At 46.4% G+C, this 124,084-nt stretch overlaps 2 protein-coding genes across 9 annotated transcripts; one reads left to right on the top strand and one right to left on the bottom strand.

Annotated features, from left to right (window-relative positions):
* Positions 1–937: 937 nt before the first annotated feature.
* On the bottom strand, positions 938–16,997 carry NIPSNAP1 (nipsnap homolog 1). Of its 2 annotated transcripts, XM_049618991.1 has the most exons (10): positions 16,804–16,991; positions 10,096–10,223; positions 9,854–9,899; positions 9,499–9,593; positions 5,790–5,860; positions 5,502–5,642; positions 5,150–5,181; positions 4,714–4,808; positions 3,478–3,561; positions 938–1,769 (listed from the first exon to the last, which is right to left on the bottom strand). In XM_049618991.1, exons 1-10 carry the CDS (start codon positions 16,893–16,895, stop codon positions 1,705–1,707), a joined length of 849 nt encoding a protein of 282 aa, XP_049474948.1. In that variant the 5' UTR covers positions 16,896–16,991; the 3' UTR covers positions 938–1,704. The 2 variants fall into 2 exon arrangements, with proteins under 2 accessions (XP_049474948.1, XP_049474947.1); XM_049618990.1 differs by lacking the exon at positions 938–1,769 and having other exon boundaries at positions 2,556–3,561; positions 16,804–16,997.
* Positions 16,998–35,741: 18,744 nt separating this feature from the next.
* Positions 35,742–116,701, top strand: NF2 (NF2, moesin-ezrin-radixin like (MERLIN) tumor suppressor). Of its 7 annotated transcripts, XM_049619840.1 has the most exons (17): positions 35,765–36,346; positions 63,769–63,894; positions 65,834–65,956; positions 67,950–68,033; positions 76,396–76,464; positions 77,312–77,394; positions 79,246–79,321; positions 83,901–84,035; positions 87,069–87,143; positions 89,837–89,950; positions 92,476–92,598; positions 93,266–93,483; positions 94,818–94,923; positions 98,838–98,965; positions 101,203–101,368; positions 102,787–102,831; positions 113,216–116,701. In XM_049619840.1, the coding sequence occupies exons 1-16, from the start codon at positions 36,233–36,235 to the stop codon at positions 102,820–102,822; spliced, it is 1,776 nt and encodes a 591-aa protein (XP_049475797.1). In that variant the 5' UTR covers positions 35,765–36,232; the 3' UTR covers positions 102,823–102,831; positions 113,216–116,701. The 7 variants fall into 7 exon arrangements, with proteins under 7 accessions (XP_049475802.1, XP_049475801.1, XP_049475797.1 ...); XM_049619844.1 differs by lacking the exon at positions 83,901–84,035 and having other exon boundaries at positions 35,764–36,346; XM_049619843.1 differs by lacking the exon at positions 63,769–63,894.
* Positions 116,702–124,084: the final 7,383 nt, after the last annotated feature.

Below are 124,084 nucleotides of genomic sequence, written 5' to 3' on the forward strand. Positions count from 1 at the left end.
AGGTCCAAGATAACGCGAAAGCGTGGTAGTGGCAAGATTTGAAACTGCGGATATGCCTCCATGACCTGGATTCTTAACCACTGTCACATACACCCAAACATCCCACACTAGTGAGGGCTGCAAGCCAGGGAAGGCATTCATTCTCTGACACTTTTTTTTCCCCAAGGGTGCATCAGTAGTTTCCTCATTTTAGGCCTGGTTTGTCTAGGGCAGTCACAACTCTCATGCAGCATTTGACAGTATCAAGTGTTTTCTGCCCCTGGTATGAATTCTAAGGGCAGGGTTAAGGGCTTTTGGTGTAAATCCTACTCATTCAGAGGTAGAAACACTAATGTCCTGAGTGCCTGGTTATGAAGGGCTGTCCCTTCTGCCATGGGGGTTTGGGAGGGTGCAGAGGCCCTTCCTGAGTATAGCTCAGGTAACAGAATTGGGGGGGGGGGGCGCGTAAATCAGCCAGATGGAACTAGGAAACTGGCCCTGCCCTTAGCACCTGCCAAAGTTCCTTGCAGATGAAACACACACACACACACACACACACACACACACACACACAACCACGGTTTATAGTAAATTTTTAATTGGTTCCATCAGTGACTCCAGCATAAGTTTTCCTGAAAGGGAGACAGAATCAAGCTACCTAGAGGTTGATGAGGTGTGGGGATCACTGAAGTCCCTGACCCCACTCCACATACCCAGTGGCCCAGTAGAATGAGGGTTGGGCTAATAGAATATGAAGAGAGAAAAGGAATTGCAGGGTGAGGGAAATACAGGCCCTGGCCCTCTCCTTAGCCTGCAGGAGTGAAAAAGGGGAGACTCTCCCTACACAGCAGTGCTGGAGCTACACAGTCAAGTTCTCCATCTCATTATGTAGGGAGAAAGAGATGAGCCTCTTTCTAATTTTAGTATATGTGCTGCCGAAGCGAGCACAGAGATGAGCCTCTTTCTGTCTTGTACTGGGAACCCCTTCCCAGGTGTTCTGTAACCTCTGTTCTATCTTCCCGATTCTGTATTCCAAATTCTGCAGTTCAAATCCAAGGTCTGAATTCTATGTTCTACCTTCTAAGTTCATGTTCCATTCTGTGACCCAGATCTTTCCCAGCTCCACCCCTTTTCCCAGCCTTTCTCAATGGAATATGTAGGATCTCACGCTGATTTTGCTAACTTTAGGGTTTTCTTCCCCTTTACTTCTTGAGGCAGTTTTAGGCTTTTCCCTGACAAGAGGGACTTGGCTCAGACTATCCAGCAAGTGGGTGGCCCAGTGGAGACCAGGGAGTTCCAGACAACCAGGCCTGGTCTGACTTCCTTCCTCCCCACCCCACCTCTAACCACTGGACACACTACCTTTTGTGTAAGTAAAGCTAAACTGAGGGCTTCCATGGTGATAACTAGGGAGTGGTGGCCTTGAGATGAGGAATCTTAGGGGGCAATGTGAGAATACATAAAAGGTTGCTGTTTTTCATCAGAGAAACTAAAAACTGCTTCCAGCACAGGGGAAGGGGTGGGCAGGGAAGGTGGGAAGGGCCTGGGCAGAGCTGCAAGTCCTCAGAACCCTGTCATCCTTCAGCTTCCCTTTTGTCTGAGCTGAGCACGAACCCCCAGAGTCATCCCACATCCGAAAGAAAACCAAGACAGCAGGACTGTGATCTCCTCTGTCCATTGGCTGCCCTGAGGGAGAAGGGGAAGGAGGCAGAGGCAGCGGCAGCATCACTGGAGAGGCGAGATCTTCAGAGGGATCATGATCCGAGACTCCATGTGTCGCACCAGTGGGACTGCGGAGAAACAGAGGTCACAGAGGGGGCAGAGGCAAACCAACCCCCAAAACTGGACTTTGAAGGAGGAGGAGGGGGCGCCTGGGTGGTTCAGTCGGTTAGGCGTCCGACTTCAGCTCAGGTCACGATCTCACAGTCCGTGGGTTTGAGCCCCTTGTCGAGCTCTGTGCTGACAGCTCAGAGCCTGGAGCCTGCTTCGGATTCTGTGTCTCCCTCTCTCTCTGCCCCTCCCCTGCTCATGCTCTGTCTCTCTCTGTCTCTCTCTGTCTCAAAAATAAATAAAAACATAAAAAAATTAAAAAATAAATTAAATTAAAAAAAAAAAAGAGGAGGCGGCCTAGGATGCTGAGACAGGGAAAGCCCCACTGCCTTCCTAGAACAGAGAGCGCCCAATTGTGGGATAAGAGGGGACTTGGGTGGTGCTGAGATGCAACATTCTTAAAGTTTCATAATTATATTTTTATGTTCCTGTATAGGTGAGAGAATAAGCAAAAAGTGATTTCGCAGATACTGCTTAGAACAAAAGCTAGGTGTAGAAGTAGGGGGATTTAAAGAAAAATATCAGGGGCACCTGGGTGGCTCAGTCAGTTAAGCGTCTGACCTCAGCTCAGGTCTTGATCTCATGGTTTGTGGGTTCGAGTCCCACGTCAGGCTCTGTGCTGTGCTGACAGCTCAGAGCCTGGAGCCTGTATCTCCCTCTCTCTCTCTGCCCCTTCCCTGCTCATGCTCTGTGTTTCTCTCTCTGAGAAATAAACATTAAAAAAATTTTTTTTTCATTATCAAGAAAATAATTATTGCCATAGTATAGAAGGAGGATAAAAGCTATGAGGGTGTCCTCAAGTGGCTAATGTTTGCAAAACACTGATTTGGTTCAACAGATACATTTTATAGATGGGGAGGCTGCAGTCCATAGGTCAGCACAAGGTCACCCAGGAGGTCAGACTCCTCTTGCTCAGAATTGTTCAAACTTTACCAATTACCTCCAGTTCTTGTTAAAGTGCAGATTCTGATTCAGCAGCTGGGGGTGGGGGTTGAGATTTGGCATTTTTAACAAGCTTCCAGGAGATACTGATACTGCCATTCAGCACCACACTTTCAAGACTGAGGCTCCTGCTAATTACTTCAGGAGATGCATTTTCCCCCACACCAGCTGGTAAGTGTGGATCCTTAAGTGTAAGCTCAAGGGGAGGGACAGGCTTCTTCTGTTCATTCTGTGTCCCCCAGCCAGCCACCCACTGCAGTTCCTGGCACACAATCAACACTTGCTGACTTCACGTGGTTCTCTGGGGTCCCCGCAAGGTAGCAAACATGGAGAATAAAAAATTTGCTCAAAAAATTTGCACCTCCTCTGTGCCAGTCTGGAAGCACTTTCCAGAAATTAGCTCCTAGAATCTTCCATCCAGCCCTCCAAGGGAGGCACCATCACCATCTTACAGATGAGCCCTCAGTGTGAAGAACCATGCCTGAGGCCACAGTGCATTGGGACCACCTGTGTTTTCGTCCCCTGAGGCACTCACCTAGACCCACTGCCTAAATCACATGGAGTGTGCCACCAAGATCGAAACCTACTCACTGTCTTAAAAGCTTCCTAGCACTAGAGGTAATCAAGTGAGGCTTGATTTCCTTGCAGAGGGGATTCTATCCTCAGACTGGGCTCTTGGCAGATGACCTCCAAGGGCTAGGCTGATGCCCCAGCAGAAGCACTCACCTGTGTAGTAGACATTTTGGTCCCAGCCCCTCTTCCTCCAGGCAGCATTTCGAGTCTCCTCCCGAGACTGTAGGTCTTTATAGGCTGTAGGAAAGGCATTGGCTCATTCCGTGGGCATAGAGGATCTGGTTCTATACCTAGCACAGAGCCCTCTTCCCATTGCCCCAAACCCTGTCCTGCTGTCTCTCCCCAGTGCCTCAGACTGTTACCACACACTGTCTGCTCTGACGATCTCATCCAATTGTACATTTGTTGACAACATCCACCTTTCTATTTCCAGCCCAGAACTCTCCCTCGGGCTCCAGAGCCATATATCTGGTGCCCACTTGTGTCTCCACTTGGATGTGACAGCACCTTAAAGGCAACATTTCCAAGGGCCAAGATTACACTCTTGACTCCCTCAACCTGCCCTTCCTAGGGTCTCAGTAAGAGACACACAGTTAGCTGCTGAAGCAGGAATCTGGAGTTCTCTCCCTGCCTCACCCCACACAGACAATTCATCCACAAAGCCCACTGGCCTCACCTCCAGACTAATGAATCTGTGGCCTTTTCAGCATCCTCGCTGCCACCACATTAGGCCAGGCCACCATCCTCCTGAGCCCATCCGCCTGAACTAGTATAACCATCTCCTGATGCCCCACTGCCTCTCTTGTTCCCCTACAAACTCTCTCCAGCAAAGCACATGGCAACCAGAGCAATCATAGTGGAATACAAATCAGGTCATGTGCTTAAAATGCTGCAGCAGCCTCCCACTGCATTTAGAATAAATCCCACTTGTCTCCACAACCTGCAAGGCCCAGCCTGATCTGGTCTGTCCCTATCTCCTCACACCCATCCCTAACTCCACACTGGCCTCCTCTGCACTCTTCAAAACCCTGAAGGGGTTTTCTCCACCACAGGGCCTTTGCACATGTTGTTCCCTCTACTTAGAATGCCTTTCCCTGGCAATTCACAAGCTGGCTCCTTCTCATCCTTTAGCAGAGCTAACATTTTACCTCCTCAGAGAGGCCTTCTTTGTCTATCCAAGTCATTCCCGTTTGTTTCATCATTTTTCCCTGCGTATTCATTATTTGTAATAACCCAAAATGATGTTTTTGTGTTAGTTTATGTCTGAGGTGGTGTCCCCCTCTGTTGGAACATAAGCTCAAAAGGGCACTAATATATTTGCGTTGTCTATATAGAGTGACAATGGAGAAACGGGACAAGCAGAAGGCCCCTGGAGGGTTCCCAGCCTACCCCAGAGATGGTGCACAACGTAGAGCTCGCCTATCTGCGAGAAGAAGCCGCCCACTGCCTCCTGGTTCTCTTGCCGGTACTTGATGGCCCGCGCCCTAGGGACAGCAGAAGAGTGTGGAGCAGGGACCAGGGCGAGTGCAAAGGGCCCTATGAGGTGTCACCAGGCTGATTTCTTAGCCACACCTCAAGGGAGGAGCCTGAGGGTAGGACCCCCCAGTTCTCAGAGATGATCAGGGAAGGGGGTGACAGAGGTACAGCCGTGGGCTGGGTATTCTGCTAGAAGAGGATTCACATCCTGGTTGGATCCTTCTCCTGGATCCACAAGGAGCAGAGGATGCCGGGTTCCCTGACATATGGCCCTGGGAAAGGTGGGATGCCAGGGAACTAAGCAGGATAGGTAGGCAAGGTCCCCCCAACCCCAGGCACTGCCACTCACCAGTTGTTCCCCCACTCAATCATGGTTCCTGGCTGAAAGAGAACCAGGGGAAAGAGTGGAAATGAGCCCCATCTCAGATTCCAAATGTCACGGCTGGGTAGAGGGGGGAAACTGTTATGTCTCCCCAACCCCAGGGGCCACTTGGCCTCATTCAAGGGTCCTGACTTGTACCTGGGTGTGCATGTGTGCACACGTGTGTACATACCTCTATTCTGAACCCATAGGGAGGCAGAGGTCAGAAGCCCCAGTCTGGGTGCTGGGGCACAGGACCCACCCACGTTGGTGTATCTGTAAAGCACCACCACAGCAGGGAAGGTGGGAGGCAGGCAGGGATCTGGTTGGGAGGAGGCACCTTGAGTTTGTATGTCCTCAGCTCATAGATGTTGGGGCCTGCTCTGGGCTGTGGCTCATTCCAGAAGCTGAATTCAAGGAGCATCTGGTTTCTCCTGGACAGCAGCATCTGGCTCCGCTCCTTTCGGAACTCCAGGTACTCCTGTGGGTGTGGCAGTCTGGGCATGGCAGCCACGAAGAGCCCCCAACCCTGGCGGTGTATCTCATGGGGTAGTGGTAGCAGCCCCCAGCACAGGGCTGAGCCAGAGCCAATATTCCAGAGAGGTTTGTGGAACAGATGCCGACATACCTTGTTGTTTTTGAGTTTGTTCATGCAGTCCATGAGGGCTGGGTAGCCACCTGAGAATCGCCACAGGTGTACTGTTGGGGGGTGAGGAAAATAGGAGGTACAGGTCAGGGGGCTGCTGGGACCCTGCCCTGCTTACCCTAAGGCTGGCTAAGTGTGTATGAGATGGGGCAGTCTCCAGCTGAGTTCCCTTTGCCCTGGTAAGGGACAGTGCTAGACAGGGGATTTCCCCAGACACAAGCCCAGTAGGCCTAGGTTTGAACTCCAGGTCTGCCAGGTGGCCTTTGACCCCCCCCCCCCAAGCCCTTGACGTCCTCATCTTGAAAATGGGAATAATGTTTCCACCCAATCTTCCTTAAATAGCACAAAAGGATCAGGTGTGTCCTTGTACCCAAGGTGCAACAGCACACCAGGCCTGTGAGGGACAGGATGGACAAACAGGGAGAGTAGGCCTGATGGGCTGAGATGGAACATTCTTAGTGAATTAAAAAAAAAAGAAAGAAAGAAACCAAGGAACAGAACAGCATGCACAGTATGCTAGCACATGTGTTTAGGGGTGGGGAGACATATCCAGAGATGCTGGTCTTTATACCATCTCTCACTGGAGACCCAAGAGATTGTGACAGAAGATGCCCCTGGGGCAGAGAATTGAGGCCCAGGTATTGTGGGCGGGAGGGAGGCTTGCTTTTTATTGAAAACTCTTGTGTACTGTTTGAATTTTCTATCATAGCCCCTCTGCTGGGTCAAATAGTATTCCCCTGCCCCTTATGTTCATGCCTACCCAGAACCTCAGAATAGGACCTTATTTGGAAATAGGGTCTTTGTAGATATAATCAAGCTAAGATGCTGTCATATTGGTGGGACCTAAATTCAAAGACTGGTGTCCTTATATGAAGAGGGAGACTTGGACACAGACACAAAAAGGACACCATGTGAAGACGGAGGTACACAGGGAGAATGCTATGTGGTAACGGAGGCAGAGACTGGGGTGATGCATCTACAAGCCAAGGAAAGTCAAGGATTTCCAGCAAAAACCAGAAGGTGGAAAAGGCAAGAAAAGCCTTTAGAGAGAGCGCAGCCCTGCCAACACCTAGATTTCAGACCTCTGAGCTCCAGAACTTGAGAGAATAAATTTGTTGTCTTAAGCCACCTAGTAGTTGGCACTTTGTTATGGCAGCCGTAGGAAACTACTACACCTTCCAATAATAAAGGTGGAAGAGAAAAAAGGAAACAGTCTTGTCACCCTTGGGAGCATGGCTGAGGTCGAGAGAGGAAGGTCTCCAAAGGGAGACTAGAGCTGAGGGCAGTTGGCTGACCAGTGGTTTGGAAACACAGACTTTTGTTCCTTCCCATCCCCAGCCTATCCCTTACCTGCCTTCTGACCCCATCTGTATACCTTGATTCTCCTATCTGCAAAATGGTCTGACCTGAGAGTTTAAAGGCCTCTTTCCCAAGGGAAACAGCAAAAATACTATATGGATGGAAGTCTACCAAGCTCAGGAATGCTGACCGGTAGAAGAGGGATAAACATCATACTGGGGACCAATAGGGAAAAGTTACAGGAAAGGAATCCTAGGTCCACGAAAAGACAGTTTTCTAACAATTGCAGTGCTTCCTCTAGGAGATAGATCAACGGTTCTTCTATGTTCATTAAAATGTAGATTCTTGGGGCGCCTGGGTAGCTCAGTCGGTTGAGCGGCCGGCTTCGGCTCAGGTCATGATCTCACAGTCCGTGAGTTCGAGCTCTGCGTCGGGCTCTGTGCTGACAGCTTAGAGCCTGGAGCCTGTTTCAGATTCTGTGTCTCCCTCTCTCTGACCCTCCCCCATTCATGCTCTGTCTCTCTCTGTCTCAAAAATAAATAAACGTTAAAAAAAAAAATTAAAAAAAAAATGTAGATTCTTGAGCCCTACTTCTAGGGGATGGCTTGGGGTGGGGTGGGGGTCTCTGCTCCCTAGCTGATTCTACACAAGGGACGACACCACAAGATACACAAAATTTAGGACATGCTTTAAAAGTTCAGGATCCCATCCCTCAAAGTTCATTTCCCAACTAGCAAATAATTAAGAGAATCCAAGGACTATAGCTAGAGCTGATTGATTAAGTTGTTCCTAATATGGGAAAATGGTAGGGGCTAAAGCTCAAGACAGTTTGCTCTTCTCTTATCCACCTAACAATGTGTCAATGTCTGTTACAGAAACAGAATACATGATCAAGGGAATCTGTCTGTAAGACACTGATTTTTTTTTTTTTTTTAAGACACATACAATTATCAGGGCTGTGGAAGGATGAGATAGGTTTGCTTATTATGGAGTGAGTTCCCCATTACTAGGAGTGTTCAAGGGACACTTAGAAGACCCTTTATCAGGACTGTTGCAGAAGAGCTCCCTGTGCTATACAGAGTCTAAATCAGCATGTCCAAAGGACTTTTTGCTATAATAGAAATGTCTTATGGGTGTGCTAACACAGTAGCCACGAGCCACACGGGTCTATCAGTGGACACTTGAAAGGTGGCTAGTGTGACTGAGGAACTGAATTTTTCCTTTTCTTTAATTTTAACTAATTAAAAAAAATTTAATGTTTATTCATTTTTGAGAGACAAAGAGACACAAAAAGGGCACCATGTGAAGATGGAGGTACACAGGGAGAATGCTATGTGGTAACGGAGGCAGAGACTGGGGTGATGCATCTCCAAGCCAAGGAAGGGGCACAAGTGGGGGAGGGGCAGAGAGAGACAGAGACACAGACACAGAATCTGAAGCAGGCTCCAGGCTCTGAGCTGTCAGCACAGAGTCTGACATGGGGCTTGAACCCACGAACTGCGAGATCATGAGCCGAGCTGAAGTCAGATACTTAACCAACTGAGCCGCCCAGGTGCCCCTAATTTTAACTAATTTAAATTTAAATAGCTACATGTGGTTAGTGGCTACTGCCCTGACAGTGCAGTCTAAATACCAGGGACCCTTTGAGTGAATGAGATGCTGTGAGTCAAATTTATGTGTGCCAGCCTAGCAGCTGGTGCCAAGGGCAGGGTGGGTCTCTGGGGGAGGGATAGTGCATGCTATGGGGACCTCCGGGAGGCTATAAGGAACCAGCTCAGACAAGAGCCTCTGTGAATTCCATAAGTATGTGCTACATATAGAGGATTCGGTAGTAAAGACAGACAGGGACCCCTCCATCCCAGAACTCACCACCTATATGGGGAAACAAGCAAGCACAATATGGGGTGCACGATTGGGGCTGTGAGGAGGGAAGTCAGGGGAGGTGCCTGACCCCGCTTAGGTGGAGAGGATCAGGGAAGGCTTCTAGGAGGAGGTGAGGTCTACACCAAAACAAAGGTTGAGCAGAGGGGTGAGCCAGGTAAAGTGGGCAAGGGAAAAAGGATGTTTCCAGCAGAAGAAACAGCAGGAACAAGAGTCTGGAAGTGGAGGGTGAAATGGTCAATCTGGAGAACTGCAAGAAGTCCTGAGTGGGAGAGCACAGGAAGCAAAGCAAAGAGGATGTGGCACAGAAGGGCTCACAGAGCCTCGTGGGCCACCCTGAGGGCAGACAGGAGCCACAACAGGTGTCTAAGCAGTAGAGTGAGCTGAGGAGGACTGCATTATGAAAGATCTCTCTGGGTGCCACTGTGGAGGGTGTGGAAGGTGGCTAGGCATGACAGGTGTCAGAGATCCGGGCTGGGCGGCAGTAGCACTGGGGAGGTGGGCACCTCACCTGCCTGGTCCTGCTCCCCGTACCATGTGTTCCAGTTGCCCACGAGTGAGCAGGGGTAGTCCTCATCCAGGTGCAGCTTGGGCAGCACAGCTTCCCTGGGGTGGAGGGGAGGGGGACAGAGAGAGGGAGGAGGGCTCACATCAGCCACCAGGGTCCCTGAGATAAGGGTTCCAACTCAGGCCCTCAGGGCTGAGCCTGAGTGTCCCCATCTCTAAGATGCAGAGTCTGGACAATACATCTTTAGGACTTCTGGCTCTGACATCTACATCTCCTAGATCTCTGCAGGGAGAACGGGGCTGGGATGGAGTCTCCAACCCAAGCAGGGAGGGATGAGCAGATGGAGGAGGATGCTCACGTCAGGCTGTTGTAGGCATCCAGACACTCGGGCTTCACATTGTGAACTGCAACAGAGGACAGAAAATGGAAGGTGAAGCAGGGTGTGTGTGTGTCTGTGGGGAACTGGGGTGGGGGACGTCCCACAGGCCAGGGCTCCCAGGATAGCTCAGGATGTCCCAGCCCCTCTCCTGTCCCAGTTGAAGCCTTGCGGGCCCCCAGAGGCCCCAGGAGGGCTGGCGGGCTGGCTCAGCAGCCACTCACACTGGATCTTGTAGAGGTTGCTTGTTTCCTTCTTGGACAGCAGGGTGGAGTGGGCATCCTTCCGGGGATCCACCTTGTGCACAAAGAGGGAGCGGAACCAGCTACCTTCATTGTCCTTGGAATAGAAGCTGTAGGACAGAGGAGTTCAAGGGGGCAAGGGGGGGGGGGGGAGCCCTGGCTTTTCCATCGGCTCCGATATCCTGTTCCCCCATCCCTCAGATGTCCTGAGGAACCCATATTTCTAGGAATGGAGCCAAAGAATCCAGTGGCAGACCCAGAGTTTAAAATGTCACTGGAGTCAGCTGAGCAGACCTGGTCCCTTTTACAGAGGTCATGGCTACCCACTTTGCTTCTTAAAGTTTTGCAAGGCCTCAGGAGGCCAGGGGAAGAGCCCCACCTCCCACCTCTCTCCTCCCTCCCTCCACTTTTCCCTTTCCAAGAGGTTCCTTGGGGCACACATCTGCAGCCTCTTGCCAAGAAAATCAACCCTAAAACCACCTTGCCTGATGTCCAAAACCTGACAGTGCAATGTATCTTACCAGCCTTCCTTGCTGTCCCCTCCCTCCAACCTGTGTACTCCACTCTCCAGATGTGCTCCTCCCTGAATATACCAGGCTCTTTTACTCAGTGCTTTCTTTGCAATTTCTGTCCCCTCTGACAGAAGGTTACACTCATTGTGCTCCCCAGTACCCACACTACACTTGACCTGTGCCTCTTCCCAGTCCCCATAAATGGAGAGCCAAAGAAAATTAAGCTTTGTCCTTGAAGAAGTCACAGTCCACTGGAAAAAACAGGCTTTGGAACATAATTATAGCCAGAGGTATCTGGGAGAGCCTAGGTGAGCAAGCCTCTGGCAGTCTGGGCAAACCCTCCAGAGGAGGTGATCTAACCAATCTCTGAATCTCCAGGGCTGATTTGGCAGATAACAGCAGATAGGGTAAAAAGGCATTGCAAGGCAAGACTCATTCATTCATCCAGGCAACATTTAATTGACATTATCCACCCTGTGTGCTTGGCTAAGGTGCCTTGAAAAATGAACAAAGGAATGAAGTACTCTGTTCAGAGCAGGGGACCTGCCACCTGGTCCTGCCATACCCTAACTATACTTCCCACACAAGGTCCCAGCAGGGGCAGGCTTTTTTTTTTTTTAGGTGGCCAGAGGCTATAAATCTTTTTGCTTAATAGCAGTGGTACAACTTGTAGTCAGGCCTGAAAAGCAATTCTCATGTTGGATGATTTCTAGCCAGAGAGCCTGGCCCTTAAGTGCCAGCAAGTGTACTTTTTCGATCTTTTTCTGTGGCTAGAATAAATGTCTTGGCAAATCAAAGTATTATTTTTTTCCAAAATATGGAGCAGCCACTGAGACTGATGAAATTAAAAAAGCATCTTAAAGTAGTAAACCATTTATATGAACACAGAGAAAGATGAATGAGGATTTGTCCCAAACCAAATACTGCTTACCTGGGAGAGGGGAGAAGATGGTTAAATTTTTCTTTACTCACTAAAGCTTTTTGGAAAGCTAAAAAAATAAAATTGTTTAAAGTGTTTCTGAATTCACAGGCGTTCTGTCATTGTGCATGTATTTGTTTCATTAACAAAGAACAAAAAAGATGATTATCATCGGGGCGCCTGGGTAGCTCAGTCAGTTGAGTGCCCAACTCTTGATTTCAGCTCAGGTCATGATCTCATCTCATGGTTGTGAGATGGAGCCCCATGTTCAGTTCTGCGCTGAGAGTGGAGCCTGATTCAGATCTCTCTCCCTCTCTCTGCGCCCCACCCCCCCGCTTGTGCGTGCACTCTCAAAATAAATAAACATTAAAAAAAAAAAAGACAATTATCATCAGATGGGCAGTGTGGTTCTATGAAATTTGGGGACCAGAATATAGCTTCGCTATAGATACTTTAGCTGAGGACATCGTCTGTGTCAGGGATCTGTGATCAACTTGTCAGAAGCATGATCCTGCTGCATCTACGTAATGTTGACATAGGGTTGATACTATTAGGGTCCCCATTTTTGAGATGTGAAAATAGTCAGGGGGTTTAAGGAACTTGCCCAAGGTCATATGGTAAATCAGGGGCAGAGCTGAGACAAGAAGAAACCCAGAACTCTTTCCTCCAAAGTTGGCTCCCACCTCCAGTTTGAGCACTGACTTGGGGAGCATCAGGCAGATACTGTGAAGAACCAGGACTTTCAACAAAGCCACTGGCAGAGAGATCCGAACTTTGATTTGAATATAGAGGGGATGCTTCCCTTGGAAGGGGTGGTGGCAGGGAAAACAATGGCTCCTACTCACTGTCAACCAAGACCTTTGCTCCAGGACTGGGCTTTGAGTAATTTATTAACATCAGTACTGACCAAGATAAACAGCCAGGAGGTCAGCCCTTGGAGACAGAGCCTGGGGGCTAGAATGCTCTTCACTCCAGGGGAATGGCAGGGGAATCCAGGAGCTCTGATGGGCTCCCATCTCTTCCCACAACTCTCTCATCTTTTATGCCTATGGGCCTCAGTTTCCCCGTGTGTCAAATGAGCAGGCTAAAGCAACCTATCTCTAAAGATCTTTTCTCAGGCAAAACCCAAGATGGGACCTGTCCAAGATCCCAGGACAGGGTCTGAACTCCAAGCCAGTGTCCATAGGTTCACATTTTCAAGAATTCAAATTTCATTTTCTCAGTGAAATCATAACATTCTCCTGCCCCTGAACGCCCCGACCCCTCTCACCCTGCTCTCTGTTTCTGTAGCTCCTTCTATCACATTATACTTTTTTCCCCCTTATTATATGCCTTGTTTGTTGTCTGCTCCAGTAGAAGCAGCCAGATGGACAGGGATCTTATCTGTCCCTTGTATCCCCACTGCCTGGAATGGTGCTGGGCACCTGGCACGTGCTCAGTCTGTGTCTGGGAAACAAATGAAGGAGTGAGGGGACACTAAGACAGAGCCGCTTGAAGATGATGAAAGTTGGAAGGAAATAAATTAAAGGAAGGGTGGTTCAGAGTGTGGACGCAGGACTCAGGGTCCCTTTCCCTCACCACCACCAGCAGAATTAGTGCTTAAGAGCACAGGTTCTGGATGAATCCAGGTTCTAATCTCAGCTCAGTGTCATCTCTTTGAGCTTTATATTCCTCATCTGTAAAATAGGGGCGTTAGGATGGATCTTTTAGAGAAAGGTCCTGACAAGGTAGTGCAACTAACATCACTGTTCCTACCAAACTTCCTAACTCATCTCCCAGCTCCCACTCTTTCCCCACTTTTCCTAATCTGCCCATCCATCTTTGTAAAGCACCATTTGGATGATGCTATTGTTCTGCTCTAAAGTCTTCTGTGGCTCCCCACTGTGTACAAAACAAAGGCTGGATGTCTCCACTTGGAATTCTAGCTCTCATGTACTTTGCCAAGCTTTCCACAGATCCAAGATTCCCTATCCCAGTGGTTCTGAAACCCACCACTAATAATGTCATCTGAGAAATTCTCAGGGCCCATCCTAGACATACAGCAGCAAAAACTCTGGGGGTGGGCCTAGCAATCTGGGTTTTAACAAGCCCACCAGGGGACTGCTCAACTTTAAGGATCAGTGCTCTAGAGCAGTCCTAATTTCTTTCCCTCCCCACAACCCCCCCTCCCCCCCCAATGTAATCTCAGAAATGCCAAAGATTTTGGTATCTAAACTATATTAAGAATGCCTCTTAGGCCTAGAAAAACACAACGCAGCTTTGTATACTCTGCAGGAAAGATCTGCCCGGATTTCCATAAAAACACCTCTCTTATTTCTCCATGGGCCCTTTCATCCTTTTCATAGAAGTATGTCTTATCTCCCCAGCCACACTGGAAGCCACTAATGTCCTCCCATCCCCCCCAGGGTACAAAGCACAGTGCTTTTGGCTTGGGAGTTGCTCAACAAATATTTGTCTCAGATGAGAACTTTTCGGTAGATGTCACATTTGCACTCTCAATAGTGATCAAGAATCCGACACCCTGCAAAATGAAATTGCTCCAGAATGTTCTCAGCTCTATGCACACTCTGAAACACTCTTGTGTTTTGAGTTGGCTGATTATTTATTTATTTATTTAATTTATTAATGTTTATTTATTTTTGAGAGAGAGAGAGAGAGAGAGCGCACATGCAAGCAGGGGAGGGACAGAAAGACACACACAGAATCCGAGGCAGGCTCTAAGCTCTGAGCTGTCAGCACGAAGCCTGACGCATGGCTCGAACTCCAGAACCGCAAGATCATGACCTGAGCCGAAGTTGGACACTCAACTGCCTGAGCCACCCAGGCACCCCTGAGTTGGCTGACTTTAGAAAGGACCATGTATCTGCTTGATTATTCCAGAAGTGTATGTTTAGAAGACATACATAAGAGCTAAAAGAACTGAAGTTCTGGGGGTGCCTGGGTGACTCAGTCGGTTAAGCGGCCAACTTTAGCTTAGGTCATGATCTCACGGTTTGTGAGACCGAGCCTCATGTAAGGCTCTCTGCTGTCAGCGCAGAGCCTGATTCAGATCCTCTGTCTCCCACTCTCTCTGCCTCTCCCCCACTTGCGTGCACATGCTCTCTCTCTCAAAAATAAATAAACATTAGATAAATAAATAAACAAACAAACAAATAAATAAATAAATAAAAGAACTGAAGTTCTGGAGCACCTGGCTGGCTCAGTCAGTAGAGCATGTGACTCTTGATCTTGGGATAGTGAGTTCAAGTGCCCCATATTGAGTGTAGAGCTTACTTAAATAAAGCATAATAATAACAGTAATAAAAATAAGAGAACTAAAGTTCTGTTAACAGGATTACTGGTACAGCAGTAGTAACAACCGCTGTTTATTAAGCAATTACTATGTGCTAATCTGCATGACACGTATTTGAGAAAAATGAAGCTCAAGGATGGTTAACGGCCGAGAGGATTCCAACCCACATCCATCTGACTTTAAAGCCCACACTCTTATCTCCATCCCAGCAGTCCCCAAACCTCGGAGGTCAGAAAGGCTGCTACCTGTCCCTCTAGTGACTCCAGAGAGATATGGGATGGCCTAAAGGTCAACAGGAGGGGATGTTCCCAGGTATCTAAAAGGCATAAGTAACTGTAAAGCAGTCCCTGAGCGACGTGGGAAGCATTAGTCCAAGGGCCTTCACAGCAAGCCTGCAAAAACGCCCAGCAGATCATCATCACCACTTTACAGAGAAGGAAACCGAGGTTCACAGAGGTTCTAGTGCCCAAGTCAAGTGAGTAAGTGAGGAGCAGCAGGCTGCCTTATGTTCCACGCTCCTTTTGTGGTGTCTGGATATTTGCCACACAAATGGCTCTACCACCTACCGATTCTGGTACCCTGGGGAAGTGAGGTCCCAATCCCAGCCTCGATTTCCTCATCTGGAAAACAAGGAGCTCACAGAAGATGATCTCCCCAAGGCCATTTCAGCCCTGATATTATGAGGAGTTCGTGCAGAAACTGTTAGAACAAGGGCAATATCTGTTGCATGTTTACCAGGGGCTAGAAGCCTCACATACATGGCCTTTTTCACCCTCAACAGCTCTATGAGATACAGACTATTTTATCACCCCTTTTCCAGATGAGGAATCTGAGACTTCAAGAGGCCAAACGACTCACCCCACTAAGAAAGGCTGAGTTAGATATGCTGGCGCTAAACTCCAGGCTCTTTCCATGATACCAGCTTTCTCCCCAATTATTGGGCGGACAGGGTGGGGGGGAACACACTCAGCTCCTCTTTCCCAATGACCCATGAGCCACAGTGCACAGTGCTCTAAGATCTCATGGCAAGGTCTCACAGAACTCTGAAGCTTCAAGCCTAGGCTGCTGGAGAGGAGGGCCCCCTGCTTCTTTTTCGCACACAGGTGGGGAGACAGGTGTCTTCACTTCTTGAGCACACACTGTCCTGAACCCTGTGCTAGGGGCTGGATTAACAGAAAAATGACATGACAGGCTAGTCGGGCAGACAAGCAAGTGTGTATAGAGGGTGATGAGGGGATGGGGAAAGTACAGGCCGCTGGAGACGCAGGAGGGAGGGGCCGCCCAGGGCTGTTCAAGGAGGCCAAGCCCAGCCTCAGTCCAGAGCAGGGCCCAAAGAAAAGCCCAGGCTGAGAGAACTGCCTCTCCCAGGAGGCCACCAGTTGTGGTGCAAAGAGCACTGTCAGGAGACCTGGGTCCGGACCCAATGCCACCTCCGGACACCAGAGGGAGTGACCTTGGGCAACTCCCATCCCTTCCCAGGCCTCCTTTGCCCCACCTGTACTGTTCAAGATTGGGGAGCAAAGGGTCTGTGTAGCCATGGCCCTTGGGGGTCCCCTATTGCTATCCGTATCTCTTCCCCCCAGAACTTCCGAGGGAGGAGCTGCCTCTCCTAGAAGGCCCCAGTAGGTGTTATTTCACAATCATCTCAAAGGCCTAGAAAAGAAGCCACTCCTGCCCTCTGCCCGGCTCCCACTCTCCAGGGCCCAAGGCATGTCCCTCTCATTCACCCCATCTTTCATCCTGTGCCCAGAGCCAGGTATCCATTAGGACAAAGACCCTGCGCCTACCTTTACCATTTCCCCCATTCTTTGCTGAGAGCTCTTCCCTAGGCCTAGATCTTGCTCCCGCCTCTAACCCATATAGATTCCAAGCCTGAGTCTGTCCATTCCTCTGACCAAGACCCTGGTCCCCTCCCCAGCACTCCCCGCGCGCGCGAAGCGCTCCCCCATCCCTGCCCCGGCTCTCACCGCGCGGCAGCCGCAAGGTCCCCTGCTCCGGGCTTCGGGCGCCCCATCAACCGTCGCGTCGCCGCAGAGATGCTGCACAGCCGCGGAGCCATGTTGGAACGGCGCAGGTTGAAGGAAGCCCCCGCCCCGAAACCGGCGACGAGGCGGGGCGTGAGTAAGCCCCGCCCCACCGCGTAGACCGCTTCCTTCTGCAAGCAGCCAGGTGGGCGTTTCCGCCGGGCGTCCCCCAACTCCACAGAGTTAGAGCTGAAGTCAGACTTTTGTTTTCAGAACTCCTGCAGCTCTGGTATTGACTTGCTCTGTGACCTTGACCAAGGCCTTTGCCCACTCTGGGCCTCAGTGTCCACCTCGGTAAAATGGGAGCATGGAACAATGGCACTAGGGATTCTTGTTTTTGTTTTTTTTTAATTTATATTCAAGTTATCACATAGTGCAACAATGATTTCAGTAGATTCCTTAATGCCCCTTACCCATTTAGCCCATCCCCCCATCTCACAACCCCTTTGGCAACCCTCTGTTTGTTCTCCATATTTAACAGTCTCTTGGGGTGCCTGGGTGGCTCAGTCGGTTGGGCTGCCGACTCCGGCTCAGGTTCTGATCTTGTAGTCTGTGAGTTCGAGCCCCGCATTGGGCTCTGTGCTGACAGCTTGGAGCCTGGAGCCTGCTTCGAATTCTGTGTCTCTCTCTCTCTCTCTTTCAAAAATGAATAAACGTTAAAAAAAAAAAAAAGTCTCTTATGTTTTGTCCCCCTCCCTGTTTTTATATTATTTTTGCTTCCCTTCCCTTATGTTCGTCTGTTTTGTATCTTAAAGTCCTCATATGAATGAAGTCATATGATATTTTTCTTTCTCCTACTAATTTCGCTTAGCATAATACCCTCTAGTTCCATCCACATAGCAGCAAATGGCAAATTTCATTCTTTTTGATTGCTGAGTAATACTCCATTGTATATGTATACCACATCTTCTTTATCCACTCATCTGTTGATGGACATTTGGGCTCTTTCCATACTTTGGCTATTGTTGATAGTGCTGCTATAAACATTGGGGTGCATGTGTCCCTTCGAAACAGCATACCTGTATCCCTTGGATAAATACCTAGCATGCAATTGCTGCATTGTAGGATAGTTCTTTTTTTTTTTTTTTTTTTTTTTTTTTTTTTTTTTTAGGAACTTCCATACTGTTTTCCAGAGTGGCTGCACCAGCTTGCATTCCCACCAACAGTGCAAAAGAGATCCCCTTTCTCCACATCCTCGCCAACATCTGTTGTTGCCTGAGTTGTTAAGGTTAGCCATTCTGACAGGTGTGAGGTGGTATCTTATTGTGGTTTTGATTTGTATTTCCCTGATGCTGAGTGATGTTGAGCATTTTTTCATGTGTCAGTAGGCCATCTGGATGTCTTCTTTGGAGAAGTGTCTATTCATGTCTTTTGCCCATTTCTTCACTAGATTATTTGTTTTTTGGGTGTGGAGTTTGATAAGTTCTTTATAGATTTTGGATACTAACCCTTTATCTGATATGTTGTTTGCAAATATCTTCTCCCATTCTGTAGGTTGCCTTTTAGTTTTGCTGATTGTTTCCTTCACTGTGCAGAAGCTTTTTATTTTGACGAGGTCCCAATAGTTCATTTTTGCTTTTGTTTCCCTTGCTTCTGGAGACATATTGAGTAAGAAGAGGTTGAGTAAGACGATCAAAGAGGTTTTTGCCTGCTTTTCTCCTCGAGGATTTTGATGGTTTCCTGTCTTACGTTTAGATCTTTCATCCATTTTGAGTTTATTTTTGTGTATGCTGTAAGAAAGTGGTCCAGGTTCATTTTTCTGCACGCTGCTGTCCAGTTTTCCTAGCACCACTTGCTGAAGAGACTGTCTTTATTCCATTGGATATTCTTTCCTGCTTTGTCAGGGATTAGTTAGTCATCCATTTGTGGGTCCATTTCTGGGTTTTCTATTCTGTTCCATTGATCTGAATGTCTGTTTTTGTGCCAGTTCTGCACTGTCTTGATGATTACAACTTTGTAATACAGCTTGAAGTCCTGGATTGTGATGCCTCCTGCTTTGATTTTCTTTTTCAAGATTGCTTTGGCTATTAGGGGTCTTTTCTGGTTCCATACAAATTTTAGGATTGTTTGTTCTAGCTCTGTGAAGAATGGTGGTGTTATTTTGATAGGTGTTGCATTGAATATGTAGATTGCTTTGGGTAGTATTGACATTTTAACAATATTTGTTCTTCCTATCCAGGAGCATGGAATCTTTTTCTGATACTAGGGATTCTTAATTGGGCACTCAAGGACTAGTGGCAGAGGGTCAGTAGGCCCCCTGAAATTGTGCGTCTTTTTTTTTTTCTGGGGAGGAGGGATCCACAGGCTGTATTTAGCACATTTATCAAAGGAGCAAACCCCAACAATTGCAGACAGTTGGAAAAGGCTCTAGGCCATAGGTACATTTTCTCTCCATCTCCTTTTCTATTTTCATCCCATTTTACCATCTCTGCCTGGACATTCTGGGGCCCCATGCCCTCTTCTGGCCCTGCCCAGCTCTTTTGCCTGCTTTCCAAACTAATCCCTTCTCGGTCCACAATCCCCCAGGTCACAGACCTCAGCAGGAGGGGAGAGCCTGCAGACCCCACGAGGGGCCCAGGGGCCGAAAGGGACATGGATGTTTGCATGTACACCTCCTCAAAGAATATCCATCCACTGGCTGCAGACCAGTGTCTCCCTCCTGGTGTTCTTGGCAAGGGGGAGTGGAGGGCAGGCATTAATTTTGTTAATCATTCAGCAAATACTATGTCTACCTGGCTACTGGCTGTGCTAAGCTCTGAAACACTAAAGGTAGACAGGACAACAAGCCCCCAGCCCTTTTGGGACTTGAAGTCTGGTAGGAGAGACAAAATCAAATCAGCACTGACTTTGAGCCCCTTTACGGCAGATGCCTTAAGCTGCTCTCCTCTCATTTCTCTTGCATGATACATTAAATATTTACTGAATAAGTGAAAAATACACACAAAAGTATTTTTGTCAATTGCAATACAGACTATGAAGAAGTACAAGGAGCTGTAAGGACTTACAATGTGTGGGGAAGAGAAAAAGGGAGGTCCCATATAGACTTGAGGGTCAGTAATGACTTCTATAAAAAAATGAGTCTTGCACTATGATTTTTTTTCCCTGTGTTTTCTTTTTTTTTTTTCCCCCTGTATTTTCTAACTTAACATGTATTATATGTGTAGCTTATTTTAAAAAGGAAACGATAGGGGCACCTGGGTGGCTCAGTTTGTTGAACATCTGACTCTTGATTTTGGCTCAGGTCATGATCCCAGTATGATTGAGCCCTTCGGCAGGCTCTGCGCTGAGTGTGGAGCCTGCCTAAGATTCTCTCTCTCTCTTCCTCTGCTCCTCTCCCCCACTTGTACGTGCTCTCTCTCTCTCTAAAATATAGATAGATAGATAGATAGATAGATACATAGATAGATAGATAGATAGATAAAAAGGAAGCCATATCCTCATTATAAATGGAAAACCTGGATCAATTGTTCATAAACAGGCAGAATCATCCAAATAATTACAGTGGAAATAACACTGCAGCCACTGCCTTGTAGCTAAGGCAGAACACTGTGAGCCTGAGGCCAGATCTTAGTGTTAACAAAGAAGAACAAAGAGAGGTGTTGGAGACACATCTGGGCCCAGTGGCTCCTTGGGGTTATCAGAGGGACTAACAGGGAATAAGCTCCCCCTTCTGGAAGTTGGTGTGATCAGAGGCTCCCCAGTCACAGCCACTCAGGACAAGCCCAGATGGGTAGATGGAGATGTCACTGGTGTCATGCCATAGAGCTGCCCTTCCCTTAGACTCTGAGTGTGGCAGACCTGGAGAGGCGGAAGCGACTGGCTCCATCAGACCTCCCAGGAGTCCTGACTTTGGACCTAAGCTTGAAACAATACACAGAGAGGGTTTGCCAGGAGAAGGGAGCAGGGCAAAGGGAACCTGAGGCAGAGAAAGCAATGTTGCATAGTATGTGAAAAGGCTGCCATGAAGAAACAGGTTAGAAATTTTAGCACATGGGGTGCCTGGGTGGCTCACTCAGTTGAGCAATTGACTCTTGATTTCGGCTCAGGTCGTGATCTTGTGATCATGAAATCGAGCCTTGCATCAGGCTCCTCGCTAAGCATGGATCCTGCTTGAGATTCTCTCCCTCTCCCTCTGCCCCTCTCCCCTCTCTAAAATTAAAAAAAAAAAAAAAAAAAAGCAAGCAGAATCAAATACAATCAAAGGGTGGAGGTTATTTGGTAGCAGCTCCTCAGTCAGTACAAGGAAATACCTCTCTAACAATGGAGCAGGCAGCCTTGGTGACCGGTCACTGATTTTTTTTTTGGCTGTGTGGTAGAAGGCGTTTGGTAATGAAACCACAGGAAGCCAGGACCCATGGACAGAAAGGGGCTGGCCTTCCTGGTCTAGGGTGAGAATCTTCACCAAATTCTAGATGTTTCTGGCCCCCTCTGCTGAGGAGAAGAAGGGAGGGCTGACCTGCAGCCTCCTTACACTGGTCTGACACTTGTAAGAGGGTTTTCCCATCTCCCTCCACTTAAGTGGGGCAAGAGGATGAAACCAGGCAGCTCCAGGAGCAAGCTCCCACCCCTGACCATCTCTCCTGGTCAGACAGATCTCCCTTCCCATGTCATATGAACCACAGTGTGGCAGCTTACTGGAAGTGCAGCTTTGAAACCCTAACCCCATCCCAACCCCAGCTAGGGTGACCAACTCATTTCAGCTTCCCCTAGACTTTCCCAGTTTTAGCACCGAAAGTCCTCCATTCAGAAAACCCCTCTGTCCCAGGGAAACCAGGAGATTTGATCATCCTAATTGTGGCCCTATCCCTCTCCTCACAATACATACCTACTCCATCCCAGAACCTTCTCCTTGCTTAACTAACTCCATTTACCCTGCTTGAATAAGTAAGGCACAGGGGTTCTCTTTGTGACACTCAGTAACATGCAATGCTGGTTAACTGAGCACCTGTCATGAATGGGTCCCTGTCCCATGACTGTGCATTCTGAGCGGCAAACCAGAGAGATGCTGAATGACGGTTCTACAAATAAGGAATTAGACCGTTTCCAATTACTGTGGAATAAATTACCCTCAAAATCTAGCAACTTGGAACAATAAACAATTATCATCTCACATGTCCAAACAGGTCAGAAATTCAGGAGTGAGTGGTCAGCTGGACTGGTTCTGGCTCAGGGTCTCCCACAATGCTGCAGTCAAAATGTCCGCTTTGGGGGGCTCCTGGCTGACTCAGTCACTAGAGCATGCAACTCTTGATCATGAGGTTATGAGTTCGAGCCCCATGTTGGCCGTAGAGATTAAATAAATAAACAAACAAATTAAAAATAAAAAAGATGTCAGCTTGGGCTGTGGTCATCTGAAGGCTTGACTGGGGCTGTTGGATCTACTTCCAAGGTAGATTGCTCACATGCCTGACAAGTGATTGCTCTGTGTTGGCTTGGGACCTCAGTTCCTTGCCCCATGGACTTTTCCAGGCACTTCTTGGGTGTCTTTACCACATAGCAGTGGGATTACCCCAGAACAAGTGATCCAAGAGAGAGTAAAGTGGAATCTCCAAGGACTTTCATGACCTGGCCTTGGAAATCACACTTCATCATTTCTGCATGTCCCATTGGTTATACACGTTGGTCCTGATCAGTGTGGGAGGGGGCTTCACAAGGGTGTGAATACCAACATGAGTCACGGGGGCCACCTGGGAGGATGGCTACCACAATTAGGTTTTACACTAGGCCCAACTTAATTATTGGGGTTGGACCCAGCATTCCAAGCCATCTTCTGTGAGCAGGCCTCCCCAGCATCATTGTCTTCTGCCCCAGGATCTTTCCCTCCCCTTCCTCTCTCAGGTCCCTTCCCACTCACTACTGAGTCTGTGACATCTCTTTCTCCTGAACCTGTCCATCCATCCCTTCTCTCCAGGGAGCTGACCCATCTCTTCTCCCTCCCTCCCTTCCCAAAGCTGCCCTCACAGAATCCACCTTCATAACTCATGGCCAAGGCCTGCTGCCCGATCTGTGAAATGAAATGAGAGGAGCCAGGGACAAAGACAGATGGGCAGAGCCAGGAGGAGAGGAACAGGCAGGTTCATAAGTGTAAAATATGAACAAACCTGCCATCATCTATTCTCTGGGACAAATACATCATCACCAAATAGGCTGCAGAAGAGCAAAGAGACAAATTACCCAGCTGTGGCAGCATCACCTGCTCCTTATTGATGGGCTTTTATGCTCAGGCCCAGCTGCTCTCTGAGAATTGCATCCCCTGGCTCCTACAGGACCCCAAACAGGAGTGACAGGGACAAGAAAGCTTTTATGTTTTGGCTAGGGCATGAGCCACACTGCCAAGTTCCAGTCTTTCTGCAGTATGCATTATATGCAGATATGACTTATGCGACTTTGATGTAGTGCCACAAAAATGTTAACAAAGTGACACTCTGTGTGTACACTGGAAATCACACAAACACCAGGAAAAGAAAACAATTCTACTCCTTAAGTATTGAACAACTTCAAAGCCACGGAGATGGAATGGATTAAAAAGTGTTTATGCTACTGCCACAAGGCGGCGCCACTGTAGCGGGGAAAACAAATGACCACCGGTGTCGTTGAGCAAATCACACTGTCGTTTTTTTGTTTTTTGTTTTTAATTTTTTTAATGTTTATTTGTTTTTGAGAGAAGACTGAGTGTGAGTGGGGTAGGAGCAGAGGGAGAGGGAGACACACAATCAGAAACAGGCTCCAGGCTCTGAGCTGTCAGCACAGAGCCCGACGTGAGGCTCGAACTCAAGAACCATGATATCATGACCTGAGCCAAAGTTGGATGCTTACCGACTGAGCCACCCAGGCACCCCAACAAATCACACTGTTGTTAACGTCCTTTGGACTCTAGCAACAGCTTTCTGTGCCCATTAAGCTGTTATTTTGTCGTTCACTGTCATTACAAACCACTTAAAAAAGCTGTAACAACATCATTCAAACATTTACAAAGTAGAGACGCTAGGGCTGAAAAACACACCCCCAAATCAATACCTTTGGAGTAAATACTGGATGTGATAAGACACCACGAAGAGGACTGAATCACCTCCTCAACAGGTAGTGCTGTCAATTTAGGAGAGTGTCCGTGGGTAGAGATAATGCTGCAAAGATACAAAGCAGCACCAAAAGCAAAAATGGGGTAAGACAGTCATAGATTTATGAGCTGTGCGAGTGCATTTCATCACCTACTTTACATTCATTCCTAGGGGGAAAAACGAATCTTGGAATACAAAGTTTTGAATCATTCAAAGTTTACAGAAGGCATCCTTCCTGGAAAATGTGACTTTCCTGGACCTCCCCAGCTATACTGGCATAAATACAGCACCTGGAGTCTGCTTTTGGAAAGAGAATGCTATGAGCTGAATTGTGTCCTGTGAATTAATAGAAAATATATATTTCATCTATGCCCTCAGTTTCTGGCACAGCTCCTAGAACCCTTGTCATTTTTTAAGTGATAAGAGAGTGCTACCAGCACCTTTTGTTCAAATATTTGATCTTTGACCCTGGTTGCTGACACAGAGCTCCAAAAATCCCTTGGTATTTCCTGGGTGATAGGAACATCTTTTGTTCTGAGGAGGTAATGCCTGGTGAGATCCTGGAAGGGAGTGGGTGGGGTCATCAGAAAGATGAAACCATCATTAGAAGCTTGGAACTTTGAGCCCAAACCCCCTTCTTCCTGGAAGGGGAGAGGGACTGGAGGTTGAGTTAATGACCGATCACGTCTACCAACAAGGTGAAGCCACCATAAAAATCCCAAAAGTAGGGGGTTAGGAGAGGCTGTACGTTGGTGAACACATCCATATGTTCGGAAAGTTGTGTATCCCCGACTCTATGAAGACAAAACCTCTTGCTCCCTGGACCCTTCCTGACCTCGCCCTATATACCTCTTCATTTTGCTATTTATTATAAAAGCCAGTAAACCCAAGTGTTTCCCTGAATTCTGCAAGAGTTCTAGCAAATTATTAAGTCCAAGGAGGAGGTCACAGGAACCCCAATTTGTAGCCAGTAGGTCAGAAGTACAGAAGATAACCAGTACTTATAATTGGCATTTGAAGGAGAAGCAGTCTCATGGGACTGTGTCCTTAACCTGTAGGATCTACACTAACTCTAGTTGGTGTCAGAATTGAATTGAATTGTAGGACATCCAGCTGGTGTCTCAGAGAATTGCTTGGTGTAAAAAAAGCCACAGGCTTTGTGTCAGAAGTACAGGGAGTGTGACAGGAGAGGCTCATTCAGTCCCCTAAACAAGAGATATTGAAGTCCCAATCCCAGTCCCTCAGAATGTGACCTAGTTGGAAACAGGGTCTTCTTTACAGAGGTAATCAGGTTAAAATGAGGTCATTGGGGTGGGTTCCAATCCAGCATGACTGGCGTCCTCGTGGAAAAAGGAAATCTAGAAACAGGACAGGCACGCACAGAGGGAAGACCGTGTGAAGACACACGGAGACACAATGTGCAGGCTGCAATGATGCCACAAGCCAGCGAACATCTGGGGACACCGGGAGCTGGGAGAGGCAAAGAAGGAGCCTTCCCTCCAGGTTTCCGAGGGAGCACGGCACTGCTGACTTCTGGATCTTGGACTTTCAGCCTCCAAAGCTGTGAGACAATACATTTCTATTGTTCCCAGTCACCCAGTTTGTTGTCACTTTGTTACAACAGCCTAAGGAAGCTAATACAGAATGTTGCTTGAGATTCAAAAGTACATACCACAGTAAAGGACACAGAAACAGTATCAAATTGCAAATTAGGCCAGAGTATACATTTTAGCCCAGAAAAGTTATTTTTCAGTTCCTGCTGTAGACAAAGGCGTGCCTGCTACTGTAGGCATGCTGTCTTTGGAAAACCATGGGCCCAGAGCTAGAAATGTGGGTTGAGGATCCAGCCTCGATCTCTGTTAGGCTCTGTGGTCTTTGGCCAGTAAGTTCACTTTGGGCGCTTTAGTTTTAACTGCCTAATGGGCATAATCTACTTAATCATGAGAATTCAATGAGAATGCATGTGTATGAAAATCATCGCTCAGTACAAGTGAAATAAATGTGTACTTTTAGGTGCTATTTGCAATTCCATTTCCTATCCCCCACCCCCAATTTAAGCGATGATGAGATGGGAGACCCAGAGGTAACAAAAACCTTTGTGAGGTCACACAGCACCTTAGACATAGAGGGTGTTCAATAAGTATCAATTCTTATTTTAATAAGGGCTCCTAAACATGTCACGTAATTTATTATTAATGCCCATTTTTACAGATGAAGTAACTGAAGCTCAGAGAAGCTAAGTTGAGCAAGGTTACAGAAAAGTAGAAATTCCAACTCAGGTCTGCCTGCCTCTAACACCGTGAGGGACATCCTGGCCCAATGGGAACGGGGTGAGTACTAGTGATTTCCTAAGGTGTTCTAGGTTCCTTTACTACTGTTATTTCAGGTAACTTATTTCAGATAGCTGTTACCTGCAGGCTGCCTTCCTTCAGGGTCAGTGCCTCAGGAACTGCTTCCTTGGATCCTTGGAACACTGGTTCCTGGCCACGGCCTCAGAAGTCTTAGGTCCCAGGGGCACCTGGGTGGCTCAGTCGGTTGGGCGTCTGCTTCAGCTCGGGTCATGACCTCATGGTCTGTGGGTTCGAGCCCCGCGTCAGGCTCTGTGCTGACAGCTCGGAGCCTGGAGCCTGCTTCAGATTCTGTGTCTCCCTCTCTCTCTGCCACTCCCCTGCTCATGATCTGTCTCTCTCTGTCTCAAAAATAAATAAAAACATTAAAAAAAATTAAAAAAAAAAAAAGAAGTCTTAGGTCCCAGATCACCTGGGCCAGGTGATATTAATGAATCAAATCACCTCCCTAAGCCTCAGGCTGCAGACAGGCCAGAACCTCTTTGTTTGGCTTTTAATCCCCACCCTGCTCCCAAAATAATGTGGTATAGCTTACAAAAATACATCCGGAACATCAGTCCGATCGTGAGAAAACTTGAGACAAACCCGAATTGGAAGACATTCAACAGATACTTGGCCAATACTCTTTAAAAGGTCAAGGTTCCTGGGTGGCTCAGTCAGTTAAGCGTTGGGCTTCAGCTCAGGTCATGATCTCGTGGTTTGTGAGCTCAAGCCCCGTGGCAGGCTCTGTGCTGACAGCTCAGAGCCTGGATCCTGCTTTGGATTCTGTGTCTCCCACTCTCTCTCTCTTTCTCTCAAAAATAAATAAATGTTAAAAAAAAAAAAGGGGGGGGGGTCAATGTAGTGAAGGACAAAGAAAAGCCATTGAACTTAGTCTCGGCTGCAGGAAAATCAGAGAAATAACCAAATGTTATCTGGAATCCTGGATTTCTGAACAGAAAAGGGCAATAGTAGAAAAATTGTAAAATTCAAATATGGTCTGTAGTTAATAGTAGTACATCAGTGTTAATTTCTTGATTCTGATCAATATACTATGACTAAATGATATGTTGACATTAGGAAAAGCTGAGTGAAGGATATGGAGAAACTATCTTTGCAAACTTTAAGTCTGATGCTAGTTTTTAAAAAGTTAAGGGGCACCTGGCAGAGCTTGCAACCCTTGATCTCAGGGTTGTAAATTCAAGCCCCACATTGGTTGTAGAGATTACTTAAAAACAAAATCTTAAAAAAATTGTTTAAAATAATAAACACTAAGGGGCCCCTGTGTGGTTCAGTCAGTTAAGCGTCCTAGTCTTGATTTCAGCTCAGGTCACGATCTCACTGGTTTGTGAGTTAGAACCCTGCATTGGGCTGGCTGCTGTCAGTGCAGAGCCTGCTTCAGATCTTCTGTCCCCCTCTCTCTCTGTCCCTCCCCAATGTCTCTCAAAAATAAGTAAACATTTAAAAATAATAATAAAAGTTAAAAAATTAGATGCATGTTGGGGCACCTGGCCAACTTGGTGGGTGGAGCATGCAACTTAATCTCGAGGTCTTGAGTTCCAACCCCACGTTGGGCATGGAGCCTACTGTAAAAAATTAGATTCATGTGGAACACCTGGGTGGCTCAGTTGGTTGGGCATCAGACTTCGGCTCAGGTCATGATCTCTAAGTTTGTGAGACCCGCATCGGGCTTTCTGCTGGTAATGCAGAGCCCCTTTCATATCCTCTGTCTCCCTCTCTCTGCCCCTCCCCCACTCATGCTCTCTTCCTCTCTCTCAAAAATAAATGAATATCAAAAAGAATTAGATACATGTAAACAATACTTTGGTCATATATATACTGACCTAAGAAGAATAACCAAAAGAGCCTTTAGGTAAAGGATCCATAACTGAATAAAAATACAATAAAGAGTGAGAAAAAAAAAAGCTAGTGGGTGGGAAAAAAGTTACTGCGGAGTAAGGAATAAGAGCAGGAAAAATAAGATGAAGCCACAGACAAGCAAGCCCTGGGTACAGTTGCCAGAAACAGACTGCAAATTTGGCTCTGGGCTTCCTAACAGCAAACTCCAAGAAGAAAACATGATTGGTTACATGATTCACAATGTGTGTAATAGAGAAAGGCAAAATTATATCAATACACAGGATCCTATGCAGCCCCTAGAAGATTTTATTATAGAATATGTGATGATATGGAAAAATATTCATAACATATTAACAACAATCAGCAAATCACAAAACAATACAGGCTATATGAAAACAGTAAGTCAGTGGATTATTCAAGTTAAAATTTCTTTCTGCATCTGCTTGCTCTCAGCACCAGCCCAGGACCCCTGAGGGTGTCCTGTCAACCATGCAGGCAGGACTACAGTGACTACAGTGTCTCCCACCTGGTGGAGACTTACCTGTGGTTTTCTTTCGAGTTTGTTTTTTTTTTTTTAGTTTAATTTTTTTTTTTTTTTTTTGAGAGAGAGAGAGGTTAAGCAAGTCAGATGCTTAACCATGGAGCCGCCCAGGCGCCCAACTTGGCTGTGTTTTCATAGCAGCTATGCAGTTTACCAAAACAGCAGCTTCCTGAGGTGTTGACATGCACATTTTCTGAAATTTAGTTTTTTTAATCTTTATTTTTGAGAGAGAGGGAGAGAGAGCACGCAACACAGGGCTCAAACTCATGAACCACAATATCAGGACCTGAGCCGAAGTCGGATGCTTAACTGAGCCGCCCAGGAGCCCCTGAGATTATTTCAGTTTTAATCAAATACTGCAAACAAAATGAAAGGGGAAATTGTTCCATTCATGCAGTAGCAAAGGAGTAACTATCATTCACTTGTTAGTTTAGCCAAACATTTTTGGGGCAGTGAGAGGGAGTTTGGGGTAAATTCGCCTTTATAAGATTTAGCAGTTTGTACTAGCACATTTTATATCATTAACTGTAACTTAATTCTGCTGGGTGTTGCTATGAGTTTCTGAGCATTGAAAAAGCCCATTTAAAAAAATTTTTTTTTTTAACGTTTATTTATTTTTGAGACAGAGAGAGACAGAGCATGAACAGGGGAGGGGCAGAGAGAGAGGGAGACACAATCTGAAACAGGCTGCAGGCTCTGAGCGGTCAGCACAGAGCCCGACGCGGGGCTCGAACTCACGGGCCGTGAGATCATGACCTGAGCCAAAGTCGGATGCTTAACCAACCAAGCCACCCAGGCACCCCCCGTTTTTTTTTTTTTTTAAGTTTATTTATTTATTTTGGGAGAGATCAAGAAAGTTCGAATGGGGGAGGGGGAGAAAGAGAGGAAGAGAATCCTAAGCAGGCTCTGATTCGGGCTCAAGCCCCGAGCCCCAAGCCAAAATCAAGAGACTTGACTGACTGAGCCACCAAGATGCCTCAAAAAAACCCTTTGATCCTGGTTGCAGCCTTGGCTCTATTTCTAATGTCCTTGGTTGCAGTGCCATCGAGGAAACTGGGTAGAAGGTGTGCGTGGGGGAGGGGGCTGATTATTTCAAAATAAAACATTTTATTAAAAAATTTTTTTGTCAGAGGCACCTGGGTGGCTCAGTCGGTTAAGCATCCAACTTCAGCTCAGGTCATGATCTCACAGTTCGTTGAGTTCGAGCCCTGCGTCGGGCTCTGTGCTGACAGCTCAGAGCCTGGAGCCTGCTTTGGATCTGTGTCTCCCTCTCTCTCTGCCCCTCCCCTGTTCACACTTAGTCTCTCTGTCTCAAAAATGAATAAAACATTAAAAAAAAAGATAATTTTTTTTTTTTTGTTTCTCTCTGTTGGTATCAGTTTTCTATTGCTGTGTTTGCAAATTACCACAAATTTAGTGGCAATTACATTTATTATCTGACAGTGTTCATGGGTCTGGAATCCAGGCATGGCTTAGTATGATCTTCTGCTTAGGGTTTCACAAGACTGCAATCAAATTGTCAGCCATTTGCATGGTTCTCCCCTGGAGGTCAGTATACTCATCTTAGCTCACTCAGGTTGTCAGCAGAACTTAGCTCCCTGTGGTCGTGGGACTGAAATCCCTGATTTCTTGCTAGCTTTCAGATGGGGACCACTCTCCACTCCAGAGGCCACTGAGAGTTCCTTGCTCTGAGGCTGTATAGGCAGCTCACCACATGGATGTTTGCTTTCTTCCAAGTCAGAAGGAGTTCATTTCCTGGACTTCCTTTATCTCTGAACCCTAAATCTCCTTTTAAGAGTTCACCTGGGGGGTGCCTCGGGGGCTCAGTCGGTTAAGCATCCAACTTTTGATCTTGGCTCATGTCATGATCTCACAGACTGTGAGATTGAGCCACACTTTAGGTTCTGCACTGACAGTGCCGATCCCTGTGTGGGATTCTCTCTCTCTTTCTCTCTAACCCTCCCCTGCTAGTGCTTTCTCTCTCTTTCTCTCTCTCAAAATAAATACATAAAAATAAAAACATTTTAAAAGCATTCATGTGGGTACACCTGGGTGGCTAAGTTGCTTCAGCTTCAATCTCTTGATTTTGGCTTGGGTCATGATCTCATGGGTTGAACCCCACAATGGAGTCTGCTTGGGATTCTCTCCCTCTCTCTTTGCTCCATCACTCGCTCTGTCTCAAAATAAATAAATAAAACTTAAAAAGAGTTCACCCGACACTACATTGTACATCTGAAATTAATATAACACTGTATGTTAACTATACTGGAATTAAAAAAAAAAAGAGTACACCTCATTGGGTCAGTGTCTACCTGGCATAATCTCCATTTTGATGAACACAACTGATTAGGGCATTATATCTGCAAACAATCCCTTTTGCCATATAAAGCAACATAATCACAGGAATAATATCCCATCATATCTATTGATCTTGCCAATGCCCAAGAGGGAGGATTATACAAGGCTGTAGATGAATGAGGGGTATTTTAGAATTATGCCTACATACTGCTTATGCAGTTTCCATTTCTTTTCTTTTTTTAAAGTTTATTCTATGAGAGAGAGAGAGAGAGAGAGAGAGAGAGAGAGAGAGAAAGGGAGAGAGAGAATCACAAGCAGGCTCTGCCTTCTCAGAGCAAGGCCTGACACAGGGCTTGATCCCATAAGCTGTGAGATCATGACCTGAGCCGAAAGCAAGAGTCAGAAGCTTAACTGACTGAGCCACCTAGGTGTCCCTCCATTTTTTTTTTTAATTTTTTTTTTAACATTTATTTATTTTTGAGACAGAGAGAGACAGAGCATGAACGGGGGAGGGGCAGAGAGAGAAGGAGACACAGAATCGGAAGCAGGCTCCAGGCTCCGAGCCATCAGCCCAGAGACTGACGCGGGGCTCGAACTCACGGACCGCGAGATCGTGACCTGAGCCGAAGTCAGACGTCTAACCGACTGAGCCACCCAGGCGCCCCCCTCCATTTCTTTTTTATAATGCATATGGATTACTTATAAGATAAGGAAAACACAATAAAACTTATTAAAAAAGAGAAAGCAAACCAGTCTCCCATGAGAAGTATAGGTGCTAGAGTTTAAGGGATATTTCTTTTGTGGGTCTTCATAGAAAGAGAGCTGTGTATCCCTTAGTCAGCTAAATCTCTACTGTAAAGACAGAGTTCCACATGGTTGTTTCTTATCACATTCATGGTGTGGGATATTGGCTTCATGCCAACGTATAGTAAAAGTAATTCCAAAACCAACAAAGTCCAGTTTTTGGCAGACAGGTTCCAATCTAGAATTCACATGCAGCATCTGGTACAGGTCGATTCAAATCTTGGCAATGACTTCATTTAATCTGGGGCCCATAGATATGCTTTGGAGGACTCTTTCCATGAACCTTCTAAAACCACGTGCAAAATTTTGTGCATGCGTGTGTGTGTTCCTTTTTTTTTTTAATCTTTATTTTTGAATGAGAGAGAAAGAGATAGTGTGAGTGGGGGGGGGAGCAGAGAGAGAGGGAGACACAGAATCCGAAGCAGGCTCCAGGCTCTGAGCTGTCAGTACAGAGCCCGACACGGGGCTCGAACTCATGAACTGTGAGATCATGAACTGAGCCGAAGTCGGACACCCAACCGAGCCACCCAGGCGCCTGGGGTTGTGTGTATTCCTCTGTGGAGAAAATCCACTGGTTTCATCAGATTCTTGAAAGAGTATGAACAAAACGAAACAAAACAAAAACAATTAAAAGGATCATTATTCTAGAGCAGGATTTCTTTAGCGTGGCACTATTGATACTTTGGGCTGCATGTTTCTTTGTTGTGGGAGGTTGTCCTGTGCACTGTGAGATGTTTAACAGAATCCTTAGCCTCTGCTATAGTGTACAGGAACATCCCCTAGTTGCAATAACCAAAAATACAGGAACAACAACAAAAAATCTTGAGACCTTGCTAAATGTCTCCTGAAGGGAATGGACTTCACTTTAAGAGGAGCCACTGATCTTCTGGAAGAATGGAGGAACGAAATATAACTAAGGTGACATCTAGTTTAAAACAGTCCTAAATGCAAATTGAACCACTGCTGTTAGGATCTTGGGTAAATTAGCTCATTTCAGCCTTAGCCGGTTTCCTCATGTGTAAACTGGGGATATAGTACCTACCAAATAGGGTTTCAATAAAGATCAAAGGAAATAAAGCATGCAAAGCCCTTTGTGGGGCATCTTATATGGTAAGCACTTAATATGTTGTAGTAATTAATATTGTTCCCATAGTTGAGACCATTCAGTATTTCCCTGTGTCCCTATTACCCTGTCATTCAACAGGTATTTATAAACCAGTGTCAATGTGCCAGATCTTTCTTTCTTTCTTTTTTTTAATGTAATCTCTACCCCCAACATAGGGCTCAAAGTCACAACCCTGAGATCAAGAGTCACATGTTATACTGATTGAGCCATCCAGGCGCCCCTTAATTATTAAAAAAAAAACAACTATATATATATATATATACATACATACATATATATGTAGTTGTTGATGTTGTTAGTACAATCTACCTCCCAATGTGGGGCTTGAACTCATTACCCCAAGATCAAGAGTTGCATGCTGGGGTGCCTGGGTGGCTCAGCTGGTTAAATGTCTGACTTTGGCTCAGGTCATGATCTCACAGTTCATGAGTTCAAGCCCTATTATCAGGTTCTCTGCTATCAGCACAGAGCCCACTTCGGATCCTCTGCCTCCCTCTCTCTCTACCCCTCCCCCACTCGTTTTCTCTCTCTCTTTCAAAATAATAAAGAAATAAACTTAAAAAAAAAAGTTGTGGGGCACCTAGGTGGCTCAGTCAGTTGAGCGTCCAACTTTGGCTCAGGTCATGATCTCACAGTGCTTGTGAGTTCGAGCCCCACATCGGGCTCTGTGCTGACAGCTCGAAGCCTAGAGCCTGCTTCAGATTCTGTGTCTCCCTCTCTCTCTGCCCCTCCTCCGCTCATGCTCTGTCTCTCTCTCTCAAAAATAAACAAACATTAAAAAAATTAAAAAAAAAAAGAGTTGCATGCTATACCAACTGAGTCGGCCAGGCACCCCCACATCTTTTTTTTTTTTTTTTTTTAATTTTTTTTTTAAACGTTTATTCATTTTTGAGACAGAGAGAGACAGAGCATGAACAGGGGAGGGTCAGAGAGAGAGGGAGACACAGAACCTGAAACAGGCTTCAGGCTCTGAACAGAGCCCGACGCGGGGCTCGAACTCACGGACCACGAGATCATGACCTGAGCCGAAGTCGGACGCCCAACCGACTGAGCCACCCAGGCGCCCCCCCCACATCTTTCTTAATGAGCTCTGCTTGAATTATTCCTTCTCATACTCTTATCAGGTAGGTACTGTTATCATCTGTGTTTATTCTTTGTGAATGGCACTTTTAATGCCAGAATAATATTTCATTACATCTATTTTTATTCCAGGTCCTGGCCTCCCTTCTGAGATCCAGACCCATGTGTCTACCTGGGTGTCTCCCCAAGAATGTTTAAATTTGGCATCTTTGGCCAATTAGCCCAGTGCCTAGCACCTAGTAAGCCTTCCATAAAAACGAGCTATTACTGGCCATCAATGTCATTTTGACCCCTGCTGTCTGATCTACATCCTCTTTCTACTCCTCAGTAGGATCCCAGAATCACCTATTTTCTGTCAGCAGTCTTGGCTCTGGGTTAAAGCCCTGATTTGTTGCCCCTGTGGGGAGCTCTTAGGAGAATCCACCCTAGTTCTCCCACCTGCAGAGAACTGAAGCAATAAAAATGAAGACACTCTCACTCCAAGCCCACACTGCCCTGAACAATCATTTTGGTGGGGAGAATTTGCTTGCAGTAGACAGGACATAAAGTTCCCACAGCAGCTTTCCTGGGTGTGCTAGCAAATGCTGGTGATTCATGGCACCACAGGGGCCTGTGGGGAAGCGGGAGATTTATGCTATTGTATAGTTACAGCAACAGTGTCTGCTGAGTGCTAGGGAACTGTGGTTCATGGTACTTGGGGCTACAACAGGCAGCAACTTGGCAGCCACAATCAGGGAAGCAGGGCAGCACAATGGTAATGCCATCAGGCTCTGGGTGGGAGAAATCTGGATTTGATTCCCATCTTTGCTTCTTCTATCTAGGTAATAGCAGGTGTCTCTGTCATGCGGCACCTCTTTCCCATCTGTAGGGGAGGTGATGCTAATGATGGTTAATATTTGTGGACTGCTTCCTGTTCAGTCAAAAGAGAAAATTGTCTCTACTCAATTATTATTTAAAAGCATGGTTTATTTTTTAAATACAGAAAGCTATATTCCCCCGCCTCACAGTACACCCATTATAACTTGATGACATCTAAAAAATAAAAACATGTATGTGGCTCGAAAACGTAAATCAGAGTACAAAGTGAGAAATGCTTTCATGTTTCGACCATTTTGTATCTACAAAAATAGCAATTCCATAAGATTCAACCTAGTATGCGCCCTGTCTACTATGTCCTAGTATTTACCCTAGTTTATATGTATTAACTTCCTTAAATTCCTCAACAACCCCACGAGGCAGATACACTTATTACCCTTCCTTGGTAATAACGCTATTTCTCCTAAAGAGAAGCACAAGGGTCTGGGGGAATGCCGGCGATCTAAGCGGCCTCCACGTGATTTAAAAGTTTGAGAAACACAGAGGTCAGTATATGCAATTAAGTGCCAAGCTGGATTATCCGTCGGGTGTCCGAGAAACACGATTCCCTGGGGCGCCACACTGGGAGCGCATTTGGTTCAAAGTGCAGTCCCTTACCGACCAACCGCACCCGGCGACCAGCCTCTACGTGGTTCCCGGGGAAAGGCGCGCCGGACTCCGGTTCCTCAACCAGTCTTGCTAGAGTAGGCGTACTCCTTTCGAACAAAAGCGCTCGGAGTGACTGCCGCTATGGCCACTCAACGCCGAGCCCAAGCCCGCGCCTCCAATCACAGCGGAACTTCCAATTGGTGGAGTCGTTCTGAAGCCGGGCGAACGGAGGAGAAGTCCCGCCTCCCTAGGAGTGCTCAGCCAACTGCGGAGTCCGGGCGGTAGCCGCGGGGTTCGGTTGCGCTGTGTGTAATGATCTGGGGGCCTGAGGGCGGGGCGGGGAGCAGGCGGGGGTCTGCGGGGAGGGGACGCTTCCCGCAGGCGCGCGGAGCGAGGACGGTGACAGCCACGCGCGCACGTGCGCGCGCGGCCGCAGCGCGGCCCCGAGGCCTCTGTTGGCCGCTGAGAGGCGCGCGGGGGCTGGCCGGCTGCCGTCTAGGGGCCCCGTGCCGGGGCGTCCCCAGCGTCCCCGGCCCGAGTCCCTGAGCGCCGGGCCGTGTCCACCCCGTCGGTCCTGGCTCGTGTTTCGTCCCGGTGGCCGTAAGGGCCCGCCCCCCGACTCCCCTTTACGCTCCCGGGGCAGGGTCCTCACGGCCCATGCTGGCCGCTGGGGGCCCGCGCCGCCCAGACAGTTCCTCGGCCGGCCAGCCGGCCACCATGGTGGCCCTGAGGCCTGTGCGGCTCCTCCAGGGGGGCTAACCGGTCCAGAGCGCAGGTCTCGGGGCGCGAGGGTCCCAGGCCTGAGCCCCGCGCCATGGCTGGGGCCATCGCTTCCCGTATGAGCTTCAGCTCGCTCAAGAGGAAGCAGCCCAAGACGTTCACCGTGCGGATCGTCACCATGGACGCCGAGATGGAGTTCAATTGCGAGGTAACCGGCTGGCAGCCCCGACGGGCTGCGGTAAGGGGGAGCCGGGCGGAATCCGGTGGAATCCCCGCTCGCCGGGCCCTGCCACGGGTCTGGCACCGATCGGGGCGCCCCTGCGTTGGTGACAGTCCAGGTGGAAGCTTGAGGGATTCAGCTTGTATCATCTCTGAGCGTAGATAGAGTCGACCAGAACCGGAAGGAGCCATCTAGGCCCAAATCTTCATGTTAAGGATGATTGCTGCTTCCCCCCCCCCCCCCCCCCCCCCCAGGGTTTTTGGGTTTGGAAGCACTTCCTGACGGTTCTCATTCATTGTTACTGCAAGAGGCTGGAACCATCCGTAGTGGAGAATTCTGGTTTTCATTGTCAGGCTTAAGCTCCAGCTTTATGGTCTTTTTTACTTCATTAGATATTATTATGTGCCCCAGGTATTAAAAGTTGCGTTTTGTAGAGTGGAAACTCTATACCTATTTCTCTTTTCCAAAGCTACCATTTTCTGGGAAACAAACTCTTTAAGGAAAGAGTTGATGTCTAATACTTATTTTTTGTGCAGTTTATTTTACATCATGATGATAACAGTTAACCATTTGTTGAATACATTCTAAATGTCAGACGTTCATACATTTAATTCTCACAACAACCCAATGAGGTAGGTACTCCAAGCCATGTATCTAGTAAGTGGCAGAGTGGGATTTTAGGTCAAACTTTTAGCCAAAACAATACTGCCTTTCAAGAAATGCAAGTCCTTGCTAGTCCAAAGTGTGTTCTATGAACCAACAGCATTGGCAACAGCGACCTAAGTCAGGAGTTGGGAACTTTTTCTGTAAAGGGCCACATAGTGAATATTTTCAGCATTGCAAGCCATGGGATCTCTGTTACAACTACTAAGCCCTTCAGCTCTACTAGTGTAGTACAAAAGCAGCCTTAGGATCGACTTCCAGCCTGACAGCGTGAGGAGCTCCATTGAACTCCCCGATAAGACTGGTGAAAATCACTTAAAAAAACTCAACTATTTAAACCCTCTGGAAATGGTTTTAAGTGCAAACATCCATCAAATGAAGAAAAATCTATTCAAGGAAATCTATGAAAATTTGCTAAGAAAGGTGAGAGTCTATGGTGTTTGAACCAAGGCTACTACCTCCCTCCCATTTCCAACATACCAAGGGGAAGATCCACTCCAGACTGCTGCAACACAGAACACAGGGCTCCCTCTTCCCCTGGGTCCCTGTCAAACCACTTTCTTCCCAGGAGGAGCAGGACTGAAGTGCTTCTTATCCTGTGCAAGGCTTCTTGCTGCTGAGACTAAGTCCCAGGTGTGAATAGTTGAAAGATGGGGCTTCTGTCTTTTATCCAGCTCCTACTTACAGAATGGGAGCTGTGCCTTGGGCATGGCATACTGAGACTACTGGGACCCAGTTGCTCTTTTCCCAGCCCCAGCTTGTGCAGTGGTGGTTCTGTGCCAGGAGAGGCAAACTGAGAAAACCTCTGGCTGGTATCCCTCCCCCGCCGCCCCCCCTCCCCACCCCCCCCTTTAGAGATTTTACCTGTTGGGAGAAGTCTTTAAAACCTGTAGCTCCTGCTCTCTTCCCAAAGGTAGTTAGTTCATTTGCAACAAAAGTGGAGAAGTTTATGCCTAAGGGAACCCTTATAAGCAGTAGAGGTTTTGGTGAAGGGCAATTGGGAGGAGATTGTAGATTTAATGAAGATGCTACCTAAACTGTAGGCCAGCTAGTTTGCAGGAGAAAATCAGAATAAGACAGCTGGAAAGAACCCACATGGGATTGAATAAACTGTTCCCTCAGAAGAGCAGCCTTTGATTGAATTACTTTGTAGAGCAAATTATGCCCCAGGGCATAATGAAATAATAGAATAGTAAAACACTATTAATGGAGTTTAACAGCTGGGTGCAATCAGGGGAAGGAGAAGGAGTCCTACTATACACTGTCACTGCAGGATGACTGTGGCCATAACCAAATTTGTGCCTTCCTGAGGAACAACATCATAGGTCTTAATACTATGTGAAGGAAATAGATTTCACTAAAATATTCCAGCCCATCACTAAAGAAACAAACAAATAACAATAATAAGCCTTAGGGCTGGGTTGGGGAGAAACAGTCCAGTATCTATATTATTTAGATAATATATTATTTAAGATGTCTGATTTCTAACAAAAAATTATGAGGCATACAAAGAAACAGGGAAATATGACCCATACAGTGGAAGATTAGCAACAGAAATTGCCTGTAAGAGTGACCAGATGTCAGATTTAGCTGAAAAGATTTCAAATAGCCGTTACAAGTATGTTCACAGAACTAAAGGAAAACATGATTAAAGAAGGAAGATCTAATGACATTTTTTGCATCAAGTAGAGAATATCAGTAAAGTGACAGGAATTATAGAAAAGAAGCAAATGAAAATCATGGAGTTGAAAAGTACCATAACTGAACTAAAAAATTCATTAGAGGGGCTCAAAGTAGAGAAATTACCCTGTTTGAAGAGAAAATTGTAAAGATTATGCAAGCTGAAGAACAGAGAGAAAAAAATGAAGAAAATGTACAGAGCCTCAGAGAAATCATTAAGAGCATATGTGGAAGAGGAATACCACAAGAGGAAAGAGAAAAAAAAATATTTTAAAAAATAATGGCAGAAACTTTCTGAATTTATGGAAAAACAATAGTCTTGACATCCAGGAAGCTCAATAAACTCCAAAGAGGATAAATGCAAAGAGATCCACAAACAGAAACATCATAGTAAAAATGCTGAAAGTCAAAGACAAAAAATCTTGAAAGCAGTAAGAGAAAAATGACTTGTCACATACAAGAAAACCCCAATAAGATTAACAACTATCTTATCTGCAGAAACTGTGGAGTCCAGAATATTCAAAGTGCTCAAAGATAACATATTCAAAGTGCTCAAAGAAAAAAACCTGTCAACTTAGAATCCTATATCCAGCACAGCTGGATATTTCAAAATGGCTATTTCAAATATGAAGGTGAAATACTTTCTCAGATAAAGACAAACTGGAGATGTCGCTCAAAGACCTGTCTTACAAGAAATATGAAAGGAAGTTCTTCAGGCTGAAAACAAGTGCCTTTAGATAATAACTCAAGTTTACATGAAAAAAAAAAAAAGAGCACCAGGAAAGGTAATTATATAATTACAAAAGACAGTAGAAATGCATATTTTTCTCTTCTGATTTTTTTATTTCAATTTTAGAATGAGTGCATTTGCAAGTGGGGAGAGGAGCAGAGGGAGAGAGAATCCCAAGCAGGCTCCACACTCAGGATGGAGCCCAATGCAAGGCTTGATCCTACGACCCTATGGTCATAACCTGACTCAAAATCAAGAGTTGGATGCTCAACCAACTGAACCACCCAGGCACCCCTTCTTCTAACTGACTTAAAGAGCAATTGTATGAAATAATACCTATATAATGTGCTGTTGGGCCTATTACTACAAACGTAATTTATGGGTGGTATACTTGCCAATAACAGCACAAAGGAGGTGGATCGGAGCAAAGCTGTAATGGGCTAAGGAAATGGCCACAAATGGTAAAGTAATAACTATAGCAATGTATTGTTGGGTGTTGGGTTTATAATTTTAATAGATGTCACGTGTGTGTGTGTGTGTGTGTGTGTGTGTGTGTGTGAACAATATGTATATTTATATATATATGCAACAATGTGTATATATTTTATATATGTAACTATATATATAATTTTAGTAGATGTCATACACCCCCCCACATATATATATATATATATATATGAACAATAGTTTACAAAAAAGAGGGAAAGGACCTATATAGGAATAATATTTCTATATATCACTGGAATTAAGATAGAATAGTCTGGGGGCTCCTGGTGGCTCAGTCAGTTGAGCGTCTGATTTCGGCTCAGGTCATGATCTCACGGTTTGTGAGTTTGAGCCCCGCGTCGGGCTCTGTGCTGACAGCTTGGAGCCTGGAACCCGCTTTGGATTCTGTGTCTCCCTCTCTTTCTGCCCCTCCCCCACTCACACTCTGTCTCTCTCTCCTTCAAAAATAAATAAACATTAAAAAAATTTTTAAAAAAAGATCGTATAATCTGAAGCTGATTTTGGTTAAGTCAAGATTATCTGGTAAACCCTAGAACAACCACTAAAAACAAAGCAAACCCCAAACACTTACAAAGTATAGTGAAGGAAACATTAAATAAATTTAAATCCTTCATTAAAAAATATTCACTTAATGAAAAAGCAAGTAGTAAAGGAGGAATAGAGAAACAAAAAAGACATGAAACACATAGAAAACTAAACTAAAATGGCAATTGTACACCAAATAATTAGATAACTTAATGAAATGGACAATTTCCTTAAAAGATGCTATCTACCAAAATTGACTCAAGAAGAAACAGACAGGGGCGCCTGGGTGGCGCAGTCGGTTAAGCGTCCGGCTTCAGCCAGGTCACGATCTCGCGGTCCGTGAGTTCGAGCCCCGCGTCAGGCTCTGGGCTGATGGCTCGGAGCCTGGAGCCTGTTTCCGATTCTGTGTCTCCCTCTCTCTCTGCCCCTACCCCGTTCATGCTCTGTCTCTCTCTGTCCCAGGAATGAATAAAAAAAACGTTGAAAAAAAAATTTAAAAAAAAAGAAGAAACAGACAATCTGAATAGACCTATAACAAGTGAAGAGATTAAATCAGTAATAAAAATACCCACAAAGGTCCAGGCTCTAGGTAGTAGAGGCACAAATGGCTTCACTACTGAATTCCACCAAACATTTCAAGAACAATTAATACCAATTCTTAACATACTCTTCCAAAAAAAAAAAAAAAAAAGAGGAGGGAATACTTCCCAACTCATTTTATGAGGCTGGCATTACCCTAATACCAGAACCCAACAAAGCTATCACAGGAGAACTAGAGACAAGATCTCTTATGAATATGGAAGCAAAATGGGGCACCTGGCTAGCTCAGAAATTACTTTAAAAAATACATGGAATGGGGTACCTGGGTGACTCAGTTGTTTAAGTGTCCAACTCTTGATCTCGGCTCAGGTCATGATCTCACATTTCATGGGGGGCTCTGCACTGGAATTGTGGAGCCTGCTTGGGACTCCCTCTGTCTGTCTGTCTGTCTCTCTCTGTCTTTCTCTGTCTCTCTCTCCCCTTCCCCTTGCTGGCTCTCTCTCTGTCTTTCTCAAAAAAAAAAAAAAAAAATATATATATATATATATACACATATATATATACGTATATATATATATACATATATATATATATATATATATGGAAGCAAAAATTCTTAACAAAACTATTAACAAACTGAATCCAACAACAAATAAAAAGAATCCTACATCATAACAAGGGAGATTTATTCCAGGAATTCAAGGTTGGTTTAACATCTGAAAATGAATTAATGTGATACATCATATCAATAGAATAAAAAACAAAAATCATATGATCATCTCAATGGATGCAGAAAGAGCATTGACAAAATTCAGCAGCATTTCATGATAAAAAACACTCAACAAAATAGGATTAGAAGGGAGCTTCCTTAACCTGATAAAGAGTATCTGTAAAGAACCCACAGCTAACTTAGTGAAAGAAGGATGTTTACTTGCTAAGATCAGGAACAAGACAAGGATATCTTGCCACTTCAATATTGTTTTGGAGGTTCTAGCCAGGACTATTCGGCAAGAAAATGAAATAAAAGGTGTCCATATTGGAAAGGAAGAAATAAAAATATATTCACAGATAACATGAGCATGTATATAAACTCTAAGGAATCCCCTAAAAAAACTATTTGACCTAATAAACAAGTTCAGCAAGATTGCAGGATATAAGAGCAATGTACAAAAATCACTTGTAATTCTATATACTTGCAATGAACAATATGAAAATTAAGAAAATTCTATTTATAATAGCACCAGAAAGTATAAAATACTTAGGAGCAAATTTAACAAAAGAAGTATAAAACTTATACTCTGAAAGTTGTAAAACATTGTTGATGGAAATTAAAGATGATCTAAATAAATGGAAAGACATCCTTTGTTCATAGATCACAAGATTTAACATTGTTAAAATGGCAGTATTCTCCAAACTAATCTACTCATTCAACACCATCCTCATCAGAATTTCCATTTACTACTTTGTAGAAATTGATAAATATTCTAAAGTTTATATGAAATTGCAAGGATCCAGAATAGCTAAAAATATCTTGAAACAGAAGAGCAAAGTAGGAGGACTCATACTTCCTTATTTCAAAACTTACTACAAAACAACCATAACATAATAGTACATAACAGTGTAGTACTCACATAAAGATAGAGAGATATTGATCAATGGGGTAGAACTGCGGGTCCAGAAATAGACCCATACTCTATGGTTGCCTGAGTTTTGACAAGGGTGCTAAGACTATTCAGTGGAGGAATGAATAGACTTACCAACAAACAGTGCTGAAAACTGGACAGCCACATGCAAAAGATTGAAGTTGAACCCTTATTCTGCACCACATACAAAAATTAACTCCAAAGACCTAAACGTAAGAACTAAAACTGTAATACTCGTAGAAGAAAATGGGGATAAATCTTCATGACTTTGGATTTGGCATATGATTCTTAGATATGACAACAAAAGCATGGGCAACAAAAGAAAAAGTAGATAAACTTCATTGAGATTAAAAACATTTGTGCTTTGAAAGACACCATCAAGAACATGAAAAGAAAAAATATTAGCAAATCATAGATCTCATAAGGGTCTTACATCTAACACATATAAAGAACTCTTATTGCTCAGTAATGAGAAGCAAATAATTCAAAAGTGGGCAAAGGAGGAGCGTCTGGTTGACTCATTCGGTAGAGCATGTGACTCTTGATCTTGGGATTGTGAGTTCAAGCCCCACGTTGGGCATAGAGTTTACTTAAAAAGATGGGCAAAGGATCTGAATAGACATTTCTCCAAGGAAGATACACAAATGGCTAATAAGCATATGAAAAAATACCCTCATTAGTCATCAGGGAAATGAAAATAAAAAACACAATGAGATACCACTTTACCACAATGAGAGCCAACCACTAGGATGACTAGAATCAAAAAAAGGCATATAATAACAAATGTTGGCGAGAATATGGAGAAATTGGAACCCTCATACACTGCTGGTGGGAATGTAAAATGGTGCAGCCACTTTGGGAAACAGTCTGGCAGTTCCTCAAACTGTTGAATATAGAGTACCATATGACTCAGCAATTCACTACTAGGTATCTACTCAAGAGAAATGAAAACACATGCCTACAGAAAAACTTGGACACAAATGTCCGTAGTGACATTATTCATAATTGCTAAAAGGTGGAAACAACCCAAATGTCCCTCAACTGATGAAAAGGTAAACAAAAGGTGGTGTATCAATATAATGGAATGTTATTTGGCACTAAGAAGGGATGAAATACCAATACATGCTACAATATGGATGAACCTTGAAAACATGCTAAGTAAAAGAAGCGGTCACAAAAGAACACATATTGTTTCATATAGTTCACATAATTATTCCCTTGGAAGGATATCTAGGTTTGAAATAGAAAGTAGTTTTGTGGTTGCCTAGGGCTGGGAAAAGTGCAGGAATACAGAAATGATAGCCAAGGGGTACAAGGTTTCTTTTTGAGGTGATGAAAATATTCTAAAATTTACAGTGGTGATGGTTGCCCAACTCTATGAATATGCTAGAAACCATTGACTTGTGCACTTTAAATAGGTGAATGTTAAGGTACATGAATTATATCTCAGGCTATGTTAAAGAAAATGCAGCCTTTGGCAAAATGGAAACAAAAGACATGACTTTATTCCAATAAAACTATTTGTGAACATTGAAATTTGAATTTCATATAACTTTCACAAGTGATGAAATGTTATTTAAAAACTTACATTTTGTTAAAAATGTAAAAATTACTCTTAGCTCTCAGATTGCACAATAATAGGTGGTGAATTAGGTTTGTGTTGTGGACCGCAGTTTGCTGATCCCTAATCTAAGTTTCTTTTTTTTTTTCTTTAATTTTTTTTAATTTAAAAACTTTTTAAGTAATTTCTACACCCAGTGTGGGGCTCAAACACACAACCCTGAGATCAAGTGTCACATGCTCTACTGACAGGGCCAGCCAGGCAACCCCTGATCTAAGTTGCTAGTTGACAAACGTTGTGAGAGGGGTGCCTGGGTGGCTTAGTTGGTTAAGCATCTGATTCTTGATTTTGGCTCAGGTCATGATCTCGCGGTTCGTGGGTTTGAGCCCCGCATCTGGCTCTGTGCTGTCAGTACAAAGATTCTCTCTTGGGGTTCTCTCTCTCCCTCTCTGCCCTTCCCTCACTCTAGTGCGAGTTATCTGTCTCAAAAATAAATAAACTTAAAAAAAAAGAGATAAATGTTGTAAGAGATTGTGAGAGACTGACCAGTAAGGAAAGGGATTTTGTATGAGATTTCTTCAGCCATAGTTTTACCATGAAAATCTCTTCTTTTTTTTTTTAAACAGACCCAGACCCAAAGAGGATGTACAATATTATCAACTATAGCAGTGTTCTAAACACTGGCACTGTTGACATTTTGGCTGGATAATTCTTTGTTGTGGTGGGGGCTGTCCTGTGCATTGTAAGATGTTTAGAAGCATCTCTGGACTCTATCCACTAGATGCCAGTAGCACCTCCCCGTGCTCCCCGTCATGTCAACCAAAAATGTCTTCAGACATTGTCAAGTGTCCCGGCGGGGGGGCGGAGGGGGAGAAGGACACCCTTCTTTTCTCCCTGCCACCATATTGAGAACCACTGGTCTATAGAAGAAGATAAGAGTAGTGATATTCAGAGAGGCATAATGGTATAGTATAGTCTGTCAAACTTATATATGCCAGCAAACGGCCTAGCATCTTGATGAAATGAGAATTCTCATTCTGTACTTATGCAGTAGGACTGAGAATTCTGCATTTCTAACACATTCTCAACTCTCAAACAGTGATGGTGCTGCTAGTCCAGAGAGTTGCAAAGCATTAGTGGAAAGTGCATAGTCTTTGAAATAAGTTAGACCTGGACTTGAATTCCAGCTGAACTTCTAGCTTGGGTAAGATACTGAAGCTCTTTGGACCTCAGTTTCCACATCAGTAAAATGGAACTAATACTATTGACCCTGCAAGGTTTTATAGGGATTCCTGGAATACATAGTGCCAGGCAGAAAGGAAGAACTTAGAAGGGAGTATAATTGGCCTACAGTAGGAGGTGCAGGTCACTGTGGTCACTGCCCTGTTGCAATTTGTCAAACAGTTGCATCTCATTGACTTGCCAGTGGAAATACCTGTTTGTAAACGAAGATGTTCAGATATTCTGTTGAAAGTTATGGTAGTTTGACTTATGATGATAGAGCTCTGAGAAACTATTAGACTTTCTCCTGCCCTATTTTTATGTTGTACATTAACTGAGCAAGGTGCCGATACCAGGAGATGGCAGATGCATTTTGAAAAAAAAAAAAAAAAGAAGCGGAGAGATGGTACTTGAGGAATTCTTCATTGAGGCATACAGGTAGGTGGTGGTCCAAGGAGGACTCAATTTCAGAACCAGTGTTAGTTAACATATGAATCATGTTACCTTATGCTAATAAGTTCAGACTTTTTTGCCGCAGAGGTAGGAAATAAATCTCTTGCACTACTTGCTGCATTGCACAATTGGCTTGATGTTTTAGAGGATTTTTCCACTTGAAATATTTGATATTTGTCATTTTGAGAAAGTGGGTGCTGAACGTAATTTGCCAGGAGGCTAAACGGTTGTGTTATTTCTTATCTAGGCTGGAATTTTACTCTAATAATTCAATCTATCAGTAAGAAGAGCCAAATATGAAAAGTTTCTCAAAATTGAGTTGTGAGAGATTCTAATACCATCTTACATTGGAAACAAAGCCGCCTTCTCCTGTTGGTTGTTGATATCCCAGATGTTTTCATATACCCCAGTGGGATTGTGATTGGATTAAACACCAACATTACAGATCATTCCAACATACAAATGGACATAAAGTAGAAACTTTGGAAAGAGGAAAACAGAAAGAACTCTGGTGTTTTCAGTAAGATGTTACATCCCAGACACCCCAAGATATAGGTAAATGCTTCTCTTCTAGGATGCAAATCCCCAAAGGGCAGTGGTGGTCATTTCATTGCTTAGTTGTAGATAGTAATGGGACTCTATATGAGGGCACTGAGAAACTTCTTATTTCAGAAGAAAGGTTTCTGCCTTATCTGTGGGTTCTTCCATGGGGGTTAAGCAGTCCCCATGGATGGCATGGGTGCCGCACATCTAGGACGTGGGCAGTCCGAGGTGAATGATGGATGCAGTTGTGCTGGTGAAGGGTGAAAGAAGCAGGGTATATATACTGGCTGGTGCTGCCATCTGCTGGAGCCCATATCTGCTCTTTTGTAGGAGGAAGGACTAGGGAATAGCAGCTACTGTGTGCCAGGTGCTGTGCTAAATGCTTTACAATGTACTATCTCACTTGATACTTGGAATAGATTCACTTACTCACTCAACAGATATTTACTGAGTACCAGTGTGGACCTAGTGGTGATCAAGACCTGCTTAGGATGGAGATCCTGTCATTGGCTTCATTTTCAGAGTGGGAATTGGAGGCTCCAACAGGGCAAATAGCCTGCATAAAGTCCCAGCAGAGCCACCGTTTGTTCTGAGAGAGAAAGAAGAGGACAGTGGGAGAATCTCAATAATGACCGATGAGGGGCACGTGGGTGGTTCAGTGGGTTAAGCATCGTCTTTTAATTTCAGCTCAGGTCATGATCTCACGTTCATGAGTTTGAGCCCCATGTTGGGCTTAGGAGCCTACTTGGGATTTTCTCTCTCCCTCTCTCTCTACCCCTCCCCTGCTCATGCGTGGGCTGTCTCTCTCTCAAAATAAATGAACATTAAAAAAAATAATGACCAAGAGGCTAGCAGTCACTTATTTGAACCTCACAACTAGGTTTTCAAGTCAGTTGGGAAGGTCTTAGCTCAAGTTCCAGTTTCCTGTCAGGGCTCTGAAGCAGCACAGCCTAGAGGTTATGAGTGTTGTCTGGGGAGAGCATGGTCTTAGGATCCTGATCCCTGGTTCTGCCCTAACCAGTTCAGCACCCTTAGACAGGTTCCTTAATCCTTTCAGATGCCTGTTTCCTCATCTGTAAAATGGAGAGCATAATAATTCTTCCTGTATGGGGTATTGGTACTGGGATTAAAACCGAGTCATTACTGGTAAAGTGCTTAGACTAGCACCTGGCACAGGTAAGTTCCATATACAGGTTATTACATAAAAGGAAGTAAATCCAGGGCCTCTCAGCATTTGGCTCCCTTTCCCAGGCTCTCCCACACTTCCTCACTTACCCTTTTTGCTCTTGGCCTGTTGTCCTGGTTGCTGTTTCTGGAAAGTACCTCTTTTCATACTGCTGTGCCTTTGCATAGAATGTCCTTCTCACTTGTCTGCTGGCACAGATGTTCTCATTCTCCTTCTAGGCTCTGCTCAAGTGCCCCCCCCCCTTTTTTAAATGTTTATTTTTGAGAGAGAGACAGAGTACAAGTGGGGAAGGGGCAGAGAGAGAGGGGGACACAAAATCTGAAGCAGGCTTCAGGCTCTGTGCTGGGGGCTCAAACTCACGAACCGTGAGATCATGACCTGAGTTGAAGTCGGAAGCTTAACCAACTGAGCCACCCAGGCACCCGAGTGTTCCCCCCTCTTTGTGCCCAAGACCACCACATAGCTACCAGTGATGGGGCTGAGATTCAAACCCAGGTCATCTCTCTTCCAGGCTGGCTGGCTCTTTTTCTGTTAAGCTATGCTACCCACATAGGAAGCTCCAAGTAGAAAAAGGAAAGAAACCATTAGAAACCTGGAGAGAACTTTGATATTTGGTAAACAGGAAAAAGAAAGTAGAAATAAGAGATTTTACAAAGAACTTCCTAACTCAACTATTTGTCTATGGTATTATTTTATTTATTGCAATTGGTGTAAGATACCATTTCAAAACCATTTTGTAAACTTGCCAGTGGGCTTAAGTTTTTGGCTGGTAGATGATGTGACTGACAGCCTCTGCTAAATTGCCTCAGTGTCTGGTTTGTCTTTGAATCAAATGTACATTTTCCATAAGTGAATCCTTTTCACTTGCCATGATCTACTTGGAATTCCTTGCCTTTGGCTTAAGATGAAGCTTATTTTGCAACAGTTAAATATTTTCTAGTTGCATATTTAACAAGCTTTGTGGTCAGAATGTTCTTCCCTATATTCAGCCTGATGTCTTCTCTTAATATTTGGTGTGTCCACATGAATAACAATTGGTTAACCCTTCTATTCTGAGGCCTTTTCATGTACTTTGAAAAGTCAGTTATTTAACTTCTTTGAAGTCCACCTCCTTCTCCATCCCCTTTCCCCTGTGCAGCTCAGTTTTGGAGTACCTAATATTTAGGGCATTGGAGCACATAGAAAGATATTTAAGAGGGAAGGTCCCAGATTTCCAGGGTGCTCATAATCGAGTTAGAGAAACAGGATACACATGAAAAGATAATGCAAAGGAGTCTGTCTATCTGTCTGTCTATCTATCTATCTATCTATCTATCAGATGAGGATGTGTTCCTGTTGAGAGAGAGAGAGAAGAAAAACCCTGCAGTGGGGTAAATAGGGGAACAACTGCCCCCAGGGATTGAAGGAAGGTTTGTGTCCACAGATAAAGGGGAAGAGTGTACGGATCAGTGGATGTGACCTGAGCAAAGGCAATAGTATTGTTTTGTTTATTGCAATTGTTATAAGATACAATCCTGTGGTTTGAGGTAGAAGAGAAGAGAGATGTGTTTAAATTCCTAGGTTCAGGACAGATACTAGAAGCCTTTGAAGGCCAGATTAAGGAGCTTGTATTCATCAAATGCAGTGGGGGAGCTTTGAGGTTTTTACTAGGAGAGTGATTTAAAGTGGTCTTAGGGCACCTGGGTGGCTCAGTTGGTTAAGCATCCGACTTCGGCTCCGGTCATGATCTCACTGCTTGTGGGTTCGAGCCCTGTGTCAGGCTCTGTGCTGACAGCTCAGAGCCTGAAGCCTGTTTTGGATTTGTCTCCCTCTCTCTCTGCCCCTCCCCCACTCGCATTCTGTCTCTCTCTCTCAAAAATAAACACTTAAAAAAATAAAAAAATAAATAAAGTGGTCTCCACGCAGAATGATTTGAAGTATTTGGGGGTGGGGTTGGGAAGAGTTTGGCAACAAGGAGCCCGGTTAGAAGACAACCTCTCTGGGCTGGGTGTCACATGGAAACCTGAACTAGCTGGAGCCTGGGACAAAACTAGGCTGAATCCAAAGGCATGGGCACCAGGAGGATGAGGCCAGGGCTCAGGGTCTTCTGTGACAAAGAGTGAGCAGGAGACCTATTAGGCCCAAGATTCAGGAGGTACTGAGGTCTAGAGCCAGTCCTTAGTTGTCAAGGCCAGCCAAGCAGGAGGCAGTTCTTGGGTGAGACATGGCCAGCCTTGGGTTCAGGAGGTCAGCTCACTTTCCTCTGTCTGGTCTGGGGCTGTAGTCAGGGTGTTACTTGTATAACACCAGGGAGAGCCCTGAAACTGGTGCTTGAACCCCTGGCTTCTAGGCAGAGCTGCTCTGTGTGATCTTGGGCATGTCTCTTCTTTCCCCCAACCCAGGCCTCAGTTCTTAGGGTGACAAATGAGAGGAAAGAATTTGATTTCAAAGGCCCTCTGCTTTAACATCCTATTTTAGGTGATCTGGGCAGAAGCAGCTCATTGCACACCTCCCCCTTTCATATTTCCTTCTTAGGTAGGAAGCCATCTCAGGATTTGAGCATGTAGGTGTGAGAAAAATCTGCTGGAGGACAGGAACAATATTGCTTAGGGAACAAGAGCTGACATCCCGATAGAAGGGGTAAGTTGGTGTGGGTGAAAGCCCTGCCACTGCCACCTGCTGCCTGAGTGATCTTGAACTCCCTTCTCTAAGCCTCAATTTCCACATCTGTAATATGAGGAGAATAATAGTATTTTACTTACAGGATTGTTTGAAGGCATGAGTGCAGTGGACCTTTATAGACACTTAGCCCAGGGCCTGACTGTAGTAAGCACTTGGTAGACATTAGCTTCTCATGTGATCACGAGTTGGGGGTGTGGGAGTAAAGAGGAAGGGTCCCACGCTGGAGGCACTACAGATTTTCTCCTTTAATCATTTTTATTTTCTTTGAATCTTCTTCAGGTTATCCACACCTTTGTAAATGTAGGCTCTCTCGACTCCAGAATTAGTCTAAATATAATGAGCTTTATCCTACACCATATTTCTGTTTAAGGATCTTTTTTTTTTTGTGATGTGCTATATGATTGATCTCTTGATGCCCACTGTGATAACAGGATTCTTTTCTGATTTCTGCCATATTTGTTTTCTGTTCTTTTGTCCCCAGTGTGTCATTTTTCTCTGTTCTTTGTTTTTGACGACTTCTCCAATTATTCATGCTAGTTTTGCATTTTGTCCAAGAACATTTTTGGTGCTTGTTTATTTTTAATTTCAGAAGTTAAAGGCATTTGAGGTCTTAAAAACCCAGAGTTGAATTTTCTCAGAGCTGCTAATCTTTTTAGCCAGCTGGTGATGAGGCTTCTCTGGTTTGTTACAGGATGATGTGTGCCATCCTCCCGTCTTTGCTTTGTCTAATTTAGATTCTAAATCCACATGTTTTAGTACATTTTTAGCACATAAAAATTTATTACCAAACTGGTGCTGATCTCAGGGGAAAAAAAATCTTTAATCAAATCTTCAGTCACCAGTGCGGAGACTCAAGGTGCTTATCCCAGCCTAGAAATCACTCCGGCCACCACTAGGTGGGGTCAGAGAACATCATTTCTAAAGGCATCGGGTCCTTTTTCTCTTCCAGCCCTCAACACTATTTGACTTTTTGCTTCTTTGCAAAAAAAAAAAAAAAAGAAAAGAAAAGAAAAGAAAAGACTGAGCTTTGGAAAAGTCACAAAAGCTCCTTGTGAGTTACATTACTTATGGTTCCCCCATCCACCTTCCCAGTTTCAATCTTTAGGCGTTTTGATAATTTGACTTTCAGATAAAACTTAAAACTGAAGCCCAGAGTAATTACTGAACTTATCTGAACTGATCTGTAGTTTTAAATTCAGCAACAGTGTCTTTATCTAGTGTCCTACTCATATTGACTGGAGATTAAATCAGTCTCATAAATATGTTAAAGAAGTCTTCAACCCACAGTCGTCCTCATCCACCTGCAGACATTTTTACCAGCCCTGTATGCTCCTACCTATACCTTCCAGTGTTGTTAAATCAGTGTCCTAATCACTGACCACTGTGACAGGTCAAGCTAGAAACAGAACCCGAATGTTTACAATTTCTTTCTAGGCTAGAATTGGGGTTCTCCATGAGCTCATTTACACGGATGGATTATGCTCCAGCTGTTTTGCCAGGAGCTTTTTTGAAAGAGTGTGCTTTTAAATACAAACTGTAATTTTTGTGATATCCTGGGGCAGGAGGAGTTAACCGGCTGGATAATACTTAGTCATGGGTTGTGTTTCGGTCTTCTAGTTTGTTTGTTTTTTGATATTTATTTATTTATTTTGAGAGACAGCGCGCACATGAGCGAATGTGGGGGAGGGGCAGAGAGAGAAAGAGAAACCCAAGCAAGCTCCATGCGGTGAGTGCAGAGCCCGATGTGGGGCTTGAACCCACAAACTGTGAGATCATGACCTGAGCTGAATTCAAGAGTCGGATGCTTAACTGACTGAGCCACCCAGGCATCCCTCAGTCTACTAGTTTTACCTCACGTTTAGACATTTAAAATTTAGCTCTGTGTCTACCTGCACCAAGTGTTTCCTGTTTGTAGCTCTCTGCAGAATTATTATTCTCAGTATTTCAACATTTTGTGATTATTGATAATTGCTGCGTATCAACAGGGTGCTAGGTGCTAAAAAAGTTATTTTTCAGTCACATTACAATGACCATTTTTGTTACATTAGAGAGTTTATTATTAATACAGCTCTTGATTATTAGGAGTAAGGAGCACAGTAGCAATGGCAAACCCTGAGTAAGGAGAAAGAATGTAGAAAGCACACATAAATTAAATGTTAAGTGTCATTTACATCCCTGAAAATGATTTTAAGATATAGAATGGAATGTTAAAGGATTAAAAGAAAATTATTATAACAGTGGAAAAAGTGCTACATGGTTTATACAAAACCATCTCAAGCTCATAGACTCAGAGGGTGTTAATCCTCAAAGACCACTTGATGATTGTGGAAGCTGAGACCCAAAGAGGTTAAGTGACTTTCCCAACACAGCAGGTTTGGGTGTTTTATAGCTATTTGACAAGGCTATGATTGCTCTCATGTTGTGAGCTAAATTCCAAAGATAGAGATTGTCTCCTTTGCTTTTGGGGGACTGTATTGCTTTTATAGCACCATAACTGTATTGTTTCTTTTTGCTCTGTCAGCTGACTTTGAAATGCCTCATCTTTTTTCATAGCATCATAAAATCGGGACCTTGCACAGAGGTCATAGGAGATTGACAGAGGAAGAAACTGAGGCCCAGTGGAGTTGCATGGCTCACTCAAGGTTATATATAGGCTTGTGTATGGTAGAAGTAGAGTTTAGGATACAGATCCCTTCTCTGGGTTCACTGCTGCTCCCATACCTTCTTTCCACTGTAGCGGGAAACATGCCAGAAGCTACAAACATAAGGACTTTTTTCCCCCAGAAAACTATAATTCACTTAGTTTTGAAAGACTTAGAGTTTAAAACCTCCATTTTGTGGCTTCCCAAGGTGCTGTGATTTGTTTCTTAGTAGTTTCTTTTGTTCTATGGAAATTTTTCTTGGTTGGCTCTCCAAGATTTGGATTTCTTTGCCAAGGTATTTTTAGAGAAAAGAAATCAGTGTGTCACCAAAGGGGGAAAATGTATACCTTAAGGCCCAATTATGCAATTAGAATTTTAATAAGGAGTATCATAAATTCTTGCTTCATTGCAATCATTACTTAGAAGACTGTTCTACTCAGAAGCCTCATCTACTTATCATCATCATTATCATCCACATCATCAGCCAACCACAAGCACTTATGGAGTGGCCACAGGTTATGCAGTACTTGCTTGTGTTCTGGGAGACTTACAGCATGGTGTGTGTGTGTGTGTGTGTGTCTGTGTGTGTGTGTATGGTGTGCATAGTAAACCTTGCCTTCAAGGAGTTTGTGATCTGTAAGACTGGAGGAAAGACAGGGATCTTGGAGAAAGACAAACACCTCATTTTCCCCGTGTATATAAAGTACATACTGACTCATGTACCTGGCGTTGTATGGGGGAAGGGGACAATGGTGAGATAAAGGAATGGACCTTAGTAAGGTCTGGTTCTGGATAAATGGAAGCAATAGGTTTGCTGACTTGGGAGGGCACAGGCTGGGTTGTAACAGGGTAATTGGTTGGAGAGAGGAAGTAATTGGTGGAGGGCCTTTAAACCATTAATTTAAACTTTTTTTTAAAGGTTTATTTATTTTTGAGAGAGACAGAGATTGAGAGCACAAGTGGGGAAGGGGCAAAGAAAGAGAAGGAAAAAGAGAATCCCAGGCAGGCTCCATACTGCCAGTGCAGAGCCCGATGCAGAGCTCGAACCCATGAACCATGAGGTCATGGTCTGAGCAGAAGTCAGACGCTCAACCAACTGATCCACCCAGGCATCCCTTGAAACCATTAATTTAAATATATTTGGCATACTAACAGATGATTGGGGGATTAGGAGAGGAAAATTACTGGCTGCATTTGATTATGGCAGAAACTGACAGGCAAGAGATTGGAGGTGGTCTTTTTTGCGAAGAGGTTTTTGCCCAGATTTAGATGAGAAATATAGGGGTTGTGTTTGGTGGAACAGAGAAGTTGATCTCTTTTTTGGAGTGTTCCCTTTTCCCTTGTGTTGGGAAATAATGGCTGATTAGGTGTGAGGTGTCCTTTAATCGTGACAGGAAACGGCTCAATAGTTTTGCAATTTCAGTTCATGAGACACAAGAGCCCACTTCTGTGGTGTGATGGATGATACCACACCTTGAGTCTGGGCATGTCAGTTTTACACCTTCATTACTATACTTGTTTATCCTCTTTGATTAACCAGAATAGATTTAAAAAAAAATTTTTTTTGATGTTTGTTTATATTTGAGAGAGAGAGACAGAGTGCAAGCGGGGGAGGGACAGAGATAGGGAGACGCGGACTCCAAAGCAGGCTGAGCTGTCAGCACAGAGCCCTATGCAGGGCTCAAACCCACAAACCATGAGATCACAACCTGAGCCGAAGTTGGACACTTAACCACCTGAGCCGCCCAGACACCCCAACCAGAATAGATTTTAATGGAGCCCATTATTCACTTACTGCACAGGAAAACCATTGTTACCACTTTTTCCATTGTGTTTATCTTGTAAATGGAAGTATTTGGTATCTATTTTTTTTCAAAATGGACAAATAGAAGTTATATTTAGATTAGCATCTTAAATTTTTTAGACTTTTTAAAAAATAAATGTTTATTTATTTTGAGAGAAAACGAGAGCGTGTGCCTGCACATGCGTGACCGTGAGAGGGGCAGACAGTGAGGGGAGAGAGAATCCCAAGCAGGCACCATGCTGTCACTGCAGAGGCCAACGTGGGGCTCCGTCTCACCAACCTTGAGATCATGACCTAAGCCAAAATCAAGAGTTAGACGCTTTACCAACTGAGCCACCCAGGCGTCCCTCTAGACTTACAAACTGGTTCTTGTAGGCCAGCGATGACTGCAGAAGTCAGTTAGGGGTAAATGTTAAGAGAGGAAATCACAGTTATCCTTGGTTTTCCATTTCTGAAATAGTGGTAAACACATGGCCCATGTCCTGAGCCTGGGGAGGCACAGTTCCTTCATTGCTCTATCTGTAAGGGGGCTAACCTTTTGACAGTTTTTATGGCAAATACTAGGGCAGCTTGTGAGTTAAACCCTAATAAGCAAATGCTGGGTTTGTCACTTCTCTTTCATCTTCTGGAAGAGACAGCTAATCAAATAGCATGCCTTGTGCGGCTAGTCCCCCAGACCTCTATGAAATGGAATGTTGTTTTCCCTGGTTGCTTTTTCCAGATTTGAGTCTTCTTTATAAAGCCGAAGTTTCTCTGTTGTCTTAATTCTTCAACACTTCACAGATGGTGGCCAAATTCAGTTCTCTTTCTTTAAGAAAGTTGTCATCTTCTAACTGTGGCCGTTTCCCATCATGGAGCTGGTTTCCTACTGACCCTCCCCGGGTTTATCAGTGAGTAAGTGTGATTGTTGGTGGCTGCATGACCCAGAGAAAGCAGTGGGAGAAATGCAATGTGAAGTGTCGAAAGTAAAAAACAAATGGTAGTTTTAGGGTTGTGAGTCTAAACCTGGCCAAGAGATGCTATTCATAACATTTCCCCGGTTAATAGACCCCAATCAGCGCTGTAGGTTATTGGTGCCAGTTGCTTCCTACAACAGAGAAGTGCTATGTTCCTGCTGTGGAGGGTGAGTGCTTAGTGCTATTTACTTAAAACATTCTAGGTTGATAAATTACAAGCACTTCACTTTGGGTAAAGCTCATAAATCCCGCCCCTACGAAAAATAACAAGCTGACAGCACTTAGTCCCGTTTATAAAGTTCATACGCATCTATCTTTGATGCAGGCACAAGTATATATCTATGAAATAGCACTGCAGCCTGTTAAAGTAATGGGAGAGCACAGCCACAGAGCCAGCAGCATTGTCCTTCCAGGCTCACTACCATCAGCCCCTCTGCTTGAAGGGCACCTCGAGGACAAGGCTTGCAGAGCAGGAGCTTGCTTGCACACCATGGAGTCCAGATTTGTGCTTCTTCCTGCCTTCTCCCTGCAGATCACCTCTCTCACTCCTGCCGCCTCCCTTTTCCTGTCTGCAAAATGATTGTCTGCCTGTTAGCGTCCCTGCTCTTCATTAGACCGAGATGAGGCACAGAGCTGTGCCGATGTGTGGGGAGGAGTTTGAACACTTAGGCCAGGTGGAGAGACATGGGCCTCAGTAAACACTAAAGCATCTGTTCTGGAAAAAGAACAGACCCTAACAAAAAGACCTTTAAGTAGTGTAAGGGCAAAGCCTGGAAGGCTTATGTGCTATCAGGTATCAGAAAAGGAAATATTTTAATAAAAAAATAAATACGAGACTCATCCCACTGGCCGTGGGATCTTCTTAGAGATCTGGCAGGTGTCATTATGGGATGCGTGGCTGCTTGGAACCCATGACTGAGCAACCTGCTTCCTAATCAACTTGTGGAGAGTCTGAAGTGTCACATGCATCGGGCGGAAGCTGCCTATTCAGTACTGCATTGAACATTCAGTACTGCAGATAGTGTAATTATGCTGCTTGTCAGATAGATACTAACTAGAAAAGTGCAAAGAACATTCCTTCACTTTGCAACAGCTTGGACCCAAGCGGCAGACATGCTGTTCCCTCTGGCTGGCATGACCTCCCTTTCTTCAGCCCCTTCACCAGAGTATCAACTACTGCCTGGCTTCCAAGACCCAGCTCAGACCGTGTCTCCTCAGGGAAGCCCCTCACCCCAGGCCCCCAGGCCCGAGCTGTGTTTCCACAGCACCGTGGTCTGTTAGCCTTTACCAGGTTGCATTTTTGTTATCTATTTACCTACCTGTCTTCCCTGTCAGACATGAATGGGGACAGTGTCTTGTCCTGAATTCATCATTTATCTCTTGTGCCGAACATAATGACTAGGATGTAATGGGTGCTCAATAAGTGTTTGTCAAATGAGTGATAGCATGGTTAGCTCGATGAGAATTGATGGTGCCCTTTCTGATCTGTCATCCATCATCCATGGAGTGAAACAGGACCAGGAGGCTTTACATGGCACCATTTGAGAATGTAAGGAGAGGAGGTGGGATTAGAATGAATAATGACCACCCTTTATTGAGTATTTACCATGAGCTGGGCACTATATTTACTAAGTATTTAGGCTTTTAACATATATTAATGTACTTAATCCTTAGATTAATCTGCTAAGACAGGGTCTGTTTATTATCCCCATCGCGAAGCACAAGGAAGTTCAATAACCTGCCCGAGGTCACACAGTGACAGCACGGAGATTCATACTGATGTTAGACAGCTATCTATCTGTGCCTCTTAGACTGGTTCCTGGAAAGAATTAAGCCCTAATGTACAGAGGCATCCATCTTAGGTAATGATTCGACTTCTGTATATCTGGAATGATATGGTTATGTTTTCTCCTTGGGGAAAAGGGAGAAGACAGTCACCCGGATAACTTTTTGGGTTCTGTGGTGAAAGTGAGAGAGGTGGAGTTAGTTGACAAAGAATTGGTGTTAGGTGGCAGTTTGGGTCCTTGCAGAAGCACAGCAGTAATTCTCCAGTCAAACTGAACTACGGTGCTTTCATTTCCTACACGGACCATCTAAGCTTTTTTGCCTCTAGACCTTTACATATGCTGTTCCCGTGCTTGGATCACACTACCCTGTTCACTGTTTCTTCCTCAAGCCCAGTCTTCACTTGGCTCCCCTCTCCCACCATGAGAGTTAATTTAGATGCCATTCTTCCCTGCCCTCGAAGACAGTGTCCCTTCCTGGGGGTCCCTATTGTGGCACTCACAAGTGTTGTAGTGCTAGAAACCACGCTTGGAGTTGATTATTGTGTGTAGGGTGAGGGAGGTGACTGGCTCATGTCCTAAGCTCATTTTGTAGGAGCAGAGACTGTCTCTTTTGTTCCTTATTATCTTCTGTACCTTGAGTGGTGCTTGGACACAAGGTGTGTTCATGAAATATTTGTTGGAGGAGTGGATGCATGGCAGCTAATTTTGCTTTACGTTTTTGAACCTTGTTTTTTGTTTTTTGTTTTTTTTTTAATATTTATTCATTTTGAGAGAGAGGGAGAGAATGAGCTGGGGAGGAGCGGGGGTGGAGTGGGGAAGAATCCCAAGCAGGCTCTGTGCTTGTCAGTACAGAGTCCAGCGTGGGGCTTGATCTCATGAACCATGAGATCATGACCTGAGGTGAAATCAAGAGCCAGATGTTTAACCGACTGAGACACCCACGTGCCCAGAGCCTTGGGTTTTTGAAGTAGGCGAGTCTTCTGTTTGACACCATTGTTTACTGTATCTTTTTAAAATTTTTATTATTTTTTTTAATGTTTGTTTATTTTTGAGAGAGAGACAGAGACAGAGTGGGGGAGGGGCAGGGAGCGAGGGAGACACAGAATCCAAAGCAGGCTCCAGGCTCCGAGCTTGTCAGTACAGAGCCCAACATGGGGCTTGAACTCACGAATTGTGAGATCAGGACCTGAGCCGAAGTCAGAAGCTTAACTAACTGAGCCACCCAGGTGCCCCGTTTGCTGTGTCTTTTTTTTTTTTTTTTTTTTTAATGTTTATTTACTTTTGAGAGAGAGACAGAGTGTGAGTGGGGAAGGGTCAGAGAGGGAGGGAGACACAGAATCCGAAGCAGGTTCCAGGCTCTGAGCTGTCAGCCCGGAGCCCGATGTGGGGCTTGAACTCACAAGCCGTCAGATCATGACCTGAGCCGAAGTCAGATGCCCCACTGACCGAGCCACCCAGGTGCCCCTGCTGTGTCTTTTATGTACAAAGTCGACTGGGCACTGTGGGCAACAGAGAGATGACTGATGTCACTATTGCTCTGAGGCACCTCCAATCTTAGGAGACACTCAGATGTTCAGATCACGTCACAGCATCAGCACAATGCAGTGGATCACTGATAAAACTGTAAAAAGGGACACGGTCACATTCTGGTGAGTCATCTGGCACCAAGGAAGCCCATTCACAACCCAAGACCTCCTTTTACAGAGTGCCATGGGAATCACCTGGAACAACTGTGACCAGTGGTTCTTGTTTGTAAAGCAGTAGAAACCCAGGGTTTCTGGGTGGCTTAGTTGGTTAAGCATCCAACTACTGATTTTAGCTCAGGTCATAATCTTACGTTCCATGGGTTCAATCAAGCTTTGCGTCAGGCTCTGTGCTGACCATAGGGAGACTGCTTGGGATTCTCTCTCTCCTTCTCTTTCTGCTCCTCCCCTGCTTGCATGCTCACACACTCTTCTCTCTTTCTCAAAATAAGTAAAATAAAAGAAACCCAAGAGGACTAAACAAGTCTGCATACACTTAGGGAAGGGCTTGTTGAAAAGTGGAACCTCATGTAGGTACACAATGTGTTGGAGGTTAGATTGAACCCAAAAGAAAAACCTTTTCTTCTTCTTTTTTTAACGTTTATTTATTTTTGAGACAGAGAGAGACAGAGCATGAACGGGGGAGGGTCAGAGAGAGGGAGACACAGAATCCAAAGCAGGCTCCGGGCTCTGAGCTGTCAGCACAGAGCCTGACGCGGGGCTCGAACTCACGGACCGTGAGATCATGACCTGAGCTGAAGTCGGCCGCCCAACCGACTAAGCCACCCAGGCGCCCCTTCTTCTTTTTTTAATGAAATGTTTATTTATTTTTGAGGTGGGGGGGGGTAGGGCAGAGAGAGAAGAGAGAGAATCCTGAGCAGGCTTCCACTGTCAGCACAGAGTCTGATGTAGGGCTCGAACTCCGGAACTGTGAGATCATGACCTGAGCCGAAATCAGGAGTCAGAGGTTTAACTGACTGAGCTACCCAGGCACCTCCAAAAGAAAAACTTCTTAATTACTTTATGATAGAACATTTGATTTTATAAATAGAGCTAATAAATTGAGCTCAAAAATATTTATTAATTTTTGAGAGAGAAAGAGAGCATGCGTATGCGTGAGCTGGGGAGGGACAGAGAGAGAGGGGGACAGAGGATCTGAAGAGGGCCCTGTGCTGACAGCAGTGAGGCTGATGCAGGGCTTAAACTCACGAACCATGAAATCATGACCTGAGCCGAAGTCGGACGTTTAACCCTCTGAATCACCCAGGCGCCCCTGAGCTAATAAGACTTTAAATCAAATGTATTTAGGACATCTCTACCTGGTTTCCTCTGACATGGTAACTTATCCTAACAATTGTTCATCTATTCCCTCTGAAACATGCTGCTCCTCCTGTATGCCATCTCTCCTCTAGTGGAACCATCTACTGTTCAAGCCAGAAATGCAGGTGTCCCTCTTCATTCTTGATCCCTCAGTCCCTACCAGCACTCAGGTGCCAGCTCTGGGACTGCCTTCTTTCCAATTCTCAGGCTGTCTTCTCTCCCTCCCACTGCCTTAATCAAGGCGGGAGTTGGCCTCCTTTCTGCCCTTCTTGATTCTAGGCTCCTTTCCTCCAACTTATTGTCCGCCCTGTCCAGTGCATTCTGGAATGCTGATCTGATCCCATTACTCCTCTGCCCAAGAGCCTTCAGTGACTCCCAAGACGAGCCACCTGGCCCCACATGGCGCCCCATTCTCACCACGCCCCCTCTTGAGTTCAGGCTGTCTCAGCTCTACCAGATGACTTGCATTTCACTGAGATTATCATGATTTTCTTTTTAAGAATTCTTTCTCTCTTTCGTCTAACCCTCATTTGTTCTCTAAAGCCTTTTCTGACTTAGGTCCTTGCTTGTGTCTCCCATAGGGCCCACGCATCCACCATTTTGCGTCCTCAGTGTCTGGCATTTCGGGGCATATAGGATGTGCTCTGTAGTGCTTGTTCAAAGAATGAGCTGTAGCAGAGGCTTTAATTCACACTGAGCTGTAAAGGAGCAATATCTGGCTCTTCCCAAGAATGGGTTTGGTTTCAGGATGGGAGAAGAGTGTTAAGACACGTTTCTTACTGGAAAAGGTGGTTGGGGAGTGCTGGTGGAAGGCAAGACAAATGGAAAGGCTCCTAGCAGAAAAAGAGGCCGTTGAGAAGCTGAGGGGGTTGCCTACCTTAGATCGCCAGGAAAAAGGCCAGTGTCTGCTTCAGAAGGCTGCCAAAGAATCTGTGACTCGGTTTCCTTATTTATACTTAAAGGGGAGGGGTCTACAGTAGCTAATGACTCCGGCTCACATCCAACACTGACATTCTATGATCCTTAGAGTCAAAGTTAAGAATCTAAATAAGACACCGTGAATTGGTGTGAGATTTCCCCCCCCCCTCCTCACTTTCTTGCAAGCTTCCTGGAAACAAAGACGTCTATTTGCATTCAACAGGAGTCGTTTTGCATTTTAAAAACAAAGAAGTAGAAAGGAATGCAAGAAAACTGCTTTAATATGATACTATGTTTGAGAATTTAAACTCCACCCCCTCTCCCCCCAGTCAAGAAATTCACTATTCTCAGCTTTGGTTGAGATGTGCTGCACATCCCAATTGCGCCCGGGTCCTCCGTGGCAGAGCCCGGCCCCTCCGTGGCTGTGAGTTATGGCAGCCTGGGAATCCATACTGTGATCTTCCTGGCCCTTGGGTGTTCAACTTCTCCAAGTTAATGTCTGTTCTTTAGCCTTACATTATCTCCTAGAAAGGTAGTCATTTATAATTTATATACTATGTACCGGCTTAAAATAGAGACAAGAGGATAATCAGCATCCCGAAGCTCCTAGTTTTCCAAAATAACATTTCTTCAGTGAAGTCTGCCTGTAGGAATTAAAACCTGCCTTGAATTAAAAAATCCTTTGTGCTGTTGTCAGACTGGGGAATGGGTGTGCCCGCAAGCGTTTAGCAAGCCTTGCAGAAGGGGAAGGCCATCATTTTTTTTTTTTTAATAAAACTTGTCATTTTATTTTATTCTACTCAAAATAATTTCTAAAGACCTCATCCTTTGTAGTGTTACAGGGGTCTCACTAAAGTCACAGAGAGGAGATGGGGCAGAGCTAGAAGGACATACAGGAGAAGTGGCCCCCGTGAAGGACAAAAGCCATTTCATACCTCAGCCACTTGTCTGCTGCGGTTTTGGTGCCCTTCCATCTGGGTCGCTACTTTGCTCTTTGACTGTAAACACGGAGAATGGATGGGCTTTCCTGCTGAGTACCTCCCAGAGAACACACTGTTCATTCATATATATTAAAAATAGAAGACCTACTTGAAAAATGCTCTGTACAATCAGGTTTTAGCAAGAGCCAATCAGATATTAGAGGTCTAACTTATTTTTTTCCTTCTTGCTTTTATAACCTGTCTCTAAACCCTAACTTCTTCTCCCATTCCTTTTCATTATGCATCTTCCATGTGCCAGGACATTGGGAGAAGATTTCTAATGAGGGCTGGAGAAGGACAGATGCTTCTGCAGTCCAGTGGTCTTGTCCTTCAGGTGTCTGGCGACTTTGCATTTGAATCCCAAGATTATTCTTACTGTGACCTCCATGTCTGTGATGTGTCTCGTGTGCTCACAACTGTCCCTGGTGTACAGTTGAATGTCCACCTGATACCTGGGGGCCAGCAGGGGTGGGGCTTGGGGGCAAGCAGCAGCTGAGGGGCTTGTAAGGGAACACCCTGGGTGATTTAACTTGGAAGCCACAAGGTGGCAACATTTACCAAGCGGCTGGGCATTTTTTCCCCTATTAAGATGTTGAACTTGCTTTTCCATTTTCTGAGATTGAAAAGCTGAGAAAAGGGTTTAGCAGCCATTGCTTTAGATCCTTTTGAAAGTGAAGCTGTAGGTTAAGCATGCTGCAGTTTATTGGTGTCTGTTCATTCCCTGGGTTTAGATACCGAGAATTTGAAATTGCTCCGTGTGACCATGGGTGAGTCACCTCTCCTTTGGCCTCAGTTATGCATCGGAATAGGAAGGATGTGTAGTTGGGCTGACTGTACGTGATTTATGGCTTGGGTTTTAACTTCCTCCCCTGTATTGCTTTAAAAAAAAACTTTCAGTAAAACTAGTCTTTATAAAACAAAAACAAGAAAACACTAGCTTTTTATCAAAGGACACTGTCATGATTTAAAAAAAAAAAATCAACGACTGGGGTGCCTGGGTGGCTTCTGACTTCAGCTCAGGTCATGATCTCGTCATTTGTGAGTTCAAGCCCTGCATCGGGCTCCGTGCGGACAGCTCAGAGCCTGGAGCCCCTTTAGGATTCTGGGTCTCCTCCCACCCCCACCCCACCCCTCAAAAAGAAATAAACATTAAAAAAATTTTCTTTAAATCAATGACAAAGTCTCAAAGAAATCAATGTCCCTAGAAGCTAGCCATCTCCCTGGGTTAACTGAAGAGGCTAGACTCTCCTAAATGAGGATGCTTATTTACCAGCTTTCCTAAATTAGCAGCTTTGGGGATATTAAGATCTGTAAGGAACTGTCCAAGGGAGGTATTGTGTATGCTTTGCAGTGATTAAGCCATTAAGCTCTAATTGGTATTTTCCCACTCATGGTTTTGTGTAGGAAGCTTTAAAATTATTTAGGAATTCTGTGCTCATCAGCCATCTTAGTGCCATCCCCACATTTTGGCACCTGAGAGTAGGGAGTACAGAGAAAAGGTTTTTGTTCAAGTGGATTATGACTTTTTGCTCACACTGCCCTTCCCTATTGGTCTGTTATATTGCAGATGAAGTGGAAAGGGAAGGACCTCTTTGATTTGGTGTGCCGGACCCTGGGGCTTCGGGAAACTTGGTTCTTTGGACTGCAGTACACAATCAAGGACACCGTGGCCTGGCTCAAAATGGACAAGAAGGTTGGGCTGGAACTTGATGAAACCAGTGAGGCTGGTGTGTGCTCTGGTTTTTCCCTGAGCATGTGCCTAGCTTCTTTACTCATCATGGGGCATTATGGATGCACAGTAGAGAAAGGGGCAAGTCCTGAGTAAGTCATGTAGAAAACAGGTTCTGGAGATGCCACAGGCTTACTGCCCCTCACACGCTCTCCTAGGTGAGAAGAACCAATGAGCATAAAACTGTTGCCATCCCTGGCTTCTTTATTCATTGTCACCAGGCTGATTGCTTCTGGCTTTATGCTATTCAACTTACTGAACCACTAGTCAGGCTTTATGAATAAAAATTACTATTATATTATTATGCCCTTTTTTTTTTTTAAATACAGTTTATGTCTTTGAAAGATTTGCTTGGGACTCATGTTCTTTAGGGAATGTTTTTAAGTCTTTTCAAGAAACACTGTGGCCCAACTCAATTTAATCATTAACACGATCTAAAGAATAAAGAGTGCCCTGGTCCCTGTGGTGAAGACAGAATGACCGTTTTGTCTTAAGTCTTTATGATTCTCTGGGGCTTCTGAGGCCTGGATGATGAGTTGGGGCTCCCGGCAGTTCTAATGTGCTTAGAAATGGATATTGCCTAGGGAAACTGCCTTCTGCGTGGATTCACATGTGCACACAAAGCCACACTTACCTACTTACCTGCCTATCTAACCATGAAGACATTTGGGAACAGGGCCATCTGCTTTTGTTAGTAACTCCTAAAAGACCCCTAGATCTCAAAATAAGTCAATGTCTAATTCTTACTCCAAATGGTACCCCTTGCAATTGATTTTATCATCTGCTGCATGGCATGATAAACAATGAACGCCTCCTGTTTTTTACAAGTTTGACTCTAAGCTCAAGTGTTCAAATTGTGTTTCCATATGTACACAGTAATCTGAATCTTCGTTGTTGGGATCTCTGCTGGCTATAAATTTCATATGGTAATTCCCATGATCATGAGCATTGAAGGGCCCCCACATGCCAGTGTCAGTGAGTATCCTAGATCTGGTTTATTTTGGATCTCCTGGGCACTGCCACCTGGAATTTGGACAGGAGCATGAAGAATTATCTATCAAAGACAGCAGAACTTTGTGTATCTTTTTGTGATTCTCAGCAAAATAAGTTTTAAATCATATCTGAGTGTTGGCCAAATGGATATTAGATTGGGGGCATCAGGAGCCATGGAACCTGCTGCTCAAAGGAAATAAATTATGACACATGTTAATGGAGCCTTGTAGCCTGTCACATGGCATGTTTATGTCCTGAAATGAAATTCATTCTGGAGAGCAGATGGTTCAAGCTTTTCAGTGGGTGGATGAAATTGTTAGAAGATTAAAGGCAGTGTGGTTTACTGGCTGCACTCAAGTATTTTGTAGGGCATCTCTAGAGGTTCCTTGAAACACGGGTTGCCACAATGGACACATTTCACTTTTGTTGCTCAGTTAATGTTCAGAGGATTTCACGAAAATAGAGTTCATCATCTCTAAGGTCCATCCTGATCTGGACCTAAATGTTGGGGGTTAGCAGTAACAAAAAGAATATAGGAAGAATCCACCAGTTTAGAAAATTAAAAAGCCTTCAGCCTACTGTAAAAGATAGTGCCCAAGACCTTTGAGTTATAAATTTCTACTTTTTAACTATCTCTGTGGCCTTGAGAACATCTGTGCCTTAATAATCTCAGCTCCTCTCACCCATTGGGGATATTGATTAATTTGGTTCAGAAATGCCATGTGAGGTGAATATTACCTCTTGTTATAGATGGCTTCATGAATGCTTCAAACTGTAGGATCATAGCCTTTGGGAAATGTGATGAATTTAGAGAGGGAAAAATATTTATACGCTCCTTGCAAAAGGATGGTGGCAGGGGAGGAACAGGTGCCAACATACCTTGTTCTTCTTTTGCTCTGTAATTGTGCAGGTGCTGGATCATGATGTTTCAAAGGAAGAGCCAGTCACCTTTCACTTCCTGGCCAAATTTTATCCCGAGAATGCCGAGGAGGAGCTGGTTCAGGAGATCACGCAACATTTATTCTTCTTGCAGGTACACCAGTCTGTGCTAGCCCCGTTTATTCTGAGAGAACTCACCCAGGGGTAGTTGCCGAGGCAGCCTGGATGGCCCCCACGGTGTTGACCACAGAGGCCTTGGCATCGTGAAAATGTCCTGCCTCTGGGAAGTCAGTCCCTTTGGTTCCATAATGGGGGGAAAAGTCTTCAGAATAGAACTTGTACTTGAGTAAGGAGAATTGGTGTCAGAGAAGATTGCAAAAATAGGGTAGTGAAAGAACGGGTACAAGTAGCTACCTGGCTTGAAGTCTCTTTGAAGATGGATCCTATTTTCTTCTAAGTGAAAAGTACTTAATAGTTACAAAGGAAGTCCAAAGAGAAAGTCTTGGAAAGAGTAATTTTTCCAAAAGTTCAAAATTTGCTGTCATTAAGACAGGACTTCAGAACTCCAGTGAGTTGGAGTTTGACTCCACGTGACTAATCCCACACGTGTGGAACTTCAGGCATCATGCTTCATGCTGCCCATTGCATGTGAATGTCTTATCCCTACTCCTTCATTAGAGTATAAGCCCTTTAAAGGCAAAGCTCACTGAATATGCAGGAGGCATTCCGTAATTGCTCAACCGAATTGAAGAGATGAGGAGCTCCATGATTATGGGTTCAAAGACTGCTAAGACTGACCATCTAGGGGCGCGATGAGTGGGGGTTTGTGTGAGGATGAAAACCCTGTCAGTTTTGCTTGTGTTCTTACCGCTTGATCAGAGTGCTGCCCCAGTTTCATGGTTAGTTGCAGTGATTGGTGGTGGAGCTGCTTGTGTGCCCAGAGATGCCCGCTGTCGGTAGATCGCACAGGGGCGTTAATTACAGGATTTCCCAGAAGTAGACGTATGTATGGGCTGTCACATAGTCCTCCTGTAATTAGTTTGAGCCTCAGATTGTTATGTTCAGTTAATATTAAATTAAATGTAATAAAACCCCCAAATAATTTATTTTCCAAAAAAGGTTTGCCAAAAAAAGTGTATATAGATGTACACACACACTCCCCCATCCCTAACACTTTCCTTCAAAGGGAAACCCTTTCAGTTTTTCTGTAGTATGGCTTTTTTTTTTCCTTTGAAAATAAATCAGGGATTAGAAAGTTACACTGCTTTGAATAAAACCACATAATGATCTCCTAGGCCCCAGAATGTCCTAGTGTTATAGAGATGACTTTCTTGTTAGCATTTAGAAGAAGTGCCCATCCCTCTTGTGACTTTAGCTTCATTTTTCCTCATATTGAAATGTTGGAGTGTTTTCGTGGCTGAGCAAGGCAAAATTTACTACTTTTATGAATCTGGTGACTGTTGACATCTGTGAAAAGAGAGTTGGCTTTCCTGTTGTGTTTATTTCAGTGAGGCTCTCTTGCCTCTATGTCTGGAACATCACACGCTGCACCATTCTAAGAAATTAAATGCAATGAGATCCGTTAATTCAACATTACGGCTTAAGAATTATATTTCCTGGACCTCACATGTGCTTAAAAGTTTAATCGATCAAACTTTATTGCTTCCTTTTTCCTTAGAGCAGGCATTTGGAAAGTAATGGGTTTTTTTCCTGCAGTCATAACTCAGTGGCCTTGCTGACTTTTGTCTTGTGTTAAGACTTTAAAGTAGACTCCCATTTCCTCTGGTGCTGCGTGTGCTCAGCAAGTGGCCGAGGCCACAATCACCACCAGAGCTGCCCCTGACACTTCTGGAATTCACAGCTCCCCTCTGTCACGGTCCAGATATCAGTCTCTGTTTTAACCATGGAAGTATTTTTCCTCTTCAGCATTTTTTTTTTTTTTTGTAGTCATCTTACCAATAACTTCTCAGTGACTGAACTCCCAACCTGTCTGCAGCAATAAAAAAAATTGTACCCTTTGTCAGAAAATCATTAACAGGCTGGTTTGGCAGGCCTCATTAGAACACCCTGCAGCCATCTGCTGTGACCAGCCTGCACAGCTCACTTTCACGCACACAGCGTCATGTCTCCCTTGTTGCCCCTTTCAGGTAAAGAAGCAGATTTTAGATGAAAAGATCTACTGCCCTCCCGAGGCTTCTGTGCTCCTGGCTTCTTACGCCGTCCAGGCCAAGGTAGGCTCAAAGAAGAAAAGTGCCTTCCTCCTTGGCATTAATGTGTGTCACAGGATCACTCCAGTCTTTTGTTTCTTCAGGTTTTCTAGGCTTCAGAGAGACTTTCCCCAGAAAGGAAGTGTTTAGGACTTGGGCTGGGGAAACCACTGTCACTGTCCCAGGTTCTGTATAATCTTGTGAGAATGTGTGTGTGTGTGTGTGTGTGTGTGTGTACAAGTGTTAAGTGTACGCTTATGATGAATTGTCTGTGTAATCTCATTACACACATGTGGTTTATTGCAATCACTGGACCAACCTTTCTTTTTATGAACCAAGGAAAATGAACTTACTGTCTCCAGTTTGGGCCAAACTATAGCATTTAGGTCAGAAAGGCCCAGGTCATTATTCCAGACTCATCCTCTGAGGACCAGCAGCCCTGTGTGTGGGGACCCTGCTATAGCCTAGAGAATGCCCTGCTTCCTTCACCCCTGATGGGCATGCTAGCTTTGCTCATGGCTGGTACTGCAGGCTGTTTGGCACCCCAAGCCCAGTTGAGCTGTGAGTGAATCATTCCTAGAGGAATCACTGCGGACTGGGAGGGGGGTGGAGGAGACCACCGCTCTTGTGTTTTGACCTCTCTGTTTTCATAAGACCAACTACAGGGTCAGTCAGGAGTGCTTCATGTCCCTCAGATACCCCACTTCAATCACATAGCTTCTTTTCTTGGTCCTACTGCTTCCTACCCCTCCCCTGCAGTGTAAGAAGAGGCCCCAGAATTGGGGCATCTTCATTACTTTTGTGATTTTGCATAATCTTTTCAGTTTTTATTTTCCTTTTTCGTTAGAGGTGTCCATAAAGCCATTTCCCTGTAGTGTTAAGAAAATTAATAAGATACTCTTAACTTCTTAGCCCACTTTTTTGGGGGGTAGTTTAATACAATTTCAGATCAAAGCTGGGAAATGACTGGCCTATCATTTGGGAGGAAAAAAAAGTCTGTTCATGCTGGTCAGACTAACAGAAGTACAAGAATCAATTCAATCATTTGATGCCTCGGCTAATATTTGCTCAGTGTTCACCAGGCCTGAGGAGTGGGTTGTTGACTCTGTCACAGATACAGACACTACAGCGAGTATCTGCCCTTTAGCGATTTGCCCAAGGGCATTCGGACAATCTTGGGTAAAGCTAAGGGCAGAATTCATGGCTTTGGGATTGTGTTTTGTGCCTCCCCTATTCCACTGCCCAGAAAAATGAGTAATTGAAAAAAGCAGAAAATGGGCCTTGATTCAACTAAAACATATGCTTCCTTTTATGCTTTGATTAAGAATATTAATAACAGGAAAAATGTGTCCTTTCAATCAGTATTGCCCTGACAGTGATGAAGCAGTCATTGTCACTCTCATCAAATGTGAGCACTTCCTGGCCCAGAACCGAGTTCCTTTTTAGCACGCTTTCTCTCCAGCTGAGAGGAGACCCAAGCTCTCAAGGACACTACCTCTCTTTGAAGGGCTTCAGTCTCAAAGGCTACATTTCCTTTACATGGATTTTGGGCCACAAATTCAAAGGCCACCTGTGGAAAAAAATAACTTTTCAGGGAACCAGCAGATGTTTGCTTAAACAGATTTCACTGTAGGAAAGCCCTACTAATTTGGATCCTACTAATTTAGAGATGAAAGTGATTCACAGACAGCATATGTGGTTCATATGGAGGAGGATGTTCTAACTGTTTTTTCCGGTGTAAATTTTCAGGATCTTACAAATAAAGGTAATCTGTGGCTTCAAGTCTGCATTCGAGAAACTAAGGATTATTATCACATGCTTCCAGTTTCTAGGACTGTTGGTTAATATTAAAAAAGATATCTCTGATTACAGTATTAATAGGATCTTACATGCCTGTAATGTTTTACAGTTCTACAAAGTGTTACACACGAATATTTCGTGCAATACTCAGTGTAGTCTTTTCCATGAGCCACAGCTTGAGAGGATTATGCCTGGTTTGCAGATGAGGAATTTAAGGCTCAGAAAGGATTAATAATTTGTCTGAAGTCCTAATACTTTATGTTAATTCTTTTTCAATGGAATTTATAGCCCACTTCTTGATGGACAAGATTTGAAGCAGAGTGGAACTGGAGACTAGAGCCGGGTTGAGAACCCTACCGTCCGGGACGCTTAGCTCAGCACTCCACTCTTGCCCTCCCCTTGTAGCGTGTGAGGGATGTCTCTGGGTAGCACGCACTGCCTTTCACCAAATTCCAGATTCATTTATAGGGTCTAATTTAGTCCAAACTTCTCAGTAAACCACACTGGTTCCCTCCATCATATTCAGTTTGTTTTCATCCTCAACCTTTCTGAAACAGAAAGGAACCTTAGAAGTATGGTGCGGAAAACGAATCAGGCTCATTAACACATGGAATGTAATTATGCACAAATGCATTCATTATGGTATTTCAGCTGTTGGAATGATATAGACAGAGCTAATTCCACAGCATCAAGAAACAATTACCCTCAAAGTATAAATACAAATATTAATCACATGGTTCAGTTAACAAGAACCATATTTCTTGGTTAGAGTTTGAGTTATGTTTGAATCGAAAGTCTGGGTTTTTTGTTTTTTGTTTTTTTTGTCGTTGTTGTTTTGTTTTGTTTTGTTCAGTCCAGTCACATGACATACCAAACCATCTTGCAATGTTTTAAGCCACCTGTTGGATTCTATACTGACAACTTGGTGTTTGAAATGTGTTCTTATTAAAAATGACTTTGGGAGATGGTGGTATGTAATTTACCAGTCTTGCAGTGCTGGCCTGCAGACTCCTAGTGTTCAGAAAGAGAAATGGATGGTGGGAGAGGAGGCTTACCGTTTCTTGGTACTCTTTGATGTCAGTTAGGGAAAAAGAGTGCCAAAAGGCAATTGAGTTGGGTATATGTACAGTGTAGGTGGAAAGTAGCAAGAGTTGACGCTGGAGGGGTATGTCTGTAGGATGCCAGATCAGAAAGGGTCTTGACTTTATTGTGTGGGTGGTACAGAGCCAGTGAAGGGTTTATATTTTAGATAGATCCTTTGGTGGCTATGTGAAGGCCATATTGGAGTGAGGCAGGCTTGGAAGCAGGGAGACCTGTTAGAAGGCTGTGGTGGTCATCCTGGGGAGAGGCTCTGAGGCTCACACCTGGGGCAGTAGTCAGTTGGATGGGAGGAGACCAACTTGAAAATGTCAAAGAGGCAAAAGGTGAATATAAATGATGTTGTCCTTCACACACCGCCCCCCTTTTGTGGCTTATACTTTTACACATTGATGTTTTTTCCCCACTCAACATTGATTTTGAGATGTATCATGTTGTATGTGTAGATGTAGCTTGTTGGTCCTAATTGCTGTATGGTGGCCATTGATGAGTAAACCTAATTCATTGATCCATCCCCCTTCTAAGGGAGAGGTAGGTTTAGTTTCTCTTTTCCCCCTTCCGTTCGTTATCAATAGTGTTTTACTGAAGATCCTTTTATATGAATCTTCATGTACATGTGCAAAAGTTTCCACCCCTTTTTTTTTTTAAAGTTTCCACCTCTTAAGGTAGATTTCTACAAGCAGAATTGTAGATATATCCCTGAACATAAAGAACTCTTGAGTGTATGAGAAAAAGATAGCAGAAAAATAGATACAAAGGGCATACATACTTTATGGAGGAGAACATGAGAATGGTCAGTAAATAGAAAAAGATGTTCAATCTCAGTAGTAATCAAGAAAAAAAAGCAACGCTAACATGCCATTTCAAACCCAGAAGGTTGACAACGATTAGTAAATAGGAGAGAAGTGTTGTCTGAGCTCACATACGGGCAGAAAGGGACTGTGAATTGGAATGACCTCTGTAGAGCAATGGATGTGATAGGAGCCCATCAGGTGAGGGGGTACCCCTTCCCCGAAATTCCCCTTCTAGGTGGCTACCCCAGAGGACCTCCTGTACACCATGCCCTTTTTACTTAAAACTATCAGAACAGATCGTCCCACTTCATTTTTTTTTTAATTAAAAAAATTTTTTTTTGAGAGACAGAGCATGAGCAGGGGAAGGGCAGAGAGAGAGGGAGACACAGAATCTGAAGCAGGCTTCAGGCTCTGAGCTGTCCACACAGAGTCTGATGTGAGGCTCGAATTCACAAGGTGTGAGATCATGACCTGAAGTCAGATGCTTAACCGACTGAGCCACCCAGGCACCCCTCGTCCCACCTGATTTTTAATGTTTATTCATTTTTGAGAGACACAGAAAGGCAGAGTGCCAGCAGGGGAGGGGCAGAAAGAGGGAGAAACAGAATCCAAAGCAGCCTTCAGACTCTGAGCTGTCAGCACAGAGTGTGACGTGGGGCTTGAACTCATGAACTGTGAGATCATGACCTGAGCCGAAGTCAGATGCTCAACCGACTGCCACCCACTCACCCCTTCCCGCTTCATTTTTAAACTACTGAACAGTATTTCCTGAAAAGAAGGGACTGTGGATTACTTCAATATGTCTTTATTGGTAGATATGTAGGTTTGTTTTTCTATTATTTAAACGAATGCAGTGAACATCTTTGAATATGCCTCTTTGGGCACATATGAACAATCTTTCACTAGGATAAATACCAAGAAATGGCATAACTGGGCTGAAGGATAAGAATCTTTAAAATTTAAATAATGCCAAGTGAAAGAAGCTGGACACAAAAGCCTGCCTATTGTGTGATTCCACTTATATGAAATGTCCAGAATAGGCAAATCCATAGAGACAGAAAGTAGATTTAGTGGTTGCTAGGGGCTAGAAGGAAGAGGAAATTAGGACTTAACTGCTAATGGGTATGGATTTCTTTTTGGGATGATGGAAATATTCTGGAATTAGATTGTGGTGATGGGTGTACAACATTCTGAATATACTAAAAACCACTGAATTGTATGCTTAAGATGGTGAATTTTAGGTATATAAATCTATCAGAATAAAAAACATTAAATATGTATGGCCAAATTGTCCTCCAAAAGTCTTGTCCTAATTTAACTTTTAAGAACAGTGTGTGAGGGGCATCTGGATGACTCAGTAGGTCGAACATCTGACTTCAGTTCAGGTCACAATCTCATGGTTCTGGAGTTTGAGCCCTGCCTTGGGCTCACTGCTGTCAGCACAGAGCCTGCTTTGGATCCTCTGTCCTCCTCTCTCTCTGCCCCTGCCCCGCTTACATGCACTCTCCCTCAAAAATAAACAAACATTACAAAAATTTTTAAGAAAAAGAACAGTGTGTGAGAATACCTGTTTTTCTACATCCTCATCAATAGTGGATGCTATCAGTCTTTTAAATTTTTGCTAATCTGACAGAAAAATAGGTGTTTTTTTTTTTTTAAGTTTTTGTTTCCTGATTACCATGGGGCTGAGAATCTTTTCATAGATTTATTGGCCATTTGTATTTCTTTCCTCTGTGAATCAAGTGTTTACAGCTTGCCCATTTTTCTACTGTATTGTTTATCTTTTTCTAATTGATTTATAGGAGCTCCATATATTATGGGTGTTGACCTTTTATCTTTTTTTTTTTTTTTTTTAATCTATCAGACTTGTCAATCTTTTTATGTTTTGGGTGACTTTTAGAATGGCCTCACCAACTGTTGTTCTGCACATGTCCTACATTTTATTCTGGTATTTTTATGGATTTTCATTTATGGGTTTGAGCCTTTAATCCACCTTGAATATAGTGACCGGTGTTTTGGTAAGGAATCTATCTATTCATTCTGTGTATGTATTGACCAAATCTGTTTTGTGAAATCCTGTTCAGAGCATTTGGTCGAATTTCCCATGTATATAGGCAGAGGCTAGTATTTCATATCCAGAAAGAGCCTCTGTTTAACCTAAGAATTGACTTCAAGAGTCCTCTAAATGGTGAATTCCCTTCTTGTATTTAAATTCAGTTGGTTCATATCAGGGGTGGATCCAGGTTTTGTGGAGCCTGAAGTTTATATAATTTAAGGGCTTCTTTTTAATGCTAGAATACCAAATTTTGAGTACAAAATTAGTTCAGGCCCACACAGGTGCAGAGACCTGAACCCAATATTCATTAGTTTCAAAGTAAATCCACTCCTGGTTTTGTTACCAGAATGCATCCGTACATAAAAGGATGAGGAACAGCCATCTCCATCTATGGAGTGGTATGACTTTCCTTTATATTCACTAACTGCCACAACTTAAGGGTTTTCTTCTTCTTTTGTTTTTTGAAGAGACATTTAAGAGCAGGCACACGTATCAAGGTGGCTTTAATGTTGTAGGTGGAGTTAGTCCAGCGGTGAAGTTCTTTAAGCAGGGTCTTTGCTGCCTCTGCATTGCTCAAATGTGTAACATATTTGATCACTGAAGTAGCTGGGAGCTCAGTATGGTAATGTGGGTCGTTAATCTTACAAGCCTTTGGAACCTGAATTTACAACTTTAACTTTGCATATCTGCTTACTTCGGCATTTAGAGTTTGGTCAGCACCATTAAGAGGTCTGCAAATGCGACTAACAGGGCTTGCTTTAGCATCCTACCCCTTCAAAAATCAGAGAGGTGGGGCGCCTGGGTGGCTCATTTGGTTAAGCATCCCACTTAGGCTGAGGTTCTGATCTCGTAGTTCGTGAGTTCAAGCCCCGAGTTGGGCTCTGACAGCACAGAGCCTGGAGCCTGCTTTGGATTCTGTGTCTCCCTCTCTCTCTCTGCCACTCCCCTGCTCACACTCTTGTCTCTCTCTCCTTCAAAAATATATAAACATTAAAAAATTTTGTATGGGTATTATTTCATTTAATCCCCATAAAAGTCCTATAAGACAAATACTGCTATTATCCCTATTTAACAGATGAGAAAACCAAGACACAAAATTCCCAAGGTCACGGCTAATAAGTGGAAGAGCTGGGTTTGAATTTTTAGCTGCTTGCTTCCAGAGCCAGGCTCTTACCTGTGCTCTGCGGCTGCCTCCCGAGAGAGTGCCCTTAAAACTCAGTCCAGTTACACACTCATCACATCCTCAGGCCTTTAGGAGATCGAGAGAACCCAGGTTCCTTTAAGTTTTTTTTAAATGAAGACAGGGGTACAAAAACTGGCATATTTTAAATGTTTAATTTGACAAATTAATTCCTTTAAAAACGCTCAAAAAACTCAGTACAATTCTACTATTTGCAAGATAATGATGAGATTCTTAAAAGACATTAATTTATGGTGTTTTTTAAAAATAAAGTTTATTTTATTTTGAGAGAGAGAGAGAGAGAGAGAGAGAGAGTATCCCAAGCAGGCTCCACACTGTCAGTACGGAGCCCATCGTGGGGTTCCAACTCATGAACCACGAGATCATGACCTGAGCTGAAATCAAGAGTCAGATGTTTAACTGAGTGAGCCCCAATTCATGGTGCTTTTTTAGCAGGCATGGGATGAGATACAACTTAAAGTTGCTGGTGAACATTGGAAAGAAAGGGATATTCATTCTTTTTTTTTTTATTTTTTTATTTTTTTTTTTAATTTTTTTTTCAACGTTTTTTTTTTTTTTTTTTTTTTTAATTTTTGGGACAGAGAGAGACAGAGCATGAACGGGGGAGGGGCAGAGAGAGAGGGAGACACAGAATCGGAAACAGGCTCCAGGCTCCGAGCCATCAGCCCAGAGCCTGACGCGGGGCTCGAACTCACGGACCGCGAGATCGTGACCTGGCTGAAGTCGGACACTTAACCGACTGCGCCACCCAGGCGCCCCAGGGATATTCATTCTTAAATCAGAACATAAATTTCCAAGTTATTGTCCCTAAATAAATACATTAAAATGCATTTCTGGCCCCATTAATGACTTGCTCTGCAGCTTTAAGAAAATCAGTTAACCTATTACTCATTTCTTTGTCTGTACAATGGGAATGACAGCCTTGGCATCAGATTTCTCCAAAGCACTTTTCAGAGCCTTGAATGAAAGGTATTGGAACTATTGCCTGCGTTATTCCCAGCTCCCAACCTAGCAATTGTCTCCAATTACCAGCCACTTAGAAGGATTTGTAGGTAAGACTCTTATCACACGTTGTTAATTACAACTTTCACAGTTGTGTTTTGTTGTTTCCTTTCAAAAGCTAATGTTTGGTAGTGACTGCTTTCTTTGGGTTAGAAAACACGGCTACATTTCCATACAAATGTCACATTCTTATTAGCACATTACCCATCCATCCCTCACGGGATTATACAACTCTGTTCATAGATATAATCAGCTTTGTATTTTCATTCAAGGGTAACAAACTAGCAAGGTAGAAATCTTGACTTGGCATCAGAACTGAATTGAAACTGAATTGCTCCCGGAGTTGGGAGGGGATAAGACAGAGTCAGGCTCCATTCAGAAATGGCAGTTGTCTCTAGAATCTCAATCACTTGCTCTCCTTTCTTCTTCTTCCAGTATGGTGACTATGACCCCTCTGTTCACAAGCGGGGATTTTTGGCCCAAGAAGAATTGCTTCCAAAAAGGGTAAGAAGAAATCAATCCCCTATTTGGGAAGACACAGCAGAGATGTGCTCTGTGATAAAGCCAACTGGGAGGCTTGAAGGAATATTGGAAGTACATGACAAAAACATTTAAATAAATATTTTGTGATCAATCTTGATGAGTAAAGAATGTTGAATCTCTGTTAAGAATATTAAAAAGCCAAGGTTCGTGGAATTCATTTGCGGTTGCCAGGGCTGTAAATGTTTGTTTCCTTCAAGGTGGGTGAGCACCAGCGATTCCCAGGGAGGTGTGTGGAGCAGTGTGTGTTCAGCTCAGGGAGCTGAGCTATTTGCAGCTGGGCAGGGTGGATAGAGATGAATTGGGGTGGACATTGTAGTTTTTAATCCTCAGTGTTGTTCATCTTGTTCATTAGCCACGGAAGCAGGCCCTCCCTCCCTTTTGCTGCTCCCGGTTTTATAGCTCCACTCATTTGTCATGTGTAATAAAGGCCCGATTCTCACCTTTACCTGACTTTCCCTGCTCCTTTGATGGCTTTTGTGCAGGCGGAGGCAGCAGCACACACAGCTTAGCCCTGGCCGACCCAACTGAGCTCCTCCCTCTGGGACGTGCAGCCCAGGAAAGAGGGATGGCAGCTGGGTGAGGGGTGCACCTACGCCTGAGTAATGGTGCACCCTTCTGAGTTGTGACTCAAACTGAATGGTGCTTGTCTGTGCGCACCACCTCTGTGCCGTGTGACTGGCTCCCTGTATGTGGCTTTTTAAAAATAGCTTTGCTATTTTGTAAAAATGATGCACAATTATGAAAATGGCATACAACACCAAAACTTTCTTTGTATGTGGGTTTTTTATTTTGCTCTACTTTTTGGTAGGTAATAAATCTGTATCAAATGACTCCAGAAATGTGGGAGGAGAGAATTACAGCCTGGTACGCGGAGCACCGAGGCCGAGCCAGGTGAGGCTGCTTCATTATCGGTTTACATTTCCGTATGGACTTTTTTTTTTTAAGAACTATGAAATTAGGACACGCTCGTTGAACAAAATCCAGTACTGAGGTATATAGAAAAAGGGAGCGCTGGGAGTAGCTGGTCTTCAGTGTTGTGTGTGCTTCTTCTAGTGCATGAATACAGCCTGTCCAGATGTACAGGTCCACTGCACTCATTGGCAATTTAGGTTTCACGTTAAGGATTATAATGTATGGATATTCTGTAGCTTTTGTGTCCATTTCCCTACTGATGACATTTGGAGTGGCTATAGATTTTCACTTTCTGCAATGTACAGCCTAATGTTGTTATATAATTATATGAGCAGTTCTGAGGATACATTCTTTGCAAGAGTTGCTGAGTCCAAGGATATGAGCATTTTGTGTTCTGACAGGTGCCGCTAAATCGCCCTCCGCAAAGGCCGGACCTGTTTACCTGCCTACCAGCAGTGTGTGCACGTCTCTCCCCGCCTCGTTTCTCTCCCCACCACTCATTTTTATCCATCTAATTTTTGTAATCTAAAAGAGGAGACATGTATCTTAAGTACTCATTAGCATTTCCCTGATCACTGTAGGAATTGATCATCTTTTCATTAGTCTTTAAAATATTGTCCTCTTCAAATCAACTTCCTAGCGTGCTCTTTTTTTAATACCATGTATACTGAAAAGTGGGCAAGTCTTAAACGTACCACTCAATGAATTACCACAAAGTGAAAACACCGTGTAATACCAGGTGATGAGATAGCACGTGACCACCCCCCCCATCACTCCCCATCCTTCCTCCCCACAGCTAACCACTCTCCTGACGATGGAGTAGCAGTGCATGTTTTAAATTTTACTTGCATGCAATCGGAGAGTCCCTATTTTTTGTGTCTCACTTCTTTTACCCAGAATCATATGGTGAGAATTGGTTTGTGGTGTGTAATAGCAGTAACAGTTTCATTTTCATTGCTGTGCAGAACTCCACTATGTTATTAAAGCATGAATTCCCCATTGCACTATTGGTGGATGTTGGGTATGTTGGGCTGTCTCTTGGTTTTTCGCTATTACAAATGACATCAAACGATTTTCCAAGGTAATTGTTTGTACCAATTTACATCAGCAGTGTGTGTGTTTCTAGTTGTTCCACGTGCTTGCCAACACTGTGTGTTCTCTCAGGTTGAATTTTTAAAATTCCATTTGAGAGCATTTTGAGATTGGAGAGAGGGAAGAGGCAAGGTCATAGGGAGACCTAGTTAAAATATTTCAATATCGTACCTATTTGGGAGTTTCCTGCAAGTCATTGCTTTAAGATCTTAATCTGACTCCTAGCTTAGAAGTAGGTGACCTTGGTTGGGTTTTACAGCCCCGATAGCTCTTGACCTAATCTCTGACAACACCCACAGAAATAAAATCAGGAAGGTAGCTCTCCGGTAGGTTGCCGAGAGAATTGTTTCAATACCAAAACCTTGTAGGTGAAAAAAGTTCACAACCAGATAAAGCAACAACTTAAATCAAATTTGCATATCCAAATCCATTTGAGGGAAGAAGATAACATACCACATGCTTTTCTTGAATTCCTTGAGACGGGTATCATTATTTATCAAGGGCAAAGCGTGAAATTGAAGCCAAGAGACACTGTAATGAATCTGTTCTCTGGCTTTTATGAGGCCGGGAAATTCTGCTTGACCTCGGTGCGTTTAATAGACTCAGGGCTGGGAAGAGCCTTGCTGGTATCTGCTCTGACTGACATCTTCTGGCAGGTTCCAATGCTCAGGGTGGCGTGTGCCCGCCCTCTGTTTTCTCACTTAGTTCCGGTGACAGTGTCTTTCATTCTCTTCACAGGGATGAAGCTGAAATGGAATATTTGAAGATAGCTCAGGACCTGGAGATGTACGGTGTGAACTACTTTGCAATCCGGGTGTGTTGAATCCTCTTTGACTTCCCTGTGTATAAACAGGCTGAATCAGGGGCAGACTGCTTTCGAAAATGGGTTATTTCCTTATTCCAGGATAGCAGACTCTTTAATGGTTCACTGGAGGAGAAGGGAAGAGGAAGAGGAGAGGGTCTTATAGCCTCATTTTCTATTTCTGGACTTCAATTAGATCCTCCGTAGTTAAGTGTCAGTTGAGCCCCCGGGGGACTTGGGCCTGGTCCTGGGCTCTGCTCAGCAGAAACCTGTTTGAATGCTCTGAGTGTAATGTTTGATTATTTTTGGCTCTGTGAGATCTGGCCCACAGGGAGCACCTGTAAATACTTTCTTCCCCCAAGGCACAAGGAGAGTAAAGCTGCTTTTATAGATTACTGATTTGTTTGGGTGGGACTCTTGTTCTCTCTAGCAGGCTAATTGGTTTTCTCTTCAGACCATTAATAGTCCCACTGCTGTCCCCTGGGAACCCACTGCTTCTGCACCAGAGGCTTTTGTTTTCAGTCCTGGCTGGGTGGGCCTCTTGAGCATCTTTCTCCCAAGGTTCTGCTGCTGGTGCAGCATCTAGGAGCTCCTTCCAAAGGAATTCATGCGATTGGCTCTAGTATTCCATTGCTGGTTCCAAACTACAGATAAGTAGATGTTAAAATAACCATCCATAGTGGTCCACCTTTATTATTATAGTTATGGTGTTTTTTAAATCTGTATTTATTCCTTTTGAGAGAGAGAGTGAGAGAGAGAGCAAGAGCGTGAGCGAACGCAAGCAGGGGAGGGGCAGGCAGACTGGGACAGAGAATCCCGAGACTCGACTCAACAACTCAACGAGGGGCTTGAGGGGCTTGAACTCATGAACCGCAAGATCGTGACCTGAGCTGAAATCAAGAGCCCTTAACTGACTGAGCCACTTAGGCGTCCCTTATTGGAGTTATGGTTTGCTTTCCTTTTCAGGGTTCTTATAAATTTTATATGAAATTTGGGTAAACTGTATTATATTTTAAGTAATTTAGGATATGGGGTGGCCTGGCTGGCTCAGTCAGCAGAGCATGTGGCTCTTGATCTTGGGGTTGTGAGTTTGAGCCCCACGTTGGGCATAGAGAGTACTTAAAAATAAAATCTTTAAGTAATTTAGGATAGCTTTCTACCTGATTTGTTTTCTAAATACTGATTTTTAATGGATGTCATTACATAAAATTACACTGGCAAGTTATGTTATTTCGTATAGCAAACAAGTACCTAAAAGATTTTCTATAATCATGCAAAAGGTTATTTTCTTTTTCTTTTTTAAGTTTATTTATTTTGAGAGAGAGAGAGAAACAGAGCACATGAGAGAGAGGGAGAGAGAGAGAATCCCAAACAGGCTCTGTGCTGTCGGTGCAGAGCTCGATGTGGGAATTGAACTCATGAACTGTGAGATCATGACCTGAGCCAAAGTCAAGAGCCTGACACTTAACCAACTGAGCCATGTAGACACCCTATATATATATGTTTTTTAAGTAAGCTCTATACCCAACATGAAGCTTGAACTCACTATCCTGGGCTCAGGAGTCACATGCTCTCCTGACTGAACTAGCCAGGTGCCCTGAGGTTATTTTCTAAAGTTTTATTAATTTGTATTTTCTAACTGTCTGGTTCCTTTCTTTTTTTAATTTTTAATTTTATTTATTGAGAGAGAGAGAGAGAGAGAGAGAGAGAGAGATTGTGTGTGTGCAAGCAACGGGGAGGCGGGGCACAGGGAGGAGAGACAGAACGCCAAGCAGGCTCTGTACCATCAGTACAGAGCCCACTGTGGGGCTTGAACTCATGAGCCATGAGATCATGACCTGAGCCAAGGTCAAGAGTCAGATGCCTAACCCACTGCACTACCCAAGTGCCCCAATTGTCTGGTTTTTTTTAAGGTCAGACTAATTTAACACATTTCTGTGGTTTTGGCAACATCTTTCCTCTTGCCCCATATGCCCACCATCTAGATTCTAAAAAAGTAGTGTTTTACAATCCTTAAAAACTAGTTTCTCATTAGGGAATATTTCTTTTTTCTTTCTCTCTTCTCTCTCTTTTTTTTTTTTTTTTTTTTTTTTTTTTTTTTTTTTTTTTTTTGAGAGAGAGAGAGTGTAAGTGAGTGAGGGGCGGAGAGAGAGAGGGGAGAGAGAGAATCCCACCAGCAGCATTGAGAGAAAGGTGAGAGAGAAGCAGGGCTCACCCAGAGTGGGGCTCGAGCTCACCCATTGCAGGACTCAAAGTCATGAACTGTGAGATCATGACCTGAGCCAAAGTCAGATGCTTAATCCACTGAGCCACCCAGGTGCCCGGGAATATTTCTGTAGCAATCAGACCAAAATACACTATTTTGTATGTGTATATGTTTTGTATAATGCAGTAGACAAAGCTAATGGATATTTTAGTATCATTTGTGTCCAAGTTTTTGTAATCTCACCATCAACTAAGGAAGATATGTGCTTAAAACAATTTAAAAGGGACTGCTTGAGTCGCACCTCTCTGTTTTTTCCCTAGGAATGTTGGCATCATGATAGGAAGCAGAGGGTAGAATCCTTTTTTTTTTTTAATTTAAAGGAAATAGTCACAGGGGCACCTGTGTGGTTCAGTTGGTTGAGCATCTGGCTTCAGTTCAGGTCATGAGCTCATGGTTCATGAGTTCAAGCCCTGCATCTCTGCTGTCAGCACGGAGCTCGCTTTGGATCCTCTGTCCGCCACCCCCCGCCGCCCCTCCCCTGCTCATGTGTGTGCGCTATCTCTATCTCAAAAATAAACTTAAAAAAAAAGTCACAAATATAATGAAGTATCTCGTTTTCCAGAATGTACTACAGCTCTTAAAAGTACAAAGCCTCACTGTGTTAATGTAGTAGTTTTAATAGCTTTGCAGACGAGGGATCTCTCTCCTGGTTTAGTGACAGCTCCTGACTTTGGGGTGTTAGAAGGAGTAAAAAGATTTATCTTGGAGAGCTCACTTGTCCATCTGACACCTGCTGTTAGATTGGTCCTTCTCATCACAGTCCGAGCACCTTCTCACTCTGCAGATCTGTTTTCCTGCCTTTGAGTCTGGTTCAATTTCCTTCTTGTCAGCAAGGGGTCAGGTGCTTTAGGTCCTTGTGCAGGGAGCTTCCTTCCACCACCACACAAGGGCCAGACCACACAGCACAGGTGGATGGATCTGCAGCCTGAAGATGTAACCCCAGGCCCACTGCTGGGTCAGTGACATGGAGGCCCAGGACACTTGCCTTCTGTCTGCTCTGCCTGCCAACCAACATATGTACCATCACATTTTCAAACAGCTTTATTGAGGTATAATTTATATATAGTTCACTTTGGAGTATTTTTTTCCAGTGTTCTATTATAAAAATTTTCAGACATATAAGAAAATTGAAAAAATTTTATAACAAATACCCATAGATACCCACTGTCTAGATTCTATAACATTTGACTATATTTGCTTTATCATGTTGAGACTACATTTTAACATAAAATAAAACCATTTGATCCTAGCACTTAGAATTTTCTTTCTGGGAGTACAACTACCTTTTCTTTCTTTAAATTTTTTTTTTTAAATGTTTATTTATTTTTGACAGAGAGAGAGCATGAGCAGGGGAGGGGCAGAGAGAGAGGAAGACACAGAATCCCAAGCAGGCTGCAGGCTCTGAGCTGTCAGCACAGAGCCCGACGCGGGGCTCGAACTCACAGACCGTGAGATCATGACCTGAGCCAAAGTCGGATGCTCAACCGACTGAGCCACCCAGGCGCCCCCTACCTTTTCTTTTAATGTTTAATCCTATGGGTTTTTATTCTACCTCTGTGATAACCTAGTTCTAGTAGTTCCCCATTATCCATAGGAGTACTTTTCCAAAAGCCCCCGTGGATGCCTAAAACCATGGATAGTACCCAACCCTATCTATACTATATTTTTTTCTTGTATAGACATACCTATGATAATTTTAACTTATAAATTAGGCTCAAGGTGTAAGAGATTAACAACACTAACAATAAAAAAGAACAGTTATAACAATATACTATAATAAAAGTTATTTGAATGTGTTCTCTCTCAGAACATCTTATTGGACTGTGCTCACCCTTCTGGTGATGATGCGAGAGGCTTAAATGTCTGCATGATGAGATGAAGTGAGGTGGATCACGTAGGTGTTATTATGTAGCGTTAGGCTCCTGTTGACCTGACAGTAGTTCAGAAGGAGGATCATCTGCTTCTAGACTGGGGTAACTGAAACTGTGGAAAGCAAAACCACAGATAAGGGGTGGGTGTGGGGCTACTACTGTATTTAATGGGAGGTAACAGTGCTTAGATTGCTGCTACTTCAGCCATCAAGCCAGTGACAGAAGCCCCCAGTGATCCCTCTGGGGGACACTGAGTCATGAGGATGGTATTTTGCCTCTGCCTGCCCCAATTCAGGAAGCTGGAGCCCCCTGGGTTACACAGCAGCTGTGACTTCTGTTGGGACCTGTTGGAACTCGTCAGATGTAACAGCATGTGCCAGGTTCTTTGGGAAGTTGAATAAAATCTCACACGTCTGCTGGAGCTGACGGTGGCTGATCTTTGTTGACTCCACAGAATAAAAAGGGCACAGAGTTGCTGCTTGGAGTGGATGCTCTGGGGCTTCACATCTATGACCCTGAGAACAGGCTGACCCCCAAGATCTCCTTCCCGTGGAATGAAATCAGAAACATCTCGTACAGCGACAAGGAGGTAGGACAGGCCCCGCATGCAGACATGCCAGCAGCCCAGCTGCCAGCCTGTCCCCATCTCTCCTCCTCCCTGGACTTCTCCTTGCTATCAGTAAAATCCTTTACTCCCTAGGCTTTGCGTTTTTGGTTGTTGTTTCCTGTTTACAGAGCAGTATTGGCATCCTATTTTCAAGTAGCATCACTAAACCCCCCCTGCTGACCAACAAGAGGCTGGGAAGCTCAACTTGTCAAGACTAAACCCCAAAGAACAGTAAACCAACCAGAAAGTAACCTTGTCTTATTACTTGCCTTTCCATTTCTGGTGAGAAATTCTGTTTGTGTTTTTCAGTGTGGTATACATTAAACCCTCTCTCGGTGTCTAGTGCTTGATACGTAGGGTGGGGATATCTATCTAAGTATTTATCCCCACATGTATATATACGTATGTGTACCTCTTTCTGTCTCTCTGTGAGGATATAAATAAGAATATCAGGCTAACTGCTTATGAGAATTCAAAAGTAATTAAGTTTGAATAACTTGGCTGAGCACTTAAGTTAGAAGTCAGATGTTCCTATACCGGATGGCGATCTTTCCCAAACACTGTAATCTTAGGTTTGTTCATTCACTCGTTTGTTCTCTGTTAATTTTAAAGGCATTATCAAGCATCTGCTTTGTGTTAGTTTTCGTAGGGGAAACAAAGATGTAGAAAAGCCAGTCTCGACCTTCAGGGAAGTTACAGTCCAGCAAGGACCGTACTGCTGTGAGACAGGCCTGTAGCGCAAGGGACTGATGACACACGTGATAATGATCCGGTGCTTTTCTGCTTTCATAAGCGCTCTCAGCCCGACTCTGATTTCTCCTCCTAAGAACATGCTGCAAGAGTAGGGGCCGGGTTTGGGGTATCTGTGTCACATCAGGAAGTGAAGATGTGGAGGGATCAGGCGACTTGGTGATTGGTGAAGGGAATAGCAGGGGCTGAGCTCCATGTTCACCAAAGCCATAGCCCTGGGGGCACTTTTCCGATGCAGGGCGCTGAGTAGGAGTCCTGAGAGCACAGGGTACTGGGCAGAGGGCAGTAGGCCTGGATGGTGCTCAGTGACACACAGCTGGGACGCTGAGTGTGGAATGAGGAACAGTGACGGCTCGTGTTGCTGCCTGCAGAGCCCCCACCCCGAGCAGATTTCCTGTTTTCCCTTCCCTCGTAGCAACTTGAGAAAGGGAACACCAGGCTCCTGGTTTCGAATACGTGGTTGAGATCTACTCGGCCATGCTTGATGAGACAGATTGAGCTTCTTAATTCAAAACATTCTGGCTCTGAAATTTTTTGTTAAGTAGCTCAGAAAAGGAGCATTTAACTATTGCTTTTTTAAAATACTTAAATTGAAAGCCCCACATGACTTAAAGTAGTAGGTATGCTACGGCACGGTAGTTTTTCATCTCTAATTTCATAAAGTCTGTTTACTGCATATCCACACATTTGTGTGCTAAAGGCTCCCAAAACACTCGTTCTTCACAGAACCCAAGGATTAAAGTCTCCCCTAGTATAGCCTGACACAATAAACTCTAATATACCCTCTCCGGGGGCAGGGCACCATCATGTTCCATCATGTCAATAACTTCGTGCAGTAAGAGGACCTCAAGCTGACTTGACATAATAGGAAGTAGTCTTAGTAGTTATGCATGACAGCCGTGCTGTCAAAACAGAAATGTTGGTTTATTTTAAGTGATCCATTGATTCTTTGCGCGCGTCCCGGCAAAGCCTGTGGTTTCCCCACTGTTTGTGGTTTCCCACTGACGGCTCCGGGGTTTGACTTCAAAGCCAAAAATAAGCTCAAGAAATTCACGAATAGCAGCCTACACAAGAGCAATAGTGCTTCTAAGTTAGCTTGACCAAAAGCTAACCAAAGGATCGTTTTCTGTCCTCAGTATGCTAACCCCTCCTTCCTTGGACAGTATAATATGCAAAAGAAATACCCAAAAATACATCTTCCCAGATGTATTTATCTGCTTAGCACGGCTTTCTCGGGAATAGATATCCATTTTTTAAGTGCTTCTTTGAAATGGAGGATCTGTCCGGTCTAATCAGGAGTGGTTGAGAACAGCAATTGCCATTTGTCCTTTATATGCTTCCCTGCCTGTGGTCTGGCCCTGGGATCTCCTACTTAGCTACCACCCTGTCCTTATCACTCCCCTTTGATTTCGAGAGCAGTTTCCCTCTGCTACCACGGTCTCTTCTTCGCACTTTATTCCTTTTATTAACAGCTTTCATCTGATAATCCCCACGTTCAGAAACCTGTGGTGACGACCTGTATGCTGTCACATCAAACCCAAACCCCTCCAACTGTCCACCCCCAGCCCACCCCTGCCTTCCTCCCAGTATGAGCCCGTGATATCATCTTAGTCATCAGAGAGCTAATAACGTCAAACGCACGCGCGCGCACACACACACACACACACACACACACACAGTCTGCTCATTTCTCTATCTCTGCCTCATTTCTGTCGCTTGCCCTGTCCTGAATAGCCCTCCACCCAATCTTTTAGATCCTCTATCATATTCTCGTTGTCTATGACCAACTGAAGTTCCCGCCTACTTATGGTAGATCTACTCTGAATCCCCACGACATTTGTGATTTTTGCCACCCGATGAGGCGCTAAGAGATGATGTAATTTCTTAAGTAGCAGTTGAGTCATGAGTCTAGTTCCAGCTAGGTTGTGAGCTTCCTGAAGGCAGAACTGGGCCTGGGATGCTGCAGTGGGCTTCCCAGCGTTGGCCTCATGGTCGGGCCCATCAGGGGTCCATAGTTCAGGTTTCCAAGCCTGAGATGGTGCCGACAGCACCCCTTCCAGGATCCTGACCTTCCACAGCCCCAGACTCCATGCCCTCAGCTGTTTCTAAATCACAGTGGGTTAGTCCCCGGGCGCCAGAAGCCAGGACAAGGCTCAGCCTTGTGCTGGATCTTTGACAGTGTGGTTGCTGCTTTTGTGGAATTTCCTGGTTGGTGCTAACACTTTATGTTGTCAGACTGAAACTTTTTCTGCTTCTTTCTTTCAGTTTACTATTAAACCACTGGATAAGAAAATCGATGTCTTTAAATTTAACTCCTCAAAGCTTCGTGTTAATAAGCTGGTAAGTTGAGATCCTAGTTTTTGTTACTAATAACTGTAGTTTTTCTAAGAAAATGAGCGCCTTTTTTTGAGAGAGTGACCTCTTGTGAGGTATAGAATGATAGGTAGCTCACTTGCTACACACTTTGCCGATAGACTTGAAAGACTCTTCTCTTTAGCTTAACCTAACAAGTCAAACCTAAATTTTGTGATGTGGAATTTTTAAAAAGTATTTTTATGGAGATAACTAATATATATGAAAGGATAAGTATAATGTGTATAGAAGGTATAAAGAGTGACAAAAAGGGGCACCTGGGTGGCTCAGTCAGTTAAGCGTCCGACTTTGGCTCAGGTTGTGATCTCGCAGTTCGTGAGTTCGAGCCCCATGTTGGGCTCTGTGCTGACAGCTTGGAGCCTGGAGCCTGGAGCCTGGAGCCTGCTTTGGATTCTGTGTCTCCCTGTCTCTCTGCCCCTCTCTGGCTCACACTCTGTCTCTTTCTTTCTCTCAAAAATAAACATTAAAAAAAATAAAATATAAAGAGTGACAAAAATAAATAGCTATGTGGGGTGTCTGGGTGGCTCAGTGGCTTAGATCATGATCTCACAGTTCATGAGTTCAAAACCCCCACATCGGGCTCACTGCTGTCAGTGCAGAGCCTGCTTTGGATCCTCTGTCCCCCTCTCTCTATACCCTTCCCCTGCTGTGCTCTCTCTCAAAAATAAATAAACATTAAAAAAAAAACAAACTACACACCCACTACCCAGCTTTAAGAAACCACACACTCCGATACTATTAAACCCCCCCATGTTAGCACCCTGCTGGTTTCCCCCATCCTCCTCCCTGAGGGAAATCACCATTCTGAGCTGGGTGCTCATTATTCGCTCGCTTTTCCTCAGAACTTTATTTCCTATACAGAAAAATGAATGTACTGTTAAGTTTTGTGTACTTTTGACATAAGTGCTGTCAACTGTCTATGCTCTTTTGTCACTTTTTTTGTACATTATTTTCTGAGATGTGTCTATGTTTGATGCTTAAAGAGATGATCCCTTTATTTTCACTGCTGTATAGTATTCCATTGTGTGCAGATAAATGTACACATATATACATATATCCACACAATGATACATATATATGTCTCCCTCCCCCTCTCTTCCCCCCCCCATATACCCCATATATATGTCATTTTCCTATTAGTGAATAATGAAGTGCTTTCTACTTCTCTGCCATTTTAACAAAGCTGTTAGGAACATTCTCGTACCTGCGTCCTGCTGCACATGGGCAATAGTTTCTCTAGAGAGTATCTACTTAAGAGTACAAGTGCAGGGCTGTAGTGTATGTCCAAATTCAAGATTAAGCCATGCTGTTTTCCAAAGGAGATGAATTAATTTACAGATGCAGTGCAGTGGGTGTGACTTCCTTTTGCTTTATGTCTTCTGCACTTATAATATCAGCCTTCAAAATTTGTTTGACATATGTTGTGCATATGAAATGGTTTCTCAGTATTATATAAATGAGCATCTTTATATTTACTAATGAAGTTGAACATCTTTTTGTATATTTTTTGGCCAGGCTTTTTGTCTCTTTTGTCAAATACTTATTTCATGTCCTTTGGCCATTTTTCTCTGGGTTGTTTGTATTCTTTATTGATTATATCATCTCTCAGCTTGTGGCTTATTTTTCCTCCTTTTTAATGTCTTAACAAACAAAGAATGCTGGATTTTAACATAGACAAATGTATACATCTTTTCCTTAATCATTTGTGCTCTTTGTGTTTTGTTTGACATCTTTCCTTATCCTCTGATCATAAAGATATTCTTCTAGGCTTGATTTCGGCTCAGGTCATGATCTCATGGTTCCTGAGTTCGAGCCCTGTGTCGGGCTCTGTGCTGACAGCATGGGGCCTGCTTGCGGTTCTCTCTCTCTCAAAATAAATAAACTTAAAAAAAGATATTCTTCTATATTCTTTTCTAGAGATTTCAAGGGTTCAATCTTCGTATTTAAGTCTTTAATCCTTCTGGTGTTGATTTTGTGTGTGGTGTAAAGGAGGGATCCAGCTTCTTCAGCTTCTTGTGTTTTTTGTTGTTTTTTTTTGTTTGTTTTTTTAAAGTAATCTCTACACCTAACATGGGGCTCAAATTCATGACCCCAAGATCAAGAGTAGCATGCTCCACCTACTGAGCCAGCCAGCTGCCCTCAGCTTATAGTTTTTTCACATGAATAACCTGTTATCCCTATTGAATGAACGTTCCTATCCTCCCTCATCTGTAGTGCCACATCTTAAATTCTTATTTATTTATTTATCTATTTATTTACTTATTTAGAGAGAGGGGCAGAGAGAATCCCAAGCAGACTCAGCACTGTCAGCGCAGAGCCTGATGCAGGGCTTGATCACTTGATTCATGAGATCATGACCTGAGCTGAAACCAAGAGTTGGACACTTAACCAACTGAGCCACCCAGGTGCCCCTATAGTGCCACATCCTAGGAGAATAAGATGCATCCAGAAGACGCACCTCCCTTCACCTGTGACTTTTGCCCCCTGGCATACTGGAGGCCATTAGCAGGGAAGGCCTTGCTGTTTCACTCTGTGCTTTGCTCTTTAGGTTTCCTGCTGCCCCCAAGAGCCCTTAGACAAAGATGCTGTAGCCCTGGTGAGCTGGTAGGCAGTGAAGTACATTTGGGGGTTTAACATTTCTCCTGCTTCCATGGCCACAGATTCTCCAGCTCTGTATTGGGAACCATGACCTTTTTATGAGGAGAAGGAAGGCTGATTCTTTGGAAGTTCAGCAGATGAAAGCCCAGGCCAGGGAGGAGAAGGCTAGAAAACAGGTGAGAAAGACCATGTCTGAACCACTGTTGTCACTGCTTCTTGGTCTTGGCTTGGGAGGTAAGGAGCAGTCGTAGGCTGACAGGTGTCATTTGGCAATGGACATACCTTCTCTTATTTTATCCCTGTTGGATCTTTACTGGCCAATGCCCAGCTGGTGTGGTGTCTGCTCTGGAAATGAGGAATAAATTCTAAAAGCATATACAAAAGAAACATCTCTAGTTATTTCCCCACTTAAGTGAAGTGGGAGTAATGCAGGTTTGGGAAGAGATAGTCAAGCCTGGGTCTGTCTGTCTGTCCATCCATCCATCCATCCATCCACCTAGCTAACTCGCTTTTTTTTTTTTTTTTTTTTTTTGCCTGCCGGTCTCCTTTGCCCAGCCTTGTCCTTTTCTAATTAGAAGGTGATAGAATGCATGACAGCATCTCATGCTTACCGTGGGAATGCTAATTAGACTTCGGCCACACTTCCCCACCACGGGTCAGCCCAGGCGGCATATTGCCTGTGGTGGGAGGTGCCAGGAGAGCTTATCAGCAGACTGGACAGTCCGCATCATTGTTTTCTACTCATAAACTATCTCGGCTCACCGAAATCCACACAACTAATCTGAGCCTCGCTGCTGAGAATATCCACTGTGGCTTTGGACTAACTCCTAGACAGAGTAGCAGCAGCTGCAGTCAGCTGCCCGCAGGACTCACAGGCTCGGAGCAGTAATCATTAGTCTGTGCGCAGCTCTCTGATGTGGGTACTCTGGCGAGGCTGGCTCCCTGCCCTGAGATTTACAATGAAATGCCCAGTTTGATCCAGCATGCTTTTAGGGCTCCCATCTCTTTGCTCTCTGAGATGGCATACTATAGATGTGCTATTTGGGATGCTTTGGCGGCCAGGCTGGTGGAATGGGTTTTGTTGGACAAAGAAATGCTCCTGAGCCAGCACGGTCTAAGTGGCAACTTCAGGAAGAGCCTTCTTTGACCTCTTTTCAGCTGAGCAAAGCTTAGAAGTGAGAGATCTGAAGACGGCAATGAGTGTGTAGGCCTCGAGATTGTGGCAGAGAAGAGCGTGCATACACCCCACACCTGCACTGCCTGTGGAACAGCAGAGGCAGGGGCCTGGCACCTGCAGGCGGGCTCCATGGCCCAGTAGTATAGACACTGACCTTGGAACCAGATGTGAAAGTTAGTATGTGACATTAGTAGCTGACTTATCTTCCAGATCTCAGTTTTCTCATCTGTTAAGTGGAGCTAATGGTATGCCTTCTCTGTCTCAGATCAAAGGACACATTGCACCTGAAAGCCTTTGTGAACTTAAACCACCTTGCAAACAAGAGGTCCCTTATTATTGGGTGGAGGTCTAGGGGGAAGTGCAGTGCTGGGAATGGAAGGTGGTTGCCTGGACTTTTGTCAAGGGGAGAATAATAGAGATACAGTAATCCACCTAATGGAAATTTGTAATGCAGTGGAAATTAGAGAACAAACTGGCCAAGCTTTTCACTGACCTGCAAGGGAAAAATTAGAGAAGAATTTACAGTATTTTATTGCTTGTCTTTGCATTATTCCTTCGAGGCCCAATGCCTTTTTTTTTTTTTTTTTTTTTTTGCTCAGTATTTACAAAAGGCAGCAATCTTAAAAATCTTGGGTTTGGGAGAAAATTGAAGCAAGAAGTAATTAAATGTGCTCTATTTAAGGAAGAAAATAGTGCAGTGGTCACTTCTGGCTTCTGCTTTCTGAACTCAGTTAATACCCTAGGATCACAGAGAATAACACTTGTCCTGTGCTTGTTCCCCTTATTAAGCTCTGCATGTGGCCCAATTAACACAGTGATCCAGAAGGCATGGGAGGTGGCGGCAGCTTTGTACCAGTGCCTTAAGGACAGGGGGCTGTGTTCCCCGCTCGGCTCCCTCCTGTTGCAGGCCTGGCCGGGAGCTGCCTCTGCGTGAGGCTGGGAGCCTGTACCGTGGGGCTGTGGCTTCCCCCTGTGAAACACAATGTGTGAACTACACGATTCCATCTTCCCTGTGGGTCAGAGGCAGGAGTGATTGTGGATGAGATTAGAGATGTGGGAGGGGTCGTGTGGGTGAGAAATGGTGAGGTGGCTCGTCCAACCAGAAGAAAGCTGTCTGTTTCTGGGGCTCCATCTCAGGGAGAAGGAATCTGCATTGCATTCTGTCCGCTGCTGGGCGGAGCCACGTGAGGTCTTCCAACAAAAAGGGATATCGGCAGGGTAGCCATTTCAGCACACTGTGTAAGAATGCCTCCTTCGATCCAGGTAGACTTGGCAGGGCTGGCTTTTTTGTTGTTTTGTTTGTTCCCTCACCCCTAGATGGTTTTTCAAGGGACACAGCTTTTGATTCTCCAGCTGGTTTTGAAGGACAGAGGGTGGTAGGTGACAAGAATGACACTGCCAACCTCTAAAGTAAAGGGACGAAGAGGGTCTCCCTGGGCATCTCTGGACACTGGGTGTTCTAGGACCCTTGTGGCAGTGTAGGTCGTGAGCCCCATGACTCTTGTTCCCCCCCCCACCCCCCAGATGGAGCGGCAGCGCCTCGCTCGAGAGAAGCAGATGAGGGAGGAGGCTGAGCGCACAAGGGATGAGTTGGAGAGGAGGCTGCTGCAGATGAAAGAAGAAGCAACAATGGCCAACGAAGCACTGGTGATTTCTGGGGGAGTCTGGGTCCCAGGAGGCTACACGGGGATTCCCTTGGGTTTTGGGAATTAGGTAGGCCTTCTGAGGACCACAGATAAGTAACATTTGCTTTGACATTTCAGCTAAAAAAAACAAAAAAACAAAAAAAGAACCGGTGCCTTTTCTTTCCACCCATGTTGGCAGGAGATCATGTGTGGCCAAGCCCCACTTTCCCCGGGGCGCCTTTAAAGCAGGGCCTCTCTGCCTGCCCCAGGGGTCAGATCACCCTCTGTGATGAAAGTTGTCCTGTGCCTCGTAGGATGGTTAGCAGTGTCCCTGACCCCTACCCACTAGATGCCACTAGCACCACCTTACCCTTGATTTGTGACAATCAAAAACATTGTTACCTGTCTCCCACTGGTTTGAACCACGCATTTAAAGGGAAAAGCCTTGGTTCAAGTGGTACTCAAAAAGGTGCTTTCTTGTTGTTCCCCATGGGTGGGACTTTCTGAAAAGTTGAGGGTGTGGCCGTCTGGCCCTTGCCAAAGTGTCATCTGATGGGGCATTCAGTGGCAGGGCCCCGGGGAGTCTGACGCTCTGGTTCCTGCTGACCTGAATTTCTGAGGCCACATCTGGGAGGGATGACAGGCATGTGATCGATCCCCATCCCAGCTGATAGCACCCTTCTCTCCAGATGCGGTCCGAGGAAACAGCTGACCTGTTGGCGGAAAAGGCCCAAATCACTGAGGAGGAGGCAAAACTCCTGGCGCAGAAGGCCGCGGAGGCCGAACAGGAAATGCAGCGCATCAAGGCCACAGCCATTCGGACGGAGGAAGAGAAGCGCCTGATGGAGCAGAAGGTGCTGGAGGCTGAGGTGCTGGCGCTGAAGATGGCTGAGGAATCGGAGAGGAGGTTAGAGGTGGGGAGTCCAGGGCCCTGGGGCCCAGGTGAGGGGCTGTTCAGTCGTAACCTGGCCCTGAGGCAGAGCTTGACCGCACTTGTCCACAAGCTGCTTCAACTTCTAGGATGGTGGGGTGGGGGGAGGCTCCTCCCTTGACAGGTTGGTGAGGACTGGTACTTAAGCCGGTGTGGGCTTTGGGGGCTGGGATTAGTGGAAGGGCTCAGGAACACGGTTCTCTAGTCGAGTGGACCTCTGGTCATGCTTGTGTCTGTGATAAACCGCCGTCCCTCTGATAGCCATGTTTGCAGGAATGCCATCAAGCACGTCTGCAGACCGCTTTTAGCTGAGGAGCTGTAAGGAGGCTCTTCATAAGTTTAAAAAATGTGGTTCTTTTCCCTTTTCATTTAGGGGACATGTGGGGAGAGAGCAGCTATTTACCTTTAACGTGGTAATGAGGAACCCGCTTCCCTTCAGCCATTCTTGGTGCTAAGGCTCCCGAGGCAGATAGGAGGGGAGGGCCAGGATGGAACTGTAGTCTCCACTTTTCCAAGAGTATTCTGGCCTCTGGATTGTTCTGGTCCTGCAGCCTTCAGATAAACACTGGCACATTCCCCACAGCATTTGGCTCTATTGACTTAGAACACTTGAATTTGGCTTTTTGCTACCAAGGTGCATTCACTACAGTTTCCTCTCCGCTTTCTGCATGTCGTTCTGGGAATATGGATCTTTGTTTCCTGCCCTGTCTCGGGCCCCTTTCTTTCTGTGTGTGGGTCACTTCCCCCAAGACCGATGTTGGGCCTGGTCCCTGGGTCCTGTGTCTTGCAGGGTGAGGCACGAAGACCTCAGCGTTGCTGCTCATCTTGCCTGAGGTTGGCCCTGGGCCTGCAGTCGTTTTCCTTGGGGGCTGTGAAGAATCGATTCTCTCTCATCCTGTCCTTCGTGATCCGATATAAGATCTTTGATTCATGCACTGTACCTTTGCCTAGCTCACTCTCACCCACAAGTTAAGCAGAGGAAGCTGTTGGCCCCTCCCCCTCTCCTCTCCCTCTACCAATTGCAAAGGTTTGAACTTGACTCCTTCCCAGCAGCTTCCCTGCCCTTCCCATTTAGATTTACCATTGCAGTGAACAGTACTCAGGAATGTTATCCTTGCTTTGGAAGTTCTGATGTTCATGTCAGTGTCCCCCCCACCCCACCCCACCCCCCACTGGCCTTGTTTGCCTGATCTGGTGCCATCATCAGGGTTAACTCAGGTCGCTCCTCTCCAGGGGGACTGTGGGGAAGAGGGCTGTCTTTCTTCTACCCGTCACCTTCATGGACCTGACATCTCCTCCTTTCCTTGCAGGGCCAAGGAGGCAGATCAGCTGAAGCAGGACCTGCAGGAAGCCCGCGAGGCAGAGCGAAGAGCCAAGCAAAAGCTCCTGGAAATCACCACCAAGCCCACATACCCGGTGAGCCAGGCTGGGAGCTGCCAGCCTGCAGCTGCTTCAGACCTTGTAGCTTTCTCTTCCCTCCAGCCCTTCAGTTCTGCTGGTGGTACCACAGCAGAATGAATGATGCAGAGGGCCTGCAGCTGGGGAAGGGGCAGAATGCCTGGTCTGCCATTGGCCTTGGACTGGTCACCTCTCTGGTTGCCTGGATAGCAGGCAATGGGGCCTTTCCTAGCTCTGAAATGTTTTTCTTCGTCTTTTTTTTTTTTTAAGTTTATTCATTTATTATTTCTGAGAGAGAATGAACAAAAGCAGGGGAGGGGCAGAGAGAGAGAGAGGGAGATAGAATCTGAGGCAGGCTCCAGACTCTAAGCTGTCAGCACAGAGCCCAACCTGGGGCTTGAACTCATGAACCGTGAGATCATGACCTGAACCGAAGTTGGATGCTTAACCGACTGAGCCACCCAGGCACCCATGTTTTTATTATTCTAAGTAATATAGTCCCAAATTATTTTTAAGAGGTGATGGCTTCTTCTTCTTCTTCTTCTTTTTTTTTTTTTTTTGAGAGAGCAAGGTTGCAAGTGAGCAGGGGGCAGAGAGAGAGAGAAGTGGGGCTCACTTGGCACTCATGTTTTACCTAAAGTGAGGCTCATGTTCACCCGAAGTGGGGCACGAGCTCACCTGAAGCGGGGCTCGAGCTCACCCGATGTGGGACTCGACCTCACAACCTGTGAGATCATGACCTGGGCTGTAGACAGATGCCACCCAGGCACCTGAGACGGTAGCTTCTTGATGCCAAGCTGAACGTAATCTTCAACTACCTTTGTGTAACGTATACCATCATTGCAGTTCTGGGCAGGGGTACCGTATACCTCAGGGTAAACTATAGCCATGTAAGAACCATTTTCCAAACTCAATTTTGGGACAAGGAGGCAGACTTCAATTAAACAGGGTCACACCATGAGTAGACAAGCCTCTTCCCTTCCCTTCCTCTGTGCATTCAGTTCAGCAAACTGTTCTGTTCCATATAATACCATGCACCTGGATAGTTCAGTTGATTAAGTGTCCAACTCTTGGTTTCAGCTCAGGTCACGATCTCACAGTTTTGTGGGTTCATGCCCCGCACTGGGCTCTGCACTGGCAGCATGGAGCTTGCTTGGGGTTCTTTCTCTCCCTTTCTCTATCTCTCTGCCCTTCCCCTACTCACACTGCCTCTGTCTCTCCCAAGTAAATAAATAAACTTAAAAAAAATAATAATGCCAGGCAGATGCAGAGTTTATATACAGATAGGGTGCACAGAGGCCTGGAGGGGAACATAGCCCAGCTTGTAGGGGCAGGAGAGGCATAGGATCGTGCCTGAGCTGGCTCTCAAAGGGTAAGGAGGAGCTAGCCAGGCGAGAAAGAGACTGTAGGGTATTCGCAGCCAGTGCACAGATGTGCACATGGCACAGTGTGTGCACTGCACACTCACAAGGCATACAGCCAGGAGGCACACAGGGCACAGCGGCGTAAGCTGCCCAGGATTTGAGGTGGAGGGAAACGTGAGCGGTTTCCTATTGTCATCTGTTCTGGTTATCTATTACTATGTGACAGGCCACCCCCCAAGCCAGCCATATAGCTCAAAACAGCCATTTGTTATTCTCTCTCATGGCTTGGTGCATTGATTGGGCTGATGGTCCTTCCTCAGAATCTCTGAGGCAGTCGCAGACAGCAGCCAGGACTGGAGTCGTCTGAGGGCTCATCTGGGCTGGGCACCTGAGATACGAGTGATTTTAAAATATATACTGGAATGGGGTAGCCTGGCTAGCTCAGTAGGTAGAGCATGCAACTCTTGGTCTAAAAATAGATGGGTAGGTAGTTATGTAGGTAGGTAGAAACAAAGGGAGGGAGGGAGGGAAGGAAGGAAGGAAGGAAGGAAGGAAGGAAGGATGGATAGGAGGGAGGGAGGGAGAAAGGAAGGAAGAAAATGAAGGAAGGAAAGGAGGGAGGGAGGGAGGAAGGAAGGAAAGAAAGGAAGGAAGGAAAGGAGGGAGGAAGGAAGGAAGGAAAGGAGGGAGGGAGGAAGGAAGGAAAGAAAGGAAGGAAGGAAAGGAGGGAGGAAGGAGGAAAGGAAGGAAAGGAAAGGAGGAAGGGAGGGAGGAAGGAAGGTAGGAAAGGAGGAAGGAAGGAAGGGAAGGAGGGAGGAAGGAAGGAAGGAAGGAAGGAAGGAAGGAAGGAAGGAAGGAGAGACACTGGAGCAAACTTCATGTGCTCTTCAAACAGTAAATAAATAAGTCCTGGAGGAGCTCATTCATATCAGCCTTTTACTCATATTTCATGGTATGGATGGATTGTAATTCATCTAAGCAATCCCCTATGGATGGGTATTTAGTTTGTTTTCATCTGCAGTTGTGAACAAAACTGCAGAAATATCCCTGAGCATAAATCTTTGCACATACGGTGAATGTACTGGTAGAATAAATTGTCATAAATAGAACCGTGGGGTCAGGTTTTCCATTGAGATGCTTTCCACAGAGGTTGTCCCAGTGTCTGTTCTCACCCACAGTGCAGCACTCAGCGCCCGTCTTTTTGGAGATTTTCATGAGGTATAACATCCATACAGGGAAGTGCCCCAAATTATAACTGTACAGCTTGATGCATTCTCGCAAACTCAACACACCAATGCACCCAGCACCCAAATCAGAAAACAGAATGTTCTAGTACCCCAGAAGCCCCCTCTCAGCACCACCTTCAACACCCACGCAGACAGTCTGCCTCAAGCCTGTCATCGTCTCAGATGAGCGCTCTGGGCCTCTGCTCTTTCCCAGACGCTGTCCCAGACTCAGCCAAGGATCCAAGGGTGAAAGAGAGGCAGATCCTGCCCTTAGGAAACTTGCCAACAGTAAAAGAAGAAGACACAGCCAAAAGGGATTTTTTACAGGGTGGAGTTAGGGAAGTGCCACCACAGAACCAGAAGCACCATGTATAGCAAAGAAAAGAGTTGCCATCTGGCCAAGAGGGATCTAGAAAGGCTTTGGTGAGAAATCCTAGTATTTGACAAGGGCCTTGAAAGTGAGGTGGCGTGTAGCAAAAGGAATAGTTTAAGCAAAGGAGCAGAAACAGTGATGTTCACGATCCAATAGGGCAAACAGTAGGAAACACAGGAGAAGTAGATCGGGGCCATATTTGAGGTGACCCTTTGTTCTGGGATGACAAAGTCCTCAAATCTAATTGCTTTGCCGTCTGCTTCAAGCCCTGCTCTGGCTCTGTCTTCCAAATCCAAACCCCTCAGCCTGCAGGGCAGCCCTCTATGGTCTAGTCCCGGCCCCCCACCCACCTCACCACACCGGTGCTGCAGACCCTCGGCTTTCTCGCCAAGCATGCTCTGCCCTGCCCAGTGCCGTGCCTCCTGCCTGGCATGTCTTTTCCTCTGTCGTATTCTCTGCTGCCAACAGAAGCAGGATCTCTTCTGGCACACCTTCTCCAGCTCCCCAGCCTCTGTTCACTCCCTGGCTGTAGTGTCTACCTTACTTAACCGGGATGATCTGTAAGCACCTTTGTTTACTGAACAATACTGTCAGCTGCTCAGAGCCAGGGACCCTGTCTTGTTCTCTGCATCTCCAGCTTCTAGCCTGGGGCTTGAGGGCTTCCTCAACAAAGAAGTGAGTGGGAGTAGTGTTTAATTTGGCTGAGCGTGAAAAGCTGGCAAAGGTTCGAGGGAAGAGGAATGATTTGTCTGGATTTGTAGTCTTTGGGGCCAGTCACCTGGGAGCAGCCAGTGTGGGTAGATGGGGAACAGGAGAGACTGGGGTAACATGAGGCCATGGTGGTGCTGGGAGGCCGGGCCTGAGCTGTGTGCCCGTTTCTGTGGCTGCTGGAGGATCAGTGGTTAACACAGCAGTGCCCCCTGTTCCCATAGAACCCGAACCTCCTAACCAGACATTTCTCATTCATAGCCCATGAACCCAATTCCAGCGCCATTGCCTCCTGACATGCCAAGCTTCAACCTCATTGGTGACAGCCTGTCTTTCGACTTCAAGGATACTGACATGAAGCGGCTTTCCATGGAGATAGAGAAAGAAAAGTACGTAGTTTCCTGACTTCCGTGACCCCAGCCAGTGAGCTAGAGTGGGGCCATCTGGGCTTGGAAAAAGTGGAGGGTTATCACAAGCATCTGTCACTAGCCCCTGCAGGATTTGCTCTGTTCCCATCCTCTGGAGGAAGAATTTCCTCATCAGAACTGAAGGACGTCACACCAGCGTCCAGTCTTCCAGGATAACAATGATACTTGATTGGTGACCTGGAGTTTACAGGGCTCAAAACCTCACCTACAGTCTCAGACTGGTTTTCCGGGAACTCTGAGTCAGTCAGACTGCTGTTCACGTGGCGATAGAGCACGTGATAGTGTTCTAACACGGTAACAGAACATGCTTCCTAGTTGTGTCCTCTGGCAGCTGAGATCTGCGGCACTTCCCATGTCTAGAACAAGGGTCAGAGAAGAAACTCAGGCTCGAGGCCGAGGAAGGCAAACATCCAGGTCAGGCCGGCCCTGCTGTCCGGGGCAGCCCTGAGCTGAACCCCCACATGCCCTGTTCACAACAGCTTCTGCTGTGCCCTCTCCTCCTTCCTTTCATGGTTGGTGGAAGTGGAGCTGAGGTGGAAAGAAGAAATCTAACTGAGGTTCCTCCGGATTCCCAACCACAGATCAATTGGCCACTCGTGCCACAGCTTACTGGAGAACCATCACAAAAGCTGCTGGGTGCCGGGTGCTGGGTGCATCGGTGTCCAGTCTTTTTTTTTTTTTTTTTTTTTTAATGTTTATTTATTTTTGAGAGAGAGAGAGAGGGAGAGAGAGACAGAGACAGAGTGCAAGTGGGGAGAGGGCAGAGACAAGGGGAGACACAGAATCTGAAGCAGCCTCCAGGCTCTGAGCTGTCAGCACAGAGCCCAATGCAGAGCTTGAACTCAGAAACTGTGAGATCATGACCTGAGTTGAAATCCCACACTTAACCAACTGAGCCACCAGGTGCCCCCCTGGGCCTTTTTAATGTTTATTTATTTTTGAGAGAGAGACAGAGCATGAGCCAGGGAGGGGCAGAGAGAGAAGGAGGCAAAGAACCTGAAGCAGGCTCCAGGCTCTGAGCTGTCAGCACAGAGCCCGATGGAGGGCTCGAACTCCTGAACCGCAAGATCATGACCTGAGCCGAAGTCGTATGCTTAACCAACTGAGCCCCTCAGGTGCCCCATGTCTGGGCTTTTTAGCTTTGGCTCATTTCATTCCCACTAACTAGCCTCAAACTGACACCAGAGGTAGGTTTTAGTGTGCCATTTATAAATGAGAACACAGATCTGGAGTGTTTAACGAACTCACCCAGCATCACACAGCTGATGAGGGACAGAACCGGGATTCAGCTCCAAGCCCATCTGAGGGTATGTGCTTTCACCTTGTACAGTATCCTTGGAAGAGCTCTCTCGGGACAGTGCCTCTTTGGAGCTTGGGGTGAGCAACCACGAGCCTCTCCGTGGTATCTGCTGTCCAAGTTCATCTTCAAGTCTTTCTCCATTGACCAGGCATAGTAAGCATTTCGTGGTTGTGATCAGGGAGAGGCTACATCCTGTTCCGTGTTCTGCTTTTTTATAGTTTGTATTTTCTTATCACCCATGCATGTGACATTACCATCACATGACAGACTCCATATACTAGCCATGGGAATCACTACAGAATTAGCATTTATATTGCATGATTTGCCTGGCCATGACATTATAGTTGGACACTTTGAGAATGATTTCCAGATTTTCACCATTGTAGATACAGTGTATCTACCTGCAGGTGGTGGTGGGAATCTTTTTCTTCCTGATATTGGCTGAGCAAGCTTCCATTCTGTTTAGGAGATGATGTCCCAAAACAAGTAGGGATGTGGCCACGGCCTAGCAGAAGAGGTCACTTGAATAGAATCACTTAACCAAGAAGGGCCAAGACGAGGAGATGTTTTGGATGTCAGGAGTCTTGATTCATGTGTTGTTGCTTGTGCGGAATTAAAAACTATCTACTGTAACTGGTATTTGTAGAGCGCTTTCAGACAGTTTACCAGAGGGCTTTCCTACCCTTTATTTTGCTTAATTCTGACCACAGCCCTGTGATCATTAGCCCAATCTCATGGCCAAGGAAACAGATTCAGACCTGTTTAGTGATTGGCCCAGGCTCCCACGGCCTGGGAGTGTCTGAGCAGAGATGTGATGAACTCTATCCAGGCTGCAGACCCTAGATCCCATGTCTCACTGTTGCCAAAGCCATGATATACCGTGTCCTCTTGCTGGCAGAGTGGAGTACATGGAGAAGAGCAAGCATTTACAGGAGCAGCTCAATGAACTCAAGACTGAGATTGAGGCCTTGAAACTCAAAGAGAGGGAGACAGCCTTGGATATTCTGCACAACGAGAACTCTGACCGGGGTGGCACCAGCAGCAAGCACAACACCATCAAAAAGGTACCGAGTCTCCCGTCTTTCACTGATCAGGACAGTCATTAATGAAATGGAGGTTGGCATCTGGTTTCCTGAGTAGCCAAGTCATTAGACTGTTATCATTTTTTATACATACTTAGTTGAGGAAATTTTTTAACTCACGCCAGAAAGGGAATTTAATCCGCCAGTGACTGTGAACCCATTGGCTTGATGGAAGGGGAGCCTGTGTTAAAAGCTCTGATGAAATGAATCACTGTTACGAGACAGGTTTTGATCCATCATTTAGCATTAAAGCGATTCTGTCTTTTAAGCCAAGGGGAGTTCTGCCCAGGGAGCTGCCTTACTTCATGAGAAAGCAAAATGAAACAGAGGCTTTTGAGAATGGACTCTCCCTCTAGTCTTTTTGGGTTATTAAGTGGCAAGGACTATTTAAAAAATCCTGTTCTTACTTTAAAGAAACCAAATTCTGAATTTTTAACGTTTTTCATACTTAAAAGGAAGTGTCTAGAAGAACCTTAATGTTTTAAAAGATGAAACTTCATTTATGTTGCTATCAGTTTCAAATTGTTCTCTACTGATATTTTGAGCGTTCAGGTTTTAGAGAAGGTTAAATTCCATAAATATCAGCCCAAGAGTGTGCTTCTCTCTCAGACAAAGCACAAACGGCCCCTCCTGCTGGTTTGTTCCTGACTTATAGCCCAGGATCAGGCTAATACCTGTAAAAGAGGTGTCATTAAGATGAGACTGTTCATTGAGTTTAGATCATGATGGTTTACCTAAGTTTAATTTTTTACTCTTTACCTTATTCTTTAGAGTGGTCTCCCAGGTTAAGGAATATCTGTTTTCAGTAGTTAAGCTGCATCTGAAAACTCCAAGGGTTCTATAGCTACTTGCCAGTGCTAATGGGTACAGTCGGGAGCCTCAAATTCCTTCTCTGTACTCCAGTTAGTATTGGCACCGGGTAGAGAATTCCTCTTAATAGCATAGCTGAAAAGGAAAGGCCTTTCCCCATTCCACATTCTTCTTCCCTCTGGCTTCCGTTATTTACTGGGTTTCACTTCCAAAACTAAATTATTGAACAGTTAGTGAAAGGGGAGCTAAAGTGAGGCCTCAGCCAGTGAGCCGAGAGGCAAAATGATGACTGGGCCAGGGAGCCAGTCAGCCCTCGAAGGAGCTTCCTCAGGCACCCCACCCCCAACCCCCGCTCCTGTCCCCAGGCTCCTCATCTGGGCACACTGAAAGGTCTCGTCTTTGCTGTTGCTGCCGTGAGCCAGGCCCTCAGGAAAGCCGGAGGGACCTGTTTCCAGGCCATAAAAACAAATAAATGAAGTCACTTGTCACCATTTCAGGCCTGTCTGAGCATTTTGCAAATGGCACATGTGGCATTTGTTGATATCACAGGGTATGTTTTTGTTTTTCTTCATTTTATTTTGCTGGTTTAGCCTCAAGCCCAAGGCAGAAGACCTATCTGCATTTGAGCCCTCAAAGTAGGTTATCCCAGGTACTCTGTATGTGGTGATGGTACTACCCTCTGTGATACTAACCCATGCATGAGCTTGCCTGTCTCTGTCCCTGGGCCATGCTGAGCCCTCCCGAGGGCAGGTGGCACTGGGTACTGGCCGCAGCATGCTTTGAGTCTGAGAGCAGGCGTCCGCCCTGTGGGGCCAGACCAACCTCCGGGGGTTCAGAAGGCTGCCTCGTTCTGAAGAGCATGTCATGGGGCTGTAGGACCAGCTGTCCATCACATTTTGTGTCATCGTTGGGCTGGGGATGGTCATGGCTTCTCGTCCAGTGAGGTCTGTCTAAAATCTTTTGTCTCAGTGGCATAGTCCTTAGATAAATAGCTCTAGCATGGAAATGGGATAGATCTGGGTGTCTTTAACTCAAGATCAAGACCTTTCATGTGGTGACAGCTTCTGAAGACCCATGGTCATACCTGGTCGCAGAATGAAGGGGCTGTCCTCACTCACTCATTTGCCTTTAGAGCCTCCCCTTTCTGTACACATCCACTTTCTTTCCAAGTCAAGCAAACCAACAGTACAGCAGTCTGATCTGTAGCCCATCTAAGTGGACCACCATCTATCTGTCTGTCGGTGCTCTGAAGACTGTCTCTGCTCAGCTCCTCCACAGCCTGGGGCAGAGTTGTGGTCAGCATGAACTCACATTGGGACAGTCGCTGGCACCCAATAGATGAGCAGTCAGTGGTTGTTGAGTGAATTAATGGAATGATTGCTGCTTTCCTTCTGCGATAGTTCATCATCCTCCCAACATGCCTCGGCAGCAGGGAGAATTTATTATGCCCAGTAATAACATAACATCCTGCCTCTGCTCCTTACCTAATCCCTAGCGGTATGCCAGCCAGTGGGCCCACCGATACCTGACAGTCGCGTAGGATGTGTCCTTTGGTGTCCTCGCCACAGTTTCTGCTGTTAGAATAAAATAAGCTCACTGGAAGCTTTCTACCAAAAAGTGAGATCTGGCATAAGATAGACCTTATTTGTGGTTGTTATCCAAGCAAGAGAGGTTAGCTATTAAAGTCCCAGATGGATCTCATTATAAGATGGATTCTGTCTGTCAGTGGTTCCAAGAGCCCATAGCATGAACCCCAATTTGTGTGTGACACTTTTATTTAGCGGGCTCCTATTTCTTCAGCTTTCATACCACACATTGGCATCAAACGCCCTGACACCAAGCAGCGCGTGCTCTGAGCAGTGCAGTATGACCAACGCTGGAGTTGGGCAGGCCAGGGGGATCATCTGTCCAAGTGGTGACCCCACGGTGCCCAGAGGACCCTGGGGTGGATCCACTTTGGTTTCCTGGACTTTGTGACTAGCACAGGGTCCAGCAGAAAAATCCCTTTTTGTGTCAGCCTGTGCTGTCAGGCATTCCTGCATATGACCATACCATTCCACCTTGATACGATTTCATCTGTCTTTTTCTGTAATGATTCAGAATGTTTCGATTCTTCAGGGACCTGATTTTGACCGCCAGTTCTCACTGAGCTCTTATTATAGACAAATGAGGTTTGATTTGCAGTCAGATTTGTACTGCTCCGAGGACATTTACAGAAGTCTTTTTTTTTTTTTTTTTTTTTTTTAATGTCTTGATGTGAACTTGTTTTCAAAGCAGGCTGCCAGATTCCAGTTAATCAAGAATTCTGATTACTCAAGGGTTAACAGAAGAATGGGCTTGGCTTTTAATAATAGCTGGACTTATCTCAGCATTACTAGATTAAATAGTGGCAGTTTTTGCTACACTTCACGTTTGATTCTCTTTCCATTTTCTGGACTTTGCTGGTCCCTGGGGCTAGTGACTAAGCATGACGAGTAGCCACCTGCCTGTGCTGGGGTAGCCCTGGGGCTGTGCCTACTGTAGTCTGGGCCAAAGTAAGCCTAGTAAAGAGAAACACCACTGTGGGCTTTGGAAGTTTGGGCACCTAGAGTGTGAAGGTCAGAGCTCCATCTACAAAGTCTAGGACGAGAAATGCAGAGACTGGTGGTGACCTGGAGAGCTTCCAGTGTCCTGAGAGCCCATTAATCTTGGTTCAAACCAGGCTGCATTGATTTTTGTTTTGTTTTTAATGTTTTCTGATCATAGATTTCTTCAAGAAAAGAATGGTTCTACCTACCTCCCACAACGCAGGCATGTTCCTTCTCCTCACCTTCAGTACTTTCCTGCCTCACTGTGAGGTCCCAGTGGCTTCTCCACAGTACTCTCACTTAAGCTAATTCCAGGGATTACCCTTGGGTTCAGGGCTTAGTTATCATGTTCCCTTGGGAATGCCAAGAGGCTGTCCTGTCTGGCTAACCGAGGTTACCACTACTCTCCTGCTCGTTTTCTCTGTAACTCTTACTTTCTCTTAATGCCCAGTGTCCTCACCTGTAAAAAGTGAACAAAACAGTTCTTAACCCCCAGGATTGTTAGGAGGATTAAAAGAGGTAACACACCTCTTTTACACAGGAAGAGCTCAGCAAAGAGTTTCCATGAGTTTGGAGGTAAAAACTTTGAAAAAGCCAGAATTAACATCACTGGTTCCTTTGCTATCCGATTTGAGTTTGCAAGGGTATATTTTGTTCCTCCTGCCAATCTTAACTGCCCACATTTCCACTGCGCCCACCCCCCCCCCCCCCGCCATTGATAATCAGTGCAGCTGGTTTGGCATTTGCATGTGACTCAGAGTGGCACCTAGTTGTCAAGAGTCGCTCTTAAGAACCTAGATTCATTTCATTCTCAGGGGGAGCGACAGCAACACATACTTCTGGCCTCCGAGTCTTTTGAGTGAGGGAGTGAGGTCCGGCAGTGAGGCTGGAGTGAAGGGGACACAGGTGCCGTGGGCTTCAGAGCCACAGTGCCGAGGAGGTGAGCTGTGGCCGGCTATGCCGCACACTTTGGAGGTGAAGATGCAGTGCCAGAGCTTGTACATTTCGGGGTCTTGCTCTCATCCCCTCTCAGGGGACAGCTTTCACTCCCCGATCCTGAGCTGGTCTGAGTGCCAGCAAACTTGTCATCATTTTTGTGCCCATGATCTCCAGGGGAGCACAGGGTTTCAAGGGAAATCGACAGAGGACAAATCATGAGGATCGTGGAGCTTAGAAAGTTTATTTTATTAGTAAATGGTTTGAGCCATCAAGGTCCAGCTGTGGTTTCCGCTGGTGGAGGAACAGGAATGAGTAGCCTTGACAGTTCTCTGAAGCTCTAGCTGCCGCTTGGATCCAGAAGACATAAAAGTCCAATGTCATCTTCAATTTGCACTGACTCCCCTTGGAGATGCAGGGCTGGCGAAGTGAAGTAGAACACTTAGAACACCAGGGAAGTGATAAATCACAGGGCAGGATTGAGTATGCGTGAAAGGCTTCTCCCACAATTAAAACCAACGGCCAGAGCCTCCCTGGTGACCTCTGGTCGCCCGCCTCAAAGAGGGCTCTGGTTAGTTTCTGATACTTGTGTGTGGTTAATGTGTTCAGCCCTTCCGTGACCCTGGTCACTGGACCTGAGCTGGCAGTTGGCTCTGCCTGCTTTGGAAACTGGGCATCGTCTGGTGTGGCATCCTCTGCCCTGACTTAAAGGCAGCGTGCACTGGCTCCCAGCTCCAGAACCTTTCTTTTGTTGCTGTTGAAGGGTGGCAGAGGCAGGAGGGGGGAGGAGAAGAACGGGGGAATGGGAGTGGGGTGGGAGCAAGGATTAGCAAGGAGCAGCAGCACTCAGGTGTGGATAGCAAACTCGTGGAAGAGATTGCAATGACGAACTCTTCCCTGCTCTGTGGGAAGCACAGCGAAAGCATTGGGAAGCACAGCCTGGTCTCCGGGAGCCTGCTCTTCCTGGATGCGATGCCTGGGCTCATCCCCGAAGGCCACTCTTACCTTAACACGTGCACCAGCTAGATGTCCAGGTGCCTCTCAACTGGGGAGGGCTTACCATTCTCTTGCTTGTTTCTGGTAGCTCTCTAGATAGAAGATTCTGCCAGCCTCTTTTCCGAAAGACCACGACCTAGTTCCTCTTCTTGGTTGGGAGACTTTACCCAGTCAAGCAGTTGCCCTTTGGGGAGGTGTTGAAGATCGTACAAAACCTGCTTTGCCCTCTTAGGATGTTTTACAACCATTTGGAAGTGCCTGGGGACATTATTGGGCCTTATTTGATGCAGTAAAACATCCCATTTGGTCCCTCAGCACTGAAGATGTGTTTCAGTGCAGCCTTCCTCCGGCACCTGATTTGTTACTGCAACAGTGGGAGGGAAGAGATGGGATGCAAACTCATTCTGCGGGCTCGAGGTTCTGTTCTTATGATCCTTGCTGTGATTTCCCTTCTGATATTGGCAATTTGAAAATGACATCAGTGTGTCTGCACCTTTTTGCTAAGGTACTCAGTGCTCAGAGAACTCTGTAGCTATGAGTTCGTCTCTACCTGCCCAGTGAAGTGAATCAGACTGATTAGTCCATTTTCCAGGTAGGAGGACGGAGTAGCAAAGGCCCCTGCCAGCATCTCACGGGCAGCTCAAGACACAGGCACACACCAGTTGCCAGGCATCTTCCTACTTTAGGTCCCTAAAAGATTAATATACAAAAGAGACCCTCTGGGCTTTCCCTGAATTGAGTTCATTAATTGGGATGGACTTGGCCTTTCCTCCCACCCCTGCTTAGGGATAAGTGTGCGCACAGCTCTCTCCCCGTACACATCACCAGATGGCATTTGGGTGCAAGCCGTCACTAGCAAGACGGCAGAAGGGCTTAATCTTGCCAGTGTACAGCAACTATCCCCCTTCACTGGCCTGCCCCCTCCTTGGCTCTGATTTGGAAGGGGGGATGTTGATCACACCCTAAACCAAAGATTATGTTGGAATTTGCTGCTGCTGATTTGGCTGTCACCTTTCTGCTCCAGAGTTGGCTTTCTCCTGGTGGATCCAAGCGCCAGAGAATCCGCATGTCCTTTTGAATCCGTGCCCTCCCCCGCTCCTTCATTTTTGATATGTAGTGGCGGAAAGGAGGTGTAACATGATTTTAGGGCTTGCATTTCAATTCCGCTGCATTTTTATGGGACAAGCAGTCTCAGCGCCTGGAGTTATTAGGTTAGTATCTAAAATGGGTTCAGCACTGTGGGTCTTATTGTTTAAAATGAATTAGACGGCCCCCCTCCCACCTTCCTTTCTCCTCCCTCGGGATGAATGGATTGAGGCAAGGCCCCCAGAGACTAGTTGGAGGAATCCTGGCGCTCTGATTAGTTTTGTTCTCCCAGCTTAATTGTAGAGCTTCCTTTCTCTTGTCATTGATAGCCCAAGTGGCTCTGTGTCCTGCCCACCCCCACGCCACCCCTTTTTGCTTTAGGAACAAGATTATCACAATGCGGCCTTGTGAATCAATTTTCTCTATGTGCTGATGAAAGTGTAATTCATTCTTAATCAAGCAGCCTTGCTGCTGCAGGCTCTGTGCCGGAATACATTTAGTTACCCTCCCATCACTTTGGGAAATGATTCCCCCAAAAGGACTTTTAGAGGAGAGCTGGAAGGAGAGTTGGCAGCCAGCCTGGTGCTGTCTTTTTCCAGCAGGGGGCACTCTTGAGAATGATGCTGGAGGATCCTTTGTAGCTGGCCACATTCCCCACTGCCCCCCAGCCGGGAGGGATTGGGGAGCCTGGTGCTTGTCACAGGTGCCTTCCAGGCTTGCTGTCTCTAGACCCTGGAGCCATTTCTTAGGACTGGGCAGGTGCCAGATCGTTGTGTCTTGATGGGCTGCCTGAAACGCTTGCCCAGTGAGCAGGAGCCGGTTGAACCTGCGTATGGCGTGCAGGCCTGGGTTAGGTCCTGTGTAGGCTTGAGAGGAGCCAGCCTCCTGCCTTTTTAAGGAGACAGGTATGTCTCCCGGATCTGAACTGGTTGAGATTGGATGGATGTGCCCATGTGGTCACACCACACACAGTTGTGATAGCTCGAAGAGGTGTAGCTCTGCCAAGTAGCTCTCTCTCCTGCCCTTTCACAGCCTGGTGGCTGTCACAGACAACTGGCAGTTTGATGGACAAATGCGCAGGAGGAGAGGTGACTGCCAGGCTTGTGGCTGTTGATGCTGGGCAGGATGAAGGGGCCAGGCCCAACAGGTAGATCGGAGCCCCTCGTAAGATAAAGACCAAGCTGTATAGATCTGCAGCAGAGAAAGCAAAGGAAGTTTGTCTCCTCAGAAAGGAATTGGATTAGTGACAGACTTGAACAGCCGGTTCAGTCAAGAGAGAACTTAATTCCTCCTGTATTATTCACACGGCTGATTTTAATCAGATGTGAAGAGACAGCTGGAAGAGAGAAGCGGGTCAGCCCAGTGCCTGGTGAGGAAACTTCATGTTCTTTTAGTCATCTTTAGGGAACTGGCAAGAGCACTGCAGGATGGAGGCTTTGTGCAGGGCCTCTGTGGTTTATGGCTTCCCGAAGGAGCTGGCGGGACTGCCGGGAGCCCCAGGGTTGGCCCTTGTCTGGATTCAGTGTGAGTTTTGAGCGGTGCGTGGCAGACACAGTCACTAGTCGTGTCCAGGCAGAGCTCTAGCTGTTTGTCCTTAGAAGGAATCAGAAAGGTGGACCAGGTTCAGCAGGTCCCAGAATGATGTAGCCATTGTCTGCAAGGCCCTGCTTGTCTCTCCACGTCCCAGGCTTTTTCGCTTCACCACCTACTTAAATTCAGAGGAGACCTTTTCTCCGACAAGCTTGGAGATAGGCCATGGCAGTGTAGTCCCCCCCCCCCCCCATGGCAGTGTAGGACCCCACACCATGTGCCCTCGGGGAATTCCCCTTTGTTCCCAGAGGTGCTGCCTCCCTCACCCGGCAAGTCGGGCCAGAGGGAGCAGAGGGTTATTGTCATTGTCGATCATCAAACAGAGTGCAGGGTTGGGGGGGGGGGACTGGGGAGACTGGCTTCAGTTCTCACAGTGTGACCTGCAGGAGGTGAGGGCCTTTGTCAGGCCATCTCCATGGCACCTTTGCTGTGCTGTGAGCAGATAGCCGGGCCTGTCGCTGAGCAAGAAGGCAGACCAAACACTGACACGGGTTCGTACACCTTAAAGCATGGGAGGGCGGCAGGGAAACCAGGACACTTGTTAGCTGATTTTCATGAGCACACAAAGACCCACAGAGCCAGTTTGTTTTATGAAGGGCTCGCTTTGTGCCATTTCCTCTGAGCCTTCCCCTTCTCTCTTAGGAATACCCCTGCCTGTAGCTGTACTGTAACTGTGACAGTTAGTGAGCTTTCTAGAAACAGCAGGTGGTGACAGATCCCACAGGTGAGAGGAGCCAGGCTGAAGGCAGCTTGACAGATGCTATTGGCAGTGCCCTGGGGGTCCTCCTGACCTCTGCCCCTGGGTTTCTGAGTTCTCGCCCAGTGCAGACCCTCCTCTCACTGCCTGCTTTCCCGACCCGCCTTCCTGCACGAGCACAGGGAGAGCTGGCTGGCTCCAGAGGAGGACATCTTGATATCTAAGATAAAGAATGCTGCTGAGGGGGGGAGCAGGCAGAGGCCATGGTGGGAACTGGAAGGGTTCCAGCCGCAGACAGTGCACTTGTGCAATAATTTCCCCTGACAGCAGGGTCCCTAATGGAATTAGGACCGCCAGGAATTACACAGTAAAGGTAAAAGGCAGGGGCAGTGGTAGCCAGATCCGCCTGTGGGCCACAGCGGGAGGCTCCCAGTGTCCTCAGCGTCCACGGTCACATCAGCCACCTCTGTCTGGTGGGTCTGCCTGTTCCTGTAGCAGCCTGGTGCCTTATGGAGGATTGTGGTACTCTTTCCTCTTGCCGAGGCCACATGTCTGCGGTGCTTTCCTACTTCTACATGGCCAGAGTATTTGACTTTGCTCCAAACCTTTCCTCCGGCTGGGGTACCACTTGTGCTCTTGTGAGATAAGAGGTCAGGCTGAGCCCCTGTCGTGCAGCGTGGGGTGGGGTGGGGATCCAGGGAAGCATCTTGCCCACCCGAAGAGGGCTTTGCATCCCAACAAACACATGCTTGAATAACTGGAATCTGGCACTGCCAGAGCTGCCAAAACCTTCCCCTGGCACCTCGAGGGGACAGCCAGCACGCAGCTTGGGTAGAGGATCCAGGAATTCTTGGAGCCAACACTGTACAAATGGGCAGAAGGCTCTCAGAGGCCCCCACAGCCTGGGCTTCCTGCCTGGGGAAGTGGCCAGGCCTCTCGGGGCCATCCTCTCGCCCTGCCTTGGAGGCCATGAAGGCCAGCACAGTGCATGCCCCTGCCTTCTGTACCCCCTCTAGCCTACACTCTGCCCTGCGCCCCCACTGGAAGGAGAGGAGCCAAAGCTGGGGTTAGGGGAAGAAATGTGATGCTGCGATTGGTGCTAACAGCTGTTGGGTTCTCCGTGAGCATCAGGCATGGTGCTGACTGCTTCACAGTGCTTCCCAGTTACCCTGCGTGTCCCCCTGTGAGGAAGGGGTGCCATTGGCCCGCTTCACCGTAGGGAACTGAGGCCACAGTGAGTGAGTGACTTGCCCAGGACCATCCAACTGGTCAGCGGCCTTAGGTCAGACAGCCTGGCTGGAGCTGTGACTCAGTGTGTGGAAGGGCTGTGGGCATCTCCCTGTCCCCTGTTGGTGCCTCGTCCCCCTGAGGAGCCAGCCAGAGGTCTTCTCCGGGAGCGTGGAAGAAATCTAAGTGGAGACATTGGGTTTCACACCTTTTGATTTAAACTCTCCAGCAAGAGGATTTTGTCTCAGTGATTCTTAGGTTCTCTTTCTTTCCCAGTTAACATCATGAGTCCCATTATCACAGAGCACATAACCCGCAGCCGTTCTCCTCTGACTGCATTTAGGGAGAAACCCATCCAGACTTGGCTCCCTTCTAGAGGGAGTTCCATTTAAGCAAAGAAATGAAAGCTCTCTCCATTCCCATTAGAGCTGGGCTTTCCAGAGGGCTTCTGAAATTGGTTCCACTGACAGCCCAGACGCGTCCCTGCACTCAGCTTGTTAGTCAGGAACTTCAAGGCCACAAGATTTGGCAGGGTTTAAAGAGCCAACTCTCAAGCTGTCTCATTTGAGCACACTGACGCCGCCTGTGTTTGATGGAGAAGGGATTGGTTTTGAGCTTCCCTCCCCCACCCTTTAGAGAGGCAAGATGGTACCAAGGACTTTTCAGATTTAGAGACTGCCAGAGGTCCAGGGAATGGGCCACACCATCCAACCCACTTCCATGGTTTAACTCCAGAGGAAAGAGGCTCAGAGAAGTCAAGGGTGTCCACTGAGGCCACACAGCGAGCTGGTGACAGAAAAGAATTAGTGTCCAGGCCTTCTTAGCCTCGTGTGGAGCTCTTGCCTTTCCCATGCATCACACCATTTCCTTAAGAGCCTACATCTTACTCATTCAACAAACATTGTTTGAGCTGCTACTAGGTGTGAAGCAGTAAGCTAAGTGGGTTTGGGGGATATGAAGATGAACACTATGTGCTCTGTGTCCACCTTCCCTGAAAACCCTCCTTTACGAAGTCCAGGAGCTGGATGTGGAATACACAGTCTCACCCAAACTGGTGATTTCCAGAGGGGGAGCAGGTGCTGGAAAGTGTCCGTGCCAGATGCTTCTGTTTGGGGAGATCCTGGGAAGTGGCCTACAGAGTCTCAGGGGCTGAGGGTTCAGCAATTCCGGAGGGTCACAGATTCTAGTGCCTTTTCTACCATGCCAAGAGCTCAACCCCTGATCCTGTCTGTCTGCATCTTCCCAGCCCTGTGCTTCTTAGGGCAGCATCCTTCCTGGGAAGGCCTTAAGTTTCCAGACAGAGGACTGCCCCTTGGGGACTGCCCCCCTTGCCTGAACCAGCCCCAACCAGAAAGCTCATTGCCTCCCAGCTTGTAGATGCAAACCCCCTGTGAGCTGCCAGGTCATGGGCAAGTCTGCTATAGGGCCACCTGGGGAGCCAGGAGTGGGAGGGACACTCCCCTCCTTGTCTGACACAGGCCTGCCTTGCCTGAGACTTGTGTTGCCAAGCCGGTCCTCTGAGCCCTGGAGAGGACGAGCATCCCAGGCTGGCGCCACTGCAGACGGAGCCCCACAGAAGCATCTTAGACACTCTCGTAGACGAGAATGTGAGAATCTCTTATAGTGTCCAGGGAGCTCCTGCCCTCTGTGAAAAGATGATGTTGATGACATTTTCCTGCTGACATGCTTCTGTCCACCAGCCATCCCTCCTGGCATGTCCTCATTTGTCACTTCCTAATTTGAGTTCTTGGGCAAATCTGGAAACTTATTTGGGATTGGCCGCCAGCTCCTTGAACATCTATCTGAGCAGCCTTCCCTTCCACTCCAAACCAGCCCTGAGGTTAGTCCCCAAGGCAGGATGGCACCTGTCATAAAAGCAGAAATCCAGCGCCCTTCAACTTCTTCTCTGCTTCCTTGCAGCTCACCTTGCAGAGCGCCAAGTCCCGAGTGGCCTTCTTTGAAGAGCTCTAGCAGGTGCCCAGCCAGCCCAGGATCTGCCACACCTGCTGCTCCCGGCACCAGAGGGATGGGTCAGACACCGTGGGAGTCATCATAGGTGGGCTGGCTGGGGGCTTCCATGGGAGCTCTGGAACTTTTCCCAGCTGAGTGGAGAGCCCAGCCCCCTTCATGTGCAATTGCCTTGAAATGTGACCTGCAGAGAGCTCTCTCGTGGGGTTCTAGTTCATTTTAAACATTTTAAAGAAGTATTTGTCTTTCCTCATCTAATGTGGGGTTCCAAACTTCCTTTGTCAAAGGCACCCTGGGGTCTGTGTCTCACTGTCCAGTGCTGACCTCCCGAGCCCCGGGGAGTGAAGTGTGCAGGAGCCCTGGAGACAGGGAGCCTGGTGCCACCGCCCCCACCCCACCCTGGCTCCAGAACGTTCATCTCCTCCACTGGTGAGGAACTGGCATGCAAAGAAGTGTGGCCCACCCGAGCGCAGGCCCAGAGCGGCCTGCCTGCCAGCCTGCCTGCTACATATCGTCGGTGAGCTGGCCTGTGGCTCCTGACAAGCCACGCGATGTGTCCTCAGCCCACACCACCCCCACCCCCACCCCCACCCCCCCCAGCCTGAGGCTGCGCTCTGGCTGCCAGCTGGTGGAGAATGGGAAAGGCAGCTGTGACTAGGGGAGGACTTTAGGCAGGAGCTGTGATGAGGGGTCAGCTGCCAGCAGAGGGGCCGGGGGCCCAACAGAACTGAGTAGGAATCTGCTCCATACAGAACACTCGCTGCCTTCCTCTTGCCACCACAGACCAGGGTTCGAGAGGCAGGTAGGAGCTGCGTGTCTTTCTCCCCGCCCTTCAGCCTTAGTCTCTCCTGCCTGTGGCGGGCCACGGGGGGACTCCCCGGTCACGCTATGTAGTCAGCACCTGGTAGCCTGGCTGGGACTCTGTGGCCCCACAGGTACTTCTCACTGTGGCCTCAGTCTGTGTTGCTGCCTGAATCACCTTTCCTCCTGGGCCATATGCCAGCAAGCCCTTCCTTAGCCTTGACTGTACTGGGCCTCCTTTGGGTGTTGCCCTTTAGGGGCAGACAGCCCTTTATTTTTTTTCCCCCTTGGGCCATGTGGGGTCCCGTGTGCCCCTCCCAGCACAAGCCAGATGCACAAGCCAGGTGTCCACTCACCATTGGTGCTCTGCACCTGCTGGTGCACAGCCCCCTTCCACTCGGGCGGCAGCGGGTCACGGAGCCACTCCCATAGCACCACGCTCCTTCGTTTGGGGCCACTTTCTTGCCCTTCCTTTTCTCCATGGTTTGGTGGTGCTGCTGTGACCTGCCAGCCATTCGGATCCTTCCAGTGGGGCTGTTATGCAGAGCAGGAGATAAAGTCGGAACCAGTGAAAAGAGGCTTATTAAGTGAGGACACGTGAGGGCCTGGAGATGTCCTGAGAGCAGAGGTGTCTCTGGCAATCCTATGTGGTTTTGAGAAACTTAGAAGCTCACGGAGATCCTGCCTTTTTTCCACGGTCAGGCTGACCTAACGGTGTCCCGGGCTGGCCAACCCCCTTTTGGGCCCCCTTGCCCTGAGGAAGCCAGCCCTGTGTGTCACTCAAACCCCTTAGGATATACAGGGTGGGACTCCACATCTGGATGCTCAGTGTAGATGGCTGTGGCTGAGAGAGTTTCCTTATGTCTCCCTGTCCCTCAAAAGCCTCTTCCCCTGAGATGCAGTCACAGTGAGGGGAGTCCTAAGGCATCTGTAATGTAGGGCCTGGCTCTTGTGTTGAGGCTTTGTCTCCCCAGGCACACCACCCATCCCTGAATTTCCATGACGAGTTACTTTCCTCCTGACCTGTAAATTTAATCTGTAACAGTGGCTGTGGGCACAGGAGCATGGTGGTGGTTTATATAAATGTTGTCGGGCTTTGTTTTTTTTTTATTATTTAACTGCTGTGTGTGTGTTCCAAGTCCGGGAAATGCCGAGCCATGTGGCCACGAGGGAGCCAGCTGGCATCTGAGCTGTGGCAGGAGCACCGTCGGGCCCGAGAGCCGACTCAGGAGGGCCAGCAGAGCCTCGCTCCTCCAGGAACACTTCAGCTCTCCTTGGAGGCGGGAGCTGGCGCGTACCTCCCAAAGACGGGTAGGCGGAGAGGATGGTGGCCTTTAGAAAAGTCCTGCGCCACAGTGGAAGGAAACAGAATAAAAGAGGAGCTTGGTTTTCAGGGACTTGTGCCGAGGCTCAGGTGACTGTGTTCTTTTCAAGCGAACATTTTTAGGGCATGGGAGCTTATCAAGTCAGGAAGCCTCCACTGAGGGCATGGCCTGGCCACAATTATTTCATTACAAGCGCTTCTGATGGTTCTTGGGCTGCCCAGCTGGTGACACTCCGTAAGGCTGGGGTGTTGGCCCTTAGCGGTTCTGTCTACACAGACAGACCTGACCGTTCGCCCTGACCGAGGCCCCACCTCAGCCCCAGCAGCGCTCTGACCTGTGACATCAGCTCAGTTATTCATGTACCCACCAGGCCCCGCTAGACAATACCCCATGGCATTACATAACACTTCTTAAGTGACTGTTTTGTAAGCTTGGGGACAAGCTTCTCTCTCCCTCTTTTCTCTTTCAAATCAAAACAGCAAATCCAGAGTCTGACAACCAGGACTAAGTGTTGCTCGCTGACAGGGCTAGGGCCTTGCAGCCCCCGGAGGGTCCACCTCAGTGGGGAGACAGCCTCTTCCAGCTGCCCTGGGGCCAGGCAAGCCCCTCGTGGGCTTCCAGAGAAGCTCCATCCGTTTTCAAAGATGTCAAACCTCACTTGTTCCAGTGGGGCCTGGGTCTTGCCTCCTGTCAGGGCCAGACCATGGAAGGCTATTTTCTATTCCGGGGATTGTTGTAATTTAAATGATTGTTTTAATAAAAATTCTAAGCTGTCAAAAGTGTCTTGGGCTTCCTTGGTTTGCTTGATGCCCTAGTCACTGAGGCGGCAAGCTGGGCTGGGTGGTAGGGCCGACTCTTGGGGGCTCTGAGGAGACGGGACCTCCGCCCTCCCTGACTGCCCAGCACCCCAACTCCGGCCCCGTGTCACTGGTGATAGAAGGATCACCTTTTCCAGGCCGATGACAGTACCCCTTACTCTACCTTCACCTGGGAACGCTCTTCCTTTGTCCTGTGGGCACTCAGGGTCATGGAGCAGTCCCTGGACAGGGTCCCAGTGCCAGTTTACTCTCCACACCCCGTGCCTGTCCTCAATTCCAGACCAGAAAACTAGGGTGCTGGACCAGGCTGGACCCTTCAAGGTGCCTCTGCTTCCAGGTGTCCCTGTTCTGGGCTCTGGAAGGGGGGGGGCTTGCAGAGCCAACAGGGTGCTGGGCACTGGCTGTGGGACAGATGAGGCCAGCTATTGCCACAGGGCCACACGACTCACACTTGGGGTTGGGAAGCATTGCTGTGGAGCTTACGTTTTTTTGTTCTGTTTCTATTTTTTCAATCAATAAAAATCCTTTAAGACCACAACTACTATAGGATAATTCTATCTCAAATCATGCAGCCCAAAATGAAAGATTCCAGTGGCACAATGTGTTATCAGGACTTCTCAGGGACCACAGTGCTGCCTGCCACGAGTCAGAATACATTTCAGGTCTCCATTGTACAGGCCAATCACGAAAATAACCTATCAGAATACACAAAAATTTCCAGGAGTCGGAGGTAAATACAGTTTTTTTTTTTTATATATTTTGGAAAGATATGTTTGAAATTGTAAAGTTAGAAAATTGCAAAATTTGAGGCACCTGGGTGGCTCAGTTAAGCATCTGACTTCAGCTCAGGTCATAATCTCACAGTTTATGGGTTCGAGTCCCGCATCAGGCTGTGTGCTGACAGCTCAGAGCCTGGATGGAGCCTACTCTGAATTCTGGGTCTCCCTCTCTCTCTCCCCCTACCCTGCTTGCGAAACTCGCTCTCAAAAAAATAACCATTAGCAAAAAAAATTTTTTTAAATTGCAACATTTTATAGGCAATATTTTGTTAGTTTTCAACTTATAGAATTGGTAACTAATTAGACTATTAGATAAATAATATGAAGCTGCTTCATTTCTTAAAAATGCAGATTATGGGGGTGCCTGGGTGGCTCAGTTGGTTAAGCATCCTGACTCCTGGTTTCGGCTCAGGTCATGATCTCACGGTCTGTGAGTTTGAGCTCCATCGGGCTCTGCGCTGTCAGTGCGGGGCCTGCTTGGGATTCTCTCTCTCTCCTCCCTCTCTGCCCCTCCCCTGCTCATGCTTGTGCTCTCTCTCAAAATAAATAAACTTTTTTAAAAAATGTAGATTATGTTATCTTCAGTGATTGGAAATTCCTATGTAGTGTGAGCCAGAGAAAGTAATTCATAAATACTGATCACTTGAAGATGCCCAGACAATATTTTTACCTGACTTTTTAAAACCAACCACTGACTGCCAAAAGATATGAATACGTTCATACAGATCCCAAGGTCTCCATCAAGTGGGGTTAGAACCAATAATGTTGCCTGGTATTTTGGTATCGAGGAGACCAGTTGAGTTCTCTGCTTTTTTGAAATTTGTTTTGATGGTGCTGTAAACCCAAAGCTGCTGGCCAGACCTGCATGCTTAATGTTAGCATTTGCAGCCTGGTCCCATGGGGTCCCTGAGCGGCTCCTTCTGACCTCCCTGCCGCACTTGGTCCTTTGCGTTTGGTCGTCGCCTGAGAGCTGAGTGCCTGGCAGCTGTTCCCAGGGCTGCCCACCTCAGAAGCCTTTGCTTTGGAGGAATGGATAGGGAGCCACCCACGGAGAAGGATGAATCCTAGCAGTGGGACTCTGGGTGGAAAGGTATTGGTGCAACTGTGTCGAATCCAATTTCTTGCACGTCTGAGGAAGAGAAAGTTGAGCCATCTGCATATCCGGTGTCTTCCCCTCAGACAGCCCAGGCCAGAGATACCAAGGGCTCCGCTCCCCTCTTGGCCGCGACGGGGCTCCCTGGCAGCCTGTCATTACTGCATTATGGCAGGTTGCTGCGGCCACAGTCCCGGCTCTGGTGGGGAGTCCGGAGCTCGCTTACGGGGAGCCGGCTCAGGGCTCTTCATCAGCACTGCGAGCACCTGAATTGACTCACTCAGAGAGGAACCCTCGCCGTGTTCTCTCCCGGTTCCCACTTGATGCCCGTCTCACTGGGGCCATAGCCCCAGAATAGCACCTGGCATGTTGCCTGTGAGCCGAAGAAATCAAGACATCTCTTGAAGAGTGCCGCAGTCAGAGCAGCAAGAGCCTGCCTCGCCCTCCACTAAGCCGCACGCTCGCTCCTGGCTCCCCCTTTCCTGCAGGGCCAGACGCTTTGCTCCCCTCTCTGAAAAGAGGGTGGACAAGAATGTCTGTGGGTACCTCTGGGGTGTTGTCAGAATAACGCGAGGAACAGATGCAAAAAGTACTCTGATTTCTAAGAAAAAAGGGGTGAGGAGACGTGGCAGTATCGCCATTATTCATGAGCAATAGGAACGGCACGCGTGAAGAAACCAATTTTTTTCCTTCCACCCAGCCGTGGAGAAGGCTAAGGAGACCACACAGCTGAAGGCTTCAGTCCTTTCTGACTTGGAACTCAGACCTGGGTTCAAATCCCTCCTCAGCGACTTGCCAGCCCTGTGACCTGAGGCAAGGGTTTTGTGGGGATTGATAAGAGAGCTCTAAGCACAGTGCCACTTGGTGACGGTGGCTCTTTATCTGGCTGCTTCTTTGTGGGGGTAGGGGTGGGCGGCGCGGGAGGAGGCAGAGAAAAGAGCAGTGGTGACCCAGAGGAAGCCCCGGCTCAGAAGGGTCAAGCCCACTGGCGGCCCCCACGTGGGCCCCATCCCTCCACCTGCACCGGGAGCTTAATGAACCTGCATGTGGCCTGTTTGTCCTCGCTGTGTTTGTCCAGTGCCAGCTGCAAAGCCCCAGAGATGATAGATAACCCAGGCTGGGGCTGCATGGAAAGGATGTTCTGGATTTGTCACATTAATACCCGCTGCTCCGGTCAATAATTTACTGGAGGCTCAGGGTGGGAGAGGGGCTGGGTGGGCAGTGCTAGCTCTGCACCTGGAGCTCTTCCCGAGCCTGTGGGTGCCTGGGCTGTAAAAACCCAACCTCAGACACCAGGGAGGCATGACAGTGACCTAATTTTCTCTTATCAGGCATAAGGAAGAAGTCCCCATGGAGTCTTGCCCATTTCCAATATAAATAATGTAATTCCCCCGCCTGCCTGCTAGGGGAGGAAGGGGCAGTCTTTGATCTGAAGGAATTAAGTCAGTAAACAAAAGGGAAGAAGGCTGCGGAGGTGTCTCCTTACGAGCACCTACTGTGCCATTTGCCCTGAGAGACTGGAGTGAAATTCAGACAAGTAGAAGTGGATCCGTGGGGGTAGCCTCGCTCCCACCCACTGTCCCCCTGGATCTCCCTGAAGACTCCCTTTGTCCCCAGCTGAGCCCAGAGACACCTTCCCAGGGCCCCTGATGCAGGCAGCCCCATGCAGTGCGTGATGTCCCCCACCCCATCCTCCCTGGACTGGCCCAGCTGCGACCCTGGGCAGTTTTCAAAGGAGGATAATTCTGGGGGAAATAGGTGAGCCAATTGGGCTTGATCTGGGTTAGGCAGCTTAACCCAGGGACCCCGGGCTGGAGAAGGGCACCACCTCTCCTCCCCTGGGATAAAGGGGCCTGTGGCTGGCAGAGCCACCCAGACTGTGTCCCACAGAGGACCATTCAGGCTCCCAGCCTGCACTTCAGGAGAGCAGGCCTTGGAGTCTGGTCCCTCAGAGGTTGTCTGCTTGCAGCTGGGCAGCCTTGAGTAAGTCTCTCCACTTTCTGGGCTTCCAAGTTCTTGGCTATAAAAGGTCAGGTTTGGACAAGAGGAACTCTGAGGCCCTTTCTTGTTCCAATCGTCTCTGAATATCATGTTTCTATTTTTTTTAAGATTATTTATTTATTTAGAGACAGAGAGAGAGGGAGGGAGAACGAGTTGGGGAGAGGCAGAGAGAAAGGGAGAGAGAGAATCTCTAGCAGGCTCCACAGTGTCAGCGTGGAGCTCAATGCAGGGCTTGAACTCATGAACTGTGAGATCATGACCTGATCAGAGATTAAGAGTCAGATGCTTCGCTGACTGAGCCACCCAGGCGCCTCTTGAATATCATGTTTCTAAAGGAATTCCTCAGGCTGGTCTCCCCAACGCCCTGTCAAACCAGTTTCACCCCGCAGGGAGCCCAGCAGCCATGGGCCGCTGGCCAAGACCTGGGTGAACCAGGTGCCCAGCACAGACAGCCAGGTCCGTCCTGTCCCTTCTCTTAGCCCCCACGCTCCTCTGGCACAAATGATGGAGCGGCCAGTGGTGGTGCCAACACATGAGTTAACGTGAAGGGCAGGCCGTGGGCACCAGGATGGGGCTGGCATCGCCACCCTGGGCTTTCCCGCTGCATCCTCTCGAGCAGTGCCCCGGGGAGAGGATGAGGTGGCAGGAGCCTCACCATTGCACCGTGGCGGCTGCTCTGCCCCGAAGCCCCGTGGGGACCTCCCTTCTTTGCCCATGCCTACATCCCTCCCCCAGCCTCCTGCTCCCAGCCTGAAGTTCCTGAAGCTGAATCTATTAAGTCCTTCATATTAGCCAGCAACGGGGGAAACAACCCTCTTTCATCTTAACTGGAGTGAATTTGCATTAACACCTGGGGAGTTCTGTTTGCCTTGAGAAAGCACATTGCTATTCTGAGCTGCACACGCTGCGGAGTTAGTCGCAGTATCCTATTCTTTTATTAATACGGCTTTTCTCTCCTCCCTCCTCTTTCCCGTGGAAGGGGGAGAGTGGCTGGGGATGCCAGGGCTCCCCGCCCCACGTAGGAACATCCCAGCAAACGCGAGAAGGGGGAGCATCTTTTCCCAACAAGGCAGGCCTGTGAGCTGCCCGCTGTTCCTAGAGGCCATCCGGCTCCAGAGACAGCCCCCTCCCCAGCCCAAACCCAGGACCCCCATTTGCCAATCTCTGCTGTGGCCTGTCCCGGCTGTGGAGAGGCCCGGTAAGGCAGTGGTTGCATAGATGCGGCCCGCCTCAGGGAGCTCCTTGGGCAGCCGTGGGGGCCAGGAGATGCAGAGAATTCGGGGATGGCTCCCACAGGGCTGAGGGGCCCCAGCAGTCACTCTGTGAGAGTCACAGCATTATAGGCAGGCCTGGCTCGGGGGCTGCTGTGTGTCTGCCCCAGGGGCACTGCTCCAGACCCTCCAGCAGCAGGACTGGCATCAGCCACCGCATGTCCTGTCAGCCAGTAGCTCATCCATGCCACTTAGGGTGGTTACACCTAGGAGATGTTGAGTCTAGGTTGGGTGTGGGTTGGGCAGATCTTGGTCTTCAGAAGGAGGTTGCAGGAGAGAAAGAGGGCACAGGGGAGGGAACAGTGAGCAGTGACACACCTGCCCTCGGCTCTTCTTGCTTCCTAGTCTTTCAGGAGGCCCAGCGCCTACCCAAGTCCAGACCTAGAATGGACATGCGCCCCCCCGTCTCCCTCCCCACAGCACTCATGGGCCCAGATTCCAAGGCTGAGGGCTGCTGAGAGTCCAAGATGAACAGAGGAATGGCCACACCCTCAGACTACCCCCCACCCCACCTCCTGCTTCCTGGCAATCCCAGGAGTTGGGGAAGGGGAGGCAGATGCAGGGCAGACAGGTGGGCCAGGCCCCATCTCCTCTGGGGTGGGGAGCTGAACAGAGACAGGGTCCCTTGAGGACTGTAGGTGGCACAGCAGAGCTGGAGTAGGGGTGGGGGCGTCCTGCTTCCAGTACTGCCTGGAGGAGAGGGCTTGGTCTCTCCACCCTCACGCTCCTCTCCTGCATGATGGAATCAGCTCCCACTGACCACAGGGTGATCATGGGGGAATGAATGGGGTCACAAGATACCAGGTTCTGAGCCAGTGCCTGCCGCAGTGAGAGTTTATTAAACAAGGCCGGCCGCTGTGCCGTTATAGCTATTAGCTTGTTCCTGACTCAGTTATCAAAGGAGACAGCTCAGGGCAGCAGGGGCTGTCCTGGGCCAGGAGGGGATCTCCCAGAGCTCAGCCTCCCACTTGTGTGCCCTGGGAAGCTGTGCCTCCCTCCAGACCATCCTGAACTTACTCCAATGAAAAGAGGGGTGGGATGTAGCCCATGGTGTGCAGAGACCTCCCAACACTGGGGCTCAAGCCTTTGTGGATTGACAGCCGGAGAGGGGCTGGTGGTTGCAAATGTCCTTGAGTGGGTGACAGCTGCAGCTGGCTGGCACAACCCCTTGGGACTTGGGGGTGGGGAGTGTCTGGAGGGTCTGGGAACCCTGAGCCAGCGTCAGCATTCCATGGGCATCCCCAGCCCCTCTGGCAGCCTGCCCGCCCCTACCCTCGACTGGGCCCATGCCAGGTGCCACGGCTACTCTCTCCAGTGACATTTACCAGCTGGGAAGTGGCCACTGAAACATGAAATCAGTACCAGCCTGGGGCTAACCCACTTCATTACAGCCGGCTCTGCTCCACTGGGTAGGTCAGCATAGGCCAAGCACTGCCCCTCCCTGAGCCCCCAGCTTGCTCTGGCCAGTCCAGCACCAGGCCTGGCTCAGGAGAGCAGGCTCTAGCACCCCACCCCAGCACCAACCCTGTCTGCCTGGGGTCGGGGCCACAAAGTCCCCTGAACTTCCTGCTCTGACCAGGCACTAAGGAGTGTGAAAATAATAGCAGTGATGTTTGCCTTGGCATACTTGGTCTCTCTCTTTGATCCTCAGCGGCCCCAGGAGGGCCGCATTCACCACAATACACACCAGGGCCCCATTCATGGCGGCACCTCCCAGGTAGATCCTTATCTGGTGGCATCTCGAGGCCCCACTGCCCTCATGTGAGCTGGTGGGAGACTGAGGCTCAGGAGTGCCCATCCTACCTCTCTGCCTGGGATCGTTCTGCTTCTCAGCTTCAGAGGAGAGTCTCTCCCTCTGGCCCAGCTCAGAGTGGATGAAACAAAGCCCCCCCCCCCCCCTTACATTACCTGCGGGTAGCCACAGACCTTCTGAGGGGGCTCCGCAGTGGGACCAAGCCCAGGGCAGGACAGGTGTGGGAGGGGCTGTCTGAGGAAGGGATCAGATTCTGGGAGGAGAGGCTCTGGCCCTGGCCCTCGCCCCTGCAGCACAGGAGGAATTGGGGATTCTGGGTTGGGCTTAGCTCCGCTGGGGTACATGTGCCCATTCATTCCTGAGCCCCCAGCTTGGCAGCTCCTCATTGAACCACACCCAGCCAGGATATGTGGCCCTGTGAAGGTGGAAAGAGCACAAGTCCTGGACGTACATGTGGGCTCGGCCTGTTCCCAGCTGGGGGTCTCCAAGCCAGTCACCTTAGCGCTTAGCGTTTCTTGAAGCTAGAAAATGGAGTCACTGATGTCTGCCTTGGATGAGTAAATGAGACAATGCACCTTCAGTGCCCAGCACTGGGCCTGGCACCGAGTGTGCCCCGTGACTGCCAGGGAGCATGCACTCCCCGAAGGGATGCTATGGTGACATATCCTTGTTTATGCAGCACGTTGGGTGCAAAACTCAGTCCTGATCCACCTGCAACTTCCAGAGTATCTGGGGAAAGCAGGCGGCCCAAACCTTCTTGTCTGATTTCCCCATGCCCGGCACAGAGTCTGGCACTGAGTAGGTAGGTGCTCAGTACGTATTTGCTGAATGCAAGAAAGGGTCTCTGTTTCCCCCTCCGTGGCGTGAGGATCTTAATGCCCCCCAGGATCTTACTCCACTCCCTAGGCTATTGTGCTAGCATTTGGGTGAAATGCTAGCTCAGAAAGTGTTTGCTTTTATAATTAAAATGCTGAGGGGGG

Source organism: Panthera uncia (genome assembly GCF_023721935.1).
Source record: "Panthera uncia isolate 11264 chromosome D3 unlocalized genomic scaffold, Puncia_PCG_1.0 HiC_scaffold_8, whole genome shotgun sequence".
NCBI classification, from domain to species: Eukaryota; Metazoa; Chordata; class Mammalia; order Carnivora; family Felidae; genus Panthera; species Panthera uncia.

Bases quoted from the DNA above. Each gene is read 5' to 3' on its own strand.
- NIPSNAP1 (XM_049618990.1), bottom strand. From the start codon at position 16,895: ATGGCTCCGCGGCTGTGCAGCATCTCTGCGGCGACGCGACGGTTGATG. The intron at 5,182-5,501 runs GTGCCTCCTCCC...GTTCTCTTTCAG, and splicing joins TGAGGACATACAAACTCAAG to CCAGGAACCATGATTGAGTG. The intron at 4,809-5,149 runs GTGAGTGGCAGT...TGCTGTCCCTAG, and splicing joins ATTGAGTGGGGGAACAACTG to GGCGCGGGCCATCAAGTACC.
- NF2 (XM_049619839.1), top strand. From the start codon at position 36,233: ATGGCTGGGGCCATCGCTTCCCGTATGAGCTTCAGCTCGCTCAAGAGG. The intron at 76,465-77,311 runs GTAAGAAGAAAT...ACTTTTTGGTAG, and splicing joins AAGAATTGCTTCCAAAAAGG to GTAATAAATCTGTATCAAAT. The intron at 98,966-101,202 runs GTACGTAGTTTC...TCTTGCTGGCAG, and splicing joins ATGGAGATAGAGAAAGAAAA to AGTGGAGTACATGGAGAAGA.